At 39.7% G+C, this 137,936-nt stretch overlaps 2 protein-coding genes across 2 annotated transcripts in view; both read left to right on the top strand.

Moving 5' to 3' along the window:
• Positions 1-7,535, top strand: part of LOC115781709 (zinc finger protein aebp2-like) — an 86,757-nt gene extending 79,222 nt beyond the window's left edge. The window contains exons 8-10 of the mRNA XM_030731533.1: positions 4,902-5,015; positions 6,190-6,219; positions 7,187-7,535. Coding sequence (XP_030587393.1) covers positions 4,902-5,015; positions 6,190-6,219; positions 7,187-7,193 — 151 coding nt within the window. The 3' untranslated portion in view covers positions 7,194-7,535. The remainder of the gene's footprint in view (positions 1-4,901; positions 5,016-6,189; positions 6,220-7,186) is intronic.
• A 57,414-nt stretch (positions 7,536-64,949) lies between these two features.
• On the top strand, positions 64,950-133,956 carry LOC115781859 (cGMP-inhibited 3',5'-cyclic phosphodiesterase A-like). Its single transcript, XM_030731755.1, has 14 exons — positions 64,950-66,499; positions 104,855-104,905; positions 115,292-115,552; positions 117,503-117,660; positions 123,973-124,046; positions 125,700-125,851; positions 125,976-126,113; positions 126,335-126,446; positions 126,675-126,788; positions 127,401-127,600; positions 128,101-128,304; positions 129,029-129,190; positions 132,216-132,474; positions 132,768-133,956. Exons 1-14 carry the CDS (start codon positions 65,585-65,587, stop codon positions 133,079-133,081), a joined length of 3,114 nt encoding a protein of 1,037 aa, XP_030587615.1. The 5' UTR covers positions 64,950-65,584; the 3' UTR covers positions 133,082-133,956.
• The last annotated feature ends 3,980 nt before the right edge of the window (positions 133,957-137,936 follow it).

The raw sequence follows: 137,936 nt of genomic DNA, 5'->3' as shown, positions 1-137,936 counted from the left end.
GTTAGAGAACAGGGAGCAGCAGATCTGTCATCCCAAGATGAGAAACTCAAAACAGTTACTGAAAAACATCTGTATCACATCTGTGGGATGGTGCCAAGAAATTAGACAATAAGTGATGACATCCAGCAATGGTGGAAGTCCTGTTTACTGAATACAGTGCTTTTGGAATTTTTTTTTAAAGAAGTTAAAGCATACACTACCTGTTTTGTGCTTTTTACACTTGAAAGTTGTGTTTTGTTAAACTGTTAACAATGACAAAGAAGATGAAGTAGCATTAGTAGTCATCACTTTTAAAATATGTGTTTATGTTTTCTGAGAGCGCGGCGCCTTCATCATTTGTTCTTACACACGGTACGAGGCGGTTCGAAACACGTTTGTACAGCACAAACTGCGTATCCCAGCCAAAAAGACAACTTTTTACCAGTTAATGACCTACGTGGAAGACTAGATGAGGCAATGGACAGCAACCCCGGGGTTTTTGAATTGCAATGTAGAATTAGTATAATACAGTAAGCACAAGGAAAAAATGTAATGTGCACGTATGTTTCTCAGCCACTGAGTCAATGATTAGCTGTGTGAATGTGGGGAAGTCATGTTTATTAATGCTCGAGCTAACCATTCACTGTCTGACTGACACTCATTAACTCCATTTGGATTAATGAGTAACTGATTAACATGAGCCATTATGAACAGAGATTTACCAGCAGTTCACTGAGGAGGAAAAGGGGGATGGGGGGGTTTGGGAGAGAGTGAGAGAACCATAATTGGAGTCTAATCTTTGATGGATGGGTGAATGGATTCCCCTGCATGCTGTTGATTGCTTTTGAATAACAAACACTAGAAAACACAGTCACTGACAATAAACCCCTCCAGCCACCGAATCTGTCCTGCAAACACTTTGGAACAAACTGCACAGTGCTCATATTTCCCAACATGGGTTTATCTCTTGAATATTTGTTAGGTAGTTGTTCTTGTTTGTTTTGTTTTTTTCCCCCTTAGATTTTTTTTTTTTTTTTTTTTTTTTTTCTTCTTTGTTAACGTTTAGGGAGCTACCACACAAGCTAGTGGGGATCTCACAGAAAGAAATTTTCTAACACAGTTTCCAGTGTAACACCTAAATATTCATTCTAGTCACTTAAGTGGGAACAGTTTTTATTTTTCAAAAAAAAAAAAAAGGGGGGGGGGGGGCATATTTAAGACTAGTAAAAATCACTGTGTAGGAAAAAAGTGTCAAATTTGATTTATTTATTTTCCTCAGTTATGTATTCAGTCTGTAAACCTCTCCCATTCTCATGGGAAAACAGTTGTGGGGAACTTTGTCACAAGCTTGCAATAGTAAGCATGCAGAATGTTCTCTGAATGCACTAATCCTCACTGTAGCTTTCATCTGAGAGGTAAAAAAGATTTTGAAAGAGGAGCTAGGGTGAGTCACTGTGGGTCTGTGGCCGGTTTGTTTGCTTAATTGCAATCTTGCTGTTGTGAAATCAGTTAGTGTTGTTTCCTTCTACACCATAAGTGTGTACACGTGAGGAAAGCGAATTAATGCATATAACTGCGTCATATAAATTTTTAATTTTTTTGTAAAACACAAGAGGAGCTGCTAATTTGATCTGATGGCAATAACATAATCTTAACCCAGGGGTCGGCAACCTGTAAGCCGGAAAGAGCCATTTGAACCCGGTTTCCACGGAAAACAAAACAGTGAGAGCCGCAAATACTAGCGGAAGCTGGTAGCGCGAGGGACACATATATTGAGAAATGAAAATAAATAAATAGATAAATAAAATGATTTTATTTTAATATTTCAAGATAACAATAATGTTCCAGTTTAAAACTAGAACAAAAACCGAACTGACAAAAATAAAATGCACTTCAATTGGATACTTATAATTTACTTCCGCGAGCCGCACAGAGCCGCAGATTAAGCCTGAATGAGCCGCGGGCTGCCGACCCCTGTCTTAACCCTACATTTTGTAGGTTAGTGTGGATGATTTTAATGTAACCCCGTGTTCCATTAACTATGAATCAGGGTTTTTCCTAGCTGCAAGTAGGTCTTTGACACATGACTATGCAAGGCAGGAACATAACTGGTGCATAGAGTGAAAGCAGTGAGTGGAAGGGGGAGGACATTTTTCTGTGAATAATTGTCATGTTGATTTAAATATGAATTTTATTAAACTTTTGGGGTTAGCACTGTTGGTTAGCAAGAGGGTCTTGGATTTAAACCCAGTCAGCACCTTTTGTGTGGCGGTTACATGTTCTGACCGTGCTTGCTCAGGTTTTCTCTGGGAACTCTGATTAGTTCCACCATTTAAAAAACAAAAAAACAAAAACATGCTGTTAATGCTAGTTATCTTGGCCCAAGACACTCTTGCAAAAGAGATCTGAAATCTCTGAAGTTTCACTTCCTGGCTGAATAAAAGTTTTTAAAGGATGTTAAATATGCTTTAGTTGTACCTATCTTAGGCTGCAGTAAGTTTGCATGAACTCTGTCTGAGCTGTCCGTCTTCTGCAGTTTGTCACGACACTTCATATAAAGCCATTTAATAATTTAGCGATCTGATATACTCTTGGTGCTTTTATGATAAACCTTTTGCTCCTGTCACGACCGGGAGCCTCAAGGCCTGGAGCCGGCCATCAATTCAGGGTTGAAGACGAGGCTTCACTCTGACAGGCGTTCCCCGGTAGCTTTCTCCACAGAGGGCCTCCCGCGCAATATACATTTCTGGCTCATGAAGAAACGAGCAAATAACGGTCTCCTCCAGAAAAACAAAACAAAAAAACCCAATCAATTTGTCTTTATTTGGCTCGTGTGACTGGACGGGGGTCTTTCGATCTTTTAGGTATTTGAAAATGTGCTTCTGTGTGCGTTGGTGAATGATATGAGCACTTTGGTTTGTGTGTGTGTGTGTGTGTGTGTGTGGTGTGTGTGTGTGTGTGTGTGTGTGTGTGTGTGTGTGTGTGTGTTCTTGAACGTGCAACATGCTCCCTCCACTCCCCCCCAGTACAGCCCTGCTGTGTGTTTCCGATATGCAAGAATATAATAAGTCATCAGTACCACAGCACACTCAGAGATGTTTATGGCAGACCGTACATGTAAGAGTGCGCACACGCACAAACGCACATGGGTGTTTACTGCCTTTTTAACACTCCGCAGGTCCTCCTGTCATTTGAGGTTTGCTTTGGAGAAGGACACTCACTCAAGAGTAATCCAAACTGTAAAGCTGTTTTGAAGGAGACTGTTTCTGGTCGTGTCTCTGCCTCTTCTCAGCTTCCTCTTTCTTGTCTCCCCACCATTAAAGGGGATAGAGACACTTCGTGCACTACACAATCAGAAAGGTGCTTTTTGTCAACATTAGGAGATTTATTTATCCTGCTATCAGCTGAATATAGCAATGACATGCTTCTATATCTAACAAGGATTGCTGCCACATTTGCATGGACCAGTTTGCTTTTTTTTTTTTTTTTTCCTGCTTTTTACCCCTTTGCAATCACAGACTTAAAATAAAAGGCTTTATCAGCTGACTTGAGATCAGTAGTTGGCCTTTTGACTTTGTCGTCAATGGCAACTTGTGTTTTGCTCTGGGCACCTTATTTTGCGATTTATGTAACATTTGCACTTTCTATATGCATCTTTTTGTTGAAGCATTGCTGAAGATCAATGTTCGTTTCAGTCAGTATGGATTACAAATTAGTTTTTAACGGTGATGGCTTGAAATTTTGTTTTTAATTTAACACCGTTTGTGGCATTTTGTGAGTTTAGAAGTATACTGCTAAGGCTTTTTGAATTTTGTGGTACTTACTTATTTGCATTATGCAGCTAGCATCACCTTCCAGACACTTAAACATACCATAATAGGATTCACAACTACTGAAGTGATTGGTTCTACTTTAATGTGGACTGCCTGGGCCACCACTACCCCCCCCCCCCCCCATCCCCACCTCATGTCACTTTTCTTGCCCTCCCTGTCTCTGTCGTTTCCTGTCCTTCATTTGTCAGTTTTACATTATGCTTGTTCTCTTTTGTTCTTCACCTCTACCTTCAACTCTGCTACATCTGAAGCGCTACCTACACACAATAATGCTGAATGGGCTGACTAGGCATGTGAATGACTGATTTGGCTGGGTGACTGCATGCTTGCCTAGCTGCTGCCTGCAGTGTGTGTGTGTGTGTGTGTGTGTGTGTGTGTGTGTGTGTGTGTGTCTCTGGGGGCTCCTGTGATGACGCACATAGTGACGGGGGAATGCTGGGGTAGAGACGGGGAGGTGGGGGCTGGAGAAAGGAGGGGAAGCGCAGCAGACTTGCTAAGCTCTTTGTTTCTTTCTTTTGCACCTCAACTTGCCACGCCATTGCTTGCACATTCGCTTACTGGGTGCAGTAAGGTGCCCCTGAGCAGTTCAGCACTTAATGTGTGTGTGTGTGTGCATTTGTTGCTTTGAAGACAAAATCTGAAAATAATCAGCGTGTTCTGACTTGTCACGTATCTGTACTTTAAACCACTTTTACATTATGCATTAAAATTGATAAAACACTGACACATGTACAGTGTGTGTACAATCTGCTCATGCACAAGAGAGGAAGGTGTGTGTGTGTGTGTGTGTGTGTGTGTGTGTGTGTGTGTGTGTGTGTGTGTGTGTGTGTGTGTGTGTGTGTACACTAGTCTGCTCACTTGTGCACATGTGTCCGTTTCAGTGGTTTGGCCAATGCCATGCTACTTACAGAAATGTACTCAGTCTTCAGAGGAAGGTATTAACATGATCAACTGACTCAGTGAGACTACATCTCTCCCAGCCTGCTCCATTCAACCCACTCCCACTCCATCCCCAATTTCCTTATCTTCTTTCTTGTAACCTTGAAGCCTGACCACGTCCTCTTTCTGCATGTGTGTGCGGTCTTGCAGACTACCCGACGTGTGGGTGAATGAAACCGAGCGATCTCAGCTGAAGACTAAAGTGGTGCACTTATCCCAGTTGCCACAGGACACAGCCATGCTATTAGATCCAAACATCTATCGGTGAGTGTGTGATGATGCCAGTGGCTTTTTTTTTCTTTTTTTTTCTTTTGCACATATGCAGAAATGCACAAGCACACAGTGCTGCAGATGTGTTTTTACTGCAGTCAAATACATGTTACCCATGAGTAAATATTATAAATAAAGTCACAGGAGTGTTTAAGCTTTTTGTCTGCACATCCGTGTTTGTCTGTGTGAGAATTTGTGTGCAAGTAGGTCTTTCTGGTTGTGTGTATTCACTTTACTTTTCTTCCAGCAGGTGGCACCAACTCTTGATTTAAGTAAATTGGATTCAAAAGCCTAATACAGAGAAAACACACTTTGTGTTCCATGTAAGGCAAAAAACATTATCTACTGTACAGCCTGGTCAGATGTCAGCTTTTGATCATATTCAGATACATGTTTCTGTCTCTGTATGTGTGTGTGTGTGTGTGTGTGTGTGTGTGTGTGTGTGTGTGTATATGTATGTGTGTTACTTTTTACGTGTATTAATATGTGATAAATTTGTAAACAGAATAATAAGCTGTTAGTAGCGTTCTCAAAAGGTTTTTAATACAGGAAAAATTCATTTCTTGCTGCTGTGCAAGTGCAACTTAGTGGCCCACATTTTCTCTCTCTTCAAGTGCACCACACACCACCAAACATTCGCTGTGATATTTGAATCCTGCGCAGCCCTTTATAACTAACTTTATAGCACCCCATAAAAGTCTGAAAATGAATCCTGAAAGAGGAACAATGTGCCTAAAATAACAAAGTGGTCATCTTACCAGAGATCTATGGCACACAAGTGTGCTAATCAGCACACAGGCGGGCTGATTTTAATTAGAGGTGAAGGCGCAGTAACTGCAGAGGCTGCTGCTGGACTCTAGTTTCATAGATGAATATAACCGTCAGCACCTAGCCAATTTGTGTCAAGGTTGTCCTCGTGCATGAAATCCCAAAACAAATGCATATTATGTGATTGGACTCCTGTTCATGTACATGAGATGGATTAAGAGAGACTGCCTTAGTGGCACTTTTTCATGATAGAATCTGTCAACCTGAATTCTGCTCAAGCACACGAATAGCCAGAAAAAAAAAAAAAAAAAAAAAAAAAAAAAAAAAAAAATATATAAATATATATATATATATATTGATTTTTCTTGAAAAATGATCTGAAGTATTTCTTTCTTTTCAGAGCACTTCCTCAAAAGCGACTGAAGCGCAGGTAAGCTGAACATGTTTAATATTTGGGTGTTTGTTAGATGAGATGGTTTTAAAACACTCTCTGCCGTGTACTAAGGCGTGTGTGTGCCGTCATGCCGTCACTAGTGGAATCACGTTAATGCGTTACAGTGTGTACATAACTGGCTATTGATGGCAGTGTGAACTACAAATGCACAATACAAGACTTAAACTACAAATAATATCATTCATTTGTTACTTTACTACCTTTAACTACAGTGTCACATATACTCTGTGCTTATAAGAATTGAATGAGTTTAATTAAGTTTTTTTTTTTTTTTTTTTCTTTTCTTTAAAGCAGCATCGTCAAAGTTTGCAGCAGCAACATTGTAGCCACAGATGTACAAAAAGTCTCAACACATGCATAAAACATTAAAGCAGTAATGCCACAGCAGAATCAGAATCTTTTATGAATGTGTGAGCACGGTTTTTGAGGTTCACTGTGGTGTTGGTACGTGTATGCAGATAACGCAGAACTGCTGCCTCATTCTTGCGTCCCACCTCAGCAGTTAGAGCCGCACACATGGTTAAAATATCCTCATCCCCTTTGCTGTGACGTAGATCGGATGACACCGATGCTCTGATGATAATGTTCGTGCGTGTGTGGCTACCCGTGGCTGTGGCTCCCCTGTAGTGAAATATCATTACAGGAGATTACTTATCACCCACAGCGCCACGGTTCCCGTGGACCGTGAAGCCAGTTAACTGAGAAACAGCCCATTTTGAAGCCACAGCCCTTGCTAATCATTAGCCTCAAACATTAGGTCTTATTTGGACTTTGTTTATTATTCCATTAATTGACCACGGTAGTTAAAAGCGCCTAATGTAAGGTGAGCGAAGTCTGATCAGTGTGTGAACATCTTGGGTAGATCCAGTTTTTTTCTTTCTTTCCTGATAAACTAAGAACTCGATCTCTCATCTGTGTCTGTCTCTCCTGTCTTTGTGCTCAGCCTGTAAGGAGTCATCTTTGGACTTGACACTTAAGGGAAAGTTCCTGCTCACGGGAGGTTTATCTGCACAGGATGCTCTTCATCCATCTCTGCTGAATGGGGGGGGGTGACGTGGCAATAAAAAGCAAACAGGCTTTGCCGCAGTTATCCTTTTCCTTCTCCCTTTTTTTTTGTACATAAAATGACTGTTGTAGCCAAGTGTGGTGTAAAATGGGACTGAATATTTTTTAAAACTTTTGTGTTTATCAGAAACTGATATGAATGTTTTTAAACAAGCAGGAAACTGAAAATATTCTTATTACCCAGTAATGTATTTAAAAAAAAAAAAAAAAAAAAAAACTGTTTTGTGCAAGCTTGTCAGATAACACAGCATATTTTACAGCTGTTTTGTGTACAATATTTATCCAGATTTGTAACTTATTTTTATACCTTGAAAATACTGGTGTACTGTGGATTTCTGTGAAGGTTTTGAATAGAACCGTATTTACTGTGATAATACTGTATATGTAAGCTGTCACTTGTAGGCATATTTGAAAATTGTCTAGTTGTAATTACGTTGTATGTGACATAAGTCTTAACAAATTATCCTATTTATAGTTACTGAATGCAGTCCTGTTGACTATGTGTGAGGCAGTGAAGAGCGAGGTTGTGGCCGTCATTCAGACTTTTATTCTGTGGCATTTTTAAAGTGTTTCTGGAGCAGTGACTCAGTAGTTAAGGACACGACCGTGTAGCTCTTAATCTCAGCCAGTCTGTAGATGGTAGATGGTGTGCCATTAAAATAAAAGGCAGACATGTAAAATGTTTAAATAACAGCAACTTACCTCACCTCCTCGTCCACAAGTAACATGAACTGTGTGTATCATAGTTGTTAAATGTTCATAGGATGACATTACCGCTATTTAAGCACTCCAGAATTATCGGTAAGTGTTTTCTACGTCAAGTTGTCTCTTTTGGAAATGAAATATTGTGTTTGTAATAAAATTGGGGGGGGAAACGGCCGATGTTAATGAATGAAATTTCTTTCTGCAGTGATGCAAGGTGCTGGAATGGCAATGGTGCAATCCACTGTTGCATGACTATATTATACTGTATAAGTTCTTTATGTATGTGGTGGGAAGGAGGGGGTAGGGGTGGGGGTGGGGGGGTTGGCTGGGTTATTTGGCGTCCATTAGCAGAACAGCTTTGGGAGCATGCTGTGGAGAAGCTAATGAGTGAGCCAGCAGGGCAGGGCCACTGCCAGCCTCAAATGTTGGTGAACATGCCTGCAGAGAAAACCCGAGTTCAGGGAGAGGTCTGCTGCAGCATAGCTGTCCTTCTCCTCAATATTTCATGCACTGGTCACACATACAAAATTCTTCTTGGACTCTGGTATGTGAAACAATGATTCTAATAAATGTAGGCAACACAGTGTCAGTCAACACAAACTCTTCAAAGTGCCACTACTCGACCAGTTTGTATTTTTGGGATTAACATGTGAACCTTTTGATGCATAAATAAACGTTTTAGGTTTTTTTCCTTTGGTGGTCCTCTGATCAGATTTTTATTTATTGTTTTTTTTTTTTTTTTAAAGCTTTTAAGTAAAATATTTGCTCGGTTTTTCTGGCGTTTATAAAAAAAAAAAAAAAAAAAAAAGAGTCATGCTCTTCTTTGTGTCTTGTGAACAATGATAAAATTTTTGTAGTTTTGCCTCAGTACACCACCACAAATGGATTATAAATCACAGACTGTGTAATTGAAGTGCAGTCTTTTGGCTTTAATTCAGCTGGTTTTGCAAAACATTTTTTGCATGAACCTTTTTTTTTTTTTTTTTTTTAATTTTAATACACATTCCCCTATTTTCAGAGGTTCAAAATTAATGGGACAGTTGACTAACAAGCAGTCTCATGTCCAGGCGAGGCCCGCTCCCTTGTTTTCTCATGTCAGATGAAGCAGATGCAATAACTGAAGCTGATTTGGATTTTATAGCTTTTCCCTGCAATTTTAAATATGAGGCCCAAAGAGATGTCAGTATGAGTGAGGCAGAGATAAACTTTTGCCAAATCAACAACTTAGTTCTCGAATGAATGCAACAGTCAGCTCGGCTCACCCAAGAGGCCTGGAAGACCACACAGGATCTTGATGACAGATTATATGATCATTACTTCCATGGTTAAGAAAAATAACTTCACAATATCTAACCAAGAGCACTCTGGAGGAGATGCCTTCATGAATTTTCCAAAGTAACTAATTGTGACAAAGCAGATGAGAGGAGAAACCTGCACAAATTGTTTGAGTCTCTTAAGCGCGTGCAGTAGAGGCAGTCCACTGAATCGTCAAGCAATTAAAGCAGCATTATTCAATAAAGACGGTGGAAAATCATCCTGCCACTCCACACACCTGGACAAGAAGCAAAAAACTTTAAACTTTTTTGAATTCATACAATTCAAGAGTGGAGAACAGATCTGTCACCTGTCCGAGCCATGTTTAGTGATACGAATCCTGCAAAATGCTTCTGTTTACAATTTCCACTTGCATCTTTTTAAAGTGTGTTACTGGGGAGCACACAAAGCATCCATGAAATGCATGCAAAATTATTTTGTGAAAAAAAATAATTATTGTTTTTCCACCTACCTTCACCATCTGCTCACCCGGTCCTTCCTGCTCTTGTACAATCTCTCCGTCCTGTCTCCATCCTCCTCACTCCTTTGCAGTGACAATCACAAACATTATATTCGACTAGAAAATAACAGATATAATCTATAATAATGATGACATATAACACACTGCTTTATGTGAATCCATCATCAACAACTGTGTGAAAAAGAGAGCCTGCACAGACTTTATCATTGTTTGTTGACATTTTCTTTTGTCTCCAGTAGAAGATTTGGCAAAATATAACATTAGAAGATGATGTCATAAAATAATACAAGCCAGTCACCTGACAGAGCATGCTTTTCAGTTATTAAGTACAAAACTGAATGTAGAAAGACCCACAAACGAGCAGCAGTTGGAGGTGATTTGCAGCAAAGGCCTAGCAGAGCGTCTCAAGGGAGGAAACGCAGCATTTAGTGATGTCCGTGGGTTCCAGACTTCATTGACTGAAAATGATTTTCATCCAAATATTACAATCTCTGAAAATGACTAATTCCTATACAGCTAATGCAATACTACTTGAATTAAAGCTTGATTGTTTGATTTAAAGTCCACCATGATGGTGTACAGAGGCAAAATTATTTTAAAAAAATGTGTTTTTGTCAAACAAATTATAACCATAACAGATTTAAAACCTCTGGTAAGCAGGAAGTTCTCATTAAGAAAGCACATAAGGTGAGTTAGGTCAGCGCATCATTTACAGTAACTCAGTGTAAGTCATCATTTTATCGTGGAAGTGAATAACATTCTTTTGAAATCGCTGTTATTACTGTAAAGTCAATTTATTACTCTGTTATGGGTTTTCCATCTGAAAAATGCAGCTAATTATTTCACAGATTACTCATTTTTATACTGCATGCAATATCGCTCCTTGAATTCGATATTAATATAAATGACTTAGTGCAATAACATTCCCAGCACCAACGATATTCCACTTTGGAAGCGTTTCTTGGCCCAGTAACTCTGGATTGAGTATCATGTTTTCTTAATGTCTCCAGTTCTCTGACGCATTGTATTTCCAGCGCTGATTATTTGCAGCGTGTTTTGAATGAAGCAACAGAACATTGTTGAGGTTTGTCCAAGTCATGACTCCAGAAGTGACATCAGTGGGATCAGACAGACTGATACGACCAGCAGGCAGATTTAGAAGATGGACAGGAGCTCTGCCTGCAGACCTTATCCTGCCTCAGCTACCTGTGAAGGAAACGCTGGGCTGCTACCCTGAAGTGACGTCTGCTCAGTCAACCCACGGAATGACTTTCCCTCCTTCTTTCTCTAAACACCCGGTACGGTGCCAATCCCTTTGTCTCCACTGGAAAATCCCGGATAAACACCTTTGGATGTTTGCAGATATGTTATTCATTCTTTAATATCAGTCAAAGAATAATGAAAAAGCAGGCACATTACTCACACTGCATCTGTAAGTGTTGCCTATTAGGTCTGCACTTCTTCAAATCTGGACCCCTTCCATTGTCTGTGTGTCTGCTTACACTTGGTCCTGAATCAGCCATCTGAGTTTCTCATTGTGCAAAAAGATCTTCCCTTTGCATTGGCTACATGCTCTGTTGTCTCAGTGAAGAATGGAGGCATTACATCAAGAACAAAAGCAGCTTCTCTAAATCTCAGCCTGGAATCGTTTTTCCTTAGTCCTGAATGTTTTTCAAAGAAACAAACAGTCAGAACTAAATCTGACTAGTTCTCAAGTAAAGCTGAAAGGTTTTCATATTAATCCATTAAAAAAAAGTAGCATATTGGGGGGAAAAAGGTCCTTTTTGTAATTAAAGATTAACTTTCTTATATTCTATATTCATTACACAAAGTGAATATTTCCAAGCCTTTATTTGCTCCAATTTTGATGATTGTGGCTTATAGCTCAGCAAAATCACAAATCCAGTATCTCAGATTATTAGAATATTCAATTTTGAGTAAATTGCTTTTCAAACAGCAAACACTGTATATCAAGTCCAGTACATGCAGCCACAATCATGGGGAAGTCTGCTAATTTGACAGTTGTCCAGATGAAGATCATTGACACCCTGCTCAGGGAGGGTAATCCACAGAAGGTCACTGTTGAAAAGGTGGGCTGTGTTCAGAGGGCTGCACCGACATTAAAGGAAAGTTGAGCGGAAGGGAAAAGTGTGGTAGGAGAAGGAAAAGGCGAACAAGCAACAGGAATGACCGAGGCCTTAGGAGGATTGTTGAAGTTGATTCAAGCAGTTGGGAGAGCTTCACGAGGCTGTTGTCGGTGTATCAAGAGTCTTTGGGAAAGAGGCTACAACTGTTGCATTCCTAATATGAAGACAATCCTGAACCAGAGACGATGTGGGGAGTGTCTCACCAGCACTAAAGAGAAGAAGAACCAGACAGTCACCTTTCTTCCACGCTCTGAGGTTTGGTTTGAGCTTCAGCAGGTTGTCTTGACTATGTCTACATGCTGAAATGCATTGAGTTGCTGCCATGTGACTGAACAGAGTTTGAGAAGTTAAACAGGTGTACTCAATGAAGTGGCTGATGAGTGGAAAGTCTGCTCTTCATTTTAAAACCAAGGTCCTGGAGTGTGGAGGAAGAGTGGAGAGGCACACAATCTGTTTGAAGTCCACTGTGAAGTTTCTGCAGTCAAGTCAGTTAAAAAAATTAGTATTGGTATTGGAAGCTAAAATATGACTTGCCAATACTTTTGTCTTTGGTAGGAAATACATGTTTATTTCAGGCTTTTATCTTTAATAGTTTTTAAGATATTCATGTTCAAACAGTGCCTCAGATTTCAATGTGTCAAAAAAATGACCTGGACGTGGGTCGACTGATTTATGTTTTTTTTAATATATGTCAAAGTATTTGATAAATAAAGCTAAAAATTAACAGTAGTCATTCTTTATATCCAAACTTTGAACCATATTATTCTTTATGCAAATTGGAGATGGTTTAACAGAAAATGCATTAACAAGCCAACACTCAGACACTTACTGATGTATCTGTCCCAAATTACAGATCCTGATTCAGTTTGATGGTAAGAAAGACCAATCACAACAAACACTCTCCTCAAGGTGCTGAATTCATGAGCTAGAAGCTACAATCATCAAAATTAATAAAAAAAAAAATCAGAGTTTTGCATCAAGTCAGTTAAACTTGTGGGATATTGATCTGGTCAGTTCAGTAGCGGAGGGGGTTGTTAATCACTTTCAGCTGCTTTGGTGTTCATGAAATTAACAACAGGTGCACTAGAGAGGCAACAATGAGACAACCCCCCCCCCAAAACAGGAATGGTTTTACAGGTGGAGGCCACAGACATTTTTCCCTCCTCAACGCTTTTCTGTTTTTTTCATTAGATTTGCATTTGACTAGGATCAGTGTCACTACTGGTAGCATGAGGTGATATCTGGACCTCACAGAGGTTGCACGGGTAGTCCAACAAACTTCCTGGCAATGGCACATTGCCAGGAAGTTTGCTGTGTCTCCAGCATAGTCTCAAGAGCATGGAAGACATCCCAGGAGACAGGCAGTTACTCTAGGAGAGCTGAACAAAACCTTTACACAAACATGACATGTTTCACATACGGCTTCTAAAACATAAGCAACTGAAGGGAAAATAGTTTGATAAATCTTTGCTTTGTAAATATATTTTTCAGTAATTTTCAATCATGTTTGTGATTCTAAAACTGCACCAAGAAGCCCTGGTGATCTTGTCTACTGAGTGAGCTCTTCATCTGTCTTTTTTGTTTGACTCTGTTAGAGATGTTGCAAGTCAGTGTTGTGACACAGCTGTCTGTCCAAAGCTTCCCGTCCTTGTATTATTCATTCTGAGGGGTTGTGCATTTATTTAAGCTTTGTGCACAAATTTTTTTTGACAGCTTGGGACTCTTCCATTAGCGCAGAAAGCGTACCAGAGAAACACTCAATAGGCTGTCCTCAAATGGCTCTGACTGTTGACCCCTCCTGTTAACACAAAGACCTGACCCTGGCTAGGCATCCTTCAGCTAGGGAAACAAGTGAATCCTCAGTGTTACAGTGCGGGGTATCCCTCTTGTCAGTGTGTTTCAGACATTGTGGATGCCAGTAATTTAGCACTGTTTCAAGACACATCAGTCTGTTTCTTTTTGTTGTTGTTATAATAGTATATTAACACTGATACCAATATATCTACAGTGAGCTAAATGCAAAGTCTGGAAAACAATGATCAGAATGTGAAGAAACAGCAGCTGTGACTTAATGTCCAAAGCGTCTGTGTGTTGTGATATCCAGAGGTGGCAAAAGTACTAACATTCTGTACTTAAGTAGAAGTACAAGTACTTGTGTTAAAAAATACTTTGGTAAAAGTCGAAGTACTGGTTCAACTTCTTTACTTAAGTAAAAGTAAAAAAGTACAGGCTCTGAAATTTACTCAAAGTAAGAAAGTAAAAGTAGCTCTTTGGAGGACGTTTCTACCTGCTATTTTTGTGTAAAGCTAACTGAACCTTATTATATATTATTGTAATATAAAATAATACATGAGAACACAAACGTTATTCCAATCTAAATTTTAATTCTAATGAATGTACTCAGCTTGAATCACAAACTGTGAAAGGGAATTTAAACACAGCTCTGTTCTCTGTGTCCTCCATAGTAGAGGGTGACTGTGTCTCCACCTAAACACCAACATGAGGATACTCAGGGGTTACAGTGGGATTCAGAAGATCAGCTGTAGTGGCTCTGCATGGGGAGAAGAATCACAACTTTCTATTGTAGCTGCAGTAAATGATGTTGGTGTGCAGGCTGTGATCAGCTGACCTGCTGCTGCTGCTCTGAGGTTTACTGCTCTGTGTGGATGAACTGAAGTCACAAAGATGTAACCCAGTATTTCACAGCTATCTGAGCTGATCTCCATCCCCTACACTGACAGCATACAGGCTGTAGAAATGTTGGATTCAGTGAATGAATCTCAGCATCAGCAGCTTTGATTCAAACTCATCTCTGCTGCACTGATGTAACCTGTAACTCTGACCATGAACACAAAGTGCACCAACACAGAGCTTTACTGTAAATACAGTACAACAAGATAACCTGTTTATTACGTACTAAACTGCAGTATTTTCATACAATCTTTGAATTACACAAAGTCAGCATACTTCTGTTTATTTTCCAGTCCTTACCTTTAATTCTAACCTCTCTTCTTCCTCTTCTGTCCCCTTTCTCCATCTCTGAGTGAACTTCTCTCTCTTTGCTCTCCCTGAAATACAGCAGCTCTTCTTTTAGCTAGCAGACACACTGTGTGACAAACTGCACACACTTTGTGTGTTTGCTGATATTTGTTGAGCATTTAAAAACGTTGCATTTACCTGCCACACGTTACTCCCTTCATGCTCGCTCCTCTTCAGTAGCGCTAGCTAAGCTGTTTATGTCCTGCGAGCATAATTTACGGATTCGGTCCGGCCCGCTGTGACCCCTGATTATAGCGCTATAAATGAGACATTAATTACATGGGTTTGTGTATTTAATCCCTTTGTACCCGATAAGCCCCGGTGATGGAGGATACGCAGTACGATTGTCTCTTATATGTTAATATTCCTCCGTTTAGGCTCAGATCGCTTGATGACTGACGGCTCACTGACCGGAAACGCAAACTTCTCCCTGACGTGTTAAAAAGTAACGAGTCTGTTTTGAAAATGTAAGAAGTAGAAAGTACAGATACTTGTGTAAAAATGTAGGGAGTAAAAGTAAAAAGTACTCAGAAAAATAAATACTCAAGTAAAGTACAGATACCTAAAAAATCTACTTAAGTACAGTAACGAAGTATTTGTACTTCGTTACTTCCCACCTCTGGTGATATCAGTTTAAGTTGCACTAAGGCTGGGCTGTACTTTCATGTATTACCAATTTGTACCACAAGATGGTGTAGTGAGCGGACGCATTAAATGGCAAGGGAAGTCACTGAGAGCACACTTTTATTTACAGTGGCAGACTAGCAAAAGGCAGAACCACTTGAAGAAATGGGAGTAGCTAAAAACAAATATCTAAATTTAAATATCAGCACACATCTGGGCCCTGTTCCAGAAGGCAGGTTCAACAAACTCTGAGTTTACCCATAAATTCCAAGATGATTAAGACAGTGAGTTTTTAAGTTGATCTCAGCTGATTAGAGTTAATTCAGGGTGAACTCTGGAGCATATTCACTCTCAGTTACGCAGGTGTGTGAATAGTGAAAGAAAGCCTGGAAAGTGGAGCTCCAATACCATGATTTATCATGGCAACAGGTAAATAAAGAGCAAAATCTCCATTTTAATCCAGTGGACCAAGGAATATGAATGTTTCAATGTGGACCGTGATGTTTGTCTTAGAAACATTTGCCCAACTTTTCCTTAAGAGGCCAAGCTGGAATCCCACCAAACCCATTACATTTTTAAATCTAATCAGCTGTAACCTTGAGTTTTCAGTTTTCACTAAACCTGCTTTCTGGAGCTTGAACACATCTTAACACACCCACTGGGAAAATCCCGCCCCCTGGTGGTGAAAGTTTTAGTTAAATTATGCAAAAGGGTTATTGCAAAAAATACCTTTAAAAGTTACTGTGTTTTGTAAAATATATCTGGCAATGTGCAGGTCTTACAATATTCAACATCACTCTAATTAAATGGTCTAATAGTGTAGTTTCCACATGTAAAATCCATCTTTCAGGTTTAGGATATCCTCAACAACCCACCCCAGAGTTGCTGCCATCGGACAGGAGGGAGCTTCTCTGGCTCATCGCCTCATATCAAACTCCTTTCACAAATTTTTACAGCCTCCTCCAGAGTAAACAAAGGTGGCTGCTTTTCACCCAGCATTAACAGCTGTGAACTGTGGACTGAGAGCCTACAAAACAGGGACAAACTCCGGGGTCGGAGTTCGGAGTCACTTTGCTATCTGAGTACTCTCACTACAGATGAATTGTGGCCAGAGTTTTTTAAGGTGATGATTTCAGGTGGGGTAAAAAATGTAAAATAAAGCAAAAATATCTAACTGACCATTATTTGACTATCAGTTTTATTGCTAAATGTTGATATTCAAATATGTTAAAATATAGCGTGTACAAAAATGTATTTTGTACACAAATAGTAGTCTAAACTGAATGTTTTTGGTCTCTCTTGGATGACTAAAACCTGTTTTTGCAGCCACCGTAGCTGGGATGACTCACTTGAATTGATAAGAAAAAAGAACTCAGTTGACTGCAATCTGCAATCTACTGACATCTAGTGGTGGAAATATTACACACTGTATCTTTAAATATATTCTCCATATTCTTTGTATTGTGAGTCTCCATGAATTGTACTTCGGGTCATACTTTTCCTTTTTACCAATTTAGTTTTCCGTTCCTCTGCTTTTGAATGCAGAGTTGTTTTTTTTTTTTGTTTTTTTTTTAAAGATACATTTTCACACAAACTCTGAGCATTTGACAAGCTGCTGATCTGCTGGGATTTTCCCGCACAGCCATCTCTAGTGTTTACAGAGAATGGTCCAAAAAAGAGAAAATATCCAGTGAGCAGCAGTTCTCTTGGCCAAAATGCCTTGTTAATGCCAGAGGTCAGAGGAGAATGGCCATGCTGCTTTGAGCTGATAGGAAGGCAACAGTAACTCAAATAACCGCTCATTACAACCAAAGTATGCAGAAGAGCATCTTTGAATGAACAGCATGTTGAACCTTGAAGCAGATCGGCTCCAGCATGAGAAAATGACACTACAGGTGCACCTCCTGTCAGCTAAGAACAAAAAACTAAGGCTGACCAAAATTGAATTACAGGAGATTGGGAAAATGTTGCTTGGTCTGATGCGTCTCAATTTCTGCTATGACACTGGGATGGTAGGGTCAGAATTAAGTATGAAAGCACGGATCCATCCTGCCTTCAGGCTGCTGCTGGTGTAATGGTGTGGGGGATATCTTCTTGGCACACTTTGGCTCCTTAGTACCAACTGAGCCTTGCTTAAAATCCACAGCCTGCTTGAGTATTGTTGCTGCCCACGGTGTTAAGGCAGTTCTGAAGATAAAAGAACATCTAGTGTGGTACTAGCAAAGTGTGACCTAATAATGTGCCTTGTTTTGGAGTGGTTTTGATCTTTTCACCTTAATTATGGAGCAAATGTGACCAATGTGACGTGTCTTGTGACAAAGAGCTGCATGACTGTTCCTTAAATCAACGCAGTCAGCTCTGCTGACTTGGAAACATCAAATCACATCTCTCCAAAATGGGGAAAGTCAAGAGTGTAGAGATTACGTAAGTCATCATTACACTTGACCTGGAAGCAATGGGAAGGCCTGCATTAATGAGTTAATATCAAGCCCTGCCTTTGTGCTTAACCAAGACTCATTCACTGCTATTTCAACATTCAAACTCTGCCACAGTAGCCCTTTGGCCATTTACCCAGCATCGCTCCCTCCCTCTCCACCTTCCCATCAGACTGTGTAGTGAAACAATAGTAACAGCTTTTATTTATAGTTGATAGCATTTCATCAGTTCCACAGTGTGTCATCGGCACTGGAGGAAAAAGCGGCAACAATGGGGAGTGGAAGAGTCGCAGTATATATGATTGAGGATGTTCCCGCTTCAGCCCAGAGTTATGGTCTGCCTTTGGATTCGTTGTAAGAATGTGTTCATTTATCATACAGTTTCTCTTTTCATGTTTATTTTCTGCTTCTTGTGGGAATTTGGCAGGATCTGCTGGGATTAGATTCTGAAGACCTAAAACTGTATGACCTCCAGCTGGTCATCATCATATGACAAATAATCACCAATATAAACTTAAAGCAATAATTTGCTACTTTTAGACTGGCATTAAATTATGTCTCTGGCCTCAGCTTGTGATTAATATTCCCATTATGTATTTGTGAATTTGCTTGCAAATGAGATGTTTACAGTTTTGTGCTCCATAGTGACGTAACAGCAAGAATACAGGAAGAAATTAGAGCGTAAAGTCATTTTAGACCCAGCATGGCTAACCGGCATCAGCATATCAGACCGGTTGATGAGCTGATCCATGATGGCCAGGCAGAAGTATAGCGTTTGGGCTGTTTTCTGTATTCTGAACTCCGGCCTAGGGGAAAACCAATTAGTGTAGGCACATTAACCATGCCAGGTATTGGCTTTTCTTATACCTCATGTGAAATGAGTCTATTACAGTCCGTAGGGTACTGTGCCATATTTCCCATACGTACAGTATGCCTCTCCAGGAAGGAGATTGTGAATGACTTAGGTTGCCATATGGGAATAATGTCATGCTTCTTTACCTTTCTTAACCAATTCCCCCTTGTCAGATTGCTTTAGATCATCCTTAGCCATACACAGAACAAAAAAAGCACACTCCTCCATGAGATGATAATGCAAGATAATGTCAAAAAAAATTACTCACAGGACGCCACATTATACACTAATCATCACCAGAGCAGTTAAGCTCATCAGCATTATCTCCACGACACATCTCTCCCATCTCGATGATAGCCATCGGTTAAGCCTATGAGGTTTCATGGTTGTGTTGAATTTTCCCCACTCTCCCAGCTGGACTTTTTTTTTTTTTTCCCCCCTCTGGTGATTAAATACATTTGTCATTGAACTATGATTGGCCTGCTACCTCTTCTCTTGCGGCCTCCCATTTTACAGGCTTCAGTGATTTGTCAGAATCTGTGCCCAGTTTTCTATGTGGTCTTTTTTTTCTCCCCCTCTCCATCCTTAACCATCAGCCTCTTTCTCCTCTCTCCTCCCTTCATTATCTCCTTATGATATCAAGTATTACGCTGTGACAACTACAACTCTATTTCCTCCACGCATTAAGCAATATCTTAGAATAGGATGAACGTCCATCAGCAAATGGAGTATGATGAATATGATTTAAAAAGTGAGTGACTTGCTCTTTCGGCATGTTTTTGTCATTTTATGTGGTGAAAACCCAAATATTATGCTCACGATGCATGTCAAAATTTTAGTAGTTAATGCATGGATCTCTGATTGTGCATAAGTAATACCGCTCAAACTGCTGTTTTAATAGAGCGCTGCAATCCTGTGGAGGTTTTATCCAGTGAATGTCATATGCTGAAATAGGATATATACATTCACCAGTGAAAATGTCCACTGAGTGGCAGTTCTCTGGGCCAGTCGGCCTTGTTGATGCAAGAGGTCAGAGGAGAATGGCCAGACTGTTTTGGGCCAATATGAAGAAAACAATAACTCAAATAACCACTCGTTACAGCCAGCGTTGGGTGTAACATGTTCCAAAGAAACACGCTACTTTACTCAATTCAAAATCAAATGAATCAGTTTTTTTTCTTCCTGTGCACTTGCGCTACAAACAGCTGATTTCATGTGCAGGGAGGAGGAAGATGGTGGAGCGGTTTGCAGCCTTTCAGAGGCAGAGATATGGACACTACTTTTATTTTTATTGCACAAAAGGACAAGGGTGCAATGAAAAAGTGTAAACTACCTCCAGAACAGAAGCAACTACATAATACTGCTAACACAACAAGCATCTGCACAGACAGCATGCTAACACAAAGCTAGCCGAGAACCCAGAGTGATGCTAAAGCTATGTGTATGCTGACCTCAGGCCAGCAGCCAGAGCCTGATCTTCAACAGGTAACAAAAGCAGTGATGAGCAGTCAGGCTTGCCACATTGTGGCCTCCATTTCTACCTGTACATGTCGCTTTGAAGTCTCTTTGGACTGGTTTTCAGCTTTACTTTGTCTTGCTGTCTTTGTGTTCATATGTGAACACTAAAAGGAAGATTGTATTTTATGTCCTCATTAGGATAAGGATTTGTGTTGGTGAGTGGAACTGCAGCCTATGGTTCATATTGTTAACTGCTGTGGACCCATCCTGCCGTGTGTCAGTGATTCAGGTTACTGCTGGTGGTTTAGTGTTGTGGGGAGTATTTTCTTGGCACACTTTGTGCTCCTTAGTAGTAATTGAGCATTGTTTAAAATCCACAGCCTACTTAAATATTGGTGCTGACCATCTCTATTACTGTACCCACTTTTAAATTGCTACTTCCAGCAGGGTGACACGTTGGTGTCACAAAGCTCAGACCATCTCAGGCTGCTTTCTTTAACATGACAATGAGTTCACTGTACTTGAATTGCCTCCACAGTCACCAGATCTCAATCCACCTTTGGGATGTGGTGGAGCAGGTGATTTGCATCACAGATGCGTGGCCGACAAATCTGCAGTAACCTCATTATGCTGTCATTTATAGACAAAAATCTCTGAAGAACGTTTCCAGTGCCTTGCTCATGAAGATTTAAAGCAGTTCTGTAGGCAAAAAGGAAGGCACCCCAGTACTAGCAAGGTGTCCTTAATAAAGTGTATATACAAATAAATTTGTTAACGAGGTGTTTGCCAACTGTATAACTCATAATGAGTGTGTTAGTAAAAAAGACGAACGTAGACAAAGGTACATATAACTGTCTGTCCAACAGACAATAAGAAATACCTCTAACAGAAGGGCATGAAAAACACTGAATCCACTAAATCACAAATAAACTGCAAAAGGAAGTCACAGCGGCCAAAAAAAAGAAAGAAAGAAAAATAGTTCTGTCAATCTCGCTTTTCTCATTAGATGTGACTGACTCACAAGGTTAGTGTTTAGCTGTCTGCTCAGGTCACATTACTTAATAGAGTGGTGTCCAATCCCTCTCCCAAACACACATACACATGGAAGAAATGGGCACGCAAACTCTGGCACGGATGCTACCCTTTTATCTAAGGGCCAGCCCACTTCTTTGAATAAACTCTCTAAGGCCTGCTGCATTACCTGATATGGGAATAACTGGTGACTGTAACACAAGCATTAGTGTGTATGAGCTGACACTTGTGTTTTTTTTTTGTTTTTTTTAAACCATCAAACTAGCCTCATGTACAAAAAACAAGATTGTGTCTGCGCAATGTTTTTAGGGACAGGATCATCAAACACTAGACAATGTGTGAGCAAATCTGTTGCCAAGTAGTAGGTTTGTGTCTGAATTAGCAGTATTTGCACACAGGTAACCTTTTGTGCTAGGAGTGACTACTTGGCAGTCCAGATAACATCAGGGGGCTTCACTCTTCCTATATTTAAGTTGTTCCCTTGAATACAACATCCACAGATGTCTAATCTCTGATGAAAAAACTATTTTAATCTCCTTTTAGCTGACACTTTGCTCATACAAGCTCAGCATACAGATTTTGATGGATTGCCTCGATATTAAATGTTGCTTTTCTTTTCAAAATCTATTTTCCAGGACAATATATCATGTTTGCTAGTTGCTATTGGCCCCACTATTGTGGTAAATCAAAGCAGAGGAAATAATAATTTAGCATGTGGACAGAAAAAATATGGCTTGCATAAATTCCTGAGTAGGGTTCATTTTGGCTATTCCGTTTGTTTTATTTGGTCAGTACATTTTCAACCAAAGGACAATTACAGTACTCTGCAAAAGTCTTGAGTCACCCCTCAATTCTTTGTATTTTTCTTCCAAGGAGCCAGACTTGATTGTGGTCTTGAGCAGTAGTTCTCCAGGTTTTCTGAAGGTCTTTCAAAGTTTTCAAGTTTTTCTTTAGACATTGGCTGCTTTTTCACTCATTTTCAGTCCAGTCCTTGTACCAGACCATTTTAGGCTACTTAACACTCACCTATGAATCATTCAAGCATAAAAATGGCACCTAATTCATGGGATGAACCAGTGCTGTGTCCAGCATAACAGACAACCAATTTTAAACTGTTTCTTTAGGCACTTTGATTTTAGCAGCCTGTCACAAGACACATAATTTCTCATTTCTTTAGTTGAATCTACTGTATGATAAATGCCAAAGATAACACAGTTTGACAGGCATAAAAAGTATTCTATGCCTGCACCAACAAGGTGATTCCCAAAGTGCTTTTAGCTGAAAACTTGGCATATCTCGGCTTGTGCAGTGTGTCCTTAAAAAAAACTGAGGAAAATGGACAAGTGGCGGACAAAAGAAAAAAGCGGAAGGCCTAAAGAAATAGGAAAAAAATCCAGCAGGAGCTGAGAGATTCTTCCTGCTCTTCAATTGATCCATCTGCTGTTTGCTGAAGCCTCATCAGAAATGATCTGCCAATGATCCCAAACACACTGGAACTGCAGTAAAAGCATACCTAGATAGAAAAACACAGTGGAACAATATCAGTCGTGGACTGGCCTCCCCAGAGCCCAGACCTCAATAATATTGAAGCAGTGTGGGATCATTTTGACAGGGAATGGAGCCAACATCCAAAGAAGTGCTTTGAATGTCCTTCAGGAAGCCTGGAGAACTATTCCTGAAGACTACTTAAAGAAATGACAAGAAAGCTGCCTGAGAGAGTTCAGGTACAGCAGTATTGACCCATTAAGGAGAAATAACTTATGAACAACTTTCCATCAGTCTATCATACCAGATAGCTGAACTTTTCCATGTAAAATTAATCTAGTTTCAAGATGTATGAGACGGTTCCTGCCCCCACATACAGTTTCATGTACCACCTATTTCAGATCTTCAATCGAAAGCGTTTCAGTGGCATTCAAATATAGGCTTTTACTTGGCCATTAAATAACACTTCATTTGTTATTTTTTACCCATTTCCTGGTGGATTTGCATGTGTGCTTTCCCATTGAAAGACTTGTTTCTGGTTTAATGTAAACTTTTGAACAGACGCCCTCACAATATCTTCAAGCACTTTTTGATATGATGTAGAATTCATAGTTGATTCAATTACTGTTAACTTCCAAGTCCCCGAGGGAGCGAGGCAAACCCAAACAATAACATTTCCACCACTGTGGTTTACGGTTATTATGAGGTTTTCTCCTCAAAAGCTGCCTTTGGTCTGTGCGAAACATGTCTACTGTTCCTGTGGCCAAACAACTCTATCTTTGATTTGACTATCAGGACTAAAGTGCTGGTCTTTAGAGCAAAAATAAACTTTCACAATGAGCAAAGTTCTTTTTTGGACAGCAGTAACTTTTTCCTGGCACGTCTCCAAGGTAGCACAGATCTCTCCAATCTCTTTCTGTTTGTTGATGCACTTTAACACCAAAAGTCGCAAAAGTTACCTGCAGGCTGTAATGAAATTTGTGGTGTTTTTTTTTTTTTTTTTTTAAAACATCTTTATTTTTTTAATCAGATGAACTGATCTTAATGGTGAATTTGTTGGGGATATTAGTCTTAAATAAACTGGCAACCATTTGAAATTTATGCCAGATGATTTTCCCTCCGGTGGAGTGATTTATTTGCTATCATTTGGAGATCCTTTTAAATCATTTGCCAGACTCCTAGGCATCAATGTTTTTTTTTTTCCTGAAGATCTGAAGGAGCTCTTTAGATCTTGGAATGATGACACCACACATTTCAGTGGCAAAGAGAACACCAGATGTCAGAGATTTAAATAAAACAGGGTCCACCTGTCTCTTAAGAAGGTTCTAATCACTGGCACATATTCTGGAGTCTCTGATTCTAAATGAAAGGATCTGACGCTGACACAAACGTACTTTTTAAATTTCATTTGAAATATGTCAAATGACTACATGTTGACTGAGTATATCACCTTTATTTACTGCCACTCTTTCAGAGAGGATCAAATCTCAGCTTGTCCAAATATGTAGTGAAACCAGGACAACACCGATGGAAAAAATGGAAATATTAATCAGAATTAATCAAAATCGGCCCTATACTGTCTCATCATCATCATGCCATCTTTAGTCACGTGATGTAAAGTTAAACTCACAATGAGATTCATAACATCCACATGTAGCAGCAGTTGTTAAAGGCACGATGACAAGCTGTCTCCTGCTCGCAGAGAGGCTAAAGGAGGTCATTGATGATAAGGGCTGAACTCCGAGCACTGCGATGTATTTGCGATGCAGTTCCAGGGACGACACGTGAAGAGGGGCCATCGCAGCCTCCTGCCTCACAGGGCTCCTTTGGCCTGTGTATAATTGATGAGTGGAGTGAATAAGAGATGAGTTTGTGACTGTCAGCCAGCCTGATGGGGACGGACAGAGCTCAAGTTTGGCTCTCCTCATCTGGCTGATGATGACAGCGATGGTGATGATGATGCTCCTGTTTCCTCCATGACTCTTTCCTGGACTGTGTTTGGACTGTGCGTCACCATTCTCATCACTACTACCTTTTCTGGATGGCAACCGAAAAGGCAAATAGAGGAGAAAGAGACAGAGCGGGGCCAGTGTGTGTGGGGGATGATGAAGTGCGCCAGAATGGAAGATAGATACAAGGACTGAAGGTAGGAGATGATAGGAGAGAAATTAACCCTGGGGTTCGGTTTGAGGGCAGATCATTCGTTACAGAAGGAAAGTTTTAAATCATACATATAAGAAGTTGGAAATAATATATGGCAACTTTCTATCAATTCATTCTGGTAGACTAAATCTATCGTAGCCTATACACTCCCTTATAATCCTGCAATCGCCATTCTCTTCACATTTCTTTCCCAGGAAATAGAATCACTTTGGGTATATGGGATGCTTAAAGGTACAGCTTCCCTCGGGAATTCTTCCATCATGGTGAGGTCAGCCAAAGTCACCAGGGTTTGATTTTAATAAGCCTTTGAAGCTCACGGTTTGACTGGATAGTTATTACATTGGAAGATTCTCACTGCACATATCTATCATTGTTGTCCCAGTACACCACTGGGGTCAAGACCTTTGCTGCTCCTCCTGCTGATCCCGTCTAGTGACTGAGATTGATGCAAATGCTCACAGGTTAGAGAAAAATGTCAATATATGCCCCAGTAATATAGGATACAGTGTGAGGCAGTGAGATGGCAGAGGTTGCCACCAGAAAACTGAACAGGAAATTGGCAATAAGCTGAAAAAAAATGTTTACATTGCTTTGAGAATGAGTGCTACAGTTACACTAGTGCAAAAGATTAAGAATATTCATGTCCTAGAGCGAGCCTCAGTGGCTATTTCATTTTAAATTTAGAATATCTACTTTCAGTCTTAGATGCCACTGCAGAGTCTGTGATCGAAGTATCTATAACTGAGCACACTGACACATTTAAACAGCTATAACTCTGCTCTAGTGAAAATATATCAAGCAGAATTATAATGTAACCATTGTAATCAAAGTGCCTGTGATGGGGTGTGTTACACTGGAAACGTTAGGACTGCAGTGTACTGCTGGGATATGAATAAATTACCGGGGTCGCCCCTGAGTCATTTTCAATCTGTCTCCCCTTTTTAACAACTGTTCTGCCATTCTGAGACAACAATTTACACATCAATGTGATCCTTCTGAGAGGGATTACCAGCAGAAATTGGACTTGTTACAGATTTGATGGAAAAAAGCCTTCCACAAATGACTTATAAAGAAAAGCTTCCTGAATGCTGATGTTAAGCTACCATCATAGTGCCCAGAGATAACTGTGTTCAAAGTTTCTAGGGCAAAACTGTCAAGGATTGACCTGGCTTTGAGAGGTGAATGTTAATCCCCTACTGCAGTTAATGAAGGTAACATTGCAAAATGCGGATGTGTACTTGTGAGCTTATGTGTGTCATTGAATAAAATACAAATCCACACATTAAAGTCGCTTTTCAGTGCCAGATGGACCACTGTGAGCGGGGAAAAAAAAATAGTAAAATAAATAAAGCTTTCATGATGACCATGATTTGTTTGCAAATTAGAATATAATCTGCAATTCAGCTTTCTAATGTGGTATGTGTCAATTGTGGGGCAAAAACACCACCTGGCATCAGCTCTAAAACCTACAGTCCCAACCATAAGTATGTGGATGGTTAGATATTTTTTTTCCTTTAGGATCTTTATTTCAGGACTGTAATCACCTAAGAGTTGTCAGATTTTTTTTTTTAGAGCGAGTTTGGTATGAAAGAACTTGACCGGCCTGCACAGAGTCCAGACCTCAACCTGATAGAACGCCTTTGGGATGAATTAGAGTGGAGATTGCGAACCAGGCCTTCTCATCCAACATCACTGTCCGTCCTCACAAATACGCTTCTGGAAGAATGAACAAAAATTCCCATAAACTCCTAAACCTTGTGAAAAGCCTTCCCAGAAGAGTTGAAGCTGTTATAGCTGTAAAGGGTGGTTTGACATCATATTAAACCCAGTGGATTAAGAATGGGATGCCACTCAAGTTCATATGAGCACTAAATTGTCAGGGGACATTTATACTCTGAACCCCTTATAACTGCTACATCACTTATTTAAGAAACTTTTTGAGTAATTTTTCTTTCTTTGTGAATTTACTGATGCCACAGACAAAAGAAAGCTTGTCAAAATATTTTTGTTTGTTGCTCAAAAACTGTATGTATGCATAAATCATTTATGTCTGCTTCATCTTTAAAAATGAAATGGAGAAATGGTCAGGGAATCTGATGGTGCAGTGAAAGGCATCATTAGTGCCATGGAGAAAGAACGTCTGCCCTTTACACAACCTCTGGGACTAGGTGACTGACATTTCTGGTAATGTCATCATATGAGCCGTGCCATTTCAGTGAAGACATGGACAGATGCCACCCTGTGCCCACACCACTCTGACCACACAGGAAACTCCATGTCTCGCTCCATTTTCAAATGAAAGCCTTTTGAGGTAAAGTCTTACAGCCTTCTGTGGAGCTTCACTGTGTCCTTAAATCTCAAATGCTGAATTATTCAAATGATCAATGAGTGCAGGTGTCAACACGCAGGAAATGCAGGCAGGAACGGCGTATGCTAGGACATTACATGGCTGCACACGCTGAAGGTTTTAACCGTTTCTTTCTACAGGTTCAGCTGATTCGCACACATAGCAAGTTGCGTGTCTGAATGTCATTTACAGCTAACATTTTGCAATGTGTTGACTTCAAATGAATCACATTTGTTAACAATACATGATCTACTTTTACAGCAGTGCTTGTAATCTGACGGGAGTGAGAGCTTGCAGAGCTCTGAACTCTCTCGGCTCCCTGATAGACTGCACGCTCCCTCCTCTACTTTGTGTCTTTTGGGGGAAGGTGTTGGTTGGATATGAAGCAGACGAGCAGGCGTACGGTGCAGCAAGGGGAGCAGCGTGTTTCAGCTGAGTCCAGCGTTTTTCTCTCCTCTCCCTGATGGTTCCCAGATGTTTTTTGAAGCAGACACTCTCACTGTATTTGTTCTCTTTATACCCCCTGTCTCTTTATCCCTCCTTTCACATATTCTCCTGCCGTCTTACTTTCAATTTTTCCTCTCTTCAGGGATCGCACCCCCGACAAAAGTGCTCGCTTCACCTTGTCTGATTGTAATCACCCTTCGTCAAATAAATAGTCCTTTTCCACACTTATTTTGTGTCTCTTCTTTTTCCCACCCCCGTCTTTCGTCTGTTTGCTTCTTCCACTCCCTCTCATCTTTCATTGCTCATCATTCATCTGGTCTGATGGAGCATACTGTTTCACCTACAACGCACCTTAGCTTCTTATGTTTTTGCTGCGTTTGACCACAGACCCAGCCCATGATTGTGATGCACTCCAGGTCTAGCAAGGATTCATGGTTTTTCACAAAGAATCTAAAAACGGTGTTAAAAAAAATAAGCTAACTTTTTTGTCAATGGGACTTTAAAAAAAAAAATGTATAGAATCACCAGTCAAACTTGATAAGACTTGTACTCAACATGCACAAAGTCACACAACAGTACAACTTAATTCACTGCGAAATTCAGCGTCTGGTGTTTTGTATACAGGTTTTTAGCTAACCTCACTGGAGCATTGGTCATGCCATGCGCTTTAAGGAGATAGTCTGCTAAGAAAAACTTATACTTACCTACATATTATTACAATAACATGTACATTTTTCTGCAGCAGAAACTGTCATGCAGTGCTTGCTATGTTTCAAGGCTGGCTCTCTGTCAGTAGACAAAGATTGGTAGGCGGTAGTTGGTTTGTAGACATCATGTGTTGTCAGATTCGGGCCTCATCTGGCCCACATGACATTTTTGGGTGCTGTAGCTGAGTTGTAAGTGCCAAAATTAGCCCAGATGAAACCCAAATATGCCCGCTACCTGTGTCTGGACTGAACCAGTACTGCTAAAAATCTTAGTTACCTAGTCAACTACAAAGGCTCTGACATATTCAGCTTACTAGTAAACTACAATTTTCTGTGCTAGTTAAGTAGTGTTATGACCTTGCGACATAAAATTGAGATTCCAGATTTTTTAGAAACAGGGTTTTTTTTTATTTTAAATTGCTAAGTAATCGAAGCTAAAAATGCCAGCCAGGAGAGTGTGACGACACCTAGCAAGAAGTGCTGCCCCTCCCAAGCCAACCTCAGGCATGCCTTTATTCACACTGGTGTGATAATCATCAATTAATCATCAATTAAGCCCAGGCAACACTTAAAGACTCTTGCGCTGTCACTGCAAAGCAGGTAGGGGTTGCAGAGGAGTGTTATGCTAGTAAGACCCCATTTGCTAACTAGTGGTGAAGGCTAAAATGCTATCAATTTAACGGTGGATAATGACTTCAGAGATGGAGTTTCGATATTAAATGTCTTTTTCAAGTGCCGAAATAGCAGCTGTGCGAGAGGTAAGGTAGAAACATCGCAAGTTTGTCATATTCTGTTTGCCTCCATTCCCAGATATAATTAAGCTAATGTGCTTTTTACTCATTGATGGACTATAGCTATTTGTCATTTCTGAGCCCATAGTGTTTACCATTGATATCATTTTCTTAACAGCCACAGATGGATTGCCGTAAAAGCTAGATAAAGGTTTCACATGAGTTTGCACTGACAGACAGTGGAGTTGACTATAAACAGCGTGATCTGTTTTGATGACGCACAACACACTGCAAGCTCATTGATATGGAGAGGGAACTGAGGGCAGGAGCTGCTTCCCCAGCATACGCATTCCTGTGATGTTGACCAAATGAACTCCAAAAGTCTGCCATTTTGTATTTAATGCAGGTAGATATGCATTAATGGGTAAAAGCCTAGAAATGATGATGCAAACAGCAATTAAATGCACTCAAGTTACTGCCTGAAACTCTGTATCAACCTCACACTCTATCATTCTAATTCCCATTTCACGTCACTATCTTTCATTATCTCATTTTATGTAACCTGTAATCTCCAAGCGCATAAATGAGAAGCAGCAATGTGATGAAAGCAACCTATAGGGAGAGATTTTCCTCTTCAAACGTAAACATAAGCATGAATCTAGGCTAATTATTGCACAACAGTGCCTTTAATTAGATGAGTACATGCTGGTGCACTTTAGCACAATAACCCTTATTCCAGATTCTTCAAAAACATAGTGCTCTTTATAAAAATACTCATTACGATGAACTGTGTAGGTACCTCTTCCTGCACCTATCTCTCATTATTTCCTTTTGTTTCTTTTCCTTCTTTTAATGTATTCCTATTCTACTAAAAGAGGTTTACCCTTCTCCTTCTGTGTCCTCCTGCTCACTTACTCTTGCTGATTACCACCTACTGTATCAGAATCCTTTCCATAATCCCCTCCATCCCCTCTCCTCCCTCTGTCTCTCCTTTTTCTTTTTAAAAACTCTTCCACTTTATTGTTGCTCTGGCCCAGGTCCAATTTTGCTCAACCAAATGATCCAAGGCATTCTCCAGGGGCTTCGACTCCTCCCTGTCCTGCCTCTCTCCTTCTGGCTTTCTCTCACTGGCTCGGCATGTACAGAGTGACGCACAGTGCTGCTGCTGGGGCGAGATAGCAGACCTGACTCTGGCTGTGACGTCATCAGGTTATTCCAAGCTGTCCTTATGCAGAACTCAGACCAGCTTCAAATACACACACATGAACTTGCATGCTTAGCTGCATAGAAGCACAGCTGTCGAGATTACAGCGCCTCTGTAACGCTCTCGTGTTTCACACCTCCAAAACTGCACATCAGTTATCAGGGCACATGCCTTAGTTCCACACTATTGTATGCTTTTACACGCACACATCAGCTACATCAGTTATTTACATCCTCAGTTACTTGTAGCAAGCAACCACTCATTAACAGATATTCACTTCTCTCCTTCAGTGCTTGGAACAGACATGCTGCATATGCATAAATGACAATGTGTCCTACTTTATACTACAAAATATCAATTAATGAGATCTTAAAGCAGAATATTTGAGTAGGGATGTGCAACATGAGCTGAAAAAAAAAATCTGCCTTTCTTTCCTACCATTTATGTCTCATGCAGTCATTTTAATCAATTACAGAAAATTGTGAAAAATTCCACTCAGTTATCCAGAACCCCATTTAACACTGTCACGCACCTTGTTTAGTGCAACCAGTAATAAAAAGCCAAACAGATAATTAATTAGTAGTAATATGAAACAAGAGGAAAGAAGAAAACTCAAGAGACTTACACTAGTACCAGTTATATTACTCAAGCAGTTAATCCTACATCTATAATTTTATTGCAGTCATTTCATAAATTTCACAAGGTCACACAATGTTTGGAAATCTCACAACTTGTTTTCAGGTGTGCTAATTATAATTAGAATAAATATAATGACTCTCTATAATTAGAAGTACTTCTTTTGCAAACAGAGTAAGAATAAAATAAAATGAGAGCGATAAATGGAAAAAACCAAACTCGCCAGTCTGTGATGCAGTTGTGCCATTAGTGGAAAAAAAAAAATATCCCTGCCATCAAACCATTAGTGAGGTTAATTTGGAACCAGTGAGCTCCATTGCTGCACCATCTCCTTCAGTAATGAGAGGAGAGGTGAGCTTGGCTGTGGTGTGTTTTCACAGGTGGGCAGTAGACCCAGACTGTACATGATGAATGAATAAGGAGGTACCAGCCCCTGGACAGCTGTTTGATCAAGACTCTTAACTTGTGCTGTGGTTGTATTTGTAGTGTGCATTAGTAAGCCTACAAGTGCAGAATACATTTATCATTTTTATGGCCTGAGCAAAAAAAAAAAAAAAATGCAAGAAATTCTTCTTCCAAATGAAACAGAGTTTCCAGGGGCTAAAGTGTAAACCTGTGAAACTTTGCACTTTAATAACTTTAATAAGTTAATTAAAAATGTTATTTGCGTCAAGAGCCATAGCCATGGGTGTGGCCAAATGGCTCGATAGCTCCACGTTAGGTTTCACCTAGATGTATTAAATTATACTCTAAGCCACAAAATTGCAAGCGATTTTGAATTTACTGCCATTTAATACCTTTGTACTTGAACAAACCCCTCTTAGAGAATTAACCAGAAGTTTGTGGTCATTAAACGACCACTGCAGTGCAAAGGTGCAAAAAAATCTGTTCACTGAATGATGGTGAGGTGGCAATACAGGCATTAATCCCTGAAATACATCATGTGCACATCTTTGATGTCCCATTTCTAATGCCGTTTTGTTACATCCTTAGCATGGCTTCAAATGACAGAGCATTTCAGAAATGGAATGTTTAGTATGCATGGGGCCTTTTATTTTGAAAATTTACTTGATTCTCTATTTCCTTTAAAATGAGACTTCCTGCCTTCCCCACATGCTTGGCGTGGCTTCTTTCAAAAAACAGACCTGGCACTGTTTTAATCAACACAGAGCAGCAATCAGCTCCCCCCATCTGCATCATGCCCAATGTATTCCTGGGATTCCATACATCAGAACTGAATCATAGTCATAGCGCCTTTTAATGGTAACAGTAAGTCACTAGTATGTAATAAAAAAAAATAAAACATCCTATTTATGTGAAAGTAGGAGTGCTCTACACACATGCCCGCAATAATATTTCCTTGACTGTGGACTTTTAGATGTGCATCATTGTACTAAGATCTAACCATCACTGATTGTAGATTTAGCTTTTCATTTGAATCTTTTCCTGTTATTTATTTTTGTTTGGTTGTTTCTTGTTTGCTAGTTCTTTCCTTGTCTGCTGCTATTTTTTTACATTTTATTTTGAAATATTATGTTCAATAGTACTGGCTATAGAGGCTTTTAAATAGGTCAAATAAGCCAGTAGGTCAGTTTGAAACTTTCCTAATATGCATGACTTCTAATACAAAGTTAAGCTTTTTCTGGTTCTTGGTTTTTATGACAACATTTATCCCTGAGGTACTGTCAAGAGTACGCCACATCCACAGAGAGCTGCACTGGAACAGACAGCATTTTTTCTAATAAAAATTCTCAATGCCTGATTTCACATTCACAGTCAGTCTTAGAGTAAACTTTGTCCGAGCCCCAAACTGATTGGAACCTTTACAGCCAAGCACAAAAAAGGGCCACTCTTTCAATATTCCTTTGAAGTAGAAAATCAGGCAGTGGTGAAGTTCAGTGGGTTTGGGTGGGATTCATATGAATAAAATTGGACGGCCCACTTTTTTCCATTTCATTGAACTCAGATGAGGACATGATGCCAGCTCTTAGATGTGTCGCAGAATTTGGCAATCAGAAATTATGCAGAGAAAGCCGTACTGAACAGCCTCGACTTCCAGTAGAACTGGAAGACTCAAGCAGTTTGACCATCTTGTTCTTTATGATCATCTATGGATTCCTCTCATTCAACAGATTACTGTTTTCTTTTAAGAGTAAAGAAAGAATGTTCTGATTTTTATGTTCTCATATTGCATACAGTTGTTCTCAACATCCTGTCTAGCACTTGGCTGCATGGATCCATAATCTTACCAGAAATGGGGCAGCCAGATGCAGGCAGATGTTTGGAGTGGTGTCTGGGTGTGTCCACAAAAAATGTTAGAGGATAACAGAAACAGCAGGACAGTGTAATGATGCTGGATACAAGAGGAGAGTGCTGGGATGGATGCAGCCTCTGTGCTTTCCTTTGTGTTCACTGGCTTACATCAGCCAGCCATGATGCAACATGGCCAAGAAGAAGAAGGTCACAGTAGACATTGCAGAATCCCACTTTGAACATGAACTTTGAGTTCATAGTGGTCTCACACTCTCCTTCTGTTCACTCGCTTTTAGTTTTATCGAGCTGCGAGGAGTCACAGTGATGGTTATGTGAATTTATAAATGTAAGATGTGACAACTGCCACATGTTTGCAATTTTGCATGAGCTACCACCCACATCTCATCATTGTCATCAACAGACAGTTGGAATAGCTGAAAATAACAATATACAAGAGAAGAAAGAGAGAGGTTCCATGATTCGACCAATTCAAAAAAATAAAAAATAAAATATACACCGGATTCAAATTTCTTCAGTCTCTCCTTCAAAGTCATTGTCTTTGCGCACCTCTGGATCTCTTCCAGTATGGTTGCACACTTTGACCACATCCACTACTGCATCTGCAGTGTCACCACGAACCTTAAACTTGTGCAGAGGACAAATAGCAACTTGTTTGATCAACTTGTTTCAAATTGACCAAGCCTTCATTTCAGGGCAGCTCACAGGTGATCTTGGGTTTCTGGCTATGACCCAGAGACTGAACCAAGAGTTTTCAGTTGAAGAGTCTGCAATGTCCAAGCTCAGTGATGGTGCTAAAGGTGAGGATGAACATGTTTTCTGTTCACAAACATGCACCATGAAGTTATCCACCAGGGTCAGGCTTTCATTGCATAGTTCTATGCTAACCTTCCTGTGTGGCATGCCATCTTACAGCAAGGCAACAAATCCATGCAGTGGTCGACTCATGTGAAGCAAATTTCTTGGATGAATGAAAGCGCTCTTCGTAAGTGCTACACCTGTGGTCCAGTTCTCTTCAAATATGCAGCATGCATAATGTTCTGGCTGTACAAATTTCTTTATTAGTAAACCACTCCACATCATTAAGCCAACATTGGCTCAAGAAAGGTAAAAGTGAGATAATTGGACAGAGGAAACTAACTTGAGAATGCTGTCAGACACTCTGCATATATTCATCATCTGAGAAGAAAAATATACAAAGATGTGATATTGAAAACAATTAGATGAAGAATGCTGGGTTTTTTTTGTTTTTTTAAATTTTCTTATGAATTCTGACAGAATAGATCCCAATCCAAATAACAGGTGAAGTCTGGTGTTCCAAACTGGTCGTTCTCCATTTCAGTTGCTTAAGTTAACTGGTAATTTTATATTATCCAACTGTCTTAATGTGCCATGCAACTTGATGTTATTGAAAGGTAATTTTATTCTGGACTTGAGTCACGAGACAAATGAGCCACATTTTTATAATGTATATATGCATGCGTGTTCTTGAATGCATTGGTGTCTGAACAACATTGACTAAAAAAAAAAAATAGTGTGAATGAATGGGTGGAAATAGGGACTAGCTTCCAAGACACACAAGTGTTCTTTTCATATTTCTATGCTTAGTCTTCCTGAATGCTTACATCACCAGGCAGCACAATCATTTCTTGGCATAGACATAAACAGCTGGCAATGAGTAGTGATGGCATTCCTCTCTTTTGGGGATTTCACTCCTGCAGGCATGATGGTGTGAGTCACAGTTCATCTGACTGTAAGTCAAACTAAGGAGAGTGCAAGGGCAGAAACAGTGACCACAATCCCTCTGTGCTTGAATGTGCCCCCCCCCCCCCCCCCCCCCCCTTTATGGTTATCATAAATTAGCAATCTGAAATCTGAAAGGAAATTTTGTAACTCATGAGGCATAGACGAGTGCCAGAGCTGGGAAACAATCTCTTCATTTGCTCCACATCAAAAGAATGCACTGTGTGCGACATTAACAACTCTAAAGGGGACAGGAAAGAGATTAGTGAGGAGCTTAAAATGCAAGGCAGATAATGATGTCCTTGGTTTGCTTTGGAAAGATCCTTTAGAGCCAGCGCCAGAGCAATCAAACAGGTCAATGAACTATAGAAAAAAATAGCCCCAAAACCCCAGCAGGTTTCATCAGTCTCCCTTCAGTGAAAGCTGATCTCCTTCCTGACTCAGTCCATTAAACTTATGAACAGTCAGATAATTCACGCTGCAATTTTACCTCTCATTGATTGCTAAAATATATCAATTTGGTAAAAGTTTTTGTCCAGTTCACTTCATGAAGACCGATAGATAATCCAAAGTGTATCTGAACCTCAGGTTCCGACAGCACACCAATATTCCACGCTTAGCTGGGAAGGATTTAGTGGGCTGACTGAGGAAGTATGACTGGAGCATTTCTGGAAGTTGCTCTGTACTATGGAAATGTCTGAGCAGTTTTGCTTGTTTTCCCTTGTGTATGGACGCAGGTATTCTTTTATTAAAAGTACTTGTGTTATGGATGATGTGTTAATTACTGTGATGCAAGCTGCTGTGTTACTGATACATGAGATTCTAATTGTCCAGAAATGCTTAAAGATTTAGCATGCTAAAGCAAAAAGTATTTATGGCTTCAGTTAATGGGACAGTGAAACGCCTGTTGTCTGCCTGGAACTGATGTCTGTGGCCATGTCGAAGTCAAATCAGTTTCTTTTCCACCTTTAGAGTAAATTTCAATGTTCATGTCCTGTGCTTACTTGTGCTCCTTTTGGCTAATGATATGCAAAGTGGGCATGCTTATGGGACGGTCAGGCACTACGGTTTTGACTTTGGGAAGGTGCAGAGATTCTAAATACTGATATAGTTGCCAGGGCTGGTAGTCGCTGGCAGTCACATATAATTTCTCTAAAATTTTAAAATGTCTTTATTCAGTCAACTCACGACAGAGATGACAGTGATGGAGAGAGCCATTGTATACACTGACTTGCTGCACTTGTGGTAATGAGCACTGTATGCATTGACTCTGCTGAAGTGTAACTACACTTACAAGTGTCTAGTTCTTCCTGCCACTAAGTCACTAAGACAAGGATGTGTGCTTATGCATGCTTCATGGTGCTGCAGCTGATACAAAGCTCTACCAAGTCCTGACACAAAGGCCACAAGTTAGCGCTCTCTTCTGGATCACAATTAAGGAAAATGCATGAGAGACAAATCTTAATGGACAATGGAAATGGATTTGGTGAGACAAAATGTTATTATGTATGTGTTATTGCTACTTAGGGCATCGTCTTTGAGCTGAGTGACTCATAAAGATACACAAGAGACCTGCAAAGTCATCCCTCATGCAGTTCAGACTTGTCGAAAGTGAACATTAATATAAATGTTAAGTAAATGTGAATATGTCTGACTTAGTAAGACTGCCATCAGGACGTTTATGGAAATGTGACCTGGGCACTTATTTAAACATGAAGTGAACATGTTAAGATTGTATCAGTAATAGAATGTAATAGAAAGAAGTGCATATCTGAGAGGACTCAAGTGATCACTGTTGAGTCCTAACATAATGCAATGACTGTCATACAGTCATTGCATTATGTAAATTACTAAATTACAGTTTAGTTTTGACCTTTGAATTGGTGGCCTAAAGTAAAGAACACCTAGACCTTGAATTAATCAAGATTGGATTCAGTTATTAGGTCAAACTTCATGCACAAGTTTTTTGGCACATGTTTTTAGTCCTTCTTTCCTCATTATTTATTTATTTACTTACTTGATATTGTGCAATTTCATGGGCTGGGATCACACAGGCTGATGGCATATTTAATCTCCTGGTTTTGCTGGCATGGCAGTAAAAGGCCAAACCCAGATGTGGCTGTGATAGATTACTATGGTGCCCTCTGCACTGTTTATCAGGCCTCTTCCTTTTTACTACCTGCACCAGGCTCACAGTAGGTAAATACTAAAGATAAAAGCATATAGTGGAGGGCCCACATAAAAACAGCCACTCAGTTGATTTATTAGGCCGTCTTCCACCAGAGATGTGTGATTCTCAGGGCTATAGTACAATGATGACTGCCCTGCAACATGCCATGTATCTGGTGTTGTGCTGTAGCCACTGACAGCTCTATCCACTGTGCCCCCTGGCAATAATTGTCAGCTTCTTAATGGCTCTGTTTTTCTGCTTTGATGCATTTTTCTCATGTTGGTGAAACACGGAACATGCCTGATGTTGCACTCAAGGCCATTGTGTGGCACTTTTCATCTCACAGTTTGCTGTGCCGTAGTTTGTTTCCATTTCCTTTAATTCAGAAATTCAAAAGAGGTGCTTGATCTAATATGATGTGGGGAACACCTCTCCTGTGTCCTTCCCATGATAATGTGTAGCTGACACCGTTGTTTAAAATGTGTTGGCTGCAGTCCTTTTCTCCACTTGATTGACATTTACAGATAACAGCAGCTGATGGAAAGAGCCCGTTTGCTTACAGCAATGCAGTAGGAGGCCGGGGAAATAAGAAAAAGAGAACTGAAAAGATAGACAACATGACAGAGAGAAAAATGGGAGCTCAAACTGAGATAACCTCAAGTTCTCCTCTGATGACACAGGCTCCCATCCCCGACTGGGTTGATTACGATGACAGCAGCCGTTGCGCGCCCGAGTCCAGCATCAGCATCACATTCCTGCATCTGATGAAGACATGTAAAAGAGAGTGTGTTTGCAAGTCACAGTCAATAAAGAGTTACTAAGAAGAAACACCTATTAAAAGTAGAACAAAAAAAAATCAATACACAGGCCAAAATGAACATGGATATGTGCCAGGGTTATAACAATTCTGAAACTGAGACTTACATCACAAACAAACGTCTGAAATAAAAATCCGTAATTTTAAGGGTCACTAATGAGTGAACGTGAAGTATAATAATAATAATAATTTATAGAATAATGGCATTTATTTCTTGGTTTATGTTCTTTCTCCCTTGTAAAGAAAAAATTTATCAAATCATGGCTCAAAAATGCAGGTGTGAACCAGGGTTATAATAGTTTTGGATTTTACATTATAGTTTAGTTTTAGTTAGTTTTTACTTTTTTTTCTCTAATTCAGTTAGTTTTAATTAGTTTTCAGAGTGGTTTTGCTCGTTTTTATTAGTTTTTATTTTTGGTTTCATGCTTAGTTTTAGTTAGTTTCAGTTAGTTTCAGTATTAGTTTTAGTATTTTCATACCTGATCAGGTGCAAGATTCAAGGCGCAAAAGTGACTATTGTGTAATGAAAACTTGACAAAAGATACAGTTGAAAGAAATATAGTCAACAACCAACTGTTCACAAGACATGCTAAATTTGTGTAATATTAAGGACACACATGAACATCAACAGGGAGAAACAAAGAAAAACATGAACTCCCAAACTCAATAAATTCTACAATAAACTCCACAATAAACTTCAGCATCAGTGCAGCAGATTAATAACGCCTACACGTGGTGTTAAACAAAAACAAACTCTTTGAAGGAGTCAAAGCTCAAATCCAGCTGCATCCTGATGTTCTCACCACCTGAAGCTGCTTCTGTTTTGGAGCTAGCTTGGTTAGATGTTCGCTAATTAAACCTGCAGGGTCTTTGTATATAACCTACGGAAGTGTCCGACCTCATGTCCGCATTTATGCTTGTGTAGCTGGATTGTGTGTGTTAATTACCTTGTGGTCGTGTGCAGGTGTTTGTACTCAAAGAGCCTCCATACGGGACTCTGCCGCTTTCTCTGCAGACCGCAGCCATTACTTTGCGGACCAGCGCGGTGAGCGCACGCACATGCGCACTCACACAGTTGTCCTGTGGCGCTCCCAGCTTAAACTCGGAGAGCGGAAACAATGATTTCATATCAATCCACAAGGCTTAAAAAAACCCCCCAAAAAACAAGTTAATTTCAGTTAGTTTTAGTTAGTTTTGTAAACTCACAATTCAGTTTTAATTAGTTATCGTTTTTTCCTTTTAATTATAGTTTTTATTTATTTCAGTTAACGACAATGTTTTTTCAATTTCAGTTTTCGTTATTTCGTTCGTTTTCGTTAACTATAATAACCCTGGTGTGAACTGTGACACATAGCTTTGTCTGGCTGTCGATAAATACTGTGGTAAGAAGCTTCCTGAGAGTTTAATGACTCTATATTGTACTCGGTCTGTACACTGCCACTTCTTTGATGATTCCCTATCATTTGCATTATTAAGTTTTGTGTTAATTATCTACTGGGATCATGTTTGATGTCTTATAAATACTGATGTGTATGCTGTCCTTGTCTGGAGAAACTTTTTTTTAATGCCTAACAGCTAGTTAATGAGTGGCCACAGGAACACTGTGTGAATGAAACCACATATAAAACATATGTAATATTCTGTCATCATTTTAGATTTACTGCTGTGCTTGAGCTCATTGTTGCTGCTGCATGACCCAGTTTCAGCCAAGCTTTGTCTGTCAAACAGATGACCTCACATTTGACTCTGGAATACTTTGGTATACAGAGGAGTTCACGGTTGACTCAGTGACTGCAAGGTGTCCAGGTCCTGTGGCTGCTAAACAAGCCCAAATCATCACCCCTCCACTACTGTGCTTTACAGCTGGTGTGAAGTGTTTGTGCAAAAGAACATTATTGCAGAAGTCTTGTGGTTTATTCAGATGCAACTTTGCAAACCTTTTTTTTTTTTTTTTAGAGAGAATAAGTATTTTTCTTTCTAACTGTACTGTCATGAACTTTAACATTTTACATGCTAATTGAGGCCTGTAGAGTCTGAGATGCTTTTTTCTTGTGTGTTTTTTTTCTTCTTTTTTGCAGTTTCCCTAAGCATTGCACTGTTTGACCTTGGGGTGAATTTGCTGGGATGACCACCCCTGGGAAGATTGGCCACTGTCTTGAACGTTTTCCACTTGTGAATAATCTTTCTCACTGTAGAGTGATGGACTTTAAATTGCTTGGAAACTGCCTTATAACCCTTTCCAGATTTATGGAAAGGTTTCTTTCTTTAAGATCATTGCCTTGTCATCGTGCTAACACACATCTGAATGCTCCAGACCTGCAAACTGCCCAAACTTTGGCTTTTATAGAGGTGCTCACACTTGTAACGATAAGTTATTCAAGAGCAGTTGATTTGCAACTACTGGCTGCACACGCGCTGATTGGGTGTTTTTCATCTGAGGCTGCATTTACCAAATTTTAAGAGCTGGTAGGAAGCAGATGAATTTTTATTATGTACTGATATTTAAAACCTTAGAATTGAAAGAGGTTATTCATACTTTCTTTTTTCACGTGACTATATATCACATAAATCGATGTGTGCAAACATATCTCAGTCTCGAGAGTTGTTCCACAGCCGATGGCATTTCTCCATTGCATCATGTTCATGTTCAGAGTGAGTGATTCTATTACTCATACCTTTTATATTTCAGCAATTCACATTTTAATTTCTGTCTTTTTGCTTTTTTTTTTGTTCAGGGAAATTTAACATGTTTTCAGCAGCAGCAGACACGGTGGCGGTACATGATTAGGATCTTTCAGCCTAACCACAACCACCGCTGCCATCACCACCACTGCCACAGACCTTCTAAGAAATAGATCACCTTCAAATATCATGTTATGCAACCTTTAAACAACTGCAGATTTCTCTCTCTGCCTCTGTATTGAGAGACATGGGACCACAAGCGTGCCTGGAGGCCATATGGAGATGATGGTCTGTCAGTTTGCAGGCCATCATGATGACATTTGCACTCCAAGAATGTCTGTAGCTCTCATTCGCAACCATCTTTCCACCCTCAGCTCGAGCAATGCAGGCTAATTCTCCCCCTGCAGCATGCGGATTGTTATGATGGATTGCTCATACAGTATGTTTGTTAAACCGCAGCGCTCCCTCTTTAGGTAAGCCTTTTTTTCTTTGTGGTGCATACAATTCAAAAATGATATATAATGTTGGCAAGATTCTGCATAAGTGTTAAGATTGAAAGAATGAAAATATTTGACAAAATTCCTTTTTGTCAAATGTCAGTCTGGATTTGGGGTGTAAACATCAGCAGTTATGTGCACTGTGCTAGCCCAGAGTGACCGTTCAAGCAATTCTGTGCAACATCAGTGAGTGTAAGTGAGGACAGATGAAAAGACTTTTTCATGCGTGGCAGAAGTCCCTCTGGATCTGCTAATGACATGAAAATACTTTGAGTGGGACATACTTCCATTCACTCAGTATCACCACCTGATTCCAGTCTCTCTTCCTCCAATTTTCTTTTTCTCCGAGATTTTTTTTTTGTGATAGAAACCCTGATATGATGAGAGTTTCATGAAAGAAATATTTAGATAGATCACAAGCTCGAGCCCGTGCTTTGAAGCCCACGATGGTGGTGTTGACAGCAGCTACTGGAGCGGCTAATTAGGCTGCAGAGATGGCACCTCTGTGCGGGCTTCTGTGATGCAACTTGGAAGGAACCCAGCTAATGCCACCACAGTAACACTGCGAAGATAAAGCCTTTGAAAGAACTGATTAGAGTTTACAGTGTGTCACTTGCATCTCTAGCATGGATTTACACTCAGGTTATAACTGCAGAGCACTTTGGAGAATAGCTGGGAGAAGTTGTTAGGGTGTTAGTACGCTGATTTGAAAGTTTGAAGTTAGCAGGGGTGCAAGAACAGGGCTTGGCGTGTCCCTCAGGTTTGATGTACAGCTTTCTGGAAAAAACTAATCTTGACTTGAGTTCCGTGTTGATAAAATGTCTTAGGCAGGAAAGTAGAATGGCTGTTGCCTGTATAGTCAGCTTCCTGCATGGAGTCTCAATCCGTTGCGCCTGTGTGAATTAAACATGGACCAGGGCCATTATAAATGACAGGTCAGAACAGCCAAATAGGGTTGGTGGAAAAACAAAGCGACCAACAGGATCTATCATGTCTGCCAGCTCAGTGAAACTTTGTTAAGTGAGGTCATGTCAGCAAATATGAAATTACAGCAAACAAACTAATGCTAAAATGAAAACTTCAGTCATATGAAGTGGTGAAGTGGTTTGTTGTATACAGTGGTTTTGATGGCATGTTGTAAATGTGCATTATTCTTACACCATGATAGTTTAAGAGACCCCTTAGGCTTAATATAAAAGCTAGTGTTAGGCTTGAATTGCAATCCTTTGAAATACAGTCACAGGACAGTCACAGTGAATATTTCTGAGGTTGAGACTGATGATTCTTTTCAGTATCAATTAATGCTGTTATGTTATTTTCTCAATTAATCAAATGATCGATAAAATGTCCAAACTCAGTGAAATGCTCATTTACATTACACATTTACTTAAAATATTAAAAAAATAATAATAACCAGACTTATAGTTTATTACTTCTGTGTAAAAATAACAAAAGTATTTTAGATTTGGATCCCATTTCATTTCATTTAGAGTTGAAATTACTTTAAACCATTAAACATTTTATGTTTTTTTACTTTTCAGGAAACTGGTCATTTTAAAAAGCCAATAAAGTGACAAAAAAGCCTTACTTTTGGGTTTGGAAAGGGTTCAAATATTCATGAAAAATAATGTGATAACTCAAAAAATGTTACTTACAACTTGTATTTGCACATAGCCTGTTTGATTTAGGTCAAGCCCAGTTTATGTCCAGTGTGTCTGCAGCACAGCATCTGTGTAAATGTTCTGCAAAAAGCTTCTTTTTCACTCTTCAGATAAATTCCACTTGACTGTTTAAAGAATTTTCAGACTAGCCCTCATTTCCCGGCATTACTGACTATCTTTGGGTATCTTTTTTGTATCTGAAATGTTTTGCTTCCACTTATCTAAAGGGTGAAGAAAATTAACAGCTTTAAAGAGAATAACATTTCATAATGATCAAGGAGATTGCTACTAATCGTCATTCATCAGTAGCTTTCATGTTTGCCTGTCATTTTTGTAGCAAAGGCACTGCGCTATCTCCTCAAGGCCAAGTCGCTGCCAAGACTCTGGCATTTCAATCCTGTTTTCACTGTTTGTTTCATATGTCCTAGCCTTGTTATCTGGAGCAGGAAAAACACTATGATAAAGTAGACTCTTAAAGAATGGTGTAACTTGACAAAAACACATTTGTCACGTTACACCTTGGAAAAATAAACTGAACATGTTTAAAGTTAACACACAGGCCTGAGAGATCCTTACTGTGGCTGGACAATAAACACCACTGGCTTTGAGGCATTAACAAATAACAACAAAGAGAGCAATCTTTTACAAGCTTCATGCAGGTTTTTACCAAATTAACTTGACTTCAATTCTGACAAATGAACCTACAGTACATGATAAAAACTGCTTATGCATTGGCTATTTATTGTATGTCATATCCACACAATTCTCAGCTTTTCGTATGTCATTTAGCAGCACTTTTGCCTTTAGCAAAAAATGTGTTTTATAATATAAAAAGACTTTAGAAATTAGGCTGTTTTTCATATGCCTTTTCATACTGGATCAGGGCGGTTGCTGTGGTCTGCTCTTAGATCCACTTGCCACTGACTCTCAAGTCTCCTTCAGCTCCTGCTGGCTGTAGTTCTCAAGGATCATTGTTCCTGTGGTGTAGGTCAGCTGGTTGGTTTCAGTGATGATTGCAGTAGGGACTGTCCATAATGCTGGATTCACATCTTCTAGTAGACTTTCAGAGGGTACTTCAGGTAGTCTTGCATTAGCAGTTGCTTCTTGCAGATGCCGGATCACTGACCTACTAGTTGTTTCAGTGCCAGTCTGGATGTTGGGTTTTGAAGAATCCTCTTCATGTAACCCCTTTCACTGGGGTTACTTGTGTAGTGGCATTCCAACAGTTCCCTATTCTCATCTCTTGCCCACTCGTGCCATATCTTTGTTCCAGTAGCCCAGTTCTCATCAGCTGGTTCCTCAACAGCTGACACCTTAGTAATCCAGGCGATCTCTGAGCCAGTATGTCAATGATCTGGATATCCCTAATATGGTCATCACTGACTGTGAAGAAAAGTCCCCCACCCACCACCAATCTTCTGCTCATCATCAGTAGCCAGTCAGGAGAAGGTTGGCTTAAATGGAGGTAAAAGAGAGTTAAAATGGATGATTAAAGCAGCGGATGAACTGAGGGACTGCACCAAAGCCCAGTATAACATAATGATATTTTTTTTGGAACTGTGAAACAAAAAAAGCTTCTACAGGAGTCCAAGAATAAAAATATGAACCTGGAAATGAATATAATAGATCCACTTTAAAATATAGCCCCAAGCCTCCTCGTTTCCATAATCAATTAAACCCGCTGGAGTTCTTGTAATCTGAGCCTTATTAATAGTTTGAGCTCCATCAAGTTCTTATACACTGCAATACAGAAAACTGCAGGCTGACTCACTCCTTCAACTTACAGTTTCTTTTTTAATTGTAACAATAAATAATAATGTGCATTATTAAAGTCCTCTTTTCCTGGTACAATTGTAAAAGCTCAGTGCGTCAAGATTTACTTTAGGGCCAATTAATTTCTCAGCAAGGAAATGTCAGCTTGTGCTGGGTTTTCCTTGGAATACTGAACAGATTATTGGTTAACACAGTTCTCTCTGGGGTTTAGCATTAGGTCAAAAGGTTCAGAGCTCAATCTGTCCTACAAGCAGAGTGTATCCCAAAGCTCACCAACCAATAACTATAATTAACCCTCTGCTCCAGAAAATGTGAACTTATGAACTTTTTCCTGGTAGTTGTGTTAGCTCATTCCTTAGCTTTGCTGTCTTATAATCAGAAAGTCAAGTTCAGTCCCAGTCAGAGGTGGCAAAAGTACTGACATTCTGGACTTAAGTAGAAGTACAAGTACTTGTGTTAAAAAATACTGGTTCAACTTCTTTACTTAAGTAAAAGTAAAAAAGTACATGCTCTGAAATTTACTCAAAGTAAGAAAGTAAAAGTAGCTCTTTGGAGAACGTTTCTACCTGCTATTTTTGTGTAAAGCTAACCGAACCTTATTTTATATTATTGTAATAATATAAAATAATACATGAGAATGCAAACGTTATTACAATCTTAATTTTAATTCTAATGAATGTACTCAGCTTGAACAAGCTGTGAAAGGAAATTTAAACACTCTATCCTCTGTGTCCTCCATAGTAGAGGGTGACTGTGTCTCCACCTAAACTCCAACATGAGGATACTCAGGGGTTACAGTGAGATTCAGAAGGTGGAGGAACCCTAGGATCAGCTGTAGTGGCTCTGCATGGGGAGAAGAATCACAGCTTTCTATTGTGAGCTGCAGTAAATGATGTTGGTGTGCAGGCTGTGATCAGCTGACCTGCTGCTGCTGCTCTGAGGTTTGCTGCTCTGTGTGGATGAAGTGAACTCACAAAGATGTAACCCAGTATTTCACAGCTATCTGAGCTGATCTCCATCCCCTACACTGACAGCATACAGGCTGTAGAAATGTTGGATTCAGTGAATGAATCTCAGCATCAGGAGCTTTGATTCAAACTCATCTCTGCTGCACTGATGTAACCTGTAACTCTGATCATGAACACAGCCTCTGTGCACCAACACAGAGCTTTAAATACTGTAAATACATTACAACAAGCTAACCTGTTTATTACGTACTAAACTGCGGTATTTTCATACAATCTTTGAATAAGACAAAGTCAGGATACTTCAGTTTGTTTTGCAATCCTTACCTTTAACTCTAGCCTCTCTTCTTCCTCTCCTGTCCTCTTTCTCCATCTCTGAATGAACTTCTCTCTCTTTGCTCTCCCTGTAAATACAGCAGCTCTTCTTTTAGCTAGCAGACACACTGTGTGACAAACTGCACACACCTTGTGTGTTTGCTGATATTTGTTGAGCATTTAGAAACGTTGCATTTACCTGACACACGTTACTCCCTTTTGCTCCGCTTCAGTATTGCTAGCTAAGCTGTTTATGTTCCGCAAGCACAACTTACGGACTCGGTCCGGTGTTGTGCCAAAAAGTGATCGTCTGCCAGAAAGTGATTTTTGATGTTTCTATGTGCTTTTATGTGTAATGTATTTGCTCATATTGGTAAATAGAGTGTAGTCAATAGGATTTATGAAGGGCTTAGATATAAAATGAAGAAATGACCTGTTATTCAAGTATGTTTATGACTCTGCATTATTGCACGTACATTATAATAAATCCAGTCCTCTTTGGTCACTTAAAATATCTTTATAGAATGTAATGTCATATTTGTTCTGATTTCTGCTGCCCTCTTGGCCACATATCTCTTTAAAAATCTGGCCAATCTAAGTTTTTACCCTGATAAATAAAGAATATATAAAAGTCGCTGCCAAAAACTGATTGCAGCTTCTACCTTGTGACAGAAATGTTGTTTGTTACTCAAAATGACTTGATATCATTCACGAGAGATATATTTGACATATTTTTCACAGATTATAGGTCAGCAAGTCATTTACAACAGTTTAAATATGGGCAATCATTTTCTGGCAATCACTTTTTGGCAGACGATCACTTTTTGGCACAACACCGGAAACGCAAACTTCTCCCTGACGCGTTAAAAAGTAACGAGTCTGTTTTGAAAATGTAAGAAGTAGAAAGTACAGATACTTGTGTAAAAATGTAGGGAGTAAAAGTAAAAAGTACTCAGAAAAATAAATACTCAAGTAAAGTATAGATACCTAAAAAATCTACTTAAGTACAGTAATGAAGTATTTGTACTTCGTTACTTCCCACCTCTAGTTCCAGTTGGGGGACCAGGCAGGCTTTCTTTTGGTTGACAAACTCACTTTTGACATAACTGATCTGATAAAGCTGTTGATTTGCCAACTTTAACAAAACGGTTATATTGTATTGTCAGTTTTCCATTCCCAGCCACTGAGGGTTGGAACTTTTCCATACACAGCCATTGCAGTTTTAATGACAGCTTTACCAAATTGAACCCATAGTTTCTCTCTCTCACTCTCTCTCAGAGACTGTTATAATAACTGAAATTTACTGGGCACAAATTCGTGCTTTCACAAGGCTGATTTTGTCTGCTGCATCTTTGTAAACTGAATATCTTTGGGGTTTTGGGTATTGGTCAGAAAAAAAAAAACCCAAGGAATTTAGTGACCTCATCCCTCATCTTGGCTTCTGTGATTGACAGTTTTTCAAATGTTTCTCTGTTTCTCATCTGTTAGTGGTGAATCTACCTGGCAGATTAATAGATAATAAATGTTTGTTTCAATCCTACAGTCATGCTTCTCTGTGTTAGTCTCCTTGCTCTCATTTACTGCTGCCGGTGCAGGGTTCGTCTCATTAACTGCACATCAGGTATAAGTAAAAATACCAGCTATGCAAGACAGTGTATACTGTTGAGTTAACTGTACATTGCACAATTTTACAGCTTCTTAAATCTCAGTCTTGCGCTGTGTCCTTCAGCATCTATCTTCAGAGCGCATCTTATACTATAATTTTATAGTATATTTTTGTTTTAGAATATGAAACCCCTCATTTGCACATTGGACTAAACCTGCAAGTCTAGTGAGTATTTCAAATAGATCAAAGGTCAACATAAACATTGGTACAGCTTGGGAATTCAGTTTAAAGCTCTGATAGGGTTTAGCTGAGTTGTTTCAATGTAATCTTTTTGAAATCATAATCCACTTGCAACAGAGATATCATCTGTAAGATGCTCTTTGGAAAGGGATCCATTCCTTTTCATCCCCTGAATTTATCTTCTCCCTTTCGATGTCAGGCCTCTTCCCAGCCATAAATCCAGTCTCTTACAAAATGCTCTAAAAACCATGTAATTGTACATTGCTAACCAAACAGATTCCTTTCTTGATTACTGCACAGAGGGGCCAGCTGGAAAGTTTCCCTTGTAGAGCTTGCCCCAAAAACAAAAGAGCAGCCAGATGAAACATTAGTCAGGTGGCACGGTGCAGGGCAGCGGTCGGAGCTACCCACCCCAGACTGAAGGGTCAAGGATTTGATTTGTGTAAATACAGGACTGCCAACAGCACACAGTTTAAAACTACATGAAGCTATCAGCAAAGTGCAAAATAATAAAGGCAGATAAATGAAAGACAAACACTGTTTGTCTTATTTTGTCTTATTGTCTTATAAATGTCTTATTTCCCTTTTATCTATGAAATACCCAGATTTTCCTTTCTGTTGCTCTACACATGAATCACACTGTGGGTGTCCTGCACTCTTAGCATGGCTGTATCTCTCAGATTCTTTTTTGTCAGATAGACTATCGTCCAGTGTGGTCTAGAAGGTAAACAGGACCCCGGGGGGTCTGTGAGCTCTAGTCTGTATTCTCTCCTCAGTGTCAGAGTCAAGTGTTAGCTAATGGAGCCTGTCAAAGTCCCTGTAGCCTAAAACCACCTGCCTTGAGAGGGCTTGTGTGTCGATGTCAGCTCACTATACTACCCACTAGCCCTGGAGCTAGACCCAATACTGTGCTGTCACACTTGATTTATACACTAAGTGGATAGGAATAAATGCTTCAATTAATCTTAATTAAGCCTTAGTAATCCTGACAGAGCTCTTTTAGCTGTGACTTGTGTGACCTCTAAATTGAAAATGCTGCTGTTTCGATGTGGTCAATATAATAATAAGCCCTTAAATTAGACTTGAGGTGCAACTCTGTGGCAGGATACCATTTGATTTTTGCATGTTTGCATTTACAAACAGGATTGTCTTCATGCAGTTTTCACATGTATCTGCTGAAGGTATATTCTCACATCATCCCAATATTAAAACATACATCAGGAATCCCCCTATATTTCTATGGAGTATATATACACTAACCGGTCACTTTGTTGGGTACATCTGTTCAGCCGCTTGTTAATGTAAATCAGCTAATCATATTGCATGAACTCAATACATTTACATGTAGACATGGAAGTTAAAACTGATCATAAGAATGGGGAAGAAAGGTGATTTAAGTGACTTTGAACGTGGCGTGGTTGTTGATGCCAGACAAGCCAGTCTGATTCTTTCAGAGTCTGCTGATCTACTGAGATTTTCCTGCACAATCATCTCTGGGGTTTACAAAGAATGGTCTGAGAAAGAGGAAACATCCAGTGAGCAGCAGTTCTCTGGGTGAAAATGCCTTGTTGCTGCCAGAGGAGAATAGCCAGACTGCTTCAAGCTGATAGGAAGGTAACAGCAATGCAACCCCCCCCCCACCCCCCCCCCACCCCCAAAAAAAAAACCCCACTCATTACAACCGAGACAAGCAGAAGAGCATCTCTGAGCACGCAATGCATCCAACCTTGAAACAGATGGGCTACAGCAGCATACATTCAGATGGTAGGATCACAAATTGTTGCAAAAAAACATGAAAGCATGGATCCACTGTGCCTAGTATCGTGCCAGGTCTTGGGATACAGTTGCATTATTGCCACTATTGCCACTTGGGCTGACCAGTACAGCCAAGATCTCAACATTCATCATGGTTGTCAGACCTGAATAACACAGACAGTGTGTTTTGCTGAGTAGCATGTGAAAAAAATAACTTATTGTGTACAAGAAAACTTCACAGAGCACCTTTAAAGTTCAAGGGGTGTTTTTGATTTGGAACTGAATCTTAAGTAGGTCAAATAAATGTCATTTATTTTAAAATAAATTTTAAATCAATATGGCCCTTTTTACAAACAATGCTTTTAAACAAACATCACATGAAATATCAACATCCTACAAATATTGGCTGTTGTACACAGTTATTGGTAGTTGTCACAAAATAGAAAAATCTATAAATTAGAAAATAAGCATCACAGAAATGGATCACTGTTGCTGCTGATGCTGCTGGTTCTGAGGTTTACTGCTAACTTCAGCAGCACACTGCCTGATTAATAAAATCTAACGTGAATAGAAACATTCAGTTGTGGTCAGAAGTTTACATACACTCATCATGGGCATGAATGTCATGTAATTTGGGGCTTTTAATGATTTCTTTGCACTGTTCTTTTTCCAGGGTGGAATGATTGTACAGCACACACTTTTAGTCACTTAAAAAGAAGAAGAAGAAGAAGAAGAAGAACTGGGTGCACAAGTTTGAATTTATTTTGAATTTCCTCTAATCCACACAGGGTTAAAGTATACATACAGAGTCAAAAGTATACATACCCCCACTAATATTTGGTTAGAGTCCCTTAGCAAGTTGCACCTCGACCAGATGTTTTTGGTAGCCATCAACAAGCTTCTGGCATAATTCTAGATAGATATTTGACCACCGCTCTTGGCAGAATTAGCAGAGTTCATTTAAATTGTTTCCTGGCATAGACCCGGGTTTTAAGCATAGTCCACAAATTTTGAATAGGGCTGAAGTCGGGGCTTTGGGAGCTTAATGGGTCATTCCTAAACAACTGCAGATTCAGGATCTTCAGTTCAAACAATTGTATGTAAATACAATAAATAAATAAAATATTCAGATGACCACAACTGTTACATTTTAGCTATAAAAGTCCAGTTTATCAAATGTCACTTGCTGACCAGCCCTTACCTTTGAAAACATTTTCCCATTTTCCTTTCCTGTCCTCTCTTTCTTACATTTTTTCACCATCTCTGAGAGTGAAGTTATCACACATTAACTCCCCCCCTTCCCCCCTGGAAAATATTGTCCCATTACCTTCAAAAGGCTTCCCCTTTTGCCAGGCCACAGTTGTAAATAAGAATTTGTTCTTAATCTGTTTGCCTGGTTAAATAACGGTTTAAATAAAAATAAATAAAATAGCTTGCAGACAAACTGTGTTTGTGTCAAACTGCACAAAAACAGTTTGTGTATTGCATTTGAAATTACCGGCAACTTTCGTTTTAAAAACAAGCTACTGCATTTAAGTTAACTTCTTTTCAGTAGAGCTAGCTGGAGGCAGAAGTACTGCAACTGTAACTTAATTGACATGTACAGAGATGAACTCAACAGGGCTGAGAAGGAACTGCCAGGCTGCAGCACATGAAAAATGACCTTGCTTAATAGTATTTTGTATTAAAACTCCTTAGATTTAATTACTTGTTAGATAGCAAGCATTAGTAAAAGCTTGCTATCTAGTTTGATTAACAAGGCACATTCTTCAGTCATATTAAACTGGATGCTAACTATGGCCAGTAAAAACCAAAAAGTACGTGAACAACTTAAACAAGGGTGAACAAGGCCAAACACCTGTCACTCAAAATGGCCACACACTTATACATAACTTTAAGCCTCAATGCTAGTCATAAAAATTCAGCATCTATCATGAATGATAAACTTAGCTGTAGAGGCCCACAGCATTGTAAACATGTTTAGTTCTGCTTTAAAGATTTTCAGTTTAACTATAAAAAGTCTATAAATTATGAACGTAGGTACGTCACCCACTGGACTCTGCATTTTTAAGCTTCAGTATCAATTGATTGTTGCCATGTTGGGTGGACTGCTAAGTTAATCAGCTAATGCTAGCAAGCTGGGTTATATGCATCAATAAACTGCAACACAGCAACGCACAGCCCCCCCGCTAACCCACACCTCCTTCATCACTGAAGTTGGTGACCGACTTGCTCTGGAGCTACCCTCAAGTGGCCATTTAATTATTTATCAGCCACTCCCAGCATGCACTACAATTTTGATATTGCTCTGTCAGTTAGAGGCTGTAATTCATAAAATGGGTTGCTAATGTAGCTTTTTAATGCAGCTGAGATACACTCCAGCCCCCCCGTGACCCTGAATCGGGTAAGCAGAAGAAAATGGATGGCTAGAATATGATTTTCTTGAATGCAGCTTTGCCTTTGTTTGATGGACACTGCTATTGGTCAAAAGGTTTACTGACTACTACACCACTGACTGTATACTTTTAATGGAGCAGGCCACCCCGCGTTGATAAAATCACACATCAGTACCTGCTGCAGATCACAGCAAATGAACCCCATACTGCTTCTTTGCCAGTCATCTTGGATCAACAAAATATCACGCTAAGGAAACTTGAACACACTTCATTCTTCCCAGATGGTATGCCTGCTGTTAAATCCAAACATGATGTGTGTGTGTGTGTGTGTGTGTGTGTGTGTGTGTGTGTGTGTGTGTGTGTGTGTGTGTGTGTGTGTGTCTGTGTGTGTGTGTCTGTGTGTGTGTGTGTCCGCGCCCTCAGCTGTACATACAAACAAATATAAAATGCTCTCATACACATGCAAATGTCGCTGCAGGCTGGGCTTGTCACGCATGCTCAGCCATGGTTATGCACTCATGCAACCATCTGCAGGCATAAGTTCCCTTAACAGACACTATCTTTGGATTCCTGAGTGGTTAGTTAGTCGGCAGGCTTATCTGGCCTCTGAGGCCAAAGTCAGAGAGCACATGTAGAGGAAAGAGCACTTTCTCCGTGCACTAGACTAATAACAAGCTCTGCTGGGTTTTCATGCCCAGCGCAGATTATATCAGAGCCAGTGCCTGATGGTTTGGTCTATCTGAGAGTCTTTTTGCTTTTACCATTTGGACTTTGTGGAGGCTTCCTCCTTAGGGAAGCAGAGTGGAGTGACGCAGGGAAAGTCCAAGTCCAAGTCCAACACACATTGGTCCAAGTACCAGGAAGTACAGAAAGGAAGCGACCTGGGTCTTTGGAAGTCATTAAACCCTTAATCTGATACCATAGGGACTGGACACACTTCAGAAGCTCCCATTCCCTCTCCTGTTGATATATTATTCAGTTTTTCTAGGGAGGTTTTCAGCTCATTATTTTAGTTTCTTTGCTGCACACGAAGACTGTTTTTGTTTGATTTGATTACGGATGATGGCTCAGCTAAATTATTAAATCCATAAAAGTGTTTGATCTTAAATATTTCAAAATCCAACATATCATGCTATAGTCAGATATATAAAAAAAGGATCATACCACCAATATACTTCCAACACAGAAAAGTGTTAAAATGGTCACAGCCAAATATTGACCAAACAGAAACACATCTTTATTTAAAAAAAAAAAAAAAGTCACACCATTGGCCAAAATCCTAGATTAGATATTTTCATTTTCTTTACTATATTTTCAACAGATTTTGGTTTCTCTGTGCACCAGAAATGTAATTCCCATCCTTTTTAAGTCTTTATATGACTTATGCCCTGTGAACATGAAACTGGCAGGATAGCGAGAACAGTGCAGTCCAGCAAAAGGGGGTGTTTAAATTTTAAACACACACCATTTTAGTCTTTTAATTATTGAATGCTCACAGTGAGCCATGAATATGTTGTGCATAATGTACACTCAGAGAAATGTGTCAGCACCGTATATTCAGAGAAATTTGGCTCATGTCTGTGTTCAGCAGTACTCATTACAGCTGTCTGAAAGAGAAAAAAGGGACACTCGGAAGATTGTTGTCTCTCAGGACTTGAAAATCGGTTAAAATTGCATAATATTCAATAAATTGCAATTGCATTTGAACCAATGTGTTCCATAATGATCATAAACAACTGAGTATTTAATCAGCTTCAAGCACACAACTGTGCACTGGTGAAAATTAAGCAAATTTACAAAAAATAAAAACAAAATTAAAATAATAAAACTGAATTTCTGGTAATACAAAAATTATAAATAACCAATCTGAAAATTAATTGAAAAAAATATAAAAACTTATATAAACTTTGCTGCAGAAACCCCCCAAATTTCCAATGCCAGTTACACCATTGCACAATGACTTATAAAAAATAAGCACACTCTAATGTTCCCCCCTTTCTTTTAGTGTAAGGAAGAACATTCTGAGATTGTTCATATTAACAAACCATTCATTTACAAAACAGAAAAGGGCAATTTCAGCAGTATCATCTCAGGTTTTCCACATTCAGTCACTTTGCTGTCATTAGAAAAAAATGCTGTTGTCATCACTCAAAAAAGCACATTGTTGCAGCTCGTTGGCTTACCCACCTCACTTTGGCATGGTGCGGCTGGCTATGGGTAATATCTTTGTCAGTAAGAAGGCTGCAAAACTGACGATTGAGACTTCTGGCTCAGATCATGTCACGATGACACATGATCCACTTCTAATGACTTGTTAGAAAATGCGTCCTGGTGTAAAATATAGTGAAACTGACAAGATTTATGCCTTTCTACTACATTTTCAACGGTAACTGTTCTGGCCCTTGTTTTAGATACTGTATGTATAAAGCTGATGTAGTATATTGTCTTGGACCTTCAAAGTACACTAAGTATTAAGCAGTGTACTTGCTGTATTTATCTGAAAATCTGACATTGGATTTTTGGTATCCCTTAGCTTCTTACAGTTACAACTATTCACAATACTCTCAACATCATATTAGCCTTGATACTGGGTAGAAAATCTGTGTTATCACATCTGGCACTATCACCAGCCTAACAGTGCTGCTCGCTTTGCCTTTAAAGGGTGACACGGCTCTGTTGGTACAGTCTGTGCATCACAGTGTTATAAACACTCCTGACGCAGGGTAATGTACAGTGTAGCTAGGGGCACACGTGCTTTCTGTAAAGAAAAGAGGAGACTGAATAAACAGAAACTAGTGAAGCCATATATTACCACTGCGAATGATAACATTTAAATTTATGCTTTAAATAAATACCATTTAAGTCTAAACTTTCATGTTGAATTCAAATTTATGTCCTCAATCTGTGGCAGCTCTAAATCATCTTTTAAATGACGTCGGTCAAAGCAATTCCTATTACCACCAAAGCATTACATTTGTAGATTAGTCCAAGCAAAAAAGTTAGCTGAGCAGCTACTAAATCCTAATATTATTATTGTCCATTTCCATGGCAATCAAGTAAACATATTGAGAGTTTGAGTTATTCAGCACCTGGAGAAATGACTTCATGTGACTAGAAAGAAAATAAATGTTGGGAGATGGGAAGAGAATTTAAAGTGTTTGCATTGTCACCACCATCCCTTTGGTATTTTGGCTTTTTAAAAGTACCCCTTTGTCCTGAGGTTTTTGGCCTAGGTAATGCTTAAACTGCAGAAAATATGAATATCGCACGAGTGCATTATTAAAAGATGCAAGTTGCTGTTTTTCCTCTTTAAGGGAATATGAAGCACATCTATAAAAGGATACAGGCTTTAGCAACATTTTTTTCAGCACATCTGGAATTTCGACACTGATTATTCATTTGCACTCCTCAGGTCAGACTTTCACTTATCAGTGGCATAATGTTTTACGCCATCATGCTAGATGTTTCTGCTTGGCTCTCTTTAGAAGATAGTATATCGTAAGAAGAGTATAATTCTTGTTTCATAAGGTTAAAAAAATATTGTCCTTTCCACTTTGGTAAAGCCTAACTTGCGGCACATGTTGTACTCGACAGATGCTCGTGAGTGGCGAGGATCATGTAAGATTTTTCCCTGTTTACAGTGTTCAGGCTCAACCAAATGACAACTGTAAGCTGTTAGCAAGGTTTCTCCTTTTTGTCAGTTTACTTTAGACAGCCTTCCCTCCATTAAATGACGTCAAACAGCCCCTGGCTTGACTAAGTAGGGCTTTTTAAAGTCTCTTGTCCATCTACACAACAGTCCTTACACAGTTCTTAATGAGGGATTTTAAGTCCATCTTTCTCAGCTTATGAGAACAGTGGAGAATACTTTATATTCTCATTTTAAGAACCAAAAAACGTTGCCTTAAAAGTCTCTGTTTAGGGTATCAACGATGTAGGTGTTTCCTGTAAAATGTTAGATAAACGAGAGAACAAAAGTGCAGAGTGAGAGTTTGTAAATGGAGGCCTAAAGCTGCCTGCTTCCTCTTGGGAGACCACACACTTTACGGATTACTTCCTCCTCTTCTCTGGTCCAAGAACAGCATAATGTGTGCCGGCGCCATGCTCTGTGATGGCAACCAGGATGAATTGTACAAACAGCGGGGGATACAAGGCAGCTTAAAAGCTTCTGTCCCAAATAAAAGTTACAAAGAACCAGAAAGGGAGAGGGGCTGTCACAATTTAGAGATGAAGAGTGGCCGTGTGAGAGGCAAGCCGACTGGACAGAGATAGGAAGAGTCTGCTGCTTCTTCTGCTGCTTCTACTCTTCCTTGGGGATGGGAAGCTCTGACTCCCCGACTTCTCACAGCCTCTCCTTCTCTTTAGAAGCAGTATGCCTGTCTGCTGTTTTTGGCTGTTTTATGAGCACTGTCCATAAGTCAGCCAACAATAACCTGAAATCTCATTCTATCCTCTTTATCACAGGACAAAACCATGTTTTACAGTAAACTGCTAGACAAATGATTCAGAAAAAAAAAAAAAGCCTGACTTTTATGAAGGTCTGCTTAAATTCAGAGGATTTGGCCTAAGGAGGAGGAAAGTTGACTTGCATGCTTCACTGAAAGCCCACAGCTGTTTGATGATTCTTAGTGGTGCCCTAAATTGTTCCGTAGGTTTTCGTCCTTGATGATTGTTTGTGTCTGGCATTTGAAAGACCACTTCAGATTCCACTGTGTATGAAGTCCTCCTTACACAGCTAGACACATTCTCCAATAGCATATTTATACCCTAGGAGAATAAAGTGGCCAGGTAGCCTAGACAATGTTACTAAAATATTACAGCTCAGAAATCTGACCTTCTCTCCTGATATGAATTTTGACCTGCACTTAGGTTATGTATCTGCTGCTACAGCATACCAATGCCACTGCTCACTTCTTCCCAGATTAAAATACAAGTTATAGTCATGTTTTTACAGGAGTCTATGCAGTGCTGTGAAAACCTAAGTGCACCCTTACTGTTTCCATTGAACTCAAGAGGGTAAGTAGCAGCCAAGTGCTGCTAATCAGTTTGATTAACTGATTATGACTGATTATAAAAGCACAAGCTTTCACAGTTTTCTGGTTTGGAAATTTTCAGGTGCGTATTGACAGAATGCTACAATATTCTGAGGAGTGGACATCCCTGCAAATTCACCCCATGATAGTGCAGACTTTATAGACCTCATGTTAAAGTTCATGACAGTACAGTTAGAAAAAGACTAAACAAGTACGGCTTCTTTGGAAGGGTTGCCAGGAGAAAGCATCTTCTCTGAAAAGAACATGGCAGCAATGCTTAGGAAAGTTTGAAAAGTTACATCTGAACAAACCACCATGTTTGATGAAAACCAAACACAGCATGTCAGCACAAATGCCTCACACCAGCTGTAAAGCACGGTGGCGGAGGGGTGATGATTTGGGCTTGTTTTGTGGCCACAGGTCCTGGGAATCTTGCAGTCACTGAGTCGACCATGAACTCCTCTGTGCACCAAAGTATTCCAGAGCCAAATGTGAGGCCGTTTTGGCTGAAACCGTTCCATGCAACCGGACAATGATTCCAATTACAGCAGCAAATCTAGAAAAGAGAATAATCAAGGTGCTGCAATGCTTGCATTCTCCCGTGGCATCCTTCTTTGTCAATACAGTTTTCCAGTTTAAAAAAAAAAAAATACACAGAACATAATTTTACTAAAATTAACTAATCCTGAATGTAGCAGCAGCTTCACAGTAAAGGAACAAGGAGACAGTATATTCTCAAAATGGCTTGTCAGACAAATAGCTTCATAACACTTTGTAACAGAGCATATACTGGGACCTATGATTGCATTCACTGGTCAGAAGCAGCTTGAGTACTTTACTGAGTTGAGCTACCATTTATAACTGAATGAATCTAAGAAATACATTTTGATTAAAAAAATGTGGATCAGTGAATACCCCCCCCCCCCCCCCCCCCCCCCAAAAAAAAAAAAAAAAAAAAAAACTCCATCCAGTTGGAAAGAGTTTCATCTGCAAAACTATCCCGGGATTTTATCATCCCATAAAAATCCTTGTGATCCTTTAGCTGAAAGTCAACGAAACTAGTATTGCACAGTTTCTCGAGACAGTGGTATTCCCACGGCAGGCGTGTGCTGCACTTATTTATTTGAATTTATTTGATTGTTATTTGTGATTATGCTTTTGGAAAAGGCTGCCTATTACCACCATGCTTTTTTTCCTTACAGGAAAGTTGCTGTGAAGCACTTTATCCATGACCCCATGTTTCCCTGACAAGTGAATCGAGGCTGTGGATCTGTTTCTGGGCCTCAGCTCCAAGCAGCATTCCTCATGTTTAGGAAAACATGTAAACTGACGTAAAAAAAATAAAAGTGAGCAGTCAGCTCTTTTGGCCTTTCTTGCATGGCCCAGATGCCCATATGAAAGCTGACTTTTGTATGCTGGACAACTCACACAAGGTGGATGGCCTGTGTTTTTCCTGGCATGTCTTGGACAAACACAAACCAATTACATTGGGCTGCCTGGTGTGTCAGGCTATGATCTACGGTTTTATTTTGCATTATTTGAAAAGGCTTAGGCAGTAAGTTTGCTCTCTGCAGAACACGGGAGACAGAGATATATAATAAAAGTTCATGCAGTTTCCCTAGCTTAGCATAAATTCCAGCCACAATCTGATATCTAGTTTTGAAGACATGCACCACATCCTATGCCAGCTAACTGCCACATGGTTTAAATGAGCTACAGTTGCAAAACAGTTCTGAAAACTTTGATCTGAAATATTCAAAACTCATACATGCAACTTTTCTAAGGCTCCTGAATATATATGCATTAAAATGCGTGGCTCCTATCCCACTCAAACCTTCAAATTGCATTATTCATCTGAGGCAGTGTTTCAGCGCTCTCTCTCCCTGGCCACAGTGCTCCCACCCACACAACTGGGTACCTGTCTTCTAATTCACTTTCAATATTCTTTGCAGTCACTCTCCAAACACTAAGTCTTGTTAGTGTGTGCATGTTCTGGCTTTTTGTGCGTGATAGAGACACATAAAACTATTTTACCTGATCATGTCAGCGAATGTAGGTAGACAAATTACGCAATGATATTGGAGGAAGTGTTCAAATCTTTTAAATAGTCATTAAGGTATTAGTCGAACTGAATTATTTCAAATTTGACATGAAGTGACAAATTCAGTGGCATAATTCAGGAACAGAAGGGGGATTGTGGCCATATTTTGTTTGATCTGCTTCTAAACTGATGACTGGGTCTAATCTGAAAAAAGGTCCCACGTTACCCTTTTCAGAATGAGCTTTAAGGTATGACAATTTTCTAAGTAACAAGTCCTCAAAATATATAGGACTGGGTCAAAATTTGTTACCTTTTAAAATCCCCATTCTTACATTTTTGAGCCCTCATAACTTCTTGAGTATAGGAGTAAGCGACAGGAAATTTTCAGAGCTGGAAAAACACATTTAAGCCCCATCACGCCCAACCCAGGAGTCGCAATTTAAAGCCTGCATCTCATTTTTATTCAGAACAATCTTTCTATAACCAACTTTGAGCATCATTATCATGAAATATATCATAGTTTCAATATCAAAATTGTCCCAGCCCAAAATGTATTACATATAGGAGCAGAAACAACAATTGATACTTTAGATTAGATTAGATTAGATTAGATTAAACTTTATTAATCCCTTTGGGAGGGTTCCGTCAGGGAAATTAAAGTTCCAGTAGCGCTTTTTACATTATAGTCACACAAGCAGAGATATAGTTGGAAATATAGTCATACAAGAATGTACAGTCAGAAACATACAGAATATACAATCAGAAAATATACAGTCAGAAATCTACAAGAATATCAGACTGTTTAGATGTTTTGTTTTCTGACAATTCCTCTAATAGTGGGCAATAGTATTAGGGCTGCAACGATACCACGAGTAATTCGTTACTCAATCCTCAACACAAATTTGTTGCTTCGATGCTTCATTTAAACTGCAGCTCAGGTGTCTCCATGTAAGCAGAGCGTTTCATCCACATTAGCGAGGGACTTTCGTCATTTAGAAAAAAACAACTCTTTAACACTGAGTGGATCATGTTTTTCCACACCTCCACTGCTCTCTACATGTGTGTTTTGCTTGCTGGGCTGAGAATTTCAGCTGTTAGATTGTTATCACCAGTGTGCTAGCGGGTGCCGCCATTAGCACTAGCTATTGTTCTGTAATGATGGACCCCGGGTCACTCATTTGGTACCAAGAGGCTCTGCCAAAATATTTTTTAATGCTTTAATCCCTGATTAGCTACTAAAAATAGACCTGCAATAGAAACATATTTAGGAGGATGCTTGTGAATGCAAAGCATTACAATATTAAGCGCATTCTGTTTTTCAACAAAAACAATGGTAACAGCAGCAGTTGTTTTACGTGCTGTCTGACTGCACACATGCAGCATGCACAATGAGACGGAGCTTTACCAAGACGGTGAGCTCAGGTGGAACGAAAGGAAACGTTTTTCTGGTGTCCAAAGCAGCAGCACTTTTTCTTGTAACCACCATTAAACCTTTACTGGGAAACAGCTGGAGGATCTCTTCATCAACTACTTGATCAACAAGTGAAGAAAAGAGAACTTTTCTGTTTGTTTCAGACAGTGAAAAATCTGCGGTAAATATGCAGTTGAACTGTTAATAAGACAAAAGTATTTCTTATTTGATTACGCAATTAATTGACTCGATAGAATACTCGATTACTAAAATAATTGATAGTTGCAACCCTAAATAGTACTTTTAAGGGCTGTATCATGTGGGATAGGTGGACAGCAAAAAACATGCCATGGGAGACATATTTGAACAAGAGGCTTGAGTGCTAACTTATCAGCTAACACTAACAATTAGGTAGGTGCATGTATCAGTATATCACATAGACAAAGATACCTGCTAATGCCAAGAGACAAATTAAATACCGTATTTTCCGGACTATAGAGCGCACCATACTATAAGCCGCACCTACAAATTTTTTGGAAAAAACTGGAAACGTACATATATAAGCCGCACCGGGCTATAAGCCGCTGGTATCTCCGCCGCTCTCGGTTTTCCACAATTACTCGGCACTCAGCAGAGGGGGACAGACAACCCCAAATTTGAGTTATAACAAGTCAATTCACCATTGATTCGTTCACGCCGAGCTTACGTGCAGCGGCTCTATTTCCCTCCTGTAGTGCCAGGTCGATAGCCCTCAACTTAAAAGCGGCATCATAGGAAGTTCTTTTTGTGGTTTCCATGATGAGGGAGTTTGAAAAAAATCTCTTTTGTGCCTGCTGCTAGCACTTGTTGGCGCTTTCTTCTTTGATTTCCAACTTTGACGTCCCATGATTCATATCCTGCTAAAGAGCCCCCTGGTGGTTAAAGAAAAATCCACAGAAACGCCGCACCGGGCTATAAGCCGCATGGTTCAAAACGTGGGAAAAAAGTAGCGGCTTATAGTCCGAAAAATACGGTACTAAAATTTCACTCATTAAAATAGTAGCCCAGTTTTTCTACACCGTTAACCACGTCACAAGCCATATTATTTGTCAGACAAAAATTCTCCAAAAAGGCGCCTGCACCACAAACACAGTCAAGAGGTGCACTTCAGCAATTTGAATTAGCCTAGCAGACAGCTAGCTGTCTAGACATGCCACAGAAAGATAAAATGCAAAGATAAAATAGGTTTTATCTATTCAGCTGGACAGCTGGAGGTGATCCTTGTAGTGTCAAAAGATCCAGAAGCAATTATGTGAGCTAAGTGGGAAAGTAAAGTACTGTGCAAAGGTCTTAAGCTACCCCCTTGCTTCCAGTGAACCTTTTTTTTTTTTTAAAGTGGTCTTAAGCAAAGTTTTCCTTTGGACATCAGCTTATTTTTCACTCATTTTCAGTACAGTCCTTGTACCTGAGCATTTTCAAAGGAATGAGTTTTGTTTGCTAAGCCACTTAACACTGAGTGAAGAATCATTTGAGCATAAAAAAGGTGCATAATTCAAGGTAGTCAAACCAGTGTTGTATATTCATAACAGACAACTTAGCAAAGACCAATTTAAATTGTATTCATAGGTACTTGCTTACTTGCAGCCTGTTACCAATATAACATTTATATATATATATATAAAATTGTATCTAGATATCTTATGGACATATTCTGGTTAAAATTGGAATAGACTTGGAAAGCTTGACTGGAGTTGGTATTACTCTTGATGAAGTTTTTGTTCTGTGTAGTAGAAACCAGCACAGACTAATTACAGTTTCGTTATGAAACAGGCTTCTTTCTAAAGAGAAAGGATGCTCGCTGATTCCCCGGTTGCTCGGTCTGGAAGGCCCACGCTCTGCAAGAACTCGTGCAACTGTGGGTACACACGGGGGCAAATAAATGACTGTGTCAGGGAGCGTGTGCACGTGCATGTCTGTGTATGTGATGGTGGTGGCATTTGTGTGTGTGTGTGTGTGTGTGTGTGTGTGTGTGTGTGTGCAGAGATGGGTGCAGCACCTCAGTGGAAAGTTGGCCACGAGCCAACTTTTGCCCATGAGAGCTGGTAAACACACTGTGATGGATCTCATTCTCTGCACTCAAGTGCCAAACACAATGTAAACTTGTTTCCATCACTCCACTCAGATGCTCACCCTTCTTTTTTTCTTTCTGTTCTTTAGTATTTCAACTCTGCATTATGCTGCATTTGATGTGCAATGTCAAAAAACATCTTTTTAACATTTTTGACAAACTCAAACAGACATCTGCAGTTGATGTATACTTGAAAGCTATTTACAGCACAAACTGCCCGAAGTTAAACTGAGGCATGATATATGACATCAGATCATTTTCATAGTGGATTCATGAAGTGGATAGAGGCTTCAGGGTGAAGTGGTTTACTGGTTAAAAAAAAAAAAAAAGCTGGCCTTTGGATATTCACACTTCCAGCGTATACATCTGCATCTTTCTGCAGCAGTCCCACAGGAAACAAGGTCACCTCTGAAGACTGCACCCCCATGCAACATCAAAACCAGATGTCTGATGAATTGCCCCTCATAAAAGATTCCTCTTTTACAACGGACCGTGGCATTGCCAAATACGGTAAGACAGTTAGGTGAGCATTCTCCAGTTGTTAAAATTCCTATGGGTAATTCAGAATGGCCTCTAGTAGCGTTTGGAGAGATAGTCGTAAGATGCTAGATGCAGCACTCCAGCTGAGGTTTGTAGTGATTTACCTTCATCTGCCACAAAACAGTCTGAACCAGAATGTGATGCATTTCATTGAGGAATATTCCTGACCATTGATGGTTTTGGGGGAAATGATTGCAGCTGTTAGCTTTAAATTTTGATAACACAGGTGTTGTCCCAGGCATTCCCAACCTGGCGTACCTGCCCATTTACTCTTATTTTGCAGCCTATAACAAAATAAAATAATCTTGCATTTCATTACCACACACAGCGATATAACGAATGCCTGTATAGCCTGTTTTCTGGCTGACTTCAGCTCTCCTCTCTTTTTGATTTGCGCTTATCTTCTGTTTGTGAAGAGGGAATGTTTCTGTTCCTACCGCCTACGAAATAAGCCATTCCAATAAAGCAACATTGTTTCAGCTCTCCCAAAGAAAACTTACCTTTGGGCTCTGATAAGCTGAAAAACAAAAATCCCCAAAAATCTGAAGCCGGCAGCTGCGTGGTGACACAGTGCTCTGAAAGGACTGTCTGGCACTCAGCGAGCATGTGCTGAGAGGTGATGGACAGGACCTGGCCTCCTCCTGCTCCTATCACTCCCTGTTAGCGCGTCTTCTCCTCCCCTGCTTCTCACTAATCACAGCTGACAAGGCATACACAGGGCCCTGTATATGCCATTGGGGTGGAAAGAGTTGTGCTGACCTGCCTTAATCGGGGGAAGGAGCAGGAGAAGGACGTTGGGGTGTGAAAGCAAGACCTTGGCTTAACAGAGACAACTTGTCAAAAAGACAGTGTTCTGTCTTCATGAGAAGAGCGGATATTTAAAAAGCTTCAGGGTTAAAAGCGTGTACTCAAGTGTGTGTGCGAATGTGAAAGAAAGAGAGAGAGGGGGGGGGGGGGGGGGGGGGGGGGGTCAGGGTTGAGAAAGAGCCAACATGAGGCTGCTTCTTTGTGCAGCAACAAATATGAGATTACCTGTACTTGCTTTGCTATGGATGTCTATTTGCATATGGTGCATCCACTTTATTTGAAAGGGTGTAATCCCATTAGATTATAGCGCGGACGTGTGAGGAAACACACGTGCCTCTTGAGCTGTGGACACACATATTTGTACACCCACAAGCTCTCCTGTGCTGAAACATTGATGCAGACCTTTCACTGTTACATAATACTGTATATCATCACTGACACTTACAGTTGGATGATGGGATAAATATTTCAATGACATGGTGGAATGGGGAGTCAAGCTGAAGGACAACCACAGCACTATTCTGGGAATTTCACAGTACTACAGTTTGTATGCAGAGCTTCCATTTCTCTCGTCAGCAACTGCACATTGCCTCAATTAAAAATGAATTCATGTCAAGGCAATTTGAAGCCCTGAAGTTTGCTTGTTTAAAAAAAAAATACTATAAGAAAATCACTAATGAAAATTTACTCTCTGGAATCAAACATGCTTTGAATTTTTGTTCCTAAATACACCATAATTATTCCACTCAGAGAGAAGCTCCAGGAAATATAGGTCATCCCCATTTTATACAAACACCCTTTCATCTGCTATTTAAAAAAAAAAAAACATCTATCCAAATATTCATTTTTTATATCTTGCACAATAAGTATTTAAAATGTTACAAGAGAAAAAATTCAACATAAGTGAAATCTAATGAGGACAACGCCTGCTGGGCTGGCTAAGGAGGATTTAGGGGTTTCACTGCCGCTGCAATATCTTGTTCCCTGTGTGAAGTAGGAACTCGGGGGTGTGAATGAGCTGAGACTCACGGCTGGTTAAAGAGCTGGTGACAAACACGCAAAACGCTGAGGAACAATCTGGCGGACTCTCACTCGAGCACCTTAGATTTCTCAGCAGCTTATCCTCGAAAGTAACGGGAAACTCTGTGATTTGAGGAGAAACCGAAAAGTGGAAAAACAAATGGTTTAAAGCTGAATGTTCGCGGAACCGGACGGATCTTTTGCAATGACTGCTACTGCTCCTGCTGCTGCTGCACGGGCCGTGGAGATACAAAAGAACGAGAATGACAGCACAAGTCAAAGAGACGACGCGCCACAAAGGAAGGCAAAGCAGGACTTGTGTGTGCAAAGAAGCGGTGCCCTAGATTTGTAAAACATCTGAGTTATTCTGTCGTCCATGCTCCTTTAATGTTGTTTGGGGCAGCAGTTCCTCATCCCGCACCTGGAAAAACAAAGAGAAAGCATTCTCTGGCAGTGCATCTCCGTGCGTAAATGGAGAGACATATGTGCGTATTCGCGGTGCTCTTTCCTTTGTGCTTACAATAAATTATTCTTGTTTTGTCATTCATGTCCTGTCCCATGACCACATTATTATAGATGCATTATAGACTTCCTCATACTTCATATCTGCCATGAGTGATGGCGATGCCTGCAGAAGCTTGCAGTACCGGTGCGCAGAGTAGCACTTATGAAAGAAGCTTCAGCGCACCGGATCGCAATGGTTATGTGAAAACATGTGTCATTCCACTGTGCCGAGACCGACACTATGAGTCGTGGGTGAGACTAATGTTCACAAAAATATGGAGTTCCCAAAGACTCCGGAATGCGGTGTGTGTAGGGTCGCTTTCGGTTTTTCTCGCTCTGTTGGTCAAATGTGCAGACTGGAAAGCTGATGCCAGCAACAGCGCTGACAACAGACTCTCGCATTCATCGTCTCCCCTTCACTTCGTTTCAGGCTGCGCAGCAGAGCTGTTGCAAACTTGCTGGAGTGTGGTTTCGCCATTGTTCACCCTTGTATGTGCCTTCTTTTGGGTCGGTGTGTACTTAATCCGTTGCGGGGTTCTAATCCAGACCGCCATCTCCCTCCTAACCTTGTGCCACCTGGGCGAAGTAGCGGCGTGGTCTCTTCTTGATGGGACAGATGAGCAGCTGTTTTCATTCACGACAGCGGCCGTGGTTGTGCTCATCTGCGTGGCCACCGGCGCACTCATGGTAGTACGGTTGAATCAGGGCATATCGGTGATCGTTTTCATCAACATAGTCAGGACTATCTCACTCTTCTCTCTGCACAAAGTGCGGGCCACTTGGAGACCATACGTAGCGTACCTGGTTGGAGTGCTGGGCATCCTGCTGGCGAGGTATGCTGACAAGCTCCTTCCTAACCAAGGCAGACACAAGGAGGGCTGCACCCCTGTGACTGAAGCCAGGGAAGAGATCCCTGTATTTAAAAGGCGCAGGAGGTCCAGTTCTGTGATAGCCTCAGACATGGCACACAGTCAGTCCAACAGTAAGTCACATCGCCGGACCTCTCTGCCATGCATCCAAAGAGACCAGGTAAGAAATTGCTGTGCCAATGAACTTTTCTATTTCTGGTTTTTGTCCTTCTTCCTATGACAAATTTTGGGTTTTTCATGAGTGGAGAAACGATGGGAACAGACAGTGCAGTGACAACAAAATATGGACCACTGGCCCTTTATGGAGCTGACTACAATTTTTTAGTGTTATTTTATTATAACTGGGGATTTTAACAAAGTTATGAAGAGTTCAGGATCCTAATTTGAAAAATGAAGTCATTATAAAACAGAAATTCTAATAATATAATAACAAAAATATTATTATTATGTGTTTACATGTTGTGCTTCTTTTTACCTTGCAGTGTGGAGATTACAGTTTACTTGTATGTGCTTTGATCTTTTGATCAAATCATCTTTGGACTGATATTCTGTCATATTATGTGATAAGAATTCATTTATTTTTCTTCTTTATTTACATAGTTACACTGTTTAGATATGGTCTCATTAGAAATATCCTACATAAACTGGTTTAATGTCTTTTGCAAAAACAACCCCCCCCCAAAAAAAACAAACAAACAAACAAACAAACCAAAAACCAAACAAACAAAAAAAACAAACCAAAATAAATAAATAAAATCTGATTTTTCTAATTTTTCAATGAAAATGATGCCCACTTCAAAGCAGGGTAATGCTTTTAGGGGGAAAGAAATACAGAGCTATGGTTTTTCGCTTTGGTCATTTGAAAATAAAGTACCAAATCTGACATTTTGTTGCTATTTTTGAATCTGTGCTCCAAGTACTGATGAGAAAGGGAAGCTGATCCCTCTCATCCCTAATTTTTTATGTCAAACATTTTCCCCAGATAATGTCTGAGCCACTGCATTTCTGTCCTGGTCTTTAATGTCACTTGTTTCTCACCATTTATCAGAGCTTGCTGTACTTAAATTCCTGGAATGGATTTGCACTGACTTTGAAATCTTTGGTGATACTGATACACATGTATTCCTGTGTTAAAGCAGATAGGTTGGCTTCACTCAAACTAACTCATATCAACTCCTAAAACCCTTCTAAGGGAAAATCAATGCCCATGATGAGCACGTGAATGGGAAACAGACTTTTAGAGCCATCAGAGCTATCACTGTGACCTGCGAGTGCGGTTAGGTTGGGAGATGAGAGGCTGCACTGTATGCCCAGCCACTTGAAAGATGCCCTGAGCTTTCAGGATTAGTAAGTGTTGTAGTGTGCTTGTTTGTTTTTCTTTGCGGTTACATACACACAAATATGGCACACAATTTGGATGTGAAAAGACTCTTAGATATTTTACACTTTGCGCTTTTCAGATTTAGGAATGATTTTGCAGCTGAAGTTCATTTGTCTGTAAAGATTTTTTTAATTTATTTTTTATTGCATGCAGTAGTTAATGGAGTGAGGGCGTATCTTTGCTTTTGAATGACACCTGAGCTTGAAGATGAATGCTGTAAAGTTAAAACTGATTAGCTACTGTATAGCTATAAAAATGACAAGGTCATTTTAAACTCTGCTATGTTTTAAAAAGCATTCCTGCAAATAAAAGACATTTTTATAGATTATATTTATTTATGCATAAACAAAGCAGTTGCTATGCATGGTTCTTGATAACTTCTCAATGCTGAAATAAATATTTTGTATAATTGCTCTTGTTTTCAATGCACATGACCATACATTCAAAATAAAAGAGAAACCCAGTAAAAGTACAAGTAAAAAAAAAATGACATTTCTATTTTTTCCATGTAACACAGAAGCAATAAAACTACACATTACTGTAGACATTTGACAACTAAACTGCAGTAAGTCACAGCAATTCACCTTTGCAAAGACAGCAAATATCAAGAACACAAAAAGGGTGGACACAAGGTCTTAGATTTGGATTCAGGCTACACTGGATTCAAGACAGTTACTTAAAGTGCAGTAAAAACAGACAAGCTATGATTTATAATCTTTTTGTTTTCCAGTACTCATACCTTAGCCAAAAGCAGGATGGAACCGGCTGACAAAGTGGACAGATCTCATGAAACAGTACAGACATTGACAACATTTGTGACTCTCTTGCTCTGTCACCTCAGCCAAGCTGGAGCCCTCTGCTGAAAGATGGTCTCAATTACAGCTGTTTGTTGTGGGACATGAAAACAGCGCTGCAGATACCAACTGTACAATGTCAATCTCAATATATTCTCAATATATTAAAGCTTCTGCAACAAAAACCAAGAGATGCACCATTCCCTTTCATCTCTGATGATTCTGCTTAGCAGTTGACCAGTCATGGCCTGCGTGTAATTGAGCCACACATGGTGTGCATATGCTGTCTTAACTGTGTCTTGTCTGTGTGGTCTGTAATATGTAAACAAGCTCGCGCTGATCCACACTAGTCCTCACCTTACTCTCACTGGGCTCTGGCATCCCTGGGGGTCTGGGGGTCACACTTTTTGGGGCCCACAGAGCAACCACCATGTGGTGATGAGAACAGAGATGTGAGGGATCAGACTCTATCACGTGAAAATATACAGGTTTACTGTTTAACAGCAACAGGGCTGTCATTTTCTTGGAGCTTCTTTTTAAGGTGACCTAAAGAGGTTGGTTGATGTTTTAACAGTTTGCCCTTTTGCTGCGCTCAGTGGAGTTATGATGTTTTAAAGAAGCAGCGTAACAAGGAGTGCATCTGCTCTGTGTTGACCCGATGATGTTTACATTAGTGCTGTGTCTGTGAAGTGTTTGAAGAATAGTGTAATCCTGGATGGAGGGTTACATTTGAGTCTTCACTCTGTTTTTCTCAGGAAGCTTCTCCCATAGACCTTTGAGTCTTACTTTTAAAAAATCCCTTTAGATTAATATTCACGGTGTAAAAGCAGTTTATTCAGAAAATAAATAGAGCAAAGAGGAATCCCTGTTTCTTTGCTTCATCACAAACCTCACAGCTACAGTGTTGAACCCCCCCCCCCCCCCCCCCCCCCCCCCCCCCCCGCTGCCTCTGCTGCTGCTCTTCCAAAGTCATGTTTTGAGACACTGTTTAAATTTGCACAACACATTTAATAAACTGTAATTTTCCCTTTTTTGAACACAAATTGGCTGCCAAGATCTATCAGGTCACTAAACAGATGCATTTTGCAATGCTGGGGTCGTCCTCCCAATCTTTGGCATAATAAAAGAAAGTCATTATCAGCTGATCTGATAGTAGTTAGCGGGGGCCTCTGTGGGTTAGTTCTTTATCTTGGGCTAATATAAAATGACAAGCCAGTCTTCTGTATTCCAGCTGGGGATATTGAACTGGAGAATAAGGCGTGGACTCGTGTGGATTACTTTTCACAGCTTGTAAGGAAATTTGAGTGCAAGGCTGTCCTGCTGCAGACATAAGCGCCACCGTAGAACTTTCTGTGCTCAGATGCAGAGGAAAGCGGTCTGCTTTGTTTTGAGCAGGCAGCATTTTTAACTTCACCTACCTGAGCTGCAAAGTTTGAGCAGAGTTGATCTGGCCAGGGATGGGAGTGAAGTACTGTTCTCTTTACAAGGTATTTGAAGCCACTCCCTCTTCTCTCAGTAACCCCGCCCCTTTCCATAGCGCTCTGCTCTTTGTCCTCTCACTGACACCAGCACAAATATTATCCCAACCAGAGGAGGAAATTCTTTCTTAACTCGGATGATGAAGATATTCTTGAAATCTATGATAATGACTTCCTGCGGAATGGGATCCAAACACAATTACTGTTGCTCTTGTAAAGGTTTCCTCTTACTCTATTTTTACTACACCGTCCATAATTGAATTGTGTTTGGGACAGAGGAGGTTGTTGATAGCCTGCAGGGCAGTGATTTACCACTGCACACTCTCATCCTGAGCAGCTTGTTTGTATTCTAAACTCATGGCCTCACGGGATATGATGCTTTTTAACTTTTCTTTTCTTTTCTTTTTCTTTTTTTTTAAACTTGAGTGGCCTCTGGGTCAGAAACGGTCTCACTTAAAGCCTCCTTCTGCACTTGGAGAGGAAGCTGATATCAGCATGGGGTTCCGTGTCTTGTGATTGGGCGTTCCACTTCACACTTTCAATCCTCATTCAGTCCCCGTGTATTAGCTGCAATGTGCGTGTGTGAAAAGGAGGAGGCAAGGGGTAGTGGAATTGGGGTAGGAATGAAAGTAGGTCATTTGAGGTTTTGTTTAGTAGCCAGGCAAAACAGCAGGCTTACTCTTACCCCCCTGAATGGTGGAAGAGTCTTGCGTTTTACTGATGCAATGTAGCAGCTTTTAGCATGCTCCAGATTTGTATGTGTCACCTCTACCATGTTGACTAACCAGCGTGAAGCCACATCACACAGGGTTTTGGTCTTGCAGTTGCCAGTCCAGGTGTTTAAAGGATCTTTGGGGATTATTACAACCTTGGGTCTTTTTTCCACAGTTTTGTCCATAGTCTTCTGATCATTTCAATTGATCGTGATGACATTACACACAGTGAAGTGATTAATACATTGTTCAACTGCCTTAGATGTGAGCAAACCAAATGTTTAACCAGATAATCTAGACCTGTGTTTTTTGTCTTTTCTCTTTCAGTAATGTACCCCCCACCAGCTTATCATTTTTTAATTGAACCATCCATCCATTCTCTTCCACTTATCCTGTTAAGGGGGTGCTGGAGCCTATCCCAGCTGTCATAGGGCAAGAGGTGGGTTACGCCCTGCAGAGGTCGCCAGCCTATTGCAGGGCTAACACAGAGAGATAGACAACCATTCACACCTATGGGCAACCCCAATTAACCTAACCCCGCTACCTGCATGTCTTTGGACTGTGGGAGGAAACCAGAGTACCTGGAGGAAGCCCATGCAAACACGGGGAGAACATGCAAACTCCACACAGAAAGGCCCGGGCCAAGGTGGATTCAAACCCAGACCTTCTTGGTATGAGGTAACAGTGCTAACCACCACACCACTGTGCTGTCTTAATTGAAGCATTCGTGGTTAATTTATTTTAAGAATGATTCATGACTGATATTTTCTAAAGGTGGCACAGTCTGGGGCCTTTCTGTGTGGAGTTTGCATGTCCAAAGACTAAGTTAGGTTAATTGGTGATTCTAAATTAGCCATATGTGTGAACGTAAGTGTGAATGGTATGCGTTAGCTCTGCGACACTTTGGCGACCTGTATTAATATTAGTGTCTGACCTTTGTCGTTAATTCAGAAGATCTACTATTCTAGGGGTTTGCTTGAAAGACTAGTGCAACATTTTGGCTAATATGTAAATTAAAATTCTTCGTGAATGTTACATGAGAAGTTCAGTGTGACTTTTGTGTCCAGGAAATAACAAATTCACCTTAGTGTGCAAGCAGATGAAAACGAGCAATACTAATCATCTCATCTAAATCTTGAATGAGCATTTTTCCCAAAATGTAGAACTATTCCTTTAAAAACTGGATCTGACCACTTCTTTAATGCCAGCACTTTTTAGTGACATTGCCTTGATCCTAGATCTCAGCAGTTAAGTGGGTGAGAAAAAAGTTATTAGTATTGATCGCAACAATGGCCAAAACAAAAATAACACTCAAGCTTTGATTAATCTGTGTCCGATTCTTTCATTTCGGTCATTTACAGCAGCAAGAGTAGCTCATATCCTAATTCTTTCCCTGTATCTCTGATCATTTAAGCCAACCAAACCAGAGGTCCAGGACTGAATTGAATATCCTTCCCTCTCTTCCCTAACCCTGGCACAACCACGCTCTGGTTCTGTACTGATTACCATGGAAATTGCAGACGTCTGTATGAGCGTGTGTGTGTGTATGTGTGTGTGTGTGGTGCCAGCAGCTTGATGGCTGCCAGCTGCTGTAGGCTGAGAGGTTGAATCCGCTCTGAGAAACATGGAGGGCCTCTAACCACAGACGCAACCCAACGCAGCTGGAACTGCTAGACAGACGCAGGCCTCCAGCTCTAATACACATCACACATATTAACACCTCAGGTTCCCAGTAACTGCCTCACATTGGAATAGAAGAGAAGAATCTGAAGTGAATTATAGGTTTGTGTGTGTGCGTGTGTGAGAGAACTCAATAGACGATTACTCTTGTCTTCTGTCTCTCCTTGAGTAACGAAACTGTGTCACTCAAGTTTTCTGTGTTACCATAAGAGATGGACTATTTCTGTAATGGAGGTGAACAGAATGTTCCTGGCACAAATGTGTTTATGAGTAGAGTATGTGGGCGTCTGTGCTTGTACATGAGTGTGTGTCTGTGAATGTAGGCTAAGATAGAGAGAAAGTGTGTGCACGTGGTGGTGAAGAAGTGGATGATCGTGCATACCAATAGGACTGAATAGTGTTTGTAAAACTACGGAGCCAGTATGACACCTAGCTTTTGGAATCATTACCATAACAATGTTCCTGTAGATAATTTATTTTGAGAATTATAAACATGTTGTAATAATTATATAAATATTTTTTTAATTCAATTTTTCACTGCAGTTTTAAGAACAGGTTAGGAACTTTAAAAAGAGCCCATATGGGTAACTCTGGCTTGTTTAGTCATGTATCTATTGATCAGTAAGCACCGTCCCTGCTATAAAGATCTAAGCGCAGTTAAAGACAGGCAAATGCAGAAATAGAAGACAGTCAGAGCTTGAAAATGTGGTAAACTGCTCTTAAAGAAAAAAATTAGCTGAATAACAAAGAAACTACAGAAGCAAACAATGCTCAACTTTATTTAGATAGCACCCTTCATACAAGCATGCAGCCAAAAGTGATTTTAGAGCGAGAAAAAAAGAGCACAGATGGTGGTAAAAACAAAAATAGAGATTTTATAAGATCTTAAAGTCCTTGGGTCAATTAGGATGCCAACTGTAGAGCTTCTTATTGATCTATAAGGTACATACACCGATTTTTAAAAAAGCAACAACATAGCGCTGACCCACTGAAACATGAACATAGGTCCTTCTGGGGTGTCCTGTGATTCCTGTGGCACCAGGAGGGTGTCAGTGGGTCCTGTGGCTTACAGGGCGGAGCGCTGAGGGATCAGACTTACTGCAGCAACATCCTGCAGATGCTCAGGGTGAGAACAACATTTTGGTGGGTGGGCATGTCAAAGTAACATGTTCACTTGTCAGTAGTTTTAATGTTGTGACTGATCACTATTATCTTAAATGCATGCCTGAGAGATGGTGCCAGACTACAGGGGCACTACAGGAAATATCTAGTGAAGGATTATTCCAGGAAAAATACTGCTGCTTCCAGGTTCCAACAATGGTTGTGGAATTTTTATGGATCTTTTTTTCAAGATTAGGCATTGTGGTCCTTTTGCCGAGGCTGCTTGGGGGGTTGCGCTCAGGCTAATATCACGTTCAGGCCTTTTCAGTCACAATCCATATGAAAGTAGGGTATCTGTCAAAAATGTATTTATAGGAATATTGAGATAATTTTCCCTAAATCTTGAAATCTGAAATTGTAAAAATGTGTGTGTGTGTGTGTGTGTGTGTGTGTGTGTCTGTGTGTGTGTGTGTGTGTGTGTGTGTGTGTGGGAAGGGGGGGGGCAGTAGGGCAGCACATTGGTTCAGGGAAGCGAATGCAATACTTCAGGCTTTCATTTCTATTTATCGTCTGAGGGGCCTTTCAATCACAAGAGGAGCCCACCTTTAAGACAGTAATCCCTTACATCAGAAGACATTCCACACCTTGCCCCGCTGCTATATGAATTGGAATGTGCACTTTGAATGGCCTGAAGGACAGGCCTGTGGGCCCATTTACTCAGCCCTTTCCCTGTCTCTCCCTGCACACTATGACCTGAGCCAACACCACCATCCCGGGCTGTCACCAGGTGTGCAGCTGGCCTCTGCCGAATGAATAGACACTCACATTTTCCCAGGAGGTGTGTGCTCAAGTGTGTATGTGTGCGTGTTCATAAGAGGGAGGTGGAAGTGTAGTTCTAGACTGAAATAGCGACAGTGAGTAGAAAGTGTGAAAAATGTAATAAACAACTGTTAATTTCCACACTCTCTCTCTCTTCTTTTTTTCCTTTGCACATTAAGACAATAGTCTCCCCAAAATTGAACTCTGGCCCTTTCATCTGTGCTCACATTCAGAGGGGAAGCTGAGCGAATCCCCCAGGCCCAGTGTGGTCATTGTTTCTGCATTAGAAACAGAGCAGGCCACAGTTGCTGCTGCTGCTGCTGCCATGACTCATTTAACGAGCAGGAACATTTTGAACCCCTCTGACTGAGGCTGCCCAATAAATCCAAACATAGTCAGCTATTAATTGATTATATATTTCAAGAACATGACAAGAGAAGCGGTTTTCAGTGATGGATGACTGTATGTAGGAATCCACTGCCTGGTTTGTTTCTTATGGTTTGAACTGTTCAGACTATTGAAACTGTTCAGATTTTTTGGTAAATTTAAATTGAACATGTAGTATAAGTTACCCCCTTAAATATTACAGCCCCTCCATTTCCTCACAGAACTTTTGTGTACCGTTTCCAAAATGCCAGTGGCTAAAGAAATAGCTTTCATTAAGCTTCTGTTGCACTAAAATTCAAACATAAATATTTTACTTCTATCTGACACATTTACTTTGACTATTATGATTTGACATAAAACAATTGCCTTTTTAATTGCAATGCATTTTTTATTAATCTTAAAAACAAAATAAAAACGTACTAAAAATGAGATCAGTCTGCACCATTTCAAATATCAAAAAAAATCTTTCACATTAATGTTTTAGTAATATGAATCAAGCAAGTGCAAAACAGTTGTATGGCGAATAAAGTTGATTGAAGAGATTAAAAATAAATGCAGCACTTGCAGCAAATGCAGCAAAGGCATTAAGAAAGATTCGTAAAATGCACTGTGATTGTTTTCATTTTATTTTATAAAGTTTTTAGTGGATCTATTATACTTTTCATTTTATATATATATATATATATATATATATATATATATATATATATATATATATATATATATATATATATATATATATATATATATATATATATATATATGTCTGTGTATATTACAAATTGCCATATTTTCAAATAATGAGGTCAGTGTTTGTACAAGTGATCCCTGTGAGCCATATTTGAGGCTTTAGACTACTCTGAATGTTCAGTTTCATAAGACAATTTTTTGCTCTGTATGATTTCACTGACAGCAGATATCCTTAATATAGTAGTTTTAGCTACACTGTTTACCAGCGGCAGCTAATTAGAAGAAAGTCAGCTTAAGGGGAGAGGAGCTGAAACATCTTGTGAACAGAGGATGAGCTGAGGGCTCCCATTAGGGTCCAGTATATAATAAATATAATTATTTTGAACTGTGAATCATGCAAAACTACTTTAGTAGAGTCTAAAAACAAATATATATGTTTTTGCTTGAAGTTTGGGCATTCTAACTATATAACTATATACTATAGAACTTCTTAAATGCATTAATGCACTTCAGTTTGCCTAGTACCTCCACTTGTTCAGTATTATCGGTACTTTAACTTTTCATACTGCAAGTACATCTTCACAGTTATACAAATTTAGCTTTAGTTTAAATGGTATTTTTACTCCAGGAATTAATGTTTCCTATTCCTCAATATAGAAAAAGTACTTGCGTTATGTCTTGCTGAACCTTGTTTATCTGCACATTTGTATGCACAGTGTTGAGCTGCAAAATTATGGCTTTGAATCTAATAGAATAAAGTGTAGAATTCATGTCTCTGAGATATAGTCTGGCGTGTAAGCATAAAGCATTGGAAAATTGAGATTGAAAGTAGATTAAAAGTTTGAGCACAGTGCAGTAAGTGGAGAAGACTTTCTTAGTTACATTCTGTTAAAAACTGTTTCAGCTTTATATACTTAATGACAGAGTTGCCTGGTTAATAAAATGTGTATCATATCTCACTTTATTTAATTTGGTCAAGCTCTGACTTTGGAGTCTTTTTAGACCTGAATGTAAAGCCGGTTCAGTCAGCAGGCTTTATGTCTCTCGCTCGCTCAGCGGTGTGGTGCGAGGAAATGTGTTATTGTAACCGCTGCCTGGGGAGCCCTCCCCTTCAGTCCAGCTCACTGCCTCACTTGCTCACCATGAGCCTGTCTGCCCCTGCAGCCAACAAGGCTTCAGCTGTTCCCTGCTCAGTGCTATGTTTTACTCTCTAAATATGTTGGAGAAAAAAATCTGTCTGTACATCTGTCTGTCTGTCAGGTCATTTCACCCCTCGCAGTGGCAAAAGTCTATGGGTTTGGTTTAGGGGCCGTTTTTTTTTCACAGCCACTTTCAATTAGTCAGATATTAAAAGTGCAACACATACCTGTGCTGAATCTGCATGATGGTAAATGGTGTTTACTGCTTTTTTGAAAGAACATTTTTGGCAGCATTTTGTGCCTTTTTTTGTTTGTTTTTTTTGATAGCGCTGTTGGAGAGAGACAGGTAATGTAAGGAAACTGAGTAAGGAAATAACAAGCAGACTGGTGACTCATTACCCATGTGGCATTTGCTCTACCCTCTCATCTATTCAATCAACCCATAATTTAGATTTTTATGGACACACTGTGTCTGAGCTAATACCAAAATTGTTTTAATTTAATTTAACAGTGCAGAGCCATTTTTGGACAACTTTGGTTAAAAAATTTTTAATACAGTCTGCAAAAAGAAATTGCTAATTTTTCAGAAGTTTTCCATCCATCTGTCAATCTATCCAAAGACATGCGTGGATTTAAATTAACTGGTGATTCTAAAAGTGTTAAAGTTAGTGTGAATTGTCGTCTGTCTAGTTTTATTATTGCTATTCCTCATTTATATGTTTGTGAGAGTTTGTGCATTATTAATGTGGGACACTAAAGTTTAGAGGAATTTTTTCTTTTCCTTCATTGTGTGCATGATGCATATTTAAATATTTATTTTAAGTAGATATTGTCTCTACTTGACATTTCCTTGCTTCATTCACACTCACGAGACTTTAACTGCTCACTTACTACTCACTTATTAATTTAAAAGCTCAGTTGTAAGAAAATGGGTGAGAGAAAGGCAGCAGCACTGTCCTACGTCTATTGTTATGATGAAGTGGTTTCCCCTTCCACACCCACACTGCATCTTTTCTGGACAATGTAACTGCTTTCTAATCTACAAATGCACAAATAGTCCTACGGATTGACTAGGCGAGAGCTCATTGATTTGTTACTGCACTGCTCGGCATTGCTTGGAGACACTAAGCAATGTAAAGGCTGACGTGCTTTTATGTAGATGACATCCGTTTATAGTCTGCCTCAGTCTATCGCTATGAACAGCAGGCTCTTCCATGTATGTATGTTTTACTAGACGATCCTGCGTCGGAGCATGAGACAAACCAAAATATGATAACGTGTTTTGTGTTTATTTGTGTCGTATAGTTTATGTCTGTGTGTTGTAAAGAGAGAAAGTTTAAACTGGGACTCACAACAGCAAAGGGACTGAGATTAAAATAGGAGTACTAGGCCTTTTTTAAATAGCTATATACCAAGGGCCACCTTAGATTTCTCTCTCCACATTCTCTCTCTCTCCAGAATATTTTCCATTAGCTGCTGTTCCATTCATACTCTCTCTGTTCCCTGCATCGTCTCCTCTGGGGCTAGACAGCTTGAATGAAATCTCCATATCCACGCTCACACTCTTCTCTTCTCTTCTCTTCTCTTCTCTTCTCTTCTCTTCTCTCTTCTCTTCTCTTCTCTCTTCTCTTCTCTTCTCTTCTTCTCTTCTCTTCTCTTCTCTTCTCTTCTCTTCTCTTCTCTCTTCTCTTCTCTTCTCTTCTCTTCTCTTCTCTTCTCTTCAGAAAGTTTGCCAACATAATCTGTCTGTGATGTTGCACCTTTTTCCATTTTTTTTCTTCCCATGTGGTCAGTCACACTTCAGTATTAACGTTCAAAAATTCTGATAGGTTTGGCTGATGATTCTTTAGGGTTAGCATTTCCATTGTAAGGATGAGGATAGGCATGTGGTGGTTTTGGCAAAGCTCCACAAACTGGAGAGGCAGAAGGACCTTTGACGTCATCAGGAAACGTGACCCACTTCTCAAGAGGCAAGGAGCCTTGGGCTGGTTGAGCAGATGTTGCACAGATGAGCCTGCACGCATGTGTGTGTGCACACACACACACACACACACACACACACACACACACACACACACACACACACACACACACACACACACACACACACACACACACACACACACACACATCAATACCTAGTCTTTATGCGCACGTTCTAATTTGCCTTTATTTTTATTTAAAATGTCCACAGAAAGTGAATAAATGGCACAGGAAACTTAGGTGGGTCTCATTCGGGTTTGTGGCTGTGCAGAGGTGTGAACAGATGTGATTGTCTGCTTGTTAGATATTGGCATAAGAGTTAAAGAATGACAGAAGCGAGTTAGTGAGTCATTCAGGCCATATCTGGTGGGGTTTTTTTTCTAACAGGTGGGACAGGAGAAACAGATTCTACAGTATGTCATTTAGTTACACTGCTCTTGTTATGTAAGGTGGATGTTCAGCTCTCCACCAGCTTCATCAATCTTCTCCTCTTCTCATCTGCCATGATTTCATATGTTACATAAAGCTTTTCTTTCTGGTCTGTCAGTGAAATATGTAGGCTCTCTTCATCCCTCTGCTGTTTGCACCTTTTACTGAAATGCAACTCTGTCACAGTTCTTGTTCCAGGAGATTGACTGCACTGTTCAAGCTGACATGCACTGGAGAACCAAACCTGTACCTCCTTGACTTTTGCTTGATAATCATTTGAAAACATCTATAATCAATATTATTATACTGAAGCTGGGTCAAATAATCTTTACTATCCCTGAGTGGCAATTTGTTTCACAAACAGCATTTTACACAAAAAGATAGAATTACATCAAGGCTGATAACAGCAGGGTCAAATTATTCTTACGTCTGTCAGGTCCTGTAACCTGAACTCAGTGAACAAGTTGACACTGTTGACCAAGAGTTTGGGGGTCTTTCTTTAAGGCACTGTGCCTGTACAATCTAAAAATCCCTTGTTCCTGTTTCTCAGGGTAAGCGACCCAAACCAGGGCAGGTTAAAGCAGATTCAAATAAAAAAAAATGACTAAAGTAGAGTGAACATGAACATTTCTCAATGTAAAAAAAAAAGAAGAAAGAAAACATAAAAGTATTGTTGGACCATTTCCTAAACTACATTACTGACCGTTTTTGTGGTCTCAAGTCTCCACACTGTTAAAAAAATCTGTAAAAAAACCCCCAGAAATATTCCAGCAGCTTGAGTACCAGAAAAATAATGTAATAGAATGGAAATCTTCTGTTCTGTAAAAAAACAAAATTATTTTGGCAAACTGAAGTAGCCAGTGATTGAACTATCAACTTTCTGATTAATAGGTGACCTGCTCTACCTCCTGAGCTACAGTCACCCCAAACAGCACCTGAGACTTTCAGGCGGTCGCCCATCCAAGTACGACCCATGCCTGATCCTGCTTAGTTTCCAAGATCAGACATGTTTAGGGTGGTACAGCTGAGTGTCAAAGTGAAGCTGCTGATTTACTGGTCATTCTAGGCCTCTATCCTCATGGTCACGAGCTCTGGGTAGTGACCAAAAGAATGAGATCATGGACACAAGCAGCGGAAATGAGCTTCCCCCGAAGGGTGGCTGGCCTCTCCCTTAGAGATAGGGTGAGGAGTGCAGTCATTCAGGAGGGGCTCAGCATAGAGCCGCTACTACTAACATCGAAAGGAGCCAGTTGTGGTGGTTTGGGCATCTGACTAGGATGCCTCCTGGGCACCTCTTGGGTGAGGTGTTCTGGGCATGTCTTACTGGGAGGAGGCCCCGAGGTAGACCCAGGATACGCTGGAGAGTATATCTCTCAGCTGGCTTGGGAACGCCTCGGTGTTTCCCCGGATAAGCTGGAGGATGTAACTGGGGAGACGGAGGTCTAGGTTTCTCTGTTTGGGCTCCTGCCCCTGAGACCTGGCCCTGGATAAGTGGAAGAAAGTGGATGGAATAATAAAAATTATGCAATTTTTCCCTCGATCATTTTTACTGGTGAAAACTTCCATCATGACACAACATATCAGTTTTTAAAATCCATCCAAATTTACAAATCAATTTAAAATTACAGATATTTTTTCTGTCATTTTACCCTCATTGTATCAGATTTTAGATATATATAGAATGTAATAGTTTTCTCTTTAAAATTTGTGAAATAATGTTAAACTTGTGACTGTATTATTAGTCCTTTCATGTGGAAAAAAAAAATTATTTTCTTTAAAAAAAAAAAAGTAAAAATCATGTTTATTCACAGGTCATTTTTTTCCACGGTATTTTACATTAGACATGTTTGTTTTTTGTGATTTTATTGACATTTCACATATTTAAAAATAGCAGAATTCTGTCATATTTATAGAAAAAAAATTAATTACATATTTTTAATTACAACTCTTCAAATGCTGCTGTGCATCTGATCAGCCTGTCATTACAGTAGAAGGTATACAGTATATCTATATATTCAATCATTTCACGACTCTTTTAATGTCACATTTCCATCCAGGAGTAAAATTGTTATGGGTTTGTGTTTATTTATTTCTGTGCTTCACAAGTTTTTTCTCTCCATTCATTGGTGTTTCTTTGAATCGGAACTCAATCCTCAGCGGGAGTTTCATCTAGTTGGATTTCGCCCCCTAAACCTGACATACACATCCTGATTTGTGGCGTCGCCGATCTTCTACGTAGTTTGTGCTAATTTTAACAAATCTGATTAAATCAAATAATGGAAACAGTACGTTTATTAATACTACAGTTAGTCTCTTTCACTCACGCGCTCTTTTTTGTTCATACTTCAGCATAGAAAAGGTGCAAGCAAGTCTTTGCTGGAGAAACTAGGTGGCAGAACAGTCTGTGATTTCTACATGAACAAGTCTGTCTTATTGTCTTTGTAAACACCTCAGTTCAAGGGCTTTATCCTGGAATCTTTGCAAATATTTGGATTTTTAGACAAATATTTTGGACATCCTCTATGTTGCATATACGTCACCATAATGTAGATGGAGCCTTTCTCACTTGCTTCACTTTCTGGCATGCCGCAGCTGGCAGTCAGTTTCCAATTTCTGAGGAAAATTTGCTTTTCCTAGAGCTTAAAAGAAAGGCAAACATCAGTGCCTGTTGATATCAATTAGAAGCTTGGCTGGGCAGCCTTGATAATGTTAAGTTTTTAATCCAGATCAGTTTTTCGCAGCTGTGTCCTCTTTGTTATTTTTTTCCCCCGGGTGAAGCATCAGAGGCTATAGTATTTCAGGCAGATGTTTGATCAGGCCTTTTCACTGTATCCACAGAATTCAGACCAGCAGACAAAATGGTGGCTTCTCTACAGGTTGCTCATTCTGTTTATGATGAGCTGATTATTTCAGAAATGTCAGTGGTAATGAAGATTGGTCACCTTCAAGAAGAGACTCAGTTTCTGAGGTTTTCACATTCTTCACTAGCTTCCTGTGGTTGCTGACGGACAGTGAGCTGAGACCAGAGCCAACGACGTTACACGCTTATAAAGATAATTATCTCCTTCATTTTACGCACAGTGCACATGCACTCATAACACACTCGCACACCTGCATAAAGGGGGCCAGAGTGCAGTGTTGCCACAGATGTAATAAGCACCCATTTATTTCCACATTGGCAGACTGTTAAACTCTGATTCAGGGGCCGGTGGATGAAAAGGTCAGTGGGCTTGTTTTGAGTGAGTGTAAGATTTCCATCATCACATCGCACGCTCTAGCAGATCCAGTCCAAACTATACAAACAGTGTCTCTGCAGCACTTGACAGCCTTGATTCTGCCATTAAGTCAATAATCTACCCTCACTCACTCCCTCTCCTCCTCCCTTCACAACTGACCTGCTGTTAGCTTACATACTTCCCTTTTTACTTACCCTCAACAACTCTTATCCAAACAGCAGTATAATTTTCCCCCTTATGTGTTTCCCTTTCTCCCACCATGTCATTTTCCACAGTTCTTCCTTTGCATTTTTTCTTCTCCCCACTTCTCACCCAGCATCTTTCATTGTTTCCAGACAGTGGTGAAACATATTTAAGAGAATGTGTGGAACGTTAGAGTCTGTTTTCACAGAGAAAGGCAGGGGGACACACATACAAGGGGAACTGTTCCAGGACAGTGGCATCTGTGCAGCCCATTAGAGAGGGATTCAGTGGACCTGTGTGGGACTTTTACATATGGTGATAAGCTGCTGGAAAGGAACTGGATCCAAGGGTCACATCTGAGAGGAAACATTAGGGGAGATGAGACATGTTGGACAGACACGTTCCCTTCAAGGTCCTTTAGTGCTCCGTATCAGTGCCCCAACAGCAGCCCACTGGCCAAGTTTTTCATATCTGCAGGACTATGCTGCAGATTGCAGCAGCCAGCAAGCCTGTGGGCTGAAAATGAACCCTCCCACTAACTCAAACATTTGGACAAAACCCTAACCCCAGTCCTCGAATCATAATCCCTTAAAAAAAGTTAGTCATTTGTTCTCAGGAAGTCTGAGGATCAAGAGTAAATGGTGTGGGGGAAAGTGAACTCTGATCAGTAGTAGCACTGTTATTCTTGCCGGTCCACCCTAAAGTGACGGATGCCGAAATGGCTCTCTTGAGTGCAGGTGTACCTTCTTGCCTTTAGTAACAAGAAAAGTGCGTGCGAGTGGGAGAGTGAATGAGTGTTCTGAGGTTTTTTTTGGGAGGTAAAGTAAGGAGGTGGCCTTCTCTTCAGACGCTGCAGCTGCAGTCCATCAATATATTTGTGTTGCTAAGTCTCAGGTGACTGCACCAAGTATGGATCCAGTCCAGGTCAGGCCAGGATACTTCCTATTGCTCACCCCTGTCTTTAATAATTCACATTTATGCTAACTTATAATAAAAAACATGATTTTCAGTACCCAAAAAAAATCAGAATTAATTTTAACTTTGTGTTCTAAAAGTTACATTAGTTCTCACTGATATGTAGCTTAATCATCTGTTTCCATTCATATAGTAAAGTGGCCACAATTTAAAAAAAAATATATATTTTTTTTTTGGGTGGGTGGGGTATCTTTTGGCCAGGAAACCCATGCTGCTAACTCCAGCTTTAAATGTCTAAATTCCTATGTGTGTGTGTGTGTGCAAAGTGTTTTGAATATTTCTATATTAAAAATATATGTAGTTTCAGCTGTGTTCACATATACAGTACCAGTCAAAAGTTTTTGACTGGTACTGTATATGTCATCATGGATTTTATAAAGTAAATATTTCATAGCACAGGCAGCTGGTGAATATGAGGAAGTTATTGCTTAGTCTAGTCAAATTGATAATTGAGATTATGTCATTGTTGTTTTGTAAAGTAAAAAAGTCTGAATGATTTTACTGTTTTTAGCTGAGCAGATATTTAATTTTTACCTACAGCAGGTGATGTTGAAAGTAACATTAATGTCATTCTATAAGTTACAGTAGTTTCTCTCAAATGGTACTCGATATCATGGCTGCACAGCAACTAGGACTTAAAAAGATTTCCAAACTGAAAACTGGCACTGATCAAAATATTATAGAAATGTGACTCTCTACATACCTTACATGCTTTTTTTGTAAAGTCAGGTTAGCATTAGTGGTACAAGTAACCTACTTTAGAGTGCATTTCCTATATACTATAATTCAATATGCTAGATGTATTTATGCAGTAGAAGGAAACAAGATTACATGCAAAATGATTACACTTTACCATTTAGATAAGCAGAAGAAAATGGGTGGATGGATGATTACACTTTGTAAATTATATTTGAAAAGTAACTCAACTTCCCTGCTTTAGGCAATGTTTGGGAGAGCCTCACACCTTTCTAAAAGTTAGTTATAGTTAGCTAACGATTTTAGAGCAAAAATCTAAAGTAAAAATCTTCCTTTTTGGTGGTATGTTGCTGGTCATGGTGATATTACGAGAGACACAGTCCTCTGGGAGGTTCCTGCTCACGCTGTTTGAAGATGTGTTGTGTCAGAGCACCTGGTCAGAGCCTCAGGCGGTGGATGTGGCTGTGCATGCTGCATGAATGTGAGACTCATTAAGCCCACTGGCCTGCCAGGTGGACTGCATGCGCACACACATGCGCACACACACACGTGTCTACATAAGCTCATTCTGCATCAACACATATATGTGTGCTTACTAATTGATGCACAAATAAGACACATTCACACAATTTGCCATGACACACAGAGGTAGAGAGAGCTACCGGCCTTGTAAGCCTCTAATTAGATCATCTCAGATATGGTATCATTGTAACCAAATTAGTGATGATGCAGAGTATAGTATATCAGGTTTTGGCCAGAGCCCAGTCACATTTGTGGCAGAGAAATGACATGGAGTACTTGTCCCAAATGCAATAAGTGAACTTGCGTCATGGAAATTAAGGACAGTAAAAATACAGATACTTCAGAGGAAGGTAGATTGATGCTTGATAAAGCTCACATGTAACATCATGTTCGAGGCATAAAGAGAAAAAGAGAACATTCATTGGCCTGAATGAATCCTCCTCTTGAAATTAGTCAGTAGCAGCTAAAGCTCAGTGCTGATCTGTGTCACTTGTAACAACTTTTTCAAGAAAAAGGTCCTTTGAAATTTCATTACAAAGACACATTTGTGGTCAGTATTTATTTATTTTAACCATTATAAAGTGGAATACAGGTGTATATATAGATAGTATATATAGTATATATAGATAGAGAGAGATATAGAGAGTATATAAAACGTGGATAGTATAGATATAGAGAGATATATTGAGAGATATAGATATATATATATCGATATATAGATAGATATATATATATAGATATAGATATATATATATATATATATATATAGTATATATATATCTCTCTCTCTCTCTCTCTCTCTCTCTATATATATATATATATATATATATATATATAGAGAGAGAGAGAGAGAGAGAGAGAGAGAGGAGAGAGAAAGAAGTTTCTCGTGATGTCATGGGCACGTTGCTGCCATATTACAGTAGATATGATAAAACCATTGGTTGCTGGAAAAAAATGGATATTGCCTGACTGGTTGGCGGCGGTTCCTGGAGGTTTCCAGCTGTTGCTGGGTGAAGTCGGTTCCAAAGAAGGGGGTTAACCAACAACTTCCTAGCAATTGCTCTGGTTGCTAGCAGATTGCTATGGTTGCCTGTAGTATTTCATGTTTGTCTGCAAATACTTGCTAACTACTAGTCGAGTGGTCCTTGGAAAACTTGGAAAAGTGCTACACAAACTGGAAATGAAGAAGGTTCACCTTCAAAGTAAAAGTTGTGCCTCAGTGCCGCAGCCAGCATGTTTCAAAAGGCACAACTTTTACCTGGGGGGCTGACTAGTCTATCAACCTGCATGTCTAGGACTTGAGCAATCATTTTCCCAGCAGCTGCCATCAACCTCCAGCAAAGCGCACTGAACACTTTACAGTCTGCAGAAAGTTAGTACAAAGGACTCAGCCAGGTCAGTGGTGGGCTAACAGCCGTTTCAGAGCGTTTTTATGTGACTCCATCCTTATAGTGACCACAATATGATTGTGTACATCACTTTCTATAGTTATATGTTGTTCTGTAATATTCATTTTGTGGCATCTCCTATCTAAGAAGATTTTGTAGGCAGAAGATTATTTTATTTCTACCAAAATTCCTATATTGTGACCGGAAGGGAATAATAGAGTCCCTTTTGTCAGGACCACATCAGACTGGTGTATTAAAATCTGGCAAGTCTGAAAAAAATAAAGTTCAGTTGAAGAAAAAGCATTAGGGAGCAACATTCATTAACACTGACTGGTGTCTGCAACAACCTGTGCAACCTCTTTTGTATATATGCTAGCTGACAGCGAAAAATGAGACAAATGACCTCGTTGGCTTTCCATACTCTTGCCGTCAGTCTGAACTCACCTAAAGGTCTCTGTGTTGCGAATATGTAAGGCCTTTGCAACAGTCTGTATGACATGTTTGTCTCTACATGCTCTTTTCTGATAGGCCCATTTTTCTTAATTACCAGAGTGACTGTTTATCCACTCTGTTTGCCTGGATCCTTATCAGCCCTAACAGTGTTTTAACTCCCAGTGGAGAATGTGTGGGAGAAGGCGAGAGGAAGTGTGCATGCGAGCCCGTGTGTTGTGACGCACAACACGTAAGCGTAGTGCACATGTAAGCGTCTGTGTTTGATGTACTTTGTCAGACACGGGTCAGAGTGTGTGGAATGCCGAACATGCAGATTCTGTCAGTGATATCCAGGTTGCGGTTGCGCTGATGCGGTAGTGTTTTGTGATCCTCCTGGCTGCAATGGAGAGATGGATTCTCTGTCTGTTGTCACCGAGTGGACACCTGTGTTGACATTTTGGAGCAAAGTGATGAGTGTTCAAGTTATTGCCTCATTCCTCAGCACTGACATTATTAAGCATACTAGGAATTTGTATGTTTTCCCTGCCAAATCGGAAGCATTTGTAAAACTGTCAGTATTTTAGTAAGTCTGAATTGTAAAAATGTTCTTACAGACTCTCATCTGCAGTCATTTTCTAATTTAAAATGGAGCTGCTAGAATGAGTTGGCCCCGTGTGTGCATGTGCGTATCTATATGCTTTTGTTTGTGCTTTCAGCGTACGTGTGTGCGAGTGCGTGTGCACGTCGAAGTATGTGTGTAACCTGAGCTCTGGCCATCTCCCTGTGTGAGTAATGGTCCCTGTTTTATTGGCCCACTCCTCAACAGACTCTATGAGTAATCACATAATGCACGCTCTGACGTCAGGACTGTTTCCATGGTAACACAGTGCTCCCCACTCTGGGGAGGTGCGTTCATTTTTTTTCTTTCCCCCACATCTTGTCCTAGAGCCTTCAAAGCTCCGGCTCAGGATGGAGACATTAGTCCTCGAGCTAGAATCGCCTCCCTCTAATCTATAGTTTCACAATGTGCTTGTATGATTAGCACCAAGGACTTTGCTCTCTTTTACCTGCTACTTCTTCTTTTTTGTTCTTTTCATCCCTGTGTCTCTGTTTCACTCTAAACCTCTTGCTCTTTTACTAGATTGTCCCCATTTTAGTCCTCCTCTGTCTCTTTCTTGTCTCCCAGCTCTCTTTCATGATTAACCCTCATTTTACTCTCTGCCTTTCCTTCTTTCTTCCACTCTCAAAACTCTGTAATGGTGAACAAGCCCCCTCTCCTATTTTCACGCCAGATGTACTCAATCCCCCCCCCCCCCCCCTCCCCCGTTTTCATGCACTGTTGAATTCCACTGAATGGCTGACCCCTCTCTTTTCTAAAGGCTTTCTTCTTTCTTTTTCTTTTTCTTTTTTGTACAGTTTTGCCTTTTTCCCTTTTCATTCCTTGTTCTGGCGAGAGGACAAGCTGTGTGTATCTGCTCCTACCCAAGATTAACATAATTCCAACCACCGGGGGGTTGCCACAGGTCACTAAAGCAAGTTCAGGTATAGTTTATAACTAGATTGAAGCTGGAGTATGTCTCATCTACACAGGTACTCTCTTAAATTCAATTAGATAATTAGATAATTAAAACAAAACACTGTGTTACATGTTTTATCCTGCAAAAGGTACTGCAATAACTTTCTAATGTCAACATGCCAAATCTATCAAAGTTCCACAAAGTCTGACTTTTTCCAAGCCTGAAAACCATCAAAATGTCAATAATCAGGCCAATCTCGATCTCTAGCTAGCATCAGACTGTCTGTCTGGCTAGCCAAACACACACAGTGAAGCCATTAATGGCCCTGTTATGTCTGTTGTTAATGCACAGAGAGACAGAGACTGAAAGCATTACACTACCCATTTCCAACCTATTTCCTTTTCCAGCTGGAAGTAGTGTATTGCTGTCGAGAAAAGGGGTACTGGGGTCTCCCAAACCCAGCAGTGATTTGCCATTTCTGTCATGTAGATGAACTCTGTTGCTCATTGAGTCAGGAGAGTGATGGGTGGCTAACAGTGAAGACTGACTGGATGTCTGGGTGACATAGGAGCAGGACCGCTGTAACAGACTTTGTGTCTCTTCTTAATCAACAGGGCTCGGCTCAAACAGGCGTCCATCTTCATTTTCCAATCACTTAGATTTAGTGCACAGTACACACATACAGGTGCATGTGACTGAAGTTCCTCTGTGGGTGTGTGGAAAAGAGGCAAAAGAGTCAGACAGAGGAACCACAAGGGGTAGTTGTGAACATGTGTGATTCTTTGCAGTATGCCAGTGAGGCAGTGATAAAAAAAAAAAAAGAAAATACTGCCTTACTGGTCAGCCTTGAGTCATGGGTAGATTTCTGGATGACTTCGCCTTGACTTTCAGAGGCCCAGGGACAGGCACAGCCATGCCCATTAGTGTATTGTTGCATGTGAGTTGAGATTTGATCGGAGACCCTGAGAGCGCTATCAAACCATAAACCAATGAGCCACAGCTGAGGGCATAACCGCCCGAGGCAAGGCCCGTTCTGCCGATGCAGGTGCCCTGGTTACTGCCAGTTTGGCACAGCGCTGCAAAAAGATCGAGTGAATGAAGAAAAGGTGAGCACTAGAGTCAGACAGGGTGGATTTACTCACTGCAAATACGACTGCAAGCAAAACTATTTGAAAAGTGGCAAAATGATTTTCACAGTTTTTTGAACTACAGATGTGTGAGTCTTTAATTTAATTATACTTAGCGTATGGAAACAAGGGAAGGCAGCTAGCTGTTCTCTTAATGTGCCTTAATTTGCCTTCTCTTAAGCTCATTAACTCAGTGATTTCTAAGTTTGTTTTTTTTCTAATTTTGCTTCCACTGGGCTCATTGTGTAAAAATACTTGTCACTATAATGCAAAATCAAGTTATATCAGTTACTGGTTTTATTTATTTATTGTTTTTCTGGGAAAACCTTTCCTGAAAATTATCTGAAAATTAGATTTTTGGCTTCTCTAACATTTTGGCAATTAAAACATAGGTTTAAGGTACTTGTTATTGTAGATGATGGCTCTGCCCTCAGGTTAATCAATGCTTCATATGAATTGCTTCATGGCAATCTATCATTGGCAATCTACTAATTGGTTTCAAAGTGTATAAATGATTGTAATGAATTGTTACACATAGTAAATGCACATTTCTACTAAAACAATCCCCCCTTCAATCTGGCAGGCATCGTTTAGCCACTTACTCCCAACTTCTAACAGCTCATTATTGTTGCTGTGATTAGTCCTGTAATGTTGTAATCACTAAGTGAGTGTTTTGGATGTAGATGCAGGTTGGATGAGGTCTGCCTGTGGATTCTTTCTTGATTTTGCTCTTAAGGGATTTACAGTGTGGCTGAGATGGCCAGATCGCTGCCCGTCTTTTTCAGTCTTGCTGGTTCTCTGCACCAGATCCACTTGGTTCAGGCTGGTGCATCTGTGCTAATCAGGTTATAAGCAGAGAAATTATTTACTTGGGGTCTGTTTTCCATTAATGTAGTGCGCACATGAAAATGATAAACATGCAGATTTTTTTAAAATAAAAATTTCCACAGTTTTTAACTCCAGGGTGGCCATTTTCTATTTACAAGTGCTACACAGTACAGCCTTATCCACTGCGCAGTTGTGGCTGTTTATGGCTCAGTTTTATGATACCTATCTTCTAGTCTGCCTTCCCAATTAATTGAACTACTTCCCATTATAGCGGATTATCCTTCCCAATTGGGCATTTTTTGAGCCAGGATTGTTTTTACAATGGTCGTCATTTATTCAGAGTTGCAGCAGACTTTATTTCTTTCTGCTTTTACATGGTCTATGGAAAATACAATTAAAGCAATTACAGATGAGAAGTAACACTAGCTTCGGGCTACAGACCTGCTTTGTTGGACTTATACGGGATGTGAACCTCTGCTGAACACGATCTTAAAGCTAGGACTAATCTTTCTTTTCATTGTTTGATTAATTATCCTGCCAACATTACTGATTGACCAATTAAGAGAATAACAAATGAGCTTTTGGACTATGCAATGACTAAACGAGGTTAAACACAGCCTCCATCAAATTTCTCCTTAATGTTTTCCCTGCTTTTTAGACGGTAGCGAGATGAGCCTGCTGTTCTGTGGTGTCTTTGGAGCATGGCGTGGGGAGCAGAATGTTAAAGGCAAAGGTCTCAGCAAATTGTTTCCTCAGCTGTGCTGCAAAGGGGACTGTTAAGGATAGGCTAAGAATTTAGCCCTGTAAGAGATTTGTTGTCTTAAACTTTATCTGTTGTAAGAGTTTTTTCTCAGTTTCAGCAACAGAATGTGGAGTCACCTCCTCTTGTCAAGAACGACAAGAAGAAGGTTTTCCCGACTCACAGTGTGTTCATGTTCACCAGCAAATTTGTAAATGTTAACAAATCAAAGAAATTAACATTAGATTTTACCAGACTGGTATCTGCGTGATATTTATCAATGACATATTTTATCAATTTTTTCATCTTTTCTCCCTTAATCAATGAAATTGTCATTTTAAACTGCATTTTCCGTTTACTTGGGTTATCTTTGTCTAATATTAAAATTTGTTTTGATGATTTTAAATATTTAAGTGTGACAAATGTGCAAAAAAAATGAAGAAACCAGGAAAAGGACAAATACTTTTTCACAGCACTCTAAATAAATAAAACCAACCTATTAACCAAGAAGAGTTTGTTTGGTTTTTTTTTGTTTCTCTGGGTTCAAGTAGGAGTTAAATTACAGCAAAATGAAATAAAAAGACTAAAAAATCATTGGTGTAAACACTGATTGGCAGCCAAATTGGAATTTAAACATGGGTTTTAATATTGTTGCAGAATTTCATAACTGGTTTCGCCTGTAAATGTTACTAAATTGTAATTAAGGGCTTATATTTGATTATGTACGGTTCAACTCATTGTTGACTTTATTTAGTGAATAAAGAGCATCATCTCTTTCTTATCCTACTTTCAGCTGCTTTATTCCCAAGGGGTCACCACATGTTTGATTTGGCAGATTTTTGGCAGATGCCCGTCCTGGCACAATTGCAAAGGGATTTGTGTCTCCTCCTCAGATTGGACCAGGGATCTTTTGCTCATTAGGCAAATATGTAAATTGCTACACTATGGAACCACTCATCATCTTTCTCTTGTAAACAAGTGAAATGTACTGACAAGGGAAATTTTTACTCATAGCCAGTCCTCTCATCATCGTGTTTTACTTAAAATATATTTACTGTTGAGCATAAGCAGCATTTAAATGTAATGCATACTTCTAGACCTGCACAGTTTGTGTGTTACCATTGTTCTACTAGTAAATGCCCTCACTGGGCTTTGTGCATGCTGTACCTCACTGACTAAACACAAACAGTGTAATCTTCATCCTCATCTCATTCTATCTATCTATCTATCTATCTATCTATCTATCTATCTATCTATCTATCTATCTATCTATCTATCTATCTATCTATCTATCTATCTATCTATCTATCTATGTAATCTTTGTCCACATTTAAAGTTACAGCAGTGCTGGTTATGTTTATTTGATTTTTTTTCAAAGAAATTCTTCAGCCAAAACCATACCATAGCTTTATAGATTTCAGCTACCTATAAATGTGATGCAGCACAGGAAATGCCGGCCAAAGATGCAGACCGCGAATCCCGGATGTGCACAAAAACAGCCCAACAGTGACGCATTCAGCAACAACTGGACTTTCCCAAACTTCCAGTGTTTGTCATTTTAACTTCATCATCTGCAATATTTCTGATACTTATGTCAGGAAAATGTAAGTTATTGAACAGTTGTTGATGCATAAACTACAAATAAACAATGCACTCTTTTGCCCCACAGCAAACCTGTGGGCTGTGAGGGTAAACGCCCCACTCACCCACAGCCACGTATGCCTGTGTGCGCAGTCAGCCAGCAAAATTTGCTCCCTTACTGATGCTGCTGACTTTTCTGTCTTAGATCTGTGGCAATAAAGCCGCGTGGATTGTGAGCGAACAGTGGTTTCTTCTCAACCCAGAAGGCTTTTTAATCAGAAGTTTAATCGTTTCACGAATGTGCTACAAGGGACTGCTTATTTATTGGGATCATTAATAAACCACAATACTTCAAAGATATTTTCAAGTTAAAAACTCATAGAAAATAAGCAAAGATTGATGAAATTTTTTTTTGTTTTTTTTTTTGCATTTTATTCTTGAAGTAATAAAATTTTAGGAAACATAAAAAAGGGAAATTTTGGACTCTAGTCTGGTTTTCGTGTGCTGTGTCACCTTTTTTGAAAAAGCAGCAATTCCTTTGTTTTTTTTCATTGATGTCTAGATACTGTGCTTGATTGTAAAAGGGAGAAAATATTTTTCTTTCCTTTTTTATTTAGCTATTGCAGCTCTCAAGTGTTTCTTTGCTTTTGGGGCCTGAAGAAGTATTTGGACAAGTCTAACAAGCAAATAGGAACCAATAAGTGTTTACTGTAAATATTATTTGTTTACATTATACATTTTTACAGCATAAGTTAATTTAAGCAAGCGCTAACTATATGCCATACCATGAGTATAGATTGGAAGGGTTCATTGACATGGGCCTATTGTACATTATCATACATACATTATCACAGGATCCTCATTACCTCGGCCACCAATCGGAGGAGAGGTTAGGTTTTCAGTCGCGTTACTCTGTCTGTCTGTTAGCAGGATAACTCGGGAAATTCTGAATAGATTTTGATGAAAATTTCTGGAGTTGTTGGGGGTGGTACAAGGATCAATTGATTACATTTTGACAGTGATCTGGTTCACGATCTAGGTCCAGGATTCTGTAAAAGTATTTTTTACCAGGTGGGGTACACACTCTACTGAGGGCCCTTCTCAGGTTGTTTGTCTGTCTGTAGCAAAACTGATGAAACGTACAAATATTTCTTAGGGGCCCAAGAACATATGATTTCATTTTCAAGGTCAAAGGTCAAGGTCACCAAAAAAAAAAAATCTCTATCTCATTATTGGCAAAATTTTAAAATTCATATCTCAGTGAATTTGTCAACTATCGCAATGAAATTTGGTACTCAGGTACAATTGCTGTTAATAATTCTTGTCTTTTTCTATTTTAAATTCAAATAAATGCAAAGTGAACTACAAACCCTACACAAAATTTTATTACATACACACATACAATGTTGATCTCATTTTAAAAATAAAAATATGAAATCATATTTTACAGGTTTAAAAAGCCAATAAAATCAATTTCTAGTGATCTAGTAATTTATGATGGAGTATGACAGCAGTGGGTGGTAGCATAGTATTGGCACATAGAAAATTTGTGGTGGGGGAGTTATGCCCTCTACTGAGTTCCCTTCTAGTTTTTACTAGTTGTCCTCTATAATACAAGCTAGAAAAATAACAGGCTGCCCACCCAACACACATAAGAACTAAGACTGAAGTATCCATCCGCTTATCCTGTTCAGGGTCGCAGGGGGGCTGGAGCCTATCCCAGCTGTCATGGGGCAAGAGGCAGGGTACACCCTGTACAGGTCACCAGCCTGTCACAGGGCTAACACAGAGAGACAAACAACCTTTCACACTCTCATTCACCCCTATGGGCAATTTAGAGTAGCCAATTAACCTAACCCCAGTAAGTGCATGTCTTTGGAATGTGGGGGGAAACCAGAGTACCCGGAGAAAACCCACACAAGCACGGGTAGAACATGCAAACTCCACACGGAGAGAGGGAGGGGCCTGGGCCAAGGTGGAATCAAACCCAGGCCTTCCAGATGGTATTCTAACTGTGAGGGCAGCAGTGCTAACCACTGTGCCACCATGCTGCCCTAAAACTGAAGTATTCTTGCATATTTATGCAGTGAGTTATTTGTTCCATGTATCCATCGCTTGACAGCAGTTTTGCAATTATTTATGGATTCCACATTTTAAGTGGAATAGGCTATTTCAGGCAGTCCGTAGTCATGAGCTAATGAAAACAGATGGCAAACATGAAGTAGCGATTATTTATTTTATCAGGGTAAGATATATATATATAGCAAACACAGACACAGTGAATGATTGCTGCTTTTATAACGTATGATCTCTGCTACTTCTGTTCTGCAGCGTCTGAGACGGTATCAGTGAGAACTCAGGCTGATGAATGTGTGGAATGTAAGCTGACGTCAGTGGCCCTACCGTAGCTCCAGTCACATGGCTAGGTAAACACAAGTAGCCATTTGGCCTGCTGTGTGTGGGTTGCACGAGGAGCTCTAATTAAGAGGATCCAGGAACTAACTTCCTAAGTTTTGCTCTGTGTTGTTGAGTGCAAAGGAAGAACCAAATCCTTAGTGTATTTTTACTAGGGTTCTTTTCATGTTTAAACAGCAGACTAACAACGTTTGTTTTTTTTGTTTTTTTTTTTTAATTGCTGTTTTCCTAGCATGTGTCGAGCCTTATTACTGTTCCAAGTCTTGAACACACTTCCACACACGCACGCTTTTACACATCTATATGCAAACCTGGAAATGAAAGCGAATGCCAGACACAGCACAGGTATAGGGATATAGTGCATGTTTAATGTAGTGCACTGATAAACTGACAGACTTGTTATATAAACACAGAAATGATCTGCTGCCTTGTTATTACTAGACATGCAGGATATTCAGACGTCATTATTTAAGCTCAGTCATGTGCCTGCACCAGTCGTGCTGTATAACAAATGTAAGAACATTTACTTCTTTATTTCCGTTTATGCTGCTTTATTCAGTTCTACTTCTCCATCAGGCTTTCAGAGGGAACTGCTGCACTTTCTGCCAACATATCTGACAGTTAGCCACCGAGTACTTATCATCACACCACCTGAGCAATGTTAAAACCCTAATAACTTGTTAGAACTAAAGCGCTTTTCACACATGCACCGCACCCTAAACTTTTCTAGGTATTACCTGACCCAAGTGTATGTGACAATGCAGATAAGCAGTGCGGCTGTTTCAAATATTTACCTGCCAGCTCCCAAGCACAAAGTCTGTGCAATGTCCAGTTATACTGATTTGCACTAATGTAAGAATATCTGCGGGTAACAGTCCATCATGTGTCCTGCCTCCTGCACGCTCTAGCCAGGCAGCACCTTCAACTAAACCACAGAGTAATGAGAAAGCGGATGACATGAATTATCTCCCGTTGTGTGCTAAATGTAATGTCCTGACCTGATTCTCCTCAGGTCAGGACAAAAAAAGCTTAAGTTGATAAAATGTCCAACAAAGTTTAATCTAATCTAATCTAATGTCATGCTTGCCCAACCTCAGAGGCAACAAAACAGAGAAAAAGTAAAATACATTTGTTTATAACTGACTTCATACATATAGCCCAAACACCCTCAGAATGACACTTTGAAAAAAATACCTTTGCATCCTGTAAACGCTCACTCTGGGTGGTCAGGTCAGAGAGCTGCTGTCACATTTCACCCGAGCTCTATTGTAACCATACATCATGTGGTAACTTTGCCGAAGGCAAAACTGCTGCACGGCACAGTGACAACGTATCATTACTACACTATGTGTCGTTGTTAACGCATCATACATCACACAGGCAAACAAGACAGAGAGCTTTAAGGTAGTATATATTGTTTATTGCTTGCTAAGCCTCAGTGAGCTCCAACGAGGGTGTGATCGAAGAAGATGGCTTTCTGTCACTCATGGAGCCTGCACCTTATTTCCCCAGAGGACAACCAGCATCGGCCTCTGTCTTATGCCCCACTTTGCTTTCCCCTAAGCCAAGACTCCAGGATGGCCATTAGCATGATGGCTCATTTTTAATGGCTACATTGTCTTGTAAAAAAAAAAAAAAAATTAAAAAGTTGTACCATCACTGTCCCCTCAGAACCATTATTTGTGGAACTAGAGCTCCATGGGAATTTCATTGACAAAGCAAGCATTTTTTCTTTTTAAAGAAACCTGCCCACGGGGTTGACCTGAGCCTTTACCAGGTGAACAGGCTACCTGCAAAAAAGAGGAAGCAAAGATTTATTTCCCCATACAGACACACATTTACTGGCATTTACACACTTTCATGCACAGACACACCCACCCACACACACACACACACACACACACACACACACACACACACATTTATTTAGTACATAGGTGCTGTCCTGACTGCACGTTTATGTTTGAACACTGGTGATTTATGAAGGATGCAGCAGTGTGATTTAATAGCATTTAAAGGATTTAAAATGCTTCAGTGGGCAATTGCTGTCTGTTTGCTGAAGTCCTGTGGGAATCTTGTTGTAACTGTAAATGCTGAATGCTTTAATTGTGTGTGTGTGTGTGTGTGTGTGTGTGTGTGTGTGTGTGTGTGTGTGTGTGTGTGTGTGTGTGTGTGTGTGTGTGTGTGTGTGTTTTTCAGGTCCCGTTCTCTGATGAGTAAAGACAGAACACAGATTACAGGCCTGTGAATAAAAGATGAAATAATGTATGCTCCAGAGGCAGAATGCATGCAAAAAATCCCTTAGTGTTTTCATAACATTCCTTTCCCCAGATGTGAATTATCTTGTAGCAAAGCTTAATTTGTATTTCCAAGTTAGATAAGAGTCATTTCAAAGAGTACAGTTCCATACATCATTATTCAGCCAAAAATAACTCTATTAAGAAATTCTATGGGTTTTCTTTGGGTTTCATGTAAAGGTCAGGTCGGAATAGTTTTGTTATTCATCTGTTCATTAACTTTGAAAATCCTGCTTGACATACATCGTGTCTTCCAAAAGAAATATTGCCTCTTATTCCAGTCAGACTTATGGCTTCATAAAAAGGTTTTACAGTGGAACACTGTAACACCCACTCCTGCTGTTGTCTGAGACCATTTTTCATTGCTTAAAAAACACCACTGAGCAACGAAATAGAGAAAGCTGGATTAAAGCTTTTTTATTTGCCTATGTTTTTTTGTCATCTGACCTTTCATTATGTACAGTAATTCACATATGCTGCAGACAGTATTAATCAAGATAAATACATTAAAATGTTACCATTTTCATTCTTTAATGAAAGATCAGCTCATGTAAGAAGCACATGAGGGAGAATGCACTTTCTAATCAGCCAATCAACACACAGGTGTGGCCACCTCTGGGGAAAATATCCCCACAGCTCGAACTTTATTTGTCTGTATTTTAACTGAAGAAAAAAAATAACTTGGGATTATTAAATGAATTGTAATGTCATAACTGATTCGGTTTGACACATGTTTTTAAAACAAGTGTCTTGTTTCCAGACTGCAGCTACTGTTGTTGACACACTGTACACTGTTCAAATCAACTGGGAATTAAACCACACAAAGCCCCACTGGCACCTTGCAAACTGAACAGAGTAGAGGCTTGTAAAACAAACAAACAAGTGAGGCTGCACTCCCTTCTTGGCTCTCCAGGACCCAGCAGCAATCCTGACTTTGCTATTATACACTAATGGCTTTGGCATGCTGTTTTTTGGTATAGGCTGCCAGGTCTGGCCAGCCAGATCCCCTCTTTTTCACCCTGTTGCCTGTGTGGAGCTGGGACTCATAAGCAAGGAAAAACACTGTATGCCCAAATAATATTAGAAAAAATGCAAAAGTGTCACTATTAATCATGAAATGCATCTATAGCCTTACTATTGGTATACTTAATTAATATACTATCTTTGAAACCTTTTAGGTCAGAATACTGGATACTTGCACTGGGTCATGGCATATTTGTCATGTATGCTTTCACCCTCAGAGACCGACAGATCTATCTCTGGCAGAGATTCATACAGTGGGTTTCTTCTAGGATCAGCCTAAGTCTCTCCCAGGAAACATAAAGAGGATAAATCCCATTAGTCACACGTTAGAAATTATAAGCGTCTCAGTAAGAACATGTCACAAGCAAGGGAGGGGAGAGGGAGCAGCCAGTATGCACATGCAGGACTAGTGTGAAAAATATGTCATGGGATCCTGCTTGAGCTTGTAAGCTTTTTTGTTTGTTTGTTTGTTTTTGTTAGTGATTTTCTTCATTAGTTGAGTGCTTCGCAGGCCAGTGAATGTGTGTGAGAGAGAGTGTGCTTTTAGGTGTACATGTGCTAATAAAGTATGTTCCTCATTCCCTGCACAGAGCCCCCTCCCCTGCCCTTGGCAGCCCACCTCAATAGTTCCCTTCCCTCTAGCGATGACGCAAATGACCCACGATGACTGACCCCCACGGTAAAACCTGTAAATCATTAGCCAGCATGAATAGGAATGACTCTACATGCTCTGAACTCAGCCTTCAGGCAGGGAAGGATTTATAAGAGTCCTCCCCAACTGCCACACTTGGGACGGATGTGGCAGAGGAGAAGGTGGGGTGAGGTTTTTGCAGTCACCTGCACAAGGAACCACACAGTTTGGATCACATTTTTGTGTGTGTGTGTGTGTGTGTGTGTGTGTGTGTGTGTGTGTGTGTGTGTGTGTGTGTGTGTGTGTGTGTGTGTGTGTGTTTCTGCCTAAACCTGTGCTTTTTAACACCCTGTAGTTTCTCTGTAAAGTTTAGCATATGCATACCTGTTAAAATTTCCCTTTTGAAATTAGCTTGCGTAATATAAATGTATTAAAGTCTATAAAGACATTTTTAAACCATGTTGATAGCTTTTTTTCGATAATACAAAACATGAGAGGGTAAAGAAAGTATATTAATGATCACACTTATGGACCATTTTGATTAATTTTCTTTGCTTGCTTGTTGTTGTTTTCTCATAGAAAAATACCCAGATTTTTTTCTGGTTCTATCATAATGCCACTGATACTGCAAATCAGACCTGGGCTTTCTATCTATCTATATTTCATTGTGAGGAAAATATAACCAGCCCTTGGTAGACCAAACAGGTCTATTATCAAAGCATCCTGTGTCCAGAGTCTAGTTAGCGGTCAATGAAGATAAAGCAGATAAAAATTATGCTAAGAGTTCTGCTGTGTTATTTTGTCTAAATTGCATATTGTATTCCAAATAGCACCATTATCAAATCCTAATATTCTTATATATTAGATATAACAATATGGCTATTTTTTTTTAAATAGTCTCTAAAACTCAAAAAACAAACCAAACAAAACTTTTCAAAGTGAGTCCCAAGAGAAACCGATCTGGTGACACTAATCATGAGAATACCTCCACCTGCAGGTGCAAAACAAGACTGCATCTCATTGTCAAAGGTAGGATGAGCAAAGTAGAGTTTTACTGTGGCTCTAACACCCATGAAAGGGAGAACAAAGTTCTTTGATTGTTGCCTTGATGATGTCCTTAGGGCTAAGCCGCTATCATTTCTGAAGCCTTCACATAGCAAGACTTAGCAGAATCTGACCTACTTTCTTTTTGTCAGCTACAGTGAAAGTGAGTGCAGGGATGTCTGAGTCAAACACTACAGACGTCAGAATATCTTTGACACAGTGCACAGATAACAGAACAAAAGAGGAATAAAGAAAGGAAATACTCAGAGACCTCGAAGCAGTGGGTGCGAGTTTGTGTGTGTGCGTGCGTATGTATGAACGACTGCGCGTGTGTGCTGAAGCACGTTAGCAGGCATATGTGTCAATTCATGACTATGCAGACCTAACTGTAAGTGAGAGTTTAATTGGACACAGAGGGGGTTCATTAAACCTCTGGGTCCAGCTCACTGGAAATCCTGCAGACTGATCCTTTGGCCTCACAACAACACCTTAACTAACCCGGCATTACTGAACAATCTGGACAGAGCTCTTTATCTCGTTCCCTCTCCTCCAGCAGGGTGATCAGCTGGGTCTTTTTAGAACTGCGTCCCCACTGGACACTGACTTTTCATCCCAGTAAAGCCAGTACACTAGTAGGCTAAGAGCTTCTGAAGGTCAAACAGCCACACAACAAGCTCAATATCTGCACGATGTAAGTGACAGAGGAAAAAGGAAAAGGAAAGGAAATTATTATTAATTATTAAGCTGTAACACGAGCTATATTTAGACAATGCTGGGTCCAATTCCCTATCCCGACAAATTTTTCAAATGACTCTTTGTTAACTTGATAATAGTGGGAAGTGCTTATTGTGAGGCTTCTGGATGATCAGAGTATAAATAGTGTTATAGGTGCTCCTGCTGGAGCTCCCACCACTTCACAACCACGGAGATGTGGTTCTCAGTTGGATACTGGAGGGGAGCAAGTCAAACAAGAAGCATATTCCAATAGTTTGTTTGTGCTTTGACACCATGGTGTTTACCCAGCACCTCAGAGGCACGGCAGCTTGCCATGGTGGTAGAAAGGGCATTGCTGTCTACTGGAATCCACACAGCTGCCCACTTAACACTCTGTGCTAGAGGAAGGTTGGGAGTTTACTTGGCTGGTTCTGTTTGAGCCATGAGATCACAGCTTGGTTAAGAAGGCTGGTAGGCATGCAGTATTGTGCCTGGCTGGTATCTAATATGGTATAAGAGCATCCTTATTTTATTATTAAAATGCATTATGGTGCAAATCCTGTTGTGTTGCATTTTACAGTTTAATGCGATCAGTTATTACATCAGATACAGTGGAAATAAAAGTGAAATAGCTAAGATGAGGGCATATAAATGGCTTAGTCTGTTTTTAATCTTTTATTTTTATCATCACTATGTGAGTTAAATAAGACTCACACCATCTGTCTCAGGCAGCGGATTTTATTTTTGTGTTCATGCAATGCTGTTCTGCACCATGCAGTCAACAGTAAAATGTCCTTAAGGAGCTTCTTTACGCTTTATTTCCAGCTGTTTGTTGTCGTTGTGCTTCATTGTGATTGGTGCACTGGCTAAGAGTGACTTTACTAACCATCTCACCTATTTGGTTTAAATTCACCTTCAGGCAGTGCCTTTGTATGCTGAACTGCTGCACATAAAGGAACCAAAATAGCAGGTCCTGTGGGTCAGGCAGATAGATGGTGTCAGCTTTTTGTCATAACTGAAAATATTGCCTCTGCTACTCCAAGTGGGAAGCAAAATAAATGCACGCAGGACCAAATGAACTAAAAACAGAAAAAGCTTCCAAGCCTGGACTGTAACAATATCATATTTACTATGTTTTTTACTGAATAATAAAAATTTCAATGCTGAATAACATGCAAAATATATTCATGACACATCTGGAATATGACAAGTGGTGTAGATAGGGTTACTTGATTCTGTTACTTGTTTGCAATTTATTTTGTGGAAAGAACCTCAGTCTGGCTGCCTCATATAAGGTGAACTAATCTGCTATTACGATTACTATTATTGAGGAGTATCACTCACTCATAATATAATGACAGTGGGCCAGAGTCCCATAAAAAATGCCTCAGTGTATGCTTATTGAGTGTGTCGTGTTATTCAGGTAACAACAGCAGCAAGTTTGAAAGACATGATACTGCTTTCAAAAAAGTACCTTTTTCCCTGTAGGACTGCTGACTTATAAATCACGTGTATTGCTGTATGTGGTGGAAAGCCACTAGTAGACCTGGCTTATTCTGACTTATGGCCCAGCATAATGAATCAGAGGGTGAAACAAAGGGCATAACTTCTACAAAGTTGTTATTTTTCTCAGTAGGTGTACTGGAACTTAAGAACCAAAACAAGTCCATCGAAAGTTTTACTGCTTCAGCTCTGTTATGCTGTCTGGAGGGTCTCCATGAAAACCAGCAGATAGCTGAGAAATCATTCATGTGTGGCTTTAGCTCTTCAGAAATTATATTGGCAGCGACCTTTAATGTGGTTTAAGTGTTATCTTTGAGCACTCTTTCTTTCTTTCTTTCTTTCTTTCTTTCTTTCTTTCTTCTTTCTTTCTTTCTTTCTTTCTTTCTTTCTTTCTTTCTTTCTTCTTTCTTTCTTTCTTTCTTTCTTTCTTTCTTTCAGTAAAACAGATGATGTGTGTGCATTTGTTTACTTTTTGTTTATTCTAACGCTGGCGGTTTGTATTTTAAGAGCATAACATTTTCTTAATTGATTTTCCATCTCTGGTTAAAAGGAACAAAAAAAACAACAACAACAAAACAAAAACACTGGCACCAGACTGGACCCGCGGTTTGAGAAGTGCAGCTACATGTACATGCATTCAAAGATTTTTAAGCACTCTCAGAGAAAATAAACTCCTCTGTGGCTGGTGAAGTCACTCTGTGCAAGAGGCTATCGGCACAACTCAAATGTTATGCTCAACTTAGATATTGTGTGTGTGTGTGTGTGTGTGTGTGGGGGGGGGGGGGTTGGCACATCAAAGGCAGCATGTAGACTTCTGTATAGTCTATGTGTGTCTCTCAGAGCAAGGAGATGAAAGGTTGGGTTATATAAGATCGTCAAACAGAGAGGCTGTTTACGTGTGTGCGCCTGGAGAGCCTCACTGATACTAGGACTTTCTAATGGAGATGGACTCCAGCGCAACTGTAGAGAAGCCTACCACCAGCTCCATACTGTAAAAAAACAAAACATGTCATTAGAGCAGTGAAGAATAAGACAAATAGAACTGACTGGCTAATGCTGTTATCGACAGTAATTTACATCCTGTACATTCATCTGTTACTCAGCTCGTTGTTGACTTCCTTTTATATCTAGTACAGTTACTTTAGTGCATGAGACAGTATGTGCACACTTGATGGAGTTTTAAAGTGACACACAGATGTTATCATGCTTACAATCACTGCCAAAGCACGGGACTATGACTGACTGAAGGTGTTTTCGGCAAACCCTACATACTGTATTTTATTCAGCTTCCTAAATGTAAAACTACAGAACACCCGCTGCACTTTAAGAAGGATTCACATTATATAGTGGTGACTTTGCTTGCTTCCTGTCAGGGTCACCACATTTTGTGCTGCAGTACCTATTGCTGCGAGAACTTTGACTGAAGGATAACTATTATGTCTTGTCACTAAGTATGTCAAGGGCACATTTGCTTATTAAAGCAATTTAAACCTGCTGTGACTCCCAAATTCAGGACCCTAAAAACTGTTTTCCCTCACTGCTGCACTACCTACTGTTTCCTCACTATGTGTGATGGATCCTGTGCAACTTTCTCCCATATTTGGAGAATACACACAGTTTGGAAGTAGGTAGGGCTCAGATGGAAAAAAGGATTTGCTGGATTTTGCAATATTTTAGCAATACTTGACTTCAAATGCAGCGACAGCTGGAGGGTTGTTTGCTTCTGTTGGCCACTGTCAATCACATGTGATTAAACTGTGCCCACACAGTGCAGATGAAGTGTGAAACTGTTCATAGATAATACCCAGCAGTTTTATTACCAAAACTTTAGCTTTTGATCGTTACTTATTGAGCCTTAAATATTTAATGTTATAGGCACATGCTTTATATTTGAAGTGTTCAGTAACAATAACAATAACCAAATTTAATTTTGTTCAGTGTGGCACAAATATAATTTTATACATCCAGCAGTAAACCAATGTATTTTTTCTTAATTATGCAAAATGACACTGATAATATAATACGATATAATATAATATAATATAATATAATATAATATAATATAATATAATATAATATAATATAATATAATATAATATAATATAATATAATATAATATAATATAATATAATATAATATAATATAATTCTATTAGGACACATAGATGCAGAACTTTTTAGAATAAAAAATTGTTGTAAATGACAAAACACATTTTCTGTTGAGTGGGGTAAAATCACAGTTCATTAAGTGTTACAAGAAGGAAAACTAAATTACCCTAATTGAGCAGCAGTAACAATAACTCTACAATTGTATTTGCTTAAAACAAAGCAGCACTGTGGAAAAAACACTCGCTAAACAACAATGCTGTCCAGACAAGCCCACAGCCCTGGCGAATGAAAACCCACTGTTTTCCTAATGTTTTCACTCACAGCATGACACAACTCAGTGACCTACACTGACACAGTAAATTACACCTGAATTATCAAATTGGCTCTTATGCTGGAGCCTCTTGCCTCAGTGTGCAGCAGCAATTTGTCAAAGCAGCACGCTGGGGTTCTCAGGACTTCTCACTTATGGGGCAGAAAGCACTAACAGAGGCAATTGGGCAGGGGCTGGTTAATGTTGACCAGGCTCTCCTGCAACGTGTCCACCAACCATCAGTGGCAGTCGCTGCTGTCATGCATTTAGTTACTCCCAAGAAAGTGGAAAACTGGTTTACAAGGCCTGTGGGAGGACACAGTGGCTGGTAATTAAACAGCGTAAAAATCCTCAGCCTTCAACAGCCCCTTAGGCAGTGAATAAGAGCTAAAGTAAACCAAACCTGACTGTGAAATTGCATTAGACGTCTGCGCTTAATGGAAAGAGAAAAAAAATAGACAAAACCCATTTTTGCTTTTATGAGCGTTTCCATTTCCCCCCCACACTTCTTCCACTTCTTTGCTTCTTTTGCTTTCTTTTCCGCTGTAGCACAGTACATCTGCATTATGGTGCTGCTTCTGTTGCAGGAGGCGAACAGAAACAGGATGTGCAGGACTGTGCTTTGAACATGTTTCTGTTTTTGTTCCCACAGATGCTCCCCCGTTCCGATTGGGACCACAAGAGAGGCTCCCGAGGATCACAGGTTAGCGCTGTCCACAAAAAACGGAAGAGCGGCACACATGTTAGAGCAATGATGAGAAACAACTGACAGCAACTATATTCCCAGTCTTTGTCACTCGCCTACAGACACCTTATAAATGACGTGAATAGCAAAAACCCTAATGCTAACTGGCCTGTTTGCACCCACTCATTTTAGTTGTGCTTAAACAGCATGTCCAGAGGTGACACTTTTCCTCTTCCCACCAGAGTCCTTGTTGTACTGTTAGTTTAAAGGACACATCTGTATGATTTGGCTCTAAGGAGCAGCAAAAGCCATTAAAGATCAAGGGAATTGACAGGAGAAAGAGTGCAGGGGATGCAGCTTGTAGAGGGCAGACACACAACTACATCCTTTAGATTACTATACCTTCTCCATCTTCGTGTGTGTGTGTGTGTGTGTGTGTGTGTGTGTGTGTGTGTGTGTGTGTGTGTGTGTGTGTGTGTGTGTGTGTGTGTGTGTGTGTGTGTGTGTAAATTTATGTATTGAGTTGCTACAGTGCCACAGGGCAGGACTCTGGAGGACATGAATAACAAACAATGCCCTTGGCACTGGCATGGCCGTATACACTATGTGTGTGTGTGTGTGTGTTCTGTACTTCATGTTCTCCTATCAGGAGGATATCCTTTGGAAATAAATAGACGCTGCATCTTTGCTGACAATGTATGCTTGAATAGTAGTAGATGTTGCAAAGTTGTAGTTTGGGGTAGGGTGGGGTGGAGGATTTTTGATGAATAGTATCAAAAATTTTACAGGACAGAATTGGGCTTGAAAAAAGAAATCCACTGTATAATTTACAAGAGACAGAGCTAATGTAAAGGTGTGAGTTTTCTTAAAATCAGCCTGCCAATATTATCGCACTGTACTCACAGAGAAGAAAATTTCAATCGCATGCTATCCTCTTGAAATATTGTCCGAGGCAAGCAAGCACATATTTTTTGATTGATGCATTCCCTTAGCTGCCATTTAGATTCAGTGGTCAGTTCGGTCTTTTTTATTTGGACTAGTGCAGTGCATTCGTCAGTGGAATCCTGTAATAGTCCAAAGACTGACAGGACATGTAAGAAGTCGAGGCTTATGTTGGCATCTCCCTCCATCTTGTGGCTATTTTCCCTTGGCTCTGCTGTCTTGGACCATGTTGTTGGTCAGAGAGGCTGGTTGTGCTTCACTATGCTATAGCACCTCATAGCGTGTGTAAATCACAGAGAGAGACCAGAGCACTTGATTGATCTCCCACTGTGTCATATTCGCCAACATGCACACATTAGCAGGCTCATTTTCCAAACCACATCTTTCTTTCTTTTCTTTTGTTTTATTTTTTTTTTCTGTGCAAAGCTTGTGGTGGATGCTTTAGCTTAGGAATTGACATTGAAGTTATGTATGGAAAGAGCTTTTTAAATATTTGTATGCAACTTGGAAACACATCAGTTTGGGATTTTTACCCGAGGAGATTAGAGGAGCAGGAAAGAGCGCTTGTAGGCCCAGAGTTTGTGGATGTTATTCTAAATTACAGAAAGGCTGGAAGAGTGGTCTGCGAGGCAGAGAAACTATGACATTGCAGTCATGTATAAGATTTTTCAAACATCGCTGTGAGCGCTTCAAACACCAATCAACATCTCGGAAAGCTCAAGTATGGAAGTTGGAAAATTTCTCTGACGTCTTTCTGGTTGGTCCCATCATAACAATCCAGTAGATTATTTTCTCATTACACTGTTTCCTGTGGCAAGAGTGAATTTTAGGGTGATATAGAATGAAAACACTTAAATACTTGTGCTTTTGTCTTTCCTAAGCTTTAAAAAATCAATAAAAATGGATTAATACAGAGGAACTGCCACTCTTCAGACTCCCACTTTTTCTTATTGTTTTGCTTTTTGGAATAACTTGGAATAATTTGGTATAACTTATATTATACCTACTCATTTTCTTAAAAACACAGGACTGTGTGCTCTACTGTGCTCTTGCTGAATATATACATGTATTTCCTTAACCACTAATATCATCTGGTTTATTATTGCTCAGTCATCACACAGCATAAACAATCTGTTTTAACTTGTGCAACTCTTTTTATTTGCTTTGTTCTTCATGCCAGTATTTTTATTTAATTTAATAATTTTTTTGCTTCTGTCTCTCAGCCTCTGTTGTTTTGTATATTAGCTGGCTCCTGTGCTGGAATTATACACAATGAAATATGTGGAAGAAAAAAAACAGGAGTTGAAATGGTTGCATGTGAAGGGTCAGCGGGCTCGACCTTTCCCAGTAAATCTCTATTGAGGCAGTTATGCATTTTTGTTTTGTTTTGATACCTCCTACAACCCTCTCCCCAACAAGCCACGTTTTAATAAAATATATAATAGCGTGTAATTGTACCCCGGCTGCAGCCGGGGACCTGGCTCAGTCAGACGGAAGGTTTGTGAGGAGAGTTGGGTCGCAGTGGGGGTGAGCGTTGGTTTGAAAGTGAGAAGTGCAGTGCTGCTTCGCAGGTTTTGGCTGGGAGTTAGGAGTGTCTCAGTGGAGTTTTGTGTTACCCTTCTACTGTGATTCATACTGTATCACTCTTCTGTTATTCCAGAGAACATCGCCATCTCCCTAGCTTCTGTTCAGCTAATCCAACTCGACAGATGCAATCAAGGCCATTACACTAACTGTGCCACCACTGAAATAGAAAACTGGATGGTAATGATTTTTTCAAACATGGTGAAAGTTTTGGAGAAGTGAAAGTAATGAACACACTTAAGTATTTTCTGATATATTCCCCGGCTTCTTGCTCAGCACATTCCTGCTCTTCTCAGTTGTTTTTGTGTGGGGTTAATTGCAAAATAAACTCTGCAGTGTATGCACCTTATGAAAAAGCAGAGTTGCGTACGTTATTGCCTGGCCTTTAGCTCCCCTCTGGGACACATTATATTCTGACCATTGCACAATTTTCAGAGGCCCACATATCACTAGTACTTTACTGGAGTGTTAGATGACTGCATGTTTAGATGAGAGAGCTGCGAGGTTAAAGGTGCATCAAGTGGACTGTCTCAAAAATTACAAATATGTGACCTCTCTGCCTGTGTATTGCATTAATAATCATCATTAGACAGAAGGATTAGTGTTTTGTTTGTTGCACCAAATGTATTTCATCTGTCCTCCTCAGAGGTTTTGGCAAAAGACACGGGGACACAGCAAGAACACCAATAATCATATTTCCATTGCTCAGGGTTGTTGTGATGGTCACGTTGGTCATGTTGTTTGTAACAGATAATGTACATTTTGTGCATATTTGAAATAGATTAAACACACTGTCATAAGTCTTTAGGTTATGTTCAAGTGAAGTCTCCATCAGTTGGATACAACATTCAGGCAAAGACATACTAAGAAATATTTGCTAATAACATCTTTTATTTTGCTGCACATTTCTACAACTAAACCTACCTACACAACTGAGCAGAGGCCTTTAGTACAGAGAAAAACTGGCTCTCACTCTTCAGGAATGATTGCTGGTTTGTTTTGAATGGCCCTCAGTTTAGTTTATATGAACTGCTGCTCGGGTGCTAATCTATGGCATGTCTATTGATGTACGATTCCAAACTGTGTTCACATAAGCAATTAAGACCATTGATCATGTACATTGTTGTTATTCACTGTACAGTGTCATGACAGACTGTTCATGCATGGTCTAGAATGCGACTTAGCTCACTGAGCAGTCATAAATTCTGTTTATTGATGCTGATAGTCAGTTTTACCTAATGTAGCATGTCAACCCCTTAACAGTTCAGAGACTGTAACTAACATAGCACATCTGGTAAATTTGTGACCAAAAGTGCAGGCACAAGGATCGAACTAGGAGGATAAATTGGTGGTCAACATCTGCAAGCTTAAGTTTAATGCAAAATATGTTATATAGCAGCAAGGCATTTGTCAAAAATGACTTCTCGAATACTGCAAGGTTACTACTATTAATTGGCACAAAAATATGCTCCTAAGCAGATTATGTAATTACTTGTAAGTTACATTAACTTCTTCTCTGTGTTGTTTTATGACTGCTTCATTTAGTTAAAACAATAGTTTGACAGTTTTGCGACAATATTTATGTATTTATTTTAAAGATTTGGAGAAGTGCATCAGTGCAACTCTCATGTCAGTAAAACATAACTTTAGCCAGTTTTAAAAGACTGTATATAAAAAATGGACGTACAGTTGCCTGTATGAGGCCACCCATTGGTTTGTGCACTTGCATTTTGATTCATTATGGTTGTCAGCATCTTGGTTTTTTGGAGCCAGAAGCAGCAATATTTGGATGAAAGAGTGGCATGCTACTGTAAGTTATCAGCCAGCTGTAGCAAGATTGGTTAGCAAGCTGCACTTACAGTCATGGTAAAAAGAAAGTACACCCTCTTTAAATTCTAAGGTCATCAGGACATAATAAAAATTTCTGTAAAAATTTCATTAATAGGCATTAAAATTAGATAATAAATAAAATCTTAGATGGCCTGCAAAACACAATATATTACACCGTGTCATTATTTAACAAAAATTAAGCCACAATGCCAAAAAACTATCTGGGATAGGCTCCAGCCTCCCCGTGACCCTGAACAGGATAAGCGGAAGAGAATGGAATGCCAAACAACTATGTAGATTCTTCCTGCTTCCATAGGAATTAAGAGCAGCCAGGTGCTGCTAATCAAATGCACTGATTAAATGATCATCAGCAAGTGTGAGCACCTCAATAAAAGCCAACATTTTAACAGTGTGCTGGTCCGGAGCATTAAAGTGTGTGTTAACATAGTGCAAGGAGGAAAAACATCAGCAGTGATCTTAGTGAAGCAATTGTTGCAGCTCATTAATCTGGGAAGGGTTATAAGGTCATTTCCAAACAATCTGAAGTCCATCATTCTACAGTGAGAAATATTATTCACAAATGGAAAACATTCAAGACAGCTCCTAGTCTTCCCAGGAGTGGACGTCCCAACAAATTTACACCAAGATCAGATTGTGCAATTCTCAGAGAAACTGCAAAAAAATCTAAGAGCTCCATCTCAGACTCTCAGACAGGCCCAGTTAGCATGGTAAAGTTCACGATGGTACAATTAGAAAAAGGCTGAACAGGTATGTCTTGCTTGGAAGGGTTGTCAGGAGACAGCCTCTTCTCTCTAAAAAGAACATGGAGACAAGGCTTAGGTTTGCAAAGTTGCGTCTGAACAAAACACAAGACTTCAGGGACAATGTCCTTTGGACAGACAAAATGTTTGGCTATAATGCACAGTACCACATACCAGCACAGACACCTTATAGCAACTATTCAGCACGGTGGTGGAGGGGTGATGATTTGGGCTCTGTCTGACAGCTAAAGCTTGGCTGAAACTGAGTCATGCAACAGGACAAGGATCCCAAGTGCAGCAGCAAATCTACAACAGAATGGCTGAAAAAGGTACTGCAATGGCCCAGCCAAAGCCCTGGACTGGGCCATTGCAGACTTCAACCCGATTGAAATGCTGACCTTAAGAGAGCTGTGCATAAACAAATGCCCACAAACCTCAATGAACTGAAACAATGCTGTAAAGAAGAGTGGGCCAAAATTCCTCCACAACTGTGCAAGAAACCGATAAAGTTATTGTTGCTAAAGATGGTTGTACAAGCTATTTAATCATAGGGTGGACTTAGTTTTTCACACACTGCTCCTGCATTTTGGCTCAGTTGTTCTGAAATAAATGATGACACTGTGCAATATGTGAAATGTATCAGCCTTCTTATCTAACTCTTAGCAAGAGAGCAAACTTCCCCAAATTTCAAACTCTTAATATTTAGCACCTTCTGAAGATTGTTGGTCCCAGTAGACTTATTTTCAGTAGCACAAAGTTTTACTGTTGCCTTTATCAGCTGTAACAATCTAGTCCGATCAAATGGACATTTGCTTTTTTGCTCTATAATTTATAAAAAGTATTTATTTCCATATCTGTTCCACATAACTCTGAGGCGCTGAATCCCGAACTACTGTATAACAGAGAGGAGAGTGAGCCAGTGGCAGGCAGTTGTTCCCAGATGAGAATGTGTGTTGCTATGAATATTGTGAAGGGCAACAGCAAAATTTCACGTATGCTAACATTTTTATAGGAATAACCATATGTACGGCCTTTCCCAAATGTTAAAATCTATTGTTTGGATTTATTACATGTTTATTTAATTTTCAAATGCTTTAGTTGTCTCTAAAGAAATATATACATTATAAATTTGAAATGCTTCATCAAAACGTTTTTTTTTTCTGTTCTCAGTGCTTTTTCCCAAACAAGGATTATTTTGTAGAGGTCACATGAGATCTGTCCCCACAGAAAGTGAAGCCTGCTGCTGCAGCAGCGGACATGGCTGATGAATGAGACTGAACATCTAAACTTTACAGGAAATGCTTATGTAACTTTCGGATATTACATAACTCACTCATAATTTCAACTGTTCCAGGATATCCATTGATGATTCTCAAGTTTTATGTTGCATATTCTTGAAACTGGGAACATCAGGAGGTATCTTCTAGCCAAGACTCCCCTTTTTTTTTTTTTTTAGCAATAAGTAGAAGCTGCAATGAACTTTTGATTACTCAAAGCTTGAACTCACTGTGTCTAAAATATCTTACAGAAGTAAACGCATGGGAATGGCTTAAGTGTTGTAACAGACAGGCATCACTACTTTTTCAGGATAATAGAAATACTGCAAATTCCACCGTGTCCACAAACTCCCATCTCAAATGCTAACCCTGGACCTGGAGCCTTTCACTGCGCTTGAATTTTCATGTCAGATTCTTGGCATTAAGTTGCTCACTCTAAGTTCAGTTTCAAACCCAATGCATTCATCATTAACATCTTCTTATGGCCACTGAGCTCTGAGAAGCATTTTTTGTGCCGGTGTCACTGTAAATTTGTGTGTCAGACTTTCACACATCCTCTATGTTTTCACTTGGCTTTTGAGTTGAGGCTGTCGTGTGAAAACAAAGGGCAAAGTCTGCAGAAGTAGCAGATGAGTTTGTGTGTGTACGTGTTTGGAGTGTGTTTGGAGCCACTGAGACCCCCTAAGGATCACTGTTGTTTTTGTCTATCCAGATGTTTTTCAGCAGTCACACTATTCTTTAACCCCCTATTCAGCAAACTTTTAAATCTGCCTGTAAATGAGCTGAAGGACAGGTGTTTACATCTTATGCTCACACTGTGAAGTAAAAGAGTGTAAGAAATGTGAGAGGGAGAGGAAGAGAAGATAGCAGGGATAAACGACAAAACAAATACAATAGTCATCTGTCCAGAAATGTTCCACCCGCCTCCCAGAGGATGTCTCCTTTTCTTTAAAAGAGATTAGCACGAGCCCAGTGCTGGTCATGTGTCAGATTTGTCAGTTGATGTGTGTCATCAAGCGTGGATCACCACATGTGGAGGAATTTGTGCAAACTCAGAGAACACACGCCTTTTGTGTCCTTGCAGACCAACAGGAAAAACTGTATAAATACACTAACTTATCTGATAGGATACTAGGAAAACAAAATGCGAGACCTTCTCTGTTCCCACAAGAGGAGACGAATGAAAAGGTATACACACATGTGTTGTTCACGTCAACCACTTGCTACTTAGCCAGTGTAAATAGAATAAATCTGGGTGCCTGGCAGCTGGTGTCAAAGTGAATGGGACACTGGGGGAGAAAAATCTGATAACATTCTTTGGGGGGGGGGGAGGGAACTCGTGGGCTTATTAGATAAATTAGCTGGCAGCCAGGACTGACCTGTGTTTAGCTGTGGTTGTTCAATTGCTCAAGGCACAGCAATTAAGAGTGGGTTGTGAACTTTTCACTTTACCCTGTGAAAACAAGGCCGACTCACACTGTGCCGGTGCCTTGAAAGCTGTGCAGCAGACGGTCAGAAACAGACGATGGCTGCCGGCCATCTGAGAGGTCAGGAGTGAGGAGGTCAAAGGTCAGATTCTATTTGAGACACTGCTAATGAGTCCATTCAACAAGCATCAAGTAGTCCACATCTGTGCGGAACATGCTTCAAACTAATGTTACTGAGATAGTTAACGGGCTACTGGAATATTGAGGTCTACTACTGTGAAGTATAACTCTGTACTCCTCCTCCTCCTCATCCTCCTCCTGTTTTTGCTTTCTCTGAACGAAATAGAGCCATATAAGGCAAAAATAAAGCCTTTGATCATGAGTGGATGTAAATATAAAACAAAGCTTAGCAAAATCTTATTCTGACACCATGGCTAAATTTATTTCTTATACTTAATAGTGGTCCAACACTGATTACCTTTTGTTTTTATATTTTCATTTGTTGTGTTTGGATATTGTTTATTGGCATGATTGGCTATTTGTTATTTGTACAATTAATTTTATTTTGTCGTGTTGCCTTTTCCCTGAGCTAAATGCACATTTCGAATGATTTCGTTTTGGCGTTGTGTGCTCTTATAAAAGATCTGCTACGAAAGTTGAACAAAGCTCTTGATGAATTTAAATTTTTGCTGCAGTTGGATTATTTTCACAAGTAAGACGGTAATCGTTTCCAAAAGATTTGTCACCTTTGTCCTACTGTATCAGCTGTAATTTTTATCAGACATTATCAGATAGCATCATACATCTGGCTGATCCCTTGTTGGGGTGCTGTGTAAAATGTAGATAAAAACAGAATGCAGTGATTTGCAAATCCAATAAACTCATATTTTATTCATAATAGAACATGGAAAAAAATATATATAAACTGAGAAAATATGCCATTTGATGGCAACACCTCTTTAAAAAGTTGGGACTGGGCCATATTTGCCACTGTGTAGCATCCCCTCTTCTTTTAACAGCAGCCTGCAAACATTTCTGTGAGGAATATTTTCCTGTTCTTGTCTGATAGAGGATTCTAGCTGCTCAGCAGTCCTGGCTCTTCTTTGTTTTTTTCATTTTATGCACCAAATGTTTTCAATTGGTTGAAGGTCTGGACTGCAGGCAGGCCAATTCAGCACCCAGACTCTTCTACTATGAAACCACGCTGTTGTTATAAATCTAGTATGCGGTTTTGTATTGTCTTGCTGAAAAACACGTCGTCTGGATGGGGGCCTATTTTGTTCTAAAACCTGTATATACTTTTCAGGATTGATTGTGTCTTTACAGATGCTCAAGCTGCCAATTCCGTAGGCCCTAATGTACCTCCATACCATCAGTGATGTAGGCTTTTGAACTGAGTGCTGATAACAAGTCAGACTTCTCTTTAGTCTAAAGTATCCAGACCAGAGTCCATGTTTTCCAAAAAGAATTTCAAATTTTGATCCATCTGACCACAGGACATTTTTCCACTTTGCCTCAGTCCATTTTAAATGAGCTATGGCTCACAGACGACGGCACTGTTTCTGGATCATGTTTACACATGCCTTCTTCTTTGCATAATAGAGCTTTAACCTGCATTTGTAGATGGTACAGTCAACTGTCTTTACAGACTCTGATTTCTGAAAGTGTTCCTGAGCCCATGCAGTTATTTCCATGACAGAATCAACGCAGTGCCGCCTGACGACCCGAAGATCACGAGCATACAGTATTGATTTCAGCCTTGTCTCTTGCACTCAGATTTCTCCAGATTCTTTAAAAATTTTCATATTATGTACTGTAGATGACGAGATATTCAAAGTCTTTGCAATTTTATTTTGAGGAACGTTATTCTGGAGTTATTCCACAATTTGTAGGCACAGTTTTTTGCAGAGTGTAAACCCCTCCCCATCTTTACTTCTTAGAAACTCTGCCTGTCTAAGATGCACTTTTATACCCAATTATGTTATTAACCTGCTGAAAGTTAAAGAAATTAGCTGCAAAACGTTCCTCCTGTTGTTTCTTTTCAGTACCACTTACTTTTCCAGCCTTTTGGTGATCATGTTGCTGCCATTAAATCCAAAATGAGCTAAAAATTTTCTTAAAATGATGCATTTGATGTTTTCTTTGTTTTATTGTGTATAAAATATGGGTTTATAAGATGCGCAAATCTTTGCATTCTGTTTTTATTTACATTTTACACAGGATCCCAACTTTTTTAGAATTGGGGTTACTACTTCAGACTTGGTAATGTTACACACTGTTTGTGTAAGAAAACTGATAAATGAATTAGATGAGGATCAAATATCTTAGAACATTGCTGAGTTTAATCTAAATTTCAAAATAGTTTCACTACCAATTCTTAAGTACAAAACAACTAAGGAGATATGAATACCACATATAACCACATTATATTCTCAGAAGGGAGCTGCTGACATAGTTTACACACCCGCTCTTCTGCCATCAAGAAGTGTAACACAGCTGCTATCAGACCCAGCCATTAATTAGCATCAGCTCACATCAGCTACAGTGGCAGTGATGCTTCTTTGTCTCCTTGTCATTCTATAGTCATCAGGCACAACTGTCATGGTGGACATAGCAGTGATGGGAGAAGCCCATGGACTAATTACAGACCTGCTGGCTGACCCCTCTCTTCCACCCAACACCTGCACCTCACTGCGGGCCGTCAGCAACATGCTTACCACGCAGCTCACTTTCCAGCCGCTGCACCGGCCACGCCCTGCCCCCTTGCATAACCCCAGCGATGCCTACACCTGCTCCGACTCAGAGGAGGGGCCCGAGAAAGGAGAGAAGACATCAATCCACAAGGTAACAAAATGAATTTATAAAGGAAATACCGTACTAGGAACCGTAGATAAAAGAGGGGATATTTTTCATCCATGTAAGAAAAGTCAGAAGTGTTAATCAGAAGTAGTCAGGAGGCTGAAAAGAAAATAATTTTATTTGGAAACACTGAAATATTCCTTGGATAGAAATGTAGTCCACCTTATTAAGGCCAAATGATTTATATACCACACAGCACTCCCCACACATGTTAATCTTTTAGTCCATGTTTCAGCTAATGAGTGCTTCCTGCTCTCAGAACCTTTAGCATCAAATGAAGGAGTATTTTTGTAGAGTTGAGTGAAGAAAAATGGAGAGCTTGGAGCACTGTTCTTCCCTTCATAGCCACAGCTGTGTCAACATGACAGATGTGCAGAGCCAGACAGAGTGTGTGTTCATGAATGTGAGTAGAATAGAAGAGGAGAGGCAACAAGGAGGTGAATGTATTTCTCAAAAGGTTTCAAAGAGGGACGAGTGCATAAACAAAACTGGACCTCCTCCATGGCTATGCAGCTATGTGATGCCTATTTTTGGCCATGTTGGTAACTGGTGTGACGTTGCTTGTCTGACAGGTGTATATTTACATCATCTCAATTTTGGAAAAGCCGCTGAGGCAAACTGCACCTGTGGAGTGGCCTGTGAAAGTGTGCTCATTAAGACTTTCCTCCCTGAGAGACAATGTGCCCAGTTCTGCCTGCCCAGGAGGAGAATAACAGGAGGAGTGAAGGTTTTCCAAGCTCATTTTCTGTCCAACACAGGCCATGTTCTCTGCCTCTGTTGCTAAATGGCAACTCCATTGAAAGAGCTAAAAAAAAACATGAGTGACAGAACACGCAACTACTTTTAAAATGTTGAAACTCCCTCTGTTCCCTTAAACGGTAATAAAAACAAGTGACTTTACAATTAAATGTCAGCAGTGTTGCGTGTGTTTCTGTGCCATGTTTTCTATTTAGTTTTAACTTGAAGGGCTTTCTGCATACATTTTTATGTTTTTTTTTTGTATAAATGATACAGAAAACAGTGGTAATAACTTTTTGTTGTCATTGTAGAAGATTTGTTTTTTAATCTGTGGATTTGTATGCAAGCAATTCTCTGTGCATAAATCTATCAGCACTTCTTTGTATGTGTACCTAAGACTGTGTGCATGCATAACTAAAATTAAGGTTATGTCAAGGCTCTAAGGGTAACGTAAGTCAGTGACACTAGTTCATGTAAACTAGTGTTGTGTGTGAGTTTGTGTGTGCTAACATTCAGTATATGAAGCCTTTTGTGAATGGGCTCATTCAGGATTCTAAGGCAGTCTTTAGTAGGTCACTCTGCAGAGGGCTGAGAAAGAGTCTGACATGTTTAGTGCTGCTGTGCCAAACGGCTGCATGGCGCAGAATAGATGGAGGCATCGCAAGGGCACAGACCACTGGGAATCCCAGGGAAGGAAGAAAGGAGAGAATAGACGTAGAAAGACTGTGACTGACAGAATAACACAAAAGAGACTTACAGAGAGAATAAGAAGCAGAAAGGCTGGAGCTTATATGATGAAAGGCATCTGCACAATGCTATACAGAGGTGCAGCTTCCTGCTGGTGTCTGATGCAGCGTATATTCTCTTTGCATCCAGCAAGGAAAATTGGGAAAAAGGCTCCAGGTTATCACCAGAATCATTTCTTTAAGATTGCCCGAGTGCAGGAAAAACAGCAATCTCATCCAGATAATTTATTTGACTGGAGACAAAGCAAACAAGCATTAACTTTATCTTACAGGTGGGAGTACTTTCAGAGTTTTTATCTATTGAATACAAAAGCAAATAATCATGTTTTCTGACTCCTGCAGTCAGTCACTGATTTAGATTTATTTCTTTTTTTTATTTTAATAAACAATAAGTGATAAGATCGTTTTCTAGGGTTGTTAAACTGTGTTTCTGTACTGTGTATTTGTGCAGCGTCTGAGGCGGAGTCTCCACCCCGGCCTCCTGAGGAGGATCTCTTCCACGTGGACCACCACCACATCTGCCACAGGACTGCCCACGATTGAGCCAGGGCCTGTCCGAAGGGACCGCAGTGCCAGCATCAAACCCTACCATGAAACGCTCACGTGCAGGTACCTAAGCCGCAGCTGTTTAACATAAACTCCTTTATCTTTTAGACCCTTAATTTTGGACACATTCTTAATTTTGTTCAAGGTTTAGCACATATAGTTTCACTTATACTTTATTGTATATACATGACCGTGGTACAAACACACTAAGGAGGGCTCCTACAATGCACATCACTCTGAAGGATATTAGGTTTACCAGCATTATGGCTGTAGTTATACCAAAGCATGCATTATGAGTGAAAAGCACTTGCACAGTTCAGAAAAAAGATGTGTGTGCAGTGGGAGCAAGAATGGAAATATGCCCCACAGGCGAACGCATTAACCTGAATAACTAAGACGCACATCAACACGGAGCACATTAGTGCTGAAGCTAGCACGAGGCTCACGCTACACAGAAGCATCATGGCTCAGAAGTAGATCTGTGTGCCTGTCATATAATTGATAGTGTGTGGTTTTATGGATGTGGTTTGAAGCTTGTTGTGCTTTTTAGGAGAAATATGCTGTAGGGTGGAGAAGGTTACATTTTACATGAGTCTTGATGAGCATTTGTCTGCATATAGTATAGTATTAATACACATACAGCAAATCTGCTGTGAATCCAGGGCTAGATTTTTTTTTTTTTCCCAGTAAGTCACATTGTTGCATTAAATCTTGAATAAACACAGGATCCTTATGCATTAAAGTTGTTGTGGTTACTAAGTGAATTGTTTAAGCACAATTTACTGTGATCAGTGCAGAGATTGCATTCCTTAGAATTACTTTGTGATTGCTGTGACATTATGTTTGGATTATCTTAGAGCAGCAGAGGGGAAATTATGTTTTTTTATGAATTTCAAAGGGGTTGAAAATGGAGTCTCAGCTTGAAAGTTTTCAACTGTGCATGTTTGCATCTACTTAAGTAGTTTCCATGCATACGGTACTTCTGTGATGCAAAAGCAGTGCTAGACAGCACACATTCCCGGATTTTAAAATATTAACTGTGCCTCAACCAGAAAGAGTCTATTAGTGTTTCATCTACCTTATTCATATTTATCCCCATCAAGTTTGTGTCACAGAGCCAAACCTTTCTCATCGAGGCTGGCATTTGTCTACACGTACCAATGCTTCCGGGTGCCCCAGCATTTAAAAGTAGGGTCTCAGTTGCCTGTGGTGGACTAACCTATGGGGAAAGTTTGGTTTGTATATATGTAATGCTGCATAAGAACATTAGTCTGATCTCCAATCTGAAACTTGCAACTGCAATTTAATTATTCATAAGTAGGAGAACATACAAAAGCTACGTCTGATGTGTGATTCAAAGATACACTGAAAACTGCCAGTATACATTCAGCAAGTACAGTTTTGACTGATAACCTTTGCATTGTTCATTAGCATTCATTAGCCAGCATCAAAAATAAAGTAGATGTATAACAGTAGATGTACTGTATCTCTTTCTGTGCATTTATTGATCGTATTCTAAAAATCCCTAATTAATACATGAAGATTTGTTCCCAGAAATAAAATTCCAGCTTCCAAGTGAAGAGATTTGAATCAGCTCACTTACATACTTACAGTCAGCAAAGTTTCAGGTAAAAACTAACACACTACTTCTGCAAACTCCCTGAAACCTATTTTAACAATTGTTTGAACTAAATGTTGTAGATGTAAAATGAGGCATAACTCTGTGACTGCATGGCCTATTTCCCTTGCAGATGAATTTAGAAACTAATTTTGTGTGGATAGTTAAAAAAAATATATGCTTCCAGAGGAGCTGCAGTGCTCTTTTTTTATAGTAGAAAAAAACAATTGCAGTTGCAAGGCATCAGTGTTCAATCAGGGGTACAAGATGTGGCTAATGAAGGAGGGTACTCTGGCAAAGCTTACTTGAAATGATCTGTCTCAAGCGATTTCATCCATGTTGTTTTTAGTACGGGATGCCAGCCAGACTTTAGGTGTGTATTCTTAAGTATTCTTAAGTATTTTTGTTTTAAGATTTGTTGCACGATGCTATCAAATGATAATGGTTGTACTGTAAAGCTTAAGCGCTTCCCATAAAAACCATGTGTGTATTGTTCCCAAGGTAATTGTTTATGCACCTTGGAGATAAAGACTAGTCAGCAAGACTTTGTCTTCACCTCGGGGTAAACAAACCTAGAGTACTGCTTTTAGTTTGTGCTCGTTAAACTCATGTTGTTTTAGATTTATATATTAGGTGCATTATTTCCATGGCTTTTATAAAATGCATTCATTCATTCATTCATTCCAACAGAAATCCTGAAAGACATTCTTTGCTGCATAGATATCTACAGTTAGGCCCACAAGTATGTGGATATCGTATTTAGGGACTATGTATAAAAATGTCTGTAATAACCGAACAGTTAATGCAGCACTTCTGTTAAACTCCTTGAATTAAAGCTGAAACTCTACATTTCAATCTCATCTTGATTATTTTATTTAAAAATCCACTTTGATGGCGTGCAGACATGTATATTTTGTTAAAAAAAAAAAAAAAAAAGTGTGATTGTCCAAATATTTATGGACCTAACTGTAGGTTTTTTTGTTTGTTTTTTTTATCTGTGCAGAGCCGTGACCTCAGCTCCATCAGAAAGTGTTTGAATCCTTGAATCTTTGTATCCCAACAAAGTGCCAGTTTTGTTCATGTGGCTGAATGGGGGAATATCCTGGTTTCCAAGTTCCAAAGTCTTGTTGGAAAGAGTGTTGGCTGATTTGGTATCAGAGATCAGAGATGCTCACAGTTTTTAGGGTTAGGTACTGTATGCTGTATATATTTAGGTATAAGGTATAACTTTACACCTCTTTTTAAAAGCTGTAAAAAAAAAAAATCTATGTTAGAGTTAATCCTTACTGCAATAATTATAAACTATATTAGAAAGGTCTACGGGCTTAAGTTTGTTTTTTACTGCAAAGCATTCTTTGCTCTGCTTTCTTTTGTGTCTTAAGCCCTGCAAAGACCTGTGTGGCCGGCGCCTGTCAGTGTCTTGTTTGGACCTGTTTGCACAATGACAGTGTGATACTTGAACACAGAGCTTCTGTACACAAAGCCCCATCGCCTGGTCTTATATCTTAGCGCAGCCCAGCAGCAGGCCCCAGCTATGACCACTTATGGTGAACTGAGTGTAAACAAACACCTACAGTAGGCCTCTCCCCAGTCACGAGAACACCACCATTAACTCACACACTCGCACTCTTAGACATGCTGTCACAACTGCTTCTTCTGGCACAGAAACAGTTGAAAAACAGATTTTCCAAGTTTAGTTTAAGCAGTGGAGAGGAGTCTCTTCTGAGCAGCACTTCAGTTAAATGTGTTGTAGACATCTACTGTAGCTCTTATCCAGATGCCTAAAATAATCAAACACGGCTGGTAAGACTTCAGTGTTTAGCTGAAAGACACTTATCCAGAGCCCACGCCGTCTGAAAACAGCTCGCTGTTGTTGGGATCAGACCTTTGATGGTCTCTAAGCAAACAGCAACCTGCCAACACATCATCTCCCAAGTAGGCTTTGACACCTAAATCACACATGTTAGGGAGTAATAAGGAGTGTTTTTGTAATTTATGTACTCTAAACTGTATTTGTTAGTGTGTCTGGCCAAGAGCAGAAGCATATGAATTTCCTTTCACATCACACACACACACACACACACACACACCACTACTAATCATTCCTGATACATCCTCACACAGATTGTTGGGAAAGAGGGAAGGAGAGAGAAAACACATGGAAGGGAGGTTGGGCGAAAATGAACACATGGCTTCAATTGCCTTCTCTCTACTTCATCATCAAATCTGCACAATCTTAATTAGGACATTAGGCTTCTTTTTTTTTTCTCCTCCCTCCTTTTTCCATCATGTCAGCCTTCAGTGACGTACAGTGTTAAGAAGGAATAACACCAACTTCAAAGCTACAATATCACCTTTTTATCAGATAGGGCCCAATTGAATGCCTTCCATTTCCCTCAGCAATAGCCGTTGTGTTGTTATCTTCCTCACGTCATCTGGCTCGAGAGTAGGTAGATTACTGGAAGCAGAAATAATAGCTGCTGTGTTTATCGTGGCTTTGGCACTGTCCGTCGTGGCTCTGAACCAAAGGTAATCTGTCAACCTGCTGCAAGTAGCTGAGTATAAAATCTGCAGTAGAAAGGCTAGCAGGCAGAGCCCAGTCAGAGCTTACAGCGTGGCTGAAACCTACAAGAAGTCCTCAAAAGTGAGCAGAGCAGACAGGGTTGTAATTTATACAGTAGTGCATTTGCTTGATTAAGTTTCATAACTACAAAGTGAATGCCCAGTTATTTTTGTTTTAGATTCTATATGAAAATTATGCATCAGTTAAGACACCAACTTGAACCTTGATGATTAGACTTTGACAGCAAAGAAAAGTTAATACATCCAAATTGAATTTTCTATTGTCATAATAGTAAAATGACATTCATTTTATTAATTTAAAAAATGATATTTCTGAAAAGACGCAATCAGTTGTGCAAAACACCTTGTGTGGCTGTTTGTTTGTCTTTTTTTAAGCAAAACTTTACTGTTTGTTGGATCTTAACATTTCCTGTGTTTTTGTCCTATATAAAAGTAAACTGAAAATTTTTGGTCACAGGAAAAAAAAAATTGGTATTGGTATTTTTCATTTTTTTCTGACCAAATTTACAGACTATTCAATATTGAAAATCATAGTGATTTGCAGCCCTCAAGGTCTTTATTTTTCTATAAAATCCTGTATCCACTGGCCTAGACAGCAGTATTTTATGATCGTGTCTAGACACAGCACTTGGTTAAGGTTACAGAATTGCAGATTCCAGCTTTTGTTATATTAGAGAAACTCCCCATAGTCTTAAAGGAGTAAGGCATTTGAAACTATGTCATTTGGCTAAACTTAACTAAAGTCTCATTTCATTCCCTCAGTATAACCACACTAGAGGATGGGGGCTGTTATCTTCACAGAACAAATACGTTTACAGTCAGCAGTCACGTTCTTCCAAAAGGCAAATTAAATTCTTGCTTTAATAATGTTATTTCTGGCATAGAAAATTAAAACAGATTTAAATATGTGTAAATACCGTAGTCAGTGTGTGTGTGTGTGTGTGTGTGTGTGTGTGTGTGAGAGAGATAAAAGCAGAGCCACTTGATACATGATTGGCAGATTCCTCGACTGAAAATGGCCGGCCTCCTTATTTACATTCTGTGCTCAAGGCTCAATGTCAGTAGTGGAGGTTATTCTGCTGCAATAGCAGAATAGGAAAAGTGTCTGCCAGTTCTTCAACTTTCATTAAAAGTAAACCTTTTAAGCCAAGCACTGCTGCCTGCCCAGACCCCCCCCCCCCCCCGCCCCTGACAATAATGTACTAACTGTTCATCCGCCAAACTATCAAAACTATTTTATATTCCACACCTGCTAGGCATTAGACACAGTGGTCCAACCTGGCCATACAAACACAACAGAACTCCCTTTGTTGGGGCCTTAGGACCATTATGCTGGGTGGGTACAGCTCAAAAGTGTTCCAGAAACACTTTATCAGAAGGAGATAGACACACTACAGGCCTTTGTGCTCCCTGTGACACCATGCTCTAACGGCAGGCATTTCCTGCTCCGAGTGGGCAGGTTTTACAACATTTAGGGAGAGGTATTTTAATTGGAACCACCTACAGCCTGACGGTGGCCTCAGTGGAGAAACACAGAAAATCTGTTGGGAAAAGTTTGGGAGGCTCCCCGTGGTGTCACACAGCTTACTGACCAGTGAAGGCCAGTTCTTTCCATAGAAGATAACATTTGCTGTTTGATTTATAAGCCAGCCATCAGATGGGAATGTTTTCATCTGAGACAGAGAAGTGAGTTGTTCTTGCGGCTGACATCGGTCTGTCATAAATCTCAAAGAGGGTGGGCTCAGTTTCTAATGAATCATTCATAACAATGCCAGCAAGCGCTTCAGATTTGTTTTGCTGTTTACTCCAATTGCATTGTGTTAACGTGTGTATCCATTCGATTCATTAATACGTATTTTCTTGAAGCAACTGTACAACGGCTGTTTTCATGTGGGGGCTGCACAGGTGGAATTTGTCTTCTCTGTGTTTTGTCTGTTAATTTTGTACAATCCTTTACCTTTTAATAATCATCAAATAATCAAATCAAAGTAATAAACAGTTCATGCTCTCATCGTCTGCCCAAAAAGGTACAGGTCGCTAAAGTGTGATTGTAAACAGGTTTATTTCCACGCAACTTGAGTACATCCACAAATAGTAGTTAAGAATGCACATTTGAGATAAATTAAAAAATCCTCTTTGATTTAACTAACAATGAATCCCCCTCTTTTCTACAGTTGTGGGAGACCATACATCAGACTGAGCCATGGGGACGGCTCTATAGACAAGGGAGACAGGATACCACGTTCAGGTATGCCCCCAGTCTTTCTAGCATTCCTCTGAGCAGCATGGAAAGAGTGATGTTGTTAATTTTGTTGGCATAAACACTAAATCACTTTTGTTTCTCTCCCTTTGAGACTGTTTGTTTCCATTGCAGTCAGCTGTTATGGGAGATTAATATATGTAGTAAACATAGCCACAACACGCACAGAAAATCACAAGCAAACGACTATCCCGAGTAATCAGCTTTGTGTTAATGTTAAAGGAATACTGAAGAGGAATTTTAAATACCTCTGCAGTATCTCGTACAGTTAGGTCCATAATTTGTTGGACAAAGACACAATTTTTGTGGCTTTGCCTCTGTACACCACCACAGAGGTTTTGAAATCAAACAATCACAATGTGACTGAAGTGCAGACTTTCAGCTTTAATTCAAAGGGTTTAACAAACATTTTCAGCCATTTATATACACAGTCCACATTTTTAGAGGCTCAAAGTTAATTTGACAAGTTAACATAATTTTAACTGTATGGACTGTTTTGAATGTTTGGATGAAAATCCTTTGCAGTCAATCACTGCGTGAAGCCTGGAAGCCATGGACATCACCCCAAGTGCAGCATTTGGTTGAATCTGAGCAGCGAGTATAGTCCTGCACACTTCACAATTCATTCTGCTGCTGCTATCAGCAGCCACATCATCAATAAAAACTAGCGACCCCATTCCACTGGCAGCCATACATGCCCATGCCATAACACAGCCTCCACCATGTTTGACAGATAATGTTTCTTTCTCCATAGTTTTCTCCTCCCATCATTAATCTTGGTTTCAACTGGAGTTGTTGTTCTTGAGCGTAACCAGTGGTTTTCACCTTGTTGTAAACCATCTGTAGACCTGTAGTAGACCTCGATTGCAGACAATGATGAGGATGTTCTCCACTTGGTTACATGTTACAAAGTTGTTTCTCTTAACTATGTAAAATAATTCTGTCATCTTCTGTCATTGCTGCTGAGCTGGCCATTGGGGGGGGGGGGGGGGGGGGGGGGGGGGGGCGGGGGGGCTGGTTGTAATTCCTTAACAGCCAGTACTAAATTTTTTGAAAAGCTCCTTGAAGTAAAGCTGAAAGTCTGGATTTCAAAAAAATTGTGAGTTTGTCCAAAAAAAAAGATGGACTTTTGGTGTATCATATCCAGTATATGCACTGTTACATTGATGGATACTAATATTAATGACCAAAGTTTCAAATAATGAAATCAATGTATATAACAGTAATATGTAACCAAGGCTTTTGACTGCTCTAAATCCTCAGTCACAGGTAGTTTCTTCTGCTTTTTTGTGCCTTATGATTACAAAGATTAGGATATCATTAGTATGATCATCTGAGACACACAGCTCAGGCTGCAAGTTTTCACCAATCTGTTACTACAGAAATTCAGCACTAAACATTCACACATATAAATTTTTGTAGGAAGAACTCATGCAATACTTACAAACATCAATGCTAACAGATACACTAGCAAGCTGTCGAGTCTTAATAAAGGCACTAGTGACTTAAGGAAGTGGATATACCAGAGAAGTAAATCCACACACCCCAAGAAACCTAGTGCTATGCATCAGTTTAAGGAGATTAACAGTGGATTTTCCCCTGAGGCCACAGTGTGACATCTCTTTGTTTTTCTTACACTAGCGGAGGACCAAGTGGTTGTGTCATCAGACTATGACAGCACCCACGAAACCAACCACAGCGACAGCAGTGATGTAGCACATACAGAGGACAGCACAGAGGAAGGAAAAAACTCATCCCAGAATGTAATCCTCCATGCACTAATACCTCCTGAGGTAAGGCAGGCCAAAGTAACTGTCTCAATCACATTTGTACTGCTAATAAAACAGGAAGGCGTGCTCCTTATACAATATTTCCCTTATTGTTTTAACCACTTATCACCATTTACCATTTGTGCAGGACAAACCAATCTTGGCACCAGAGCCTTTAATAATGGAGGATCTGGAACCTCTGATGAGTCACCTAAACAATTGGAACTTCCCCATCTTCAGTTTGATGGAGAAGACCAATGGGAAATGTGGACGAATCCTCAGTCAGGTCTGCCAGAGTGGCAACACAATTATTTACCTTTAGCTTTAGGATTCAGACAACTTCTTTTATATTTAAAGTAATAGTATATTTATATTTATACTACAATCATTTAATTTTTTTTCATTACGCTTTTCAGTTTTATGCATTTATCGAACACTTTTGTTATACTTAAGATATCTGACCCTGGTGATCTCAAGGGCTCTGACAGTTAGATCTTTGTGTTTCAGGTGTCTTACAGGCTCTTTGAGGACACTGGCCTGTTTGAGACCTTTAAGATCCCTGTAAAAGAATTCATGAACTACTTCCATGCCCTCGAGAATGGTTACAGAGACATACCATGTAAGCTTGAGCATCTAACTGCTCGTGTTTTTCACTTTGCTTCAGATTACTTGTTGTAAGGATGAAAAGAGCCACTAGGTGGAAATGTTGAGCAATCTATGCAGCATTAGTCCTTCATGACTGCGGGCTTGCTTGAAGTTTAATTGAACAGACATTGGCAGCCCAACAGTGCACCCTGGTGGAGAAGATTACACACACTGAGCAGACTTGTTACCTTCTCTGACCCAGATCACAACAGGGTCCATGCCACAGATGTGCTTCATGCAGTCTGGTACCTCACAACGCAGCCTGTGCCTGGCCTGCCCAGCCTCATTACTGACCACGGCTCTGCCAGTGACTCAGGTATGTCCATTGGCACATGCATGCAGACAGTTGAGTGCAGGTGTGTATTTGTATCCATCAGTCCATAAAAGTATATTAAACTATTAAAGTTGATACATAAGAACAATATTTGCTCTAGATGGCTTTTTTTTTTAAATCTCTTCTGTAATTTATTATGCTAAAGATTTTCTATATGTAGACCAGACTTTTTTATTGTGATTTTTTTCACCTCCCTGCAGCCATCTCATTAATGTCAAAGTATCAAACCTGCAGGAGTGTGTGTTCTTATCCTACTCAGAGTTTGTCTTATCTTACTCAGGCTTTTGGCACTCGCATACCAAACACTATTTGAAGTCTAGAACAGCGTGAAATTGCAGGCAGATTAGAGTTCCCTCTTACCCATATTTCCATAACCTCATTTGTATGCCTTACTAGGGCCATCCCTTTGATCCACATATAAGTGGATTTGAACGTTTAAGTGTGTGTGTTTCTGTGTGTGTCTGCGCTAGAATGCATATGTGTGTGTGAGTATTTAGGCATGTGCACATGAAGGTACTGTACAGTATATGTGTTGTGTATATTCTACCGCCCTTCTCTTCAGCCTCTTCACTTTGCCTTCTCCCCTGTGGGTAGACTCCGACAGTGGAATAACACACAGTCATATGGGCTTCCTGGTTTCAAAGACCTACACCGTGTCAGAAGACGGTTATGGCTGCTTGTCGGGCCTCATACCTGCTCTGGAGCTCATGGCCCTTTACGTGGCTGCTGCAATGCACGATTATGATCACCCAGGTCGGACAAACGCTTTCCTCGTGGCCACCAGCGCCCCACAGGTGCTCATTACTATTCAGCCTACAGTGTAGGCAACAGTATTATTATTTGATTTGATTAAATAGAAGTTTGTTTACTTGATTTACTGTTACACGTTCTTTTTCTCTTTCATCAGAATAATAATTTGATTGATTATTGGTCTATTTCACTGCCAACCTGCTTTAAAACAGCAAATCAACACTGAAGCTAGATCAACAGAATAACTCGTTACCTGTTGACAGGTTACAAGCTAGGAATTTTATTGTTTAGTTTGGTTAAATAATATATTATTAATATATAAATTATAAACTGAAATAATAAAAATTATTATATTAAGCTAATTTCCCAATTATGATGATTACCTTTCAGTATCATATCATCATCATAATTTCCCAATTATGATGATGATATGATACTGAAAGGTAAATTATCTGACCGTAATAATAATGCAGACTTTAATTTTCTTGTCAGTCATATGTAAGAATTATGATTTTGGTTTTTTTTGTTTGTTTGTTTTTTGCAGGCAGTGCTCTACAATGACCGCTCAGTTCTGGAAAACCACCACGCTGCAGCAGCCTGGAACCTCTTCTTGTCACAGCCAGAATACAACTTCCTGGTCAATCTGGACCATGTGGAGTTCAAACGTTTCCGTTTCCTGGTCATTGAGGCCATACTGGCCACTGATCTGAAGAAGCATTTTGACTTCCTAGCTGAGTTCAATGCCAAGGTATTCTAAAACTGTCATTGTTTAATGTTTTACATCAATCTGATCAATTGTAAATCTCTTTAGAGGAACTTTGCTCTTTTAAGCCAGAGCAAACATTGAGTTATACAGATCTGTCTTGGCTCTGGATTCGAGGGTCCATGTTTCTTCCATTGGGAGTCCTTCTACAGTGTTGCTGCTCAGTGACCGGGGTCTGTCAGTTAACACTGAGGTTGCTGGTTTGCCAGTAAAAGTAACAGTATTGTCTCTCAGAGTCCCTGTTCTGCTTTTCCTGGAAGCAAATTAGCTTTCTGTGAAGTAGCCATCAAGTTTTGTACTTATTCTCCTCGGTTTCCTCAGCCTCTTTAGAGCGGAAGCTCATTAAGCTTAACTGGAAATAATGAATTCATTCAAACAGTGCTGAGATGAAATTTATATATGGGTGAGTGATGCCTTGTCTTTAGAAATATGCTCAAGCACTGTGTAAGTTAAAGCACACATTAGAAACATTACATTTTTATATAAGGTAGCTTTTATCGTAAGAATCCGATTACGGGCCTCCTAAAGTAGGTGTTAGCATAATTACAGTAACCATAAATCCTATTTTTTTGTTTCATACTAAGTGCAGTCAAGTGGTGCTGTAAACTATATATTAACATAAATCGTTCGACAGCAGGGTGTATTTGTTGTATTTACATAACACGTTTGAATATGCTCATTTCAGCATATCTATCTGTTGATCCCTCAGGTAGGTGATGATCCATCTACAGGTATCGATTGGTCTAATGAGAATGACAGGTTGCTGGTCTGCCAGATGTGCATCAAACTCGCTGATATAAATGGGCCTCTGAAGTGCAAGGAGCTACATCTGCAGTGGACAGAAGGCATTGTCAATGAATTCTATGAACAGGTTTGTGGTCTTTTATGGGAGCTAAGACCCCATTTGTGCTTGCTAAACTAAAGCTCAATCTGCACAGGACAGCCCAGTACAGTAGTCGCAATATTGTTGTGCAACACTAATTGTACCAGTGTCAGTGTAATTTTTAAACCATCACCTTCTAGTAATATTCTGGTGGGTTTTATGCATTAATAAAATATGTCAATAACAGATTCAGATTCAATGGACACAGCAAAAAATGTTTTAACACAAATTAGAGTAAAACAGTAGAACGGTACATTTCTATCATCAAGCTGTGAGTTTTAAATACTCCGATGATTAAATTTACAGCCCTCAGACACCTGCAAACTCACAGATATTATATTAATACACATCACTGTCATAAAGCAACAAGTGGACTCAAACCAAGCCAGCAATCTCCCCAACAGCATAAAAGCCAGCAGCTAACATTACTGATCAAGTTTTTTCCCTCTACTTATCCTTTTGTATTTTTTCATAATTTGTTCATTATTGAAAACTTTTTTTTTTGTATAATCACTTGTATACTTATTACCTGACAAATGTTTTGTTTCTTTAGCTTCAGGTGATCTGATATCCATTAAATGACTGAAAAAGTAGGTTGAACAGGAATAAATTCATTGCCTATATTTCAATAAGGAAAGATTATTTTTGAAGAACTGAACATGATTTATTGATACACAGAATTCAATTAAGCTGTTTGGCGATTAGACAGCAGAACGAAATCCCAGCGGTGATAGGAATTAGGGCAGGACTCCCCGGAGTGTAGACACTGATTGTGGTGAAGATGAAGGTGGAGGCTTTGATGGAGCTCTGAGTGACTCGGGTGAGGCGGAGATGGGGAGGAGGGCTGCATGAATGAGAGTCTGAAAGGGAAAATGACAGAAGAGGAGTGAGAGTTTAAGTACACGTAGTGGAGGTTGATTGGCTCGCAGAAGGCCGGCAAGAAGATGATTGGACAAGAACAATGATGTCAGCACTGAGTTTGACAGCATGAGAAAGTGGAAGTGATGTGAAGAACAGACTAGCAGTCGAACTTACACATGAGCTTCATTTAGCATACAGTAACACAATCTTTCCCAACAGAGTTTCCTATTAAGTTAAACTTAAATACCAGCCCATTTACAGGATATCACTTTATCAGAGACATATAAAATACAACATTGCAAATGCTGTTAAATGATAAATTAAACAAATGCAAATATTGTTTGTAAAAAATGGTCATGAAAGTCAAATTATAAATGCTTAAGGAAAGCACAGCATGCACGTTGTGTGTGACGTTTGCCTAGATATGAATGAACAACAGCTATAGCAAGGCTTCCTAGTTGCCTTAGTAACTGACCCCAAGTGTCACACCATACACTACACAGCAGAAAGTCTCTGTTACTGCAGAGCGGCAAGATTGTAACACAAAGCACAATGAGATTCATAAAAGATTGGATCTTGGATAGATCTTCAGTTTAATGGAATTTCTTAACAGTTGGACTCATATAAATGGGAAGTGCGCGGGGGGGGTCCAGTTTTCACTATCACTACAGTATTCTAAACAGAAGAGTTATATAATGACAGCAAACAGATGCTATCTACTGTAAATTAATTAAAAAAAAAACTCATTAATTGTCAGTTCATGCAAGTCCCTGAAAGGAAACCAGAATGAAAGCACATCCACACTGATTCAACACAAATACTTGTGCTCCATTTCAAAGTGTTTTCGTGCGTAAATTGTGGCATGTGTGCTCAAATGTGGTCGAACACACTGCGTATCTAGAAGGAGATGTTTTGCTCTGCTGGCTGTTTTTTTTTTTTGAGAGAGTTTTGACAGAGAGGTGTAATCAAAGACTGATCTCATATGAATGAGAGCTGCCCCAGCATCACCTCATCCAACGGCACTAAAACAACAGTGCTGCTAGATATGGTGATGAATGCAACATATAACAACATATAAGAAGCAGGCTGTGTCATCACCTAGTAACGGTAGGCTAGATAAGGGCTTGAGCGTGTTCTGCTTGATCCAGAGGCAGTTACTGTAGCTGAGATGTGTGCCAAGCGTACATACTGTAACAAAAATTCACCGAGGGTGGCTTTAGGCTGGAGGCAACGCTAGATTCTGTTTGCTACTGGAGCGCCACAAAAAGAAAAAAATTACATATGATATTATTACAATGACATTGAAGCCTAGCTTACATAAGGCCTACAGCACATATGGATAATTTGATTATTCTTAAAAAAAAAAAAAAGACAACTACAAGATACTCTGTCTCCACTGCTCTTGTGTATAGATACAATGTCAAATTAAAATGTAGAATATGTAACTGATAAGATACATTAATCCGGTCATCGAGTTATGACAGCTCCTCACACAATAGAATAGGATAGAATAGCCTTTATTGTCACTGTGCAGCGATGTGACAACGAAATTATGTAAGCAGTCTATCTAGTGTCTTAAAAAATAAATAAAAATAAATAAATAACAGATCAAAGTAGGTAGATACATATGTATACCCTGCCCAGCAACCCACCCTTTAAATTACACAACTCTGTTTCCCCCCGCTTCACACTTGCACTTATTTACACCTTCTAATATTCAGAGCATTATTTAGAAGTGTAATAGCCCAGGGAAAGAAAGTGTCTCTGAACCGATTTGTCGGTAGCAACTTTCAGAAGGAGCACTTCCTTTACTCTCTCAGTATGTCAGAGGGATTAAATGAAGAATGAATTAAAGGGAGACAAAAAAAATCAATCATGCAGGGGATTGAGAAGTCTGTGTGGGAGAAGAAATAAAGAAGTTGGGGGGGACTATGTTTCATATCAGTTCTACTTTTTTGGAATTTAAAGCAAAACAGGATGACATTAAGAACACAGTGTTCAGACACTGGCACATCCTCCAAACTACATGTTATAGATTCCACATCAGTCATGTTTATTCCAACAAAAATTCCTAATTTCTTGTAGAATAAAGTGAAATTGGATTTTTCAGGTGATGATAATTTTACATCTCAGTGGCTTATGCTTTATGTAGGGTGATGAGGAGTCCAGCCTTGGCCTTCCTATCAGCCCCTTCATGGATCGAGCAGCCCCGCAGCTGGCCAAACTCCAGGAATCGTTCATCACCCACATTGTTGGACCCTTGTGTAACTCGTATGACTCGGCCAGCCTCATGCCTGGACGATGGGTGGAACCCAACCAGGAGGAGAGGGGCTCAGAGATCGGGGAGAATGAGGAGGAGGATGAGGAGGATACTGCAGAGGAAGACACATCCACCTGCTCCGAAGCATCCCGTAAGTAATGTAAATCTGCAATAGTGATAAAAGCATTTCGATTTTAATATCTGTCTAAAAAAAAAATTCCCATTTGTCTAGAATCTTTTTTCCTTTTCCTCTGCTGTTTTGCAACTCAACATTTATGGGGAGCATTTTTTGATTTTTCTTGTTTGATAAGCTTGGTAAGTCTGAGTCTAACAGACTGTATTATCCATAGAGGGTACACATGAAGTTTTTGTTTGCCAATTTTATAACTAGAATTAGAAGAACATTTTGAGTTAATGTATTAACTCTTTTTTTTTTTTTTCCAGAGAAAGCAGCTTCCAAGAAGAGGAGGAAAGTCTTCTGCCAGATCACCCAGCACCTGCTGGAGAACCACGAGATGTGGAAAAAGGTGATTGCAGAAGAGAACCAAAAACAGGGGCAAGGAGCAGAGTCTGTCCATTTAAACAATGTAGCTGAACCTATTCTTGCTATTCATGAAGAAGAAGAGGAGTCAGGTAGCAGAGAGGAGCTGATAGAAGGAGAAGATCCAGAGGAGGAACTGGAGGAACCAGAGTGGCCCGTGTCTCTGAGAGAAGACTCTAAACCTCCAGAGCAACTAGAGCAGGGGGACCCACAATGAAATAACACATGGGAAATAAGGCATCAGTCAGGACAAGGACATGAAGAAGTATTACTTTGTTTCCTATAAACTGACTCCTGTTTTTGCCAGCACATCACTTAGACACAACACTGTAGATGTTTGGGAAATGTGTGCCTATAAAGAAAAAAACAGGGTGGCAAAATATGTGCTTTACACATTTTATCTGAATATTTGTTTCACCAAACAGTTAAAGCTTTCCATATTGCAATACGGGACTATTCATGTACTTTGGGATACAGACTCTTTTGCTACTGTCAAAAGAAGAGGAAGCCTGGTGGCACAAGCTTCAACCCATTGTGGTAACATGGGACTCCAGAAATTTGCTGTCAGTTTATACATAATTACTTCCTGAATGCAGTTATATATAGACATCACAGTTACGTGAACTTGTGTTTCAGTTTTAGCATTTTGGAGCTCTCCCACAGTATGTTTTTTTTTCTATATATGGATTATAAAGGGAGTCAAAGAAATGAGGAACACTGGTGTTTGCCAAAATGAATTACTCACTCATCAAATATTTACACATATTATGTTTTACATTTGTTGCCAAATGAAGTACTTTATATACGGTTTTAGTTTAACTCAGAGACCTGAGGCTCTTCACGCTATGCGTGTGTGTCCATTTGTGAGTACTCCATTGTGCGTGCCTGTGTGTTTGAATTAATGTGCTCATGTGCACAATTCTTCTGCAGATGACATAGATGAATTCACCAAGTTTCTTCTTATTTGTAAGGCATTACTTTCCCAAATACTGTATTCTAGAGACCTGCACTGGCATCATTGAGCTGTTTGAAAATGGTCTGTGTTGAATTAAAACAATAGTAATGGGCAGAATCTACACAAACTCTACCAAAGTGGTAGGAACATGTAATGAGGGGGTGGGGGGGGTGGGGGGTGGGGGGTGACACAAGTGGCAATCATGCATTCAGAACATTATGCAGAAGCCGAAAATGCATCCCCTAAACACTTAGGAAAATAACGTGACATTAAATTCAGATTAATTCATTTGTGGTCAGTGAGTGAATAATCTATTAAATGAAACCACTCAAGTGTTGTTTAAAAAGCGCCATATTTAAACCAATACCAAATACTTTGCTGTTCCCATTGTCACCATTTTAATACTTATGTATCTGGACTCTATGTTGTAATAAACTATAATTACAGTCCCCTAATATGTCAAAATCTGCAAACGATGCTGACCTTGAACCCTCAGGAAAAACCTCAGAATTTGAGCTTAAACTATGTTCATAAAGTAAGGCTTAGTTCACGTCACAGCTGCTGACTTTGATTTTTGCATAGTGACTCTGTCTGAATCCCATCCCGGCACCTCAGGGAGATAATTCTTCAAGTTCAAAGCAGGCAGAGTGCATCAGCTGCTGGATGTAGTTCTGAAAAAAAAAAATAGTGATTACATCAGTTTGTGCGACGGCACGTGGTGGGAATTTTGCCAGAGCTTTTTGTCATTTCAGATCTAAATTTTTCTGTCAATTTTTTCACATCAGATGTTCCCACATCAAAGTCTTCTTACAGTGGTGGAGCAATGTTATAGGAGCCAAAGCAATTCTCTCTGTTTATGTAACAACTGCAGCTGTTTGGAGATTGTCCTTTATTTAATGAAACTGATATACAGTGGATAATGCTGGGAAAGGTTTTTTTTTTAATTATTTCACCATGGTCAAGATAACAGTTTTGCAGCATGTAATGTTTTAGCAATTTTACCTCCCATTGCAGCAGATTATTTCTATGGGAATTTTGCCCCAACAACGTCCCATCTTTTTCTAATAGTAAGAAATATTTAGGAGTAACAATTTAAGCACTGTGAAATTTTACAGGAATTCTTCTAGCAGCCAGTTAGACTTTAAGCCACATTATAGCCCAAATTTTCAACTGAAATAAAGCCATAATTTAAACCAGGTACGGATACAGAAGCTTGAACAAGATGCAAAATGTGTCTAATGAATATCCAACTTTTTTGAGTCAGTGACATTTACATACAAACTAGACTAAAGGAAAAAACAAACACAGGATATCTTAAATTGACAGAGTTGTCACTTCAGCTTTCTGTAACCATATGCTGCAAATATTGCCATGTTCTCATGAGCAACAGGCACAGCTAAGTCTTTTATGGGATGGCATCTCATGTTGCACTACTGCTCTCTAACATAATCTGATTTCTTTTAACTGATCTTTGGAAAGGTGAACCGCAGAGATATGAATCAGTATATATGATACGACAGCGCTCTGTTGAAATTACACTGTAAGACATGGGTGTGGACCATCACGGCATTGTACTCTACCATATCCTGCCCTCACAGAGTGTCACACAATATTTCCAGCTGTGCTGAAGAGAACACTACATCCATAATGGGCTTCTCTGCTCACTGTTGCTCTACAGAGGGAGGAGTGCACACACAAGCGCAGTAATTGGTTGACCTACTGATTAGTAGGTCATCTCAGATTTACGAAACCCTTTATCAGGCCCGAATTGTTACAAGCCATTGAATCAGAACAATTGAATCTTTGGGCCTCAAATGATCATGGGTTGCTGCGTGCATTGTGTTTTCTAAATGCACGCTCTTTTTCCTGTATGCTGATGCATTTCATGCCCAATGAGCTATAATCATCATTACCTGCACAATGGACACATTTTATTTAGCTTTGGAAATACCCCATGAGTTATCATCAATGTTATAAAGCTGTTCAGCATATCTAAGCTAAAGCGGTCCCGAATTGGAAAAAAAACACACACATTCTGCCTGTGATTCATTGGGATAATGTAATTCCACTTCTCTTTCTTTTCTTTTTTTTTATCACTCCAAGCTCCAAGCTGTACAGTTACATAATAGCATCACCTCAATCACTCTAGAAATCCTGTTTTTTATATATATATATATATATATATATATATATACACACACACACACAGTGTATCTGCAAGACCAAAACAGTGCGTGTTTGCTTCTATGTCTATTCCTCCATTGGCCCCTCTAATGTGACTCCATCCTGTATTTAATTATCTTGTACTGTTGGGGAGAGGGGGATGGAGATGGTGAAGTAACGAATGGCAAAGTGATGTTGTGAGTAGTTCTTCAATTCTTCACAGATACGCAGATAAAATTCCTATTCACATAAAGTCCTATAGGATATTTCTCCTCGCGCTTCCTCTTTGATCTGCGTACTCTTAGCCTCACAGGCATAAGTACTAGAGTATTCATCACATAGCATCTCTATCTTTAAAGACCAGTGGACTATGTCCACTATGTTCATTTTCTGGTGATCGGAAGAGGAACACATATGCATTTTGCCCCACAGTCACATCAAGTCAATACTTGCATTTGAGTGGATACCGTATATCAGTTTTTGATAGTGTTTTTTTTTATGTCTTAATTTGTTTGATTTGATTACCATGCTTATTCACACATGTAGAATAATTGTAACCAAGAGAACCAAACAAGTTTTACAATTATGTAAACAAAATGAGATGATGTATTTTTATATAGTTGACACATAATTGAAGAATTAATTGCTTTCTTCTCACAAGTACCTTGCACTTACCACATGTACTAAAGAAGAATATGTCCAAATACATAGTATTTGTGAAAGTAAAAGAATTGATTTCCTTGCAGGTTGATGCTCCATTTTGTACAAAATACATACATGCTGTACAGTGAAGAAATTTTAAAACGACAAAAACTCTTTTAGATATACATTATTTATTTTTACCATTTTGTAATTTAGACACTATACTGTAGCTTCAATATTGCCAGACTTACTGGAAGTGCCTATATTGGTATTATGTATTATACAGTGAATATATTTGAAGCTCATTAGACGTCACAAACTGAACCATGTGGATGTTGTAATGTGAATACATTGAATTACAAGATTGCAGTTTCTGTGGTATGCTTGTGTCGATGTGTTTTTTCCTCATTTTACTGAATCTTCTTTATATTTGAATCTATAAAACATCATAACAGCATTTCCTGATCAGTTCAAAGTGCTGTGCTTCATGAAACCATCTTTGAGCTCTGAATGAATTTAACCATTTCCATAAGTATGGGTATGTTCCTTTAAAAAGGCGACTCTAATTGAGATATATATTATACTATATATTTCAACTGATTTCATTGAGCCTGTGTCGTTGACTTTTGGATTTTCTAAAATTATCTCACTTAGCTGTGATGATAGCTGCCATATCTATTGTTCAGTCTTAAAGCATAAAAATAAGCCAGGGCAGTGTTTGTGGCTTATGGAGGCTTATAATTTGCAGTAACTGAGAGGTCAGAACTTTTGTTGGTGGTACAAGAAGAAGAAAATACAAAAAGTGCAAAGTTCACTGTGATTAAACAAAATGTATCAATAATGTGACAAATACTAAATGCTTAAATGCTGTAATATGCCAATGGCACCAAAGGAAGATGGGGAAGCTGGCATGTGAAGCTGTTACTTACTGAGCATCACTACTGAATGCTGTCTTGTTTAAGCAAAAAAAAAAAAAAAAATTATGCATTTCTTTCTAGCATTTTCTTCGTAAAATACTCCCCCCCCCCAAAAAAAATAAAATAAAGCACTTTAAAAGAATTTGCTATATTGCCAAAGTGCAGCACTGTGTAGACAACATTTTCAACTAATGATCAGGCACAGAGCGTAAACATGCCATTCCTACCTGACAGCAGCTGTAAGAATTGGCAGTACAACAGATTAAATTACAGGAAGAATTACAGAAGATTTAGGATCTTCACTCTGTATTTTTAATGTTATGATAGCCCAACATTGAAGCTATAGAGGGAGTTGTGACATATTCAGAAGAGGACAATTTGAGCTATGTAGACCA

This window comes from Archocentrus centrarchus, chromosome 6 (assembly GCF_007364275.1).
Source record: "Archocentrus centrarchus isolate MPI-CPG fArcCen1 chromosome 6, fArcCen1, whole genome shotgun sequence".
Lineage (NCBI taxonomy): Eukaryota > Metazoa > Chordata > Actinopteri > Cichliformes > Cichlidae > Archocentrus > Archocentrus centrarchus.
The sequence above is the reverse complement of the archived record's forward strand: the minus strand, read 5'-3'. Positions and strand labels throughout refer to the sequence as shown.

Coding starts and splice junctions, on each gene's coding strand:
- LOC115781859 (XM_030731755.1), top strand. CDS start 65,585: ATGGCGATGCCTGCAGAAGCTTGCAGTACCGGTGCGCAGAGTAGCACT. Junction 117,661..123,972: donor CATGAAACGCTCACGTGCAG/GTACCTAAGCCG, acceptor TCTTTTCTACAG/TTGTGGGAGACCATACATCA. Junction 127,601..128,100: donor TGGCCACCAGCGCCCCACAG/GTGCTCATTACT, acceptor TGTTTTTTGCAG/GCAGTGCTCTACAATGACCG.